The 144,179-nt window shown below is 42.6% G+C and overlaps 1 protein-coding gene and 3 long non-coding RNA genes across 8 annotated transcripts; 2 read left to right on the forward strand and 2 right to left on the reverse strand.

Moving 5' to 3' along the window:
- The first annotated feature begins 20,313 nt into the window (after positions 1-20,313).
- Gm34853 lies at positions 20,314-27,679 on the forward strand. Of its 3 annotated transcripts, XR_870343.2 has the most exons (4): positions 20,314-20,426; positions 21,363-21,474; positions 23,492-23,626; positions 27,083-27,679. It is a non-coding gene; the product is annotated as a predicted gene, 34853 (long non-coding RNA). The 3 variants fall into 3 exon arrangements; XR_003947529.1 differs by lacking the exon at positions 27,083-27,679 and having other exon boundaries at positions 23,492-26,572; XR_003947530.1 differs by lacking the exons at positions 21,363-21,474; positions 27,083-27,679 and having other exon boundaries at positions 23,492-26,572.
- Positions 27,680-49,004: 21,325 nt separating this feature from the next.
- Eri1 (exoribonuclease 1) lies at positions 49,005-79,273 on the reverse strand. Its single transcript, NM_026067.3, has 7 exons — positions 79,012-79,273; positions 74,941-75,119; positions 66,256-66,466; positions 62,300-62,383; positions 60,199-60,308; positions 58,137-58,251; positions 49,005-53,110 (listed from the first exon to the last, which is right to left on the reverse strand). Exons 1-7 carry the CDS (start codon positions 79,105-79,107, stop codon positions 52,868-52,870), a joined length of 1,038 nt encoding a protein of 345 aa, NP_080343.4. The 5' UTR covers positions 79,108-79,273; the 3' UTR covers positions 49,005-52,867.
- Gm51568 lies at positions 79,266-83,144 on the forward strand. The gene is made up of 2 exons (XR_003947532.1): positions 79,266-80,893; positions 81,072-83,144. It is a non-coding gene; the product is annotated as a predicted gene, 51568 (long non-coding RNA).
- Positions 83,145-102,135: 18,991 nt separating this feature from the next.
- On the reverse strand, positions 102,136-119,052 carry Gm39162. 3 transcript variants are annotated; one of them, XR_870346.1, is made up of 5 exons: positions 118,980-119,052; positions 118,375-118,581; positions 117,695-117,771; positions 105,466-105,524; positions 104,846-104,993 (listed from the first exon to the last, which is right to left on the reverse strand). It is a non-coding gene; the product is annotated as a predicted gene, 39162 (long non-coding RNA). The 3 variants fall into 3 exon arrangements; XR_870345.1 differs by lacking the exons at positions 104,846-104,993; positions 118,375-118,581 and adding an exon at positions 102,136-102,164; XR_870344.1 differs by lacking the exon at positions 118,375-118,581.
- Between the last annotated feature and the right edge of the window lie 25,127 nt (positions 119,053-144,179).

Below are 144,179 nucleotides of genomic sequence, written 5' to 3' on the forward strand. Positions count from 1 at the left end.
GTTATTGCAGAGGCGTGCATCTCTAGCCTTCAGGACCTAAAGGAGATTGTTAAAGATCTGGTATCAGCTTGCCTGGAGGGTGGAGTATTGTGCTCCAAGCTCTATTCTGTCTCTGTCTATTCTCTGTCCCTGTATGTCACTATTCTCTGTCTCTGTCTCTGTCTCTGTCTCTGTCTGTCTGTCTGCCTGTCTGCCTGTCTTTGTCTCTCTCTCTCTCTCTCACTCTCTCTTTCTCTCTCTCTCTGTCCCCATCTTTCTCCCTCTCCCTCCCTTTCTCCCCCTCTTTCCCTCTCTCCCTCTCTCCTCCAGATGACTTAGCTCACAGAGCAAGAGTCGGCTTCCTTCTTATACTGAATTTATTTGTTTAAGAGGCCCCTGCTCCACTCAGGCCACCTCTTCTTGTCTGTCAGCTCCCGGCCTTAAGATAACTCATGGCAGATTCTACTTCGGGGGAGGGAAGTGTGGAGGGGCAGAAAATCTTCTTCTATGTTCTCAAGAGAGCAAGAACTCAGTCATGCCTACTGCTGTCTCCGCAGTGGAAAAGCAGAGAGCATGGGCTCACAGTCTGCGTGGCTTTGCTCCCATTCTGACAAGATAAAAACTACAAATAATTTATGAATCACACAGGCAACGTTCAACCGGTACAGTAATCACTCTCGGTGATAGAGGGATGTGTGGACCGGAGGGTTAAGCAAGGACTTTGTGGAGGAAACAGAGTTGGAAGCTTGACCCTGTGCAGTGAGGAGTTTGACTCCACCGTCTGGGAACGGTGGCTCTCTGATTTGGAGCAAAAATACAACATTCAACCACATGTCGGTTACTTCCAGGAACACTAACAATATTCCTGGGTAATAGACTTACAGGCACATCCCAGTTCCTTTCAGAGGACCCGTAGGGTGGGAATGGAGTCCACAGGGATATTTGCTATGCTGTTAAATTCCCTGTTGAATGGAGATTGGGGAAGGGGGCCTGCACTGCCCGAGCATACCAGAGAAAAAGCAGGGGTGTGGCTGTGACAGGCCCTAGTGTCTTACTGACCCTGGTCACCCCTACTTTCAGTGACAGTTTTCCATCTCAAAGTGACCTCTCAGGAAAGCATTGCAGATGCCTGCCCCATGTTTGCAGCTGAGGGTGTGGTTGGCAGACACTGAGAGGGGCTGACATGTATGGGCGCCTCCAGTGATAGCTCTGGCTATATTTAGTGCTGAGCTCAAGTTACACCTGTGGCCTCCAGCATTATGCATGGTGAGCCCCAAGAACAAACACAAGTGTGCGGCCAGGAGAAACACAGAGAGCAAAGGGCAGGGCTCCAGAGAATACATATGCACAGGCCCGGGCCCTAAGATAGGTGGTGCAGGTGCAGTCCCTTCACTGAAAACAAGGTCATAGCAGTGACAGGGACTGCAGAGGGGCCTTTTCTCACCGTAAAGAGGTCACAGCATTAAAATGAATCATGAGCAAGGTGCCTGCCTTAACCATTCTTTCTCTATTGATTGGTTCCTCCTTTAAGCAGAGAACTCAGCTTAAGAAACCTTTGAAGTCGCATCAACTCCTGATCCCCACTTCCTCCAATAAAGAGAAGGGGACTGAACTGTGCAATTACCTAAACCCCTCTCCAAGCTCAAGAAATTTTCTAGCTCACTTTGCTGGAAGCTGTCGAGTGTCCCTGTTTTTATTTTTTTTCCTCCAAACTTTGTTGACACAGTGACCTACCTGTCCTTCTGACCATGCCCTCGGAGAGATCAATTGAGCAAAGAACACACTTTTCTTTTTTAGTTTTTTTTCTCAGAACTAGACTTGATCAACTTTAAAATTTAACAGCTTAGCTGTGCTTTCCTGTAGCAGGAGCCTCGATGGACTGGCAGTTTAGCCAAATGAGGAATTTCCCTCCCCGGGTAGACAGTGTTCTCCTCTTGGTGAGAGGAGTCCCAGGACATCTCACACTTCAAGCCCTTCATGCTCAGCTGACCACACTTCTACCCCGAGCCCCCCCCCACCCCACCCTCACAGGGCAGGACCTGCATTGCAGCCAGTGGGCAACCTGGGCGCAGCTGTCTGGCAGCTAGATGTGAAGCCAGGAGGGTGTGTCTCCTAATCCCCCAGCCTCCTCCTTGCTTACAGAGTAAGTTTCTATCCTAGCTCTCTTGGACTTCTCTGCTCTTTGCTTCAGAGACCAGCCTTGGGTGTGTAATCTGTATCAATGTGAGTGGTTAGTGATAACATGTTTCCATTTACTTTTGCAGGCTATAAATTCCTTAAAGGCAGGGACAGAGCTGGAGTTAGGGGTGAGGACCTAGTCTGGTACGATGGAAGGCAGTGAAAGTCACAGGAAGTGGGACCCAACAGGAGGTCTTTAGGTCTTTGGGGGTCTGCCTGAAGGGAACTGTGGGACCCCACTTCTTTCTTTCCCATTTTGTTTCTCCGTCCTGAGACGTGTGGTTTTCTTTGTGGGGTGTTCCAATCAGGATGGGTTGTTAGGCCATAGGCCCAAAGCAACAGGATCAGACCCCTGGTTGAAACAGTGAGCCAGAAGAAATATTTTCTCTCTCTAATCAGATCATCTCGGAGATTTATTACAGTAACATAAAACTGGTTATCACATTTTTAAATCATGGATTTTTTTTTTCAACTCTGATGAAACCCAGGAATATGCCCCCACCCAAGTGCTGATATAACAACACTCAAAAATTTCCTACAGTTTAGGAAAGATCATTATCCCTTAGCCAGAAAGGGTTTACATTTCAAGACTGAAAAAGTGTGAACCATTGTCTAAAAATGAGCTGGAGCAGGGCAGTGGTGGCGCACGCCTTTAATCCCAGCACTTGGGAGGCGGAGGCAGGCGATCTCCGAGTTCGAGGCCAACCTGGTCTACAAAGTGAATTCCAGGTCAGCCAAGGCTACCTACACAGAAAAGGCCTGCCTCCAGGGTGGGAGAGGGGTGAGGAGCTGAGCAGAGGTGAGATATCTGTATTCACCACCCTTCACCATTCCCCAGGGCACTGATGCCTAATTGCCTCCAGTCCTCTCAAGCTCGTAAGACTGACAGCACCACCACCCTTCTCACTTACGGCTCTTCCACTGTGAAACACCAGGTTCTTCAACTTCAAAACTTATGCTCTTCTCACTGTAGCAATATGCCTACATATTGTAGAGTCTTGGGATTCTATACTCACTTCACTTCTATTATGTTTTGATGGATGGAGCTCTACAAAGAACTGTAGTGAACCAAGTGTGGTGATTTGAATATGCTTGGTCCAGGGAGTGGCACTATTTAGAGGCATGACCTTGCTGGAGCAAATGCATCCTTGTGTGAGCTGTGAAGCCCCACCAAGTGTGGAAGAATCAGTCTTCTCATACTGAACCTCTGATACTGTGAGCCAGTCCCAACAAAATGTTTGCCTTTATAAAAGTTGTCGTGGTCATCTCTTCACAGCAATGAAACCCTAAATAAGACATCTGGCACACAGAAAATGTACAATATATGTTACCTTTTTTTTTTCTTATGCTGGCTCATTTTTATTGTCAATTTGACACAACCTAAGTGACCTGGGAAGAGAGAACCTTACTTGAAGAATTGCTTGACACAGATCAATTTGTGGACATGTCTATTTATGTCTATGCCTGTACCTTGAGTGTTGATTGATGGAGGAGGATCTGCCCACTGTAGGCAGTCTCATCCTTAGGCAAGTGAGCTACGTAAGGGAGCCAGAGAGTGAGCCAATAGAAAGCATTCCTTCATAGCTTCTGCTGCCAGGTAGCAAGTTATTGCTTGAGTTCCTGCTCGGACTGTCCCTCAATGAGGGACTATAAATTGAAGGTGTAAGCCAAATAAACCCTTTCCTCCCCAAGTTGTTTTCTGTCAAAGTGTTTTCTCATCACTATAGAAAAGAAACTAGAGCAGCTTTCTTGTCTATCTTTAGTCTACGATGTGCAGACAGGAGCGACGTGATGACTCTGAGGTCATCTAGGAAGTTGAACAAGAATTTACTACATGACTCAGACTTCCACTCCTCATTGTCTGACTGGAAGAAATGAAAACAAGTGTCTACATGAGCACTCGTATGTGAAATTTCTTAGCATTGTTCATTACAGAGAAGAAGCAGAAACAACTCAGGTGTTCTCCACAAATGAATTAATAAATACTCTATCATGTCACGGGATGGGATGGTTCTCAGCAGTGAAGAGTATGAATTGCTAATAGAGGAGACAACATACATGGATCTCCAAATAAAGGTGACGAGCGAAAGAAGCTAAGTGAATAAGGGATGTATACTATCTGCTTTTTACTATCAAATTCCAGAAAACCCAAACTGATCAGGAATTACCCAGATCAGTTGTTGCCTGGGGAAAAAGAAGGAAATATTTGCAGGTGTTGAGCAAATGTGTTCAGTGCTATGGTTTGAACACTCCGTTTGAAACACACATTGAGATGTAATCACTACTGTGACAGACCCATGCCTTTTGCCCCATCACACAAGGACCCAAGAGTAAAACATCATGTTAGAGGGAGAAGCAACCCCTCAACCCCTCTTCAGTCACAGAATTTCCTGATGCCTCATTAGGCTCACCAACATCTAGAACTGCAATGAGCCAATCCCCTTTGTTTATATTTTATCTGGTATGATGCTCATTGCAGCAGCACAGAGGAGCCATGATGCTTGGAGAAGTCTCCATTCTTGTTCTTATTGGATGGACATTGACTCTGGCTGTTCTTATTGGATGGACATTGTCTCTGGCTGTTCTTATTGGATGGACATTGTCTCTGGCTGTTCTTATTGAATAGACATTGTCTCTGGCTGTTCGGACTTTGGGGCGATGGGTTTTGCCCTTTATTACCTTCCTGAGATTGAGGTTTCTGATAAGACTTTATTGAAGAAGTGAGATTAAAAATTCTCTTTCTAGAGGCTAGAGAGATAACTCAGCTGTTAAAAACATTGGCTGCTTTTCCAGAGGACCCAAATGTGATTCCATTCCCCACTCCCACAGGTGAAGAACTATCTGTAACTCTGGTTCCAGAGGATCTGATGACCTCTTCTGGCCTCTGTGGACACGGGGCAGATATATACACTGGCAGAATATCCATATGCATAACATTAATTTTTTAAAAATTCTTTCTCTAAGCCTCATAAATGTTAATATCATGCCCCATGTGACCCAGTGACCTTGTCTTTTATTCTTCACCTTCTTGCCCTCTGAGCACCAGCTGTTATCTAGCAGTCGAGGGTAGAAAAGCAGCCAAGAGCCACTGTACCAGCCGTTATCTCTGCAGATGTCTCAGTGCACATCAGAAGAAAACATTCTCCCCACTGAGTAGTCCCGTGAGTGACTGTGACCGTAGACTTCACATTTGGCAAGAACCAGGTCATTTGGCAATGACTAGGACAATGATCACTTGTATGCTAAGAATATATGGCTATCTGCCAGCTCAAAAGACACACCCAGGATTCAGGAGAGAAATGGCTCTAAAGAAAAGGGCAGACAGAAGTGACAGAGAGAAAGCCAGCAGAGGCCCAGGGATCCTAACATCAGGATGTAGACTGGAACAGTGACAGGAGTAAGCCAGGCAAGAAGTCCAAGCAAGCTCGCACAGTGTGTCCAGGATGGTCTTGGTACCATCCAGCACATGAGAGAGGAGTTTAAGCAGCTGCAGACTTCTCATCTGGCATACCGTGCTAGCCTTCCCAAGTGTCTGTGTAGAAGAGAGTGTGTAGAAGAGAGTGGTTCAAGCTACATGGAGATTAGAAAGTACTTCTACCCAGCTGTAATGGTTTGTACATGCTTGGCCCAGGGAGTGGCACTAGTAGAAGGTATGGCCTTGTTGGAGTATGTGTGGCCTTGTTGGAGTAGGTGTGTCATTGTGGGTGTGGGCTTTAAGAACCTCACCCTAGCTGCCTGAAAACCAGTATTCTGCTAGCAGCCTTCAGATGAAGATGTAGAACTCTCAGCTTCTCCTGTACCATGCCTGCCTGGATGCTGCTATGTTCCCACCTTGATAGTAATAGACTGAACCTCTGAACCTATAAGCCAGCCCCAATTAAATGTTGTCCTTTGTAAGACTTGCCTTGGTCATGGTGTCTGTTCACAGGAGTAAAACCTTAAGACACCAGAGTATCAGAGACTCTTTCCTTACACCATGTTTCTGGACCCTGACACAGTTCCTAATACAGCTCTGTTACCCACAAATCTCAGTAACAACGAGGAAAAGTTAGACCTTTGAGGGAGAATTGGGTTACAATGGCTCTGGAGTCATGTGCTTAGGAATAGCACTGTTATCAAGAGAATGAAGTCTTGATAGAAAGGGTGAGGCAAGCCAATTTCCTCTCTTTTCTTACCCTTCTGGTGCGTGTTATGATGCAGTCCAAGCTTGTGACTCTGAGCTTCAAGCTAGTAAACCAAAGAGCTTTTGTTGTTTACTTATTACCCAAATAGTGGTAATCTTTTATAGCAGAGGTAATCTTTTATAGCAGAAAAAAAAAATTGACTATGACAGTCACCATAGTAGCAGTGATGTTATGGGCATATAAAGATACCCAAACACATCAACTTTTACATTTCAAGTATGCAGTTTATTGTGTGTCAATTATACCTCAATAAAACAGTTAAAGTTTTCAAAACTTCTGCAATGGCTTTCATCGTTTTCAGAATAAAATCAGCACTCTTTGCAGTGTACCATGTAATGCTCCTTCCTTCTTCACATTATAATTGATGGTAAATTCCTTCTGTGAAGAGGCCATGTTTTAATAGTCTCTTAGCCCCCAGTACTTAATGTAATGGTTAATACAAAGGGGACTCAATTATTAATGAAGAAGGAACAGAAAATCATTAGAGTGCAGAGTACTATAAAATACACACCAGAGAAGAAGCCAGAGAGGGGGAAAAAATGAGCAATGGGACTGAATTCCCATGAAAGGCTTCATGAGGAGGGTACTGAAGGATGAAGGAGTGGTAACAGGGGCCTTCCCAAGGAAGTGAGAGAGGTGGCCGTAGCCAAAGCAAAGGCAAGGTGTGTGTGGATCACTGGAGCCTCCTTGCTGGGTAGGGAAGGCTCATCTAGATAGTGAAGCACCATATCTCCCATCACTTAGGTGGAGTTTGGAACAGGCAGCCTAGGCTCATTGTTATTAATTAGGGCTGGCTTACAGGTTCAGAGGTTCAGTCTACTATCATCAAGGCAGGAGCATGGCAGCATCCAGGCAGGCATAGTACAGGAATAGCTGAGAATTCTACATCTTCATCTGAAGGTTGTTAGGAGAAGACTGACTTCCAGATAGCTAGGATGAGGGTCTTAAAGCCCATGTTCACAGTGACACACTTCCTCCAACAAGGTCACACCTCCAAATAGGGTCACTCCCTGGGCCAAGCATATTCAAACCACCACAAAGATTAACTTGAGCATTGCATTATCTAGGACTCTTCTCAAAGCAAGTCTGAACTATCTCATCAGGGTGAAGTTGCTGGACCAAGCATACCAGAGCATCCTCAGGCTACCACCTCTCCATTCTCCCCAACCTCAAAGCAACTTCATCAGTTACAAAGTCCAAGGTCTCTAGTATGTTGCCTTTATGGGGACCCAGAGAGGGAGAGCAAGGGGGAAGGCAGTGCTCAGGGATACATGGCAGTAGCTTGCCTTTGAAAGCCAGGAGGACCAAGGGTGTGTGTCCTCAGACTCCCTGCACAGATAGATGTCTCATTCTTTTACAGATGCCCCTGGAACTGAGCTGGACTTGAAACCCAACACTTTCTCTCTAAACTCAGCAGGAAGCACTTACAGGGCCTGCCCTTTGTTTGGGGAGGGAGCAGAGAGGAAGTAAAACAAGGGAAAGGCTCTGTGTGCTTTTCATTCAACACTATAGCCTGACAGAGTGTGTCCGCTCTCAGCTGAATGTCTCAGTGGGGAAAGCTTGTGTCTGAACCTCACGAATGGCAAACTGTCCTGCTGTCCCCTGTCACAGCAGTGGTTCACTTAGACAGTGCTCTAAGTTCACCGGGGACTTCCGTGGGCAAGTTGTCTGTTCCTCTCCCCTGCAGTCGGCTTTGAGGAGAGGGGAGCACTATGATTTCTATGGGATAGATGACCCAGTGTCTAGGGGCTGGTTGGCAGAGTCTCTTTGGAGGGCTCTTCTGTGATTCATATAAAGCCAATTGACCGCCAGCAGATGTGGGAGAAGGGGGTCACACTTCCTACCCGCTCCTCTATACATGATTCCTGGACAGTTAAATTTCTGCTCTAAATGTCAGCTCCATGAACGGAGGCATCTGGTGGCCACAAATCCTGTCATGGCAATGCTAATCTTATCCCTGCACAGAGTTTAATAAATAGTTCTGAGTCAGGGCTGGGGTGTAGGTAGGGTTGAGATTAGGGGTGGGAAATGGGGGTGTGGCATGCATCTATAGTCCCAGCTACTTGAGAGGCTGAGACAAGAGGGTCACTAGAGCTAAGGACATTGGAGCCAACATGGGCAATATTGTGAGACACTGTCTCTTACAATAAAAGTAAAAAAATGATAGTAGTAGTAATAATAATAATAATATATTTTATTATATACCTAGAGCGTGCCAGACACTTTGAGTTAGCATCTCAAGTAAGTAATATTAACCTATTTTTGTGGGTGAAAGTTAATGTCAGAAGGGACATCACCTTCCTCAGATTAACTGTTCCACCAGCCAGTAAGAAAAATGAGATTTAAACCAGACCTTCTGGCTCCAGCACCTAGCCTCTTTCCATTTTGTTATAACATCTTTGAAGCTGGGAATCCATTTTCTTTGGGTTCCTCCTACCATGCACCATCCATTTAGGGTTCTCCATTTTTTTTTCACAACACATATATAACCAACAGTTGTATAAAGGTACCAATTTCCTAAAAACAGAAAAAAAAATCTCTTCAACTTTAATTTGTGGTTGAAGTTAACCAAGCACCAGGACTTCCGGTCTTCAGACAGACTGCTGTTATTAAACATTAGGGGAGGGCAAGTTCTAGATGAGATGAAATACCCGGTAATACCCAATGCAATGAACCCCAGCAGGAATTCACATTGTAAAACAGACCAAATAATAAGAAACACATAAACATTCCTCAAGCAGCCGGCAGAGAAAGGAGAAACAGCGATGCTATCTCTGCTGTGAGCAGTAGGATTGCAGAAAGTCCATCATTCATCAGAAAGGACAGACTGAGCAGGCGTTAATGTGTGAGAGGGAACGAAGCCCAGTGGGCGGGCACAGCAAACAGGTAGGGCAATGGTTTGAGGCGGCGGCGCCCTCATCAAAGAGGTTCACAGAGTGGACAGACTGAGAGACTCCACGCTCACAGTTACAGGGAAGGCTATTGCTAGAAAAATAGCAATCTCTAACTCTCTGAGAGAAGGCCCTGGAATAAGGCCCACGTCAACACAGAATGGGAGTCTGGTCCTGCGCCCTCGGAGGAGGCTCTGCAGGTTGCCTGGGTAGGTTATGAAAGTCCACAGCAATCCTTCGGTCCTTGAGATACTAGGCTATTATTCTATTATTATAGGAGTTAGAGCTTGTCAAACAAACAAACAACAACAACAAAACCTCAGGTCATTTTTTCCATTTTCTTCAGCATCTTGCCTATAATATGGTATTGTCAGATTCGTATTTGATGAAGTATTTCTATGACACATCTGCAGTGTCCACTCATGGGTGGGATCGGGGGAAATCTGAAACACAGTTGGAGAGGCTGTCCAGTTTGAGAGGATGCTGTCTAATCGTGTACATGCTCCAGGCTGCTCTGCTCTTGTGACGGCTCTTGAAACTTGACCTACTGTGGTAACGTAAGTCTCTAAATCAAAGTGAGTAAGGAAATGATATTGACCTTAGAAAAAGAAGAAAAGAAAAAAGAAACAACGGAAGAACTTCTGAGAAATTGTAAACCACATCTTGAAGACAACTCATGTTGGCTGCCTGTGTGTGTGATGCATATAGCACTGTCAGAAATAGTATTGGCCCACAACACATCATCCTATTGTCACATTCGCAAGCGATGCCTCAGAGGTACACGTCCACGGGGCAGCTCACACTGTAGGATGTAGGATCTAGGTAAGGCTCTGTTAGACAATTAGGCTTGAGAAACCGTACCCCTCCCCCCTTCCGGATTCCTAAGTTGAAGTTCTAACTCAGGGCACCTCAGAGACCTTATTTGGAAATAGGGCTGATGTGGACAAAATCAGTCCAGAGAGGTCATCTGGGTGGGGCCCTAAGGCAGTCTTACGTCTGTATAAAGAGAAGGCATTTGGAAACACACAGAGGAGATACCATGTGGGTGTGAAGTCAATGGTTGGAGTGATGTGTCCACAAGCCAGGAAACACCAGCAATCGCCAGGATGGGCTCTGCCTACAGTCGTCAGAGGAAACCAGCGGCCGCCGTGAGACGGTGAAACTCTGCTGTTTCGGGTGCTTGGTCTGGCTTTTGGTGATGGATAAAGCAGTCGTAGAAAACCAAGACACAATACAGCTATAATAAGTCTTCAGGTCTCAGGGGGAATGAGGAAGCTGAGGAAACAAAAATGTCAGTCTAGGCAAAACGACAGACACCTGCCCACAGTTATACCCGCCCGTACTCCTCAGAGCAGCCCTTATTTTCATACAGGTGGGCTGGGCTGATGGGGAAACAAATGAACTCAATTAGCACTCGGCATAGTCCCATGGTGCAGACAGAAGGTTCCAGAAAAAAAAAGAGAAGCAAATACTCATCCTGGCAAACAAGGGGTTTCACAGAGCCATGGTGATTCCACCATCAAAACACAGACGCTCATCACTATAGAACCTCCTCCCCCCCAAAGTCCAATGATCAATACTGTGCTCGCTGGACCTTTTAAAGGACCATTTAGAAATGCCCGTCTCTTTAAAACTTGAGTATAGATCCTGAAATGCCACTATGAAGCCATAAATGGGTACTTAAGTCCTAAGTATATAGGCCTAAGTGTTTTCAGGAACTGGGATAATCTGTCCCTGAGTGCTGTCATGCACAAACCAGACAAATGCGCTTTCTTGGGATCCAAACTCTCATAGTATTAGTACTGACCTAAGAACCCCCAGATTTATTTCCCCAGATAGATTCATTTATAGGAAGACCAAGTTCAAACCACCACACTGCACATGCAAATGCAAACCAACCAGGGCAGTTTTATTTGAGCGTGGAACTGTGGAGCAGCGGCAGAGACTTGAACTTCTGGGCGCTGGTGTTTCTTTCTTTCCTGAGCCAGGGAGCGGGATGCTAGCCAAGAGTCCGGGAAGAAAACCAAATGATTGTACTGGGGCCTGTACCGTTGTTTGAAACGTACAGAGGAAGAGAATGGGAGGATATATGCATACAGATATAAAATCCTTGACTTAGACAACTTCAGCATGTGTGTTCTTTGCTGAGTTCTGAACTGGATGCAATCCTTAGCTAAAACGGAGTCTTAGAAGATGATATTTACATGGTAAGGAATGTAAGCCAGGCACAGATGGTTTCCCCACACCTCTACGTCCAGTACTTAGAATGCTGAGGCAGGAGGCTCGGAAGTTTGAGCCTAGCCTGAGCTATATAGTAAGAGCATTTGCAGGAAAGTAACAAAGCAACAAATAGAGAGGGAGAAAAAAAAACAGAATATCCCAAATCTCATACCAGAACAGTTTGGAATTTTTCTTCCTCTGTTGTTCGTTCTCAAGGGCAGGTGAGGTGGGTCCAGGGTTGACCACATGTGCCGCCGAAGCCTGTGGACCTGAACCAATGGTGGAAGGAGTCCCAGGGTTGACCTCTGACCTCCACCCACGTACCATGGCATATGTGTGTGTGTATACATATATATGCACACACATACACAATATGCTCAGACACACAAATAGAAAATAAATAATAATAAAATAAAAATTGTTCAAAGCAGTTCTCAGTTGTAGTTACACTGAAAAGCTATTGGTTGAAATCTTTCACCTCTCTTCCGCCAGCTGTAGTAGCAACTTCTTACTTCCCTGATTTCTTCCCTAACGTGTTGCCTATGAGGCTAGGGGAGAGTTCCTTCTCATTTCTCCCTATTGGACTACTTTCACAATGCGAATGCGTTACTGTTCCCTTTCAGAACCAGAGCGTCATCTTCCGAGACTGCTTGGGTCCACCCTGTGGTTGCATGTGTGTTTATCAGCATTAGCCATGTAGCCATCATAAAAATACATATTTATTTTTTATAGTCTCGGGGCTGGCAAGCCCAAGATCAGGGGCCTCATATCTCATGAGTATCCTCGTGGATTACTGACTCTAATGGAGGGCAGAAAGCAATACAGCAATACAGAACAAGAGAAGGAAGTGGAACTTTTCCATTTCCCGGGCCCCCACTCCATGAAAACCAACCCACTACTCTGTTAATGAAGGCACAGTTCTTGCAGGGTCCTTCTTCTCACCGTGGTTGCTCTGGGATTGTTTCTTACTCATGGGTGGTGGTGAACACATTCAAACCTTAGCAAATTCTAAGAACTGGACCACTGAAGGGTTTTTGCATATTTGGGCTACCTGCTTCCTGTCAGTTGACACCACTATGCGCTCTCTCTCTCTAGCAAAGCCTGCCTGAACGCATCACATCCCCCACTGATCCACTGCCCTCCTGTCTCCTCTCCGTAGATGAAGGAGAGTGAAGCGCTTGCTTTTCTGGATAGTTGGGTTGGTGCTGGGTCCTTGGATGAGGTTTGCTCACGGAGGTGGGTGGGGTTTTCATGGGACTCGGGGTGTCTGCCTGTGTCAGTTTGGTTACACGCCCACGCTCCTTCAGAGAAGAGGTGTGATGCATACTGAGGTGGATGCCAGCTCAGCAGAATGTAGAGCCACGTTCATTCTGCTCCCAGCTACTTGTTCCTAGAAAGTTGCATCAAAGTGATTCTGCCACTGCTCTCCCTGTAATTTCAGAAATCTGTCTCATATTCAAGTTAACATCCTCTTCCTCCCCCTCCCCGACTCTCCCTCCTCCTCCTCCTTCTCCTCTCTATTCACATTCTTCCAAAATGGGGAAGTGGAGGGGTGTGAGTACTGCACTTGAACCCATCTCTTCCCAACTCTATATCGCCACCAACAATCCAAGTGGACTCTCTCTCCTGATGTCACTGTTTTCCCCAAGGATAGAGAGCAGGGAATGCCTAGGAATGGTTTTGTCTCCCCAAACCTTGACAGATCCTGTTGCTGGTGAGGACAAGGTAGGAAGGGCATTGAAGAAATCTGTGGCCCGGGGATCTTTGATAGCACAGAGACTGATTTCATTTGCTCTGAAGCTGGAACTGGGAGTCCTCGTGTGCCCAGGGCTCCTCTGTCCTCTCTCCTCACACAAACCAGTTTCCCAGCATTCTGCAAAAGCAGCTCATGAGCCACAAGAAATCCTACATAGGAGACTGTCTTGGAAAACAAAGATAAATCTAAAGTTCTGGTGTGGAGAGAAGTAGAAGAAGGCTAGCAGGGGAAGGTGGGTGGGGTTAAGGGAGGGTAATGGCAGTGGGGGGCCAAAGTACATCATCTGTTGGTAGGAAAATGTCTTCATGAAACTCCATATTTTGTACAATAACTACAAGCTAACAAAGGGGTAGTAGTGGTGCTAGTGGTGTCACATGCCTTTAATCCCAGCACTTAGGAAGCATAGACAGGTGGACCTCTGAGTTTGAAGCCAGCCTGCTCTGCAGAATGAGTTCCAGGACAGCCAGGCCAACATAAAGAAGCCCTGTCCCAAAAAAATAAAGAAAGAGGGAAGGGGAGGGAGATGGGAGAAAGAGGAAGGAGAGGGGAGGAGAGGGAAGAGAAGGAAGAGAAGAGAAGAGAAAAGAAGAGAAGAGAGAAAAGAAGAGAAAAGAAAGGAGAAGAGAAAGGGAAGGGAAGGGAAGAGAAGGGAAGGGGAGGGGAGGGGAGGGGAGGGGAGAGGAGAGAAGAGAAGAGAAGAGAAGAGAAGGAGAAGAGAAAGAGAAGAGAAAGAGACGAGAAAGAGACGAGGAAGAGACAGGAAGAGACGAGGAAGAGACGAGGAAGAGAAAGAGAAGAGAAGAGAAGAGAAGAGAAGAGAAGAGAAGAGAAGAAAAGAAAAGAAAAGAAAAGAAAAGAAAAGAAAAGAAAAGAAAAGAAAAGAAAAGAAAAGAAAAGAAAAGAAAAGAAAAGAAAAGAAAAGGTTTCCCATTGGAGAAGTCCTGGATTCCAAGCTCAGAGGACACTGTGCACACAGAGCTGCGAATGCTGTTCTGTACTCCTTGGATCAGCTTCTTTCTTGTCTTGAAAGGACCGCAGGTCTCATCGTGCCCAGGTGTCTGGCGAGGAGAAAGATCAATGTGGAGTAAGAAGAGTATCATTCACATTACTCATTTCATAGTGAGGTCAAATAACTTCTCAAACAGCACACCGGAAGTGGATGAACTACAGGTCACGTCTAACTTTTGCCAGCGCTCTCCTACTCTGCACTCTTGACCTCCAAGGTCAAGACAGAGAAATGCGGAGAGGTCCATCGGCTACCCACATGACCTACCCGAGTGAGCCAGGCCAGCTCTGGGCAGACACTCCCTGTCACGTCCCACAGCTAGATCAGTGTGGCCAAAGGGTGACACACGTCACAGCGTCTGACACCCTCATCCCTTTGCCTCGGTTTACAAACCTGAGCTCTGGGGCGCACAGGCAAACCTCATTGAAGCTCCGTGCAGTTAACACAGACTTCCGCTTGCGACAGGTTTCCTTCCCACACTGGCTGTGGTTTTTCTCTTCCGGTCCCTGACCCCTTTCTTCTTTTGTTTTACGCTAAAAGCTTTAGCCGGAAAACGTAGAGCCAAAGGAATGGAATAAACGTTAGCTTCAGCCTACAAAAAAGGAGTCCTTAATAGTGGATGTGAGAAAGTACTTCACTGAATAACCAGTTCGTCCTGAATTATTTAGATAATCTTTTATTTCATTTTATTTCTGGAAGCTCAGACACAGAACAAAAGCATGCCCTGGGCTAAATGCAGAGACAAAAGTGCAGAGTGTTTTGTTTTGTTTTGTTTTGTTTTGTTTTGTTTTGTTTTGTTTTGTTTTGTTTTGTTTTGTTTCTGAGTCCTGCTCCACCTGCTGAACTTCATGCCCTCCTAGCTTTGAGACCAGAAGAATTCAGACCTGTGGGAGAATGCATTCTACGAAGGGAATCAGAGTCAACCTCTATGCCTGGGAAGTACTGACCAATTGGTCCCAAAATTGGCCTAGGCTTTCTCAGTGAACGCAGGAAATCTTGTAGCCTAGGATAGCCCTCAGTCCAGGCAAACTGAGTTGTTGACCATCCTGGGACACACAGGGGTTCTGTGGGAAATGCAGGGGTTCTGGGGGATGGGCATACCAGCCTTTGGGTTCTTTTCCTTCAGCTGGTTTTTGTTTGTTTGTTTGTTTTTTGTTTTTGTTTTGTTTTGAGACTGTTTTGTTTTATAGCCCAAGCTAGCCTCAAACTCACCAACCTCCTGCCTCAGCTACCTGAGTGCTAGGTATCTACCACTGTCTCATCCTACCTTAGCAGAAGTAGAGTAATCCAGAACCCTGGTGGGCCTGATGCCCCATGCGGATACAAGGGGAAGATGCTGTGTGCAGAAGGTAGGGTGTCTAAATGTACCCATTAAAATGTTCTCCTACTGCTCTGATGTATATATGTGCATTAGCGTATATATAATCACACAAGTCCAACCTGACAACTGCAGAATTTTTTTAAAAATAAAAACGACAAGAAGGAAGTCCTTAGTACGCATAATCGTTTTGAGACTTCAAGGTTTTAATATAACCTTATGCCTAAGAGCTAACCATGCTAGTCTTTTCCAGGATAAAGATCGATAAAATGAGGCTGTGAAGCTATCTTTCACTTAACAATATAGGATCAAAGCTGTGTCAACAAGGATGCTTTTATGACGTCATTTCAATGAGCACCACAGAATATTCCACATCGCACCAATAGCACAGTTTACACAACTTTGATTTAGTAGCATGTTTCTGCTGCTTTTAATAATCCTTCCAGTGTTATCACTGTCTAAGTGCTGAAGACCCGGTGATATATTTAGCACGAGGGTAGAGCTTTGTGCCTCGCTTGGCGCTTGGATCCAAGCTCAGTGAAGAGACAGGGAAAGCTTCAAGGATGTGTGGCTAAGTCAGCTCCCAGAAGGATCTCACAGAGCTGTGAGCAAAGCCACGTCTTACTCCTTCCACTGTCACCAGGCCCCAGACCTAGCCAAAGTCTTATGACTGGGGTGTGGCTTCCAACACTAAAGTCCCAAGTGCAAACTGTGGGCGTGAAGGAAGCCGGGCAAGGAGGACCCAGGGCTTCTTGTTTTGGCAAGGCAGATAACTAGTGAACTGTACAAATGGGAACACTGTTCAAAGACATTTCTAGCCTTGTCACCTTAGAACTCTGCTGTGGGGAGTTGGAAGGTATGATGAGGAAGAGAAAGACACGAAGCCGTAAAGCTCCTGCTTTCTGGGCTCCATTCCAGAATCATTATTGGGGTTGGGGTGGGTGGATGGGGTGATGTAGACAGGGCGGTGTTGACTGGGAGCTTTTAACTGTTGAGGCTGATGGTGCACAGACACACGATGGACTAATGACCCTTTCTCTAGTAAACACTGAAAGCTTTTTTTAACAAAAGCAGTACATGTTTAGAAGGCAGTAAAAGTGTGGGTGGGGATGTAGGCTAGAACATCATTTCTGGACCCTAAGCAGTAAGCTTTCTCTGTGGGTCACAACCCAGACAACAAAAGACCTTTGGCTAGCAATTGTTTTTCATTTGCAACTATTATTTTTTCCAACAGTCCCCAAGGAATAAAAGAAGTTTTTTGTTTGGTTGGTTGTTTGGTTGTTTTTTTTTGCACTTAAACTGGGTCAGAATAAGATCCTACTGCTGCACTCATAACGTTCACTCTACCTAGAAACTGTTCCGTTGCCACTTGCCACATTTAGTGGCTCAGCAGATAGGCCACTAGACTATTTATCTGGAGTTGCATGGCTTCTCAGGGTTACCAGCAAATAAAACCCATGCAATTCCAGATAAATAGCATATATTTATTTTAATACATGTGTCTATGCAACATGCAGGGCTTACTCATGTTAAAACATATCACTGATCTGAAATTCCAATGTAAGTGGGCATCCACATTTCATCTGGCTCCTCTACTCCAGTGGCTTATAAAATGTAGGTGATTCCACCTGCCCCACCCTACTTTACCTCATGCCATGCCTCAGCCTACCCAAAGTGACCAGACTAAAGTCATGTAATCATGAGTCTGGATATTTCATGACTGCCCTTCTCCGTCTTCCTGGAAAGGCATTCTCCCACAGCTGGGTGGCTTTGAGCTGTGTATCCTGCCTAGTTTCTGGTCACGGAAGGGAAGTGTAGAAGGAGAGAATTATCTGCTTGTCACCAAGCAAATCTGCTCTCTAAGATGAGACATCCCACACATCCACCCAACGGAGCTGAGGTTCAAACTCTTCCGATGCACACATCATTATTGCTGCCACAAAGTCTACACATACAAATAGGTGTGATAGAATGTCGTCTTCAAAGGAAGAAGAGCAGTCACATGCTGGCGAGCAGGAGGTAGTTGGCATCCAACTTCACTCTGGCAACCCTGTCTCCACCTGTCACTATCCGTTCCAGATTATCAAGGCTAAGATGATGGAGTTTCCAATGTTAGAAAGTCGTCCATTTTCCCAAGTGCCTATCACTTGACAGCTCATTAGCATCCTGACTGGACGTGAGCCAGAGGAAGGAAGTGATAAACCACCATGAGTCAACATGTTTCTTGCCAGAAGTTCTCGTAAAGGGAGCAAGAGTTGTGTGAGGGAGAGAAATCAGAAGAGAAAGTTTTAGGGGTCGTGGGGATTTCTCCTTGCCCTCCAAATCAGAAATAAACAAGGCTTATCTCTTAAGGTTGACTTCTCCAGACAGAATGTTCTAGAAAGACTCTCAATTCTGTTGCCCACAACCATAAGAAACATCCACCTTCCATTCTTTCTATTCTGCTGTGAGGTTAAACAAAGGGCAGAGAGTGGGCAAACACAGTGACTTTTTGAGCTGGGTGTAAGATCCAGGTGGGTGAGAAGGAAGGTGGCATTCCTCAGGAGACAACCAAAGGTTCACAAAGTCACTGTCAATGGGTATGCTTGATTATAAGAGCAGAGTCTCCCCCCAATGTAGATGAAGGAGGAGTCTAGCCAAAGAATGACATCATTTGCAGTACATAAAAAGAGCCCTTTGCTTTTGTTTGTTTGGTCTAGCGTTAGCCTTAAATGGGAAAGACAGTCACAGGAAGGGGTAAATACCCTCAAAGTGCACTGACGCGCATGCCTGAAAATGTTATAGTGAAGCTCACTGTACACTGACTAAAAATTAAAAGTTGTAAGTAAGGATCCTATGGATTTAGTGCTTCATAATAGGGGGAAGGGGAAAGAATTGAAGTTCAGGGAAAAGAGGAGAGCCAAGCAAACATGTCAAAGAGAAAGATGGTCAGAGAGAAAACTGCCCCAACCAGAGACTCAGCTAAGGTGTTCTACAATAGTAACCTCAGCAGCCATATAGAAATGATTTATTATGGAAAATTCAATCATATACAAAAGAAAACAAGATAGTATAATGAACCTCAGGGTGCAATTATTCTGTGCTTCAATTTTTGTCTTTAAGATTTATTTTACTTATAGAAGTACACTGTAGCTGTCTTCAGACACACCAGAAGAGGGCATCAGAACTCATTACGGATGGTTGTGAGCCACCATGTGGTTGATGGGAATTGAACTCAAGACCGTTGGAAGAGCAGTCAGTGCTCTTAACCGCTGAGCCATCTCTCCAGCCCTTGTGCTTCAATTATTAACTTAGTCTCATCTAATCAAATTGTCTGCTCACTTGCCCTTCTAGCATGGGCCATTTTGAAGGAAATTCCAGACATTATATTTTATCAATTAATATTTCAGTACAGCATTAAGATTTAACTCGCCAGTTCTGATCTGTATGGCTTCTCCAAAGTTAGCCAGTTTCCACCCAATCTGTTCCTACAGGAGCCTACAGAAGGGGCAGAATGGAGAGGAAGCCACGTATCGAATGCAGATTGACCACCAGAACTCCTAGAGACCTGTAGGACATAGACATCAGGTGAGACTACTTGGGCTACCAATCATTTAAACTTCAAGCAAGTTCTTTTGTGCTCACAAATCCCAGGTACATTTCAAACAAGACTGTCATAGTTCGAAAGAGTCACCAAAGATCATGTGTTGTATGTATGTATGTATGTATGTATGTATGTATGTATGTATGTATGTATTCTATCTATCCTATCTTATCCCTCCCTCCCTCCCTCCCTCCCTCCCTCCCTTCCTCTCTCCCTCCCATCCATCCATCTATCTATCTATCTATCTATCTATCTATCTATCTATCTATCTATCTATCTATCTATCTACCTACCATATATCCTATCCTATCCTATCCTGTCCTGTCCTGTCCTGTCCTGTCCTGTCCTGTCCTATTTATACTACCTATCTATATTTGGTTTCTTTGAGACAGGGTTTCTCCATGTAGCCCTGGCCATTCTGAAACTCACTCTTTAGATCAGGCTGGCCTTGAACTCAAAGATCTACCTGCTTCTGCTCTCATGCTGGGATTAAAGGCAGACACCACTACCACCATCCATTGTATGTGTTGTACCTTCAATCCCCAGTGTGGAGGGATGATTAGAACCTGAGATTTCTGGCCTCCCACATGGGTAAATGCCATTAACATAGGAACAGGTTAGTTACCTCGAGAGTGAACAATTTCAAACCAGCTCAGCATCCTCTCACTCACTTTTCCGTCTACTTTCTACCACGGGATGATCTAGCTCAGAGTCCTTTACTAGATCACCCCATCTTCACAGTATCTAGAACTCTGGGATACTCTGTTGTATCATATAATGTGGATGAAGAGAGAAACAGCCAACTTTTGCATTATTCAAAATAGGCCTGAAGAAACCAGGAGTTCTTTATGTGTATTTGTTTTCTTCCTTAGAACAAACAGCTCACCTGCGTAGGAGGAGCACAGACTGTCCACAGCTAACAGTACACCCACACTGGGGGAGTTCCAACCCTCCACGGCTGAACTATTGCTGTCTTCCAGAATGAAATGGCCTTAGGAACTTGAGTCGGAGTGCATCTCCAGAAATAGGGCTTTAACAGTGCTGCCTTATTCCTTGTGCCCGACAATCCTCTGCAGGGTTCCAGTCCTCCGTCAAAGATCTGCTGCTGTCAGCACTTTCCGGCAAAGATCCCTTAAGGTTTTTTTTTTTTAATGTCATTTCGTTCCCAAATTTAAATTCCACAATAAATCCCCCCCCGCCCTCCCCCCGCCGCCGCCATGAGTGTTTCTGACGTCCATGAAGAATTTCCCTTTCAAAGATCTGTCTTCTTACAGTCTCTCCAGAAAGCTCCTCTTGACACCAACCTCCCAGGTAAGACCACACCCCTAAGCTCATAATCTTGCCTGTGGCGTCTTTAAGGTTTTTTGTTTTTGTTTTTTTTTTTAATGCCCTGATAAAATCTTCGCTCACTCAGCACTATTATAAGCTGCCATCTTCCCTGGGAAGCTGGGTTTGTGTGCTTATTAATGGCTCTGTAGTCACTGGAAGAGTGGAAGACAGGGTGCCCCACAGACAAAGAGATAATCCTCAGGCTTGAGGACAGGGCATACTGAGAAGCCTGTTGAGACAAAGGCGCCAGGTGGGGTGGGGTCACCCATGAAGTGCAGCCAGCCTGGGCCTGAGAATGGGCATTTGTTTGCAAAGGTGAGAATGACTTTACTCTTGGCCCTTAGCAAGTTGCAGCAGCTTCTTGTGGAAAAATCCCTCCCTCCATTGAGCTGGGGTAGCACTTTCAGTTTAAAACTTACTGTCATCCTGAAGGGCTGCCTTGCCTTGCCTTTTCTTTCCTTTTCTTCTCTCCTTTCTCCCTTTCTCCCTTTCTCCCTTCCTCCCTTCCTCCCTTCCTCCCTTTCTCCCTTCCTCCCTCCCTCCTCCCTTCCTCCTCCCCTCCTTCCCTTCCTTTCTTCTTTCCATCCTTTCTTTCTTTCTGTGCTGGATAGTGAACCCAGAGCTTTGTTGTACATGATAGCCAACCACTGAACTACACTCTCAATCCTAGACATTCATTTAATTCTAAACTACAGCAGGGGAAGGAGAGGGATACAGGAGCCATAGCACACACCTTTAACTCCAACACTTGGGAGGCAGAGTTAGGCAGATCTCTGTATTGAACTCAAGGACAGCCTGGTCTACAGCATGAGTTCTAGGACAGTCAGGACTAAATAGTAAGACTCTGTCTCAAGAAAAAAAAAAGGGGGGGGGGAAGCAATTTTTCCAGGCCGAGTAACAGATTTTCAAACTTTGTAGTTGTGGAGTTGGAAAGTTGCAGATTTGGATCCAGCTTATCTTGGGCTAACTTTGGTCCTCTTCATGACCAGCAGTGTTCCTTCATCTGATTTACCATCCTTTTGACCATCAGGTAAAACTTTTAATATATATTCCTGGCAGGTGACTGGTATCTGCAAAGTCAAAAGCCAAGAATGGCAGCATTAAGTATCTGGAACCTAAGAAGGGCTTTCCCTGCCTGTGATTCCCACGGATGAAGTTGGCCAAAGCCTTGATTTTGATTGTATTTGCTCTGTGAACAACAGAGTCTCATGCAACCATTTCCAAGTGGAACATACTCGGGTTGTGTTGCTGGGCCTGGGCTTTCCCTGTGGCTCAGGTCAAGCTCTCCCTTACTCCCTTTGAAGTGAGAGCTGTGCTTCGTGTTGACATTATTTAAAGCAAAATCTAGGAGAGTCCCAGAAGGTAAGGGCACTGTAGATTTAGGAGAGAGAACCAGGTTTTCCATTCTCTCTCTCTCTGGTTTCAACTGTTTGTCTATGGTCAAGATTCTTAAACTCTCAAAGCCTAAAGTATCTGAAAAATGGCAGTAATGATTCCCCAGCTCAGTAAACAACACGTTTGGGAGAACATTGTATGAACTTCTAAGTACTGCATATGTCCATGATATTGGAAAGCACACAGCCCAGGTCAGCGTCAGGAAGACTGCACTGGTACTAGGGCAGCAGTTCTCAACCTTAGGGTCATGACCCCTCTGGGTGGGGAGGTCAAACAAATCTTTAAAAGGGCTCTCCTAAGACTATGGGAAAACACAGATAATTACATTATGATTTATACCAGTAGCAAAATTACAATTATGAAGTAGCAACAAAAATAATTTTACGGTTGGGGGTCCCCACAAGAAACTGTATTAAAGGGGTCACGGCATTAGGGAGGTTGAGAACTACTGGATTGGGGGGATGTAGGAAGGAACATTGTATTCAGTTGGCACGTGCAAGGGTTCAATGGAGTAGACTTTGTGAGAAAGGAGGATATTTTCCCTGGGCCCTAAAGGGTTTCAGTAGACAGAGAACTGAGTGGGGAAGGCAGATATTGAGATGGAGGGACAGTGCACACCAATTTTTCAAATCAGCAGGAAAAGTTTAAAACTACAGAAAGCTTTGAATACAAAGCAAGGGATTTGAACAGACATTGGGGCCCTGGGTATCTGCGGGTTCTGTATCTGATGATTTAACCAGTCACTGACTGAAATGTTGTGTGTGTGTGTGGGAGGGGGGGCGGATAAATAACCTCTCTATTACTATATAGGTACAGACTTTTTCTCTTGTCATTTATTCCCTTACAAATATTGCTAATTCTATGCTAGGATCTGCACAGCACTAAACATATTGTGCAACCTAGAGATGACTTTACACATTATGTTGGTTATAAACTATAGCATGCCATTTATGTGCGGCACTTGAATGCCTAGATTTTGATGTTCTCAAGGGACCTGGAGCCAGTTCTCCATGGCTATGGAAGAGTGATTGCTATTTGGTATAGATAACAGGTAGCTTATTAATAAAGATTCTGACCAGCAACTTGGCATGCTGAGAAGGTAAGCAATGCAGAGTTTGGGGTACACAGGAAGGCAGGAAGAATTGAAGAAGGGAGGTCTGGTTACAGTCTTTTACTGAACAGCACCCCTGCCTTTGCATTATGATGTCATCTCTTCCCATCATCCCCCGCCACCTTTCTTTTTTTTTTTTAAACAGGTTTAACCTCTACTTCTTAAGTCTTTGGTCTTTGTCTTTCCCCCAGAAAACAACTTAAACACTAGGCAGCCCCCTGTTCTTCTAGCTGTTCTTTCTGGAACATTTTGTGAGAACACAGTCTCTCTTCCTCCTAACCTTCCCAGTCCTAATTCAGGTTGTTCTTCTCATCCAATGTGGCCCCCACCCCATTTTCAGACATTTCTCATTTAAGAGTCCCCCCACCCCCACTCATCACTTTTGAGTATGATGTAGGGTTCCCCCCCGCACCCCCACAGAAGAGAGGCTCTTGGCTTGAGCAAAGGCACTCGGATAATTTAAACAAACAAACTCTTGACGAGAGGATCAGAACTTTGTTCCCCACCCTGCCTCTTTCCTCACTGGGAACTTTCCTGCCAGCGTTTCAGAAGAGTGGAGAACAGGCCTACGTGAATGCTCGAACGTCTGAGAACAGGCCTACGTGAATGCTCGCACGTCTGTGCAATCCTGCCTGGCTGGTAGCTCCAATAGTGCTTACACTCTTCATCTCCTGACGTGAGTTTCCTCCGATTTTGAACACCTTCTATGTAGCCTTTATTCCCTTAAAGAATTTATGGGGTGGCCAAGTCAGTCATTTACACCCCCTTTTCTGTGCCCTGGACTGGTTCACGTAATGTCTCAGCATTTCCCCAAGACCTTCTTTCTCCAGCACCACATAAAGACAATCAACTTTTTCTAAGGTTCTGCTCTCTCCCTTCCTTCCCATTGTCCCCAAGCCTGAAAGATGGGCTCGCCTGTGGCTGATGTGTGAACAATTAGAGGATTGCTTGTGGGTTCACATCATTTCTCCCAACAAGTCTCTTTAGGAACAATAGACTAAGAAAGACGCTTCTAATGCATCCCGCCTCTAAATCACATCGTCGTCGGTGCTGTGCCATGCAAAGGCAGTGCTCAGTATGCACTGTGAATAAACTCCATTGCCTCCTGTCTGGGCACACATACCCTCAAGCATAACAGATTCGTTGTTATAATTTCATTACTAGTCTTCATAGAACTTGCTATCTTAGCCAAGGCAGTAGTGTACATGCCTTTAGTTCCAGCACTCAGGAGGCAGAGGCAGGTGGATTCAGGCTAACCTGGTCTACACAGTGAGTTCCAAGACAGCCAGGGCTACACAGAGACTCACTATCTTATCCTAAGTCCCTGGGCTCTGAAGATATATTTCCTAGTATGTGCTCCCTGGCTTCCTCACCGTAGACAACACAGGAATCCAGGGGCTAGGGACAGTTTGGGCCTTCTCTGTGTGAAAACACATTTCGCTTTCAATACCAAAGTGAAGGGTCACTCAGAGCTTGGCTGATGACACAAGCCATTCGATACTGTAAGGCTCTCCTTGGATGCTGCCTGCCTTGTGTCAGAAGGCTACTCAGAAACAAGTTTGATTGACTGTGACTCATTGGAAGGAATGTCGGGTGCTGGCATTGTGCCGCTGAGCAGGGAGTCTTAGCCAATTAGGGTTGCTGGCTCAGATGGGAGTCAGGGAGGAAAATGGACATCCGTGGGAAACCTGACCAAGCAAGTGTGCAGAAGGCCACGGTACTCCTTGCCACCCTCCTGGTCACTTTCTGTGTCGCTTTCAAGATTCCGAAGATGAAGAAGCAACACTACTTCCCCTTAACAAAGATTGAAATCAGGGTTGAGAGCTACATGCTCCGTTAATGATGGCTTCGGGAATTTGTTTGTTTGCTTGTTCTTTATTTACTATGACAAGAAGTAGTGCCCAACGATATACAGGTACAACAAGTTCTGTATTTACAGAGTCATGGCATTTCATGAGGTGCCTAAAGATTGGGCTCTTTCATGAAGAGCAATGTTAAGGAGCAGAAGATGCTTAAATACAGGCTTTTGTAGCTTTGTGTTCCTATCAGCAGAGCCCTGGTTGCATCAGTGGAAGGACAGTGTAAACCAGCCTATGTAAGACATAAGAGGCTTTCCGATGGTGGCGCATGCTTTTCCAGTGTCCCAAGAATGCAATCCTTCAGCAGCGGTTTTAAAAGCCTCCCGACCTGCATCGTTAGAACAAAGTTTGCATGTGGAGGATAAAGCCTTGTAATCATTTAAATGAACACACACACACACACACACACACACACACACACACACACAATCACACTGGTAGCTGCTGAGATGGCTCTGTAGTTAAAGCACTTGCAGAGGACTGGAGTTCAGTTTCCAGCATCCATGTTGCGCAGCTCACAACTGCCTCCTAGTTACTCCAGCTCAAAGAGATCTGATGCATTTTTCCTGCTTCCATGGGCATCTGCACACATGTGGGAACACACACACACACACACACACACACACACACACACACACACGCACACGCACACGCACACGCACACGCACGCGCACGCACTTAAAAATAAAAATAGAATCTTGTTTTAAACTTTAACCTACAAAGCCAAACCCAGATTCACAGTATCTACTCCTTATTCTGTGAATAACAGAGTATGTGATTTTCCCAGCAGCATTCCCAGAGAACCCACCGGCAAGGCAGACCTCCCCCTTGAAATACCCTACAAGTTCCCACTCCTGTGTTTTCCTTTCCCCTCATGAAAGCAACTGGAACTCTCCTAAGTAGAGGGTGTCTCAGGTCTCCATAGTGCCTGTCGGTCGGTGTCTGGCATCACTGGAATGAGCTGATAGATTACTGCAGCTGTGAGATGATTAAGATATTGCCTTCGGCAGAGGTAAATAATGTTGCTTCTCTGGTATCCCCCAAACCAAGGACACAATTGGAGAGAGAAAGTCAGGAAGTGAAGTTTATGGCCAAGAAGGCAACCCACATTCAATGTGACTGACAGCAGAAGCTGGAAGGAGGAGTGTGCGCTTGTTCCTTGGAGAGAGTAGTGAATAAAAATGACAAGAACTCCGACAGGAACTTGGAAGGTCAGACAAATGGGTGTAAATCCTAGGTAAGCACAGGGGAAAGTTGGCAGCCGGTTAACAAGGCCATCTTACAATTGAGAAGAGGCAGGAACGTGGAGGCAGGAATGATGGATATTCATTCAAAGGCCAGGACACTCTCCAAAGGCCAAATCAAGGTTTCTGCTCCCTGAGTAGACTGCAGACTCCAACCCAGCACTTCTCAGCCTTCCTAATGCTGTCCCTCTTTAACACAGCTCCTCATGCTGTGGTGACCCCCACCCATACAATTACGTTGTTGTTACTTCACAAATGTAATTTTGCTACTGTTATGAATCATAATGTAAACATCTGACATGCGGGATATCTGATAGATGACCCTGAAGGGGTCACAACCCACTTGTTGAGAGCCTTTGGTCTAACCCCAGCTTCTCACACTGAGGCTGCTTTATCAGTGGGCTTTCTGTGCTCTGGCATGCTGGCCCTGAAGAACACTGGAGGCTGAAGTTCTAGGGAAGAACTGACCAAGAAACGTGGGCAGAGCGAGATAGAGAATTACATCACAATGCTAATTCAGAAGGCTTCCGTGAGTCGTGTTTGTTTATCAGAGGCGAAATGTCACACAGGCTGAGCTCAAACTCCAGGCCTTAAAGGATCTTCTTGCCTCAGCCTTCTGTGTGTGTGTGTGTGGGGGGAGATACAAGGTTTTCTTGAGGGAACAGAAACGTCCTAAAATTGATTTTAGCATTGATTGCACATATTGCGTATGAATTGTGTATTAAAAAGTTGGGTCTTCTACCTGAACAATTTATAGTGTAATGAGAAAACTGTACTAGTGTTTCATGCAGGACCGAACATTTTCAACATAGTAGAAGGTTCCCAGATCTAAGGGTGTTGGCTTTAGGATGGAGTAGCATGGTCTTCATCGTAAACTTCTCCCTTTATCAATCAGTCTGTAAATAATCAACTGTCAGGCTCTACCATTGAGTTGTTTTAATACTTTAGTATTCTGGAAGGCAATTTTATTTTACTGGGCAAAATAATAAAGTCACTTGTCTATTATGGAAAAACGTTGGGTTTTTTCAGGGGATTGATTTGCTCTGTTTTAACCTCCAACCACTGGAGGAAAGAGGGGGTGTGCTACAGTGAGCTTTAACATCACAGCCTCACACAGCCAAGAGACAAAGAGCTTCAGAAAGGACGACACCACCAAAACCCAAAGCAACAACTACAGAAACTCAGCACTATGCTCTGAATCCCCTATTCCAAGCCTCTGGCGTCCGCTCAATGTGGCCCTTTCTGCAGTTATGTGATTTTCGCTCTGCACAGTCCACAAAGGAACGATAGCTTGCATACGTGGCTGCTTAAACATCCTAGAAACTCCTGGCCTTCTTGATTCTTGGGAGCATGGGAGGGCCAATTAAAAGAGTCAACCAATCTGACCTATCTGAGAAATGCACTCCTGTTAACGGATTGGGAATGGGATACTGGGAGATTTTTCTACTCCTTTGTATAATTGGGACACTCTGACTATACTTCTAACTCTCACACAGTGCCAGCATTCACAGGAACTTCACAAGTACCTGTTGCCTTTAATTATGTTGAATTCCAGAGAGGGAGCATAAATGTTGGGCAATAACTAGGCTGTAGATTCCAGAAAAGGAAAGGTATTTCTCAAAGACCAAGGCTTCACTGAGGAATGGCTGTGTCGATCCAACTGGCTATTATTCATTTAATTAAGATGGCTAAGAAACATTAACTTAGCGGAGGTCCAGAACGGAGCAATCTTTTTCTGAAAACAATGCCCAAGGTCAAACTATGTAAACACAAGGACTTTCCCTTGTGTGCTCAACAATCTTAGCAACGGTCCCTTTTGCAAATGCACCAAGAAAGATACACTGCTTTGGGTTACAGACACTGAAAAATCAACAGACCAAACCACCCAGGAGAGCTAGGCAGAGAAACAGTTGAGCCTGGTTACCCTGAAGTCCCCCTGGGAGCTACAGAGTGACAGTGCCACAGGTACCGTAGCAAGGTGCCCTCCCAACTTCCAGCCCTGCTGCCCTGATTATCAGGCTCCCCTGCCCAGCCCTTCACACTAGTCTACCAACGTGTCAAGATGAACCTCAAAGGAACTCAGCTTCAAGTAAGAAACAGCTACAGAACCGTAGTGATGTTTTAAAAATTAACTTTGGCCCATAAATGGGCCAGTAGAGGCAGATTCTTCCAGATGTCAAGCGTGCACTTTCTGTGTGCGTTTGCAAGGATGAAGCACACTGATTAAGTGGGTTAATTGATCCTCGTGTGTACTCATTATGGATGCTCTCTGGGTAGAGAAGTGGTCGGGAAAAGAGCCAACCGAGTCTTTCCTCTCTGTCCCTTGTTGGTAGTTCTGAACACAGCATCCCACTTGGCGCCTTAAAGCAGCACAGAACTAAACACTTGAGAGTCCTCCACACCCACTGTTTGAGAAAGCCACCGTGGTCTGCTTCACCCCCATACTGAGACAGACAAATTGTGGCTGCATAACTTGTTCACTCCAATCAAAATCCTTCTGTATGTGTGCGATCCTCACAACCAAACGAGGCTGACCCAGGGATCTTCACTCTCTGGTGGACACGACTCAAAAGGTATTTTAAGTGCTGGTGACATCTAAACCACTTAGGTTCGTGTGCGATATCACTACAAATAAAACGGATCTAAATAAGTTTTATTAAATTAAAATACATTACAACAAAGAAATATAAGTTAAAATAAGAACTAGTTTCTATAATTCTTATAACATTTTTAAACATTAATTAATTTGTATGTATATGGGTATTTTGCTTGTATGTATGCCTGCACACCATGTGTATTCATGCCTGGTACCCATGGAAACCAGAAGAGAGTATCAGATACCCTGGAACTGAAGTTACCAAAAAAGCTGTTAGTATTGAGAATCAAACCAGGGTCCTCTGGACGAACAACCAGTGTTCTTCATGACAGTGCTCTTCATCAACAGGCTATCTCTCCAAGTACATAACAAACTATTTTAAATTAATTGTACCCAGGTTCAGAAAAAATGTAATGGCATGATGAGATTTGGGGAAAGCAGACTTCCAACTTTTGCTCTAGGGTTTTTTGTTTGTTTGTTTGTTTGTTTGTTTGTTTGAGTCAGTTCTTTCCTTTCACCATTTGGACCCCAAGGATCAGACTTCGTCAGAGGACATCAACCCTAGCAGAAAGTGCTTTTCCCACAGAGCCATCACACTGGCCCATGAGCTAAACTCTCCAACCAGAAGGTATTACATAGTGGTCTAACCGGCCACTCCCCTGTCAGCTCTCTCTTAAGGGTCACGCTTTAGTCTGTGCAATGGAACCCTTAATATTCTTTCTTCCTTTTTATTCTAGATATTAGATTTTTTAAAAAAAGCAATGAGCACTGTTCATCACCGGACAGTTAATGACTAAAAAATTGATAGCTTACAACAACCCAAAATGAGCCTGCTGCTGTGTTGGTTGCTGCCATCCCTTACGGCATTCTTAACTGTTCAAGGCCAGTGAGAAGAGTCAGTCATTGCAAGTGTTGACAAATTGGAAAGACTCTGGGTACAAACAATCTCCTATGAGCCTCCACGGTGGTTGCCAAGACAGCAAACACTAACTTGAGCCAATAAGTATAATTTCATAGGAATAAAAGTTGTATAAGATTGTATGCCATAATCAAATGATTTTATTTGCCCTTTCTTAAAATGGATAAAAGTACTGCCTTTGTGTGTTGCTGGTTTTGGCCTGTGTGCGAGTTTGCTGGGGCTCTGTCTTAGTTTGAGTTTCTCTTGCTGTGAAGAGACACCATGACCATGGCAACCCTTATAAAGAAAATATTTAACTTTACTTTAGATGGCTTACAGTTTCTAAGGTTTAGTCCACGGTCATCATGAGAGGACATGGTGGTGCGCACGCAGACACGATGCTGTAGAAGGAACTGAGCATTCTACATCTTGGACCACAGGCAGCAGGAGACTGTGTTCTACACAAAGCCCACCTCCACAGGGACAACCTCCAACAAGGCCACACCTACTCCAACAGGGCCATACCTCCTAATGGTGTCACTCCCTATGGGCAAGCATTCTAACACATGAGTCTATGGAGCCCATTCCTATCAAAATATCACAGGCTCCAAACCAGGGTCTGCATATGGTGGCTAAATTCTTTACCACTGAGCTACGTCCTTAGCCTAATACACCTTCTACATTCTCATGGGTAAATTTGGTTCTATTTTTAAATCCAGATATATTCAGAACATTAATTTAGGGACCATCATGTATAAAGTAGTCCCTGAGGTCTTAAAAAAAAATGTCCTTCCATACCGAAGACATGTTAACATGGATGGGGAAGGGTGCTCACCAGGCCTCAACCCTCTACAAAGAACTACAGGCAACCAAGGAAGGCAGAGAGCAGGAGAAAGAGTGTTCCCCAGGGAAGGGCACACCAACTGGCTATCCAAATACCACACAGTCAGCCTGAAAATGTACATCTGGGTAATAATATACAGACAGCATATATTTACATATGCTATAATTATATGTATAAATTAAATACAAACATAGAACCCATATTTACAATATATAATATATTATGTTATATAAATATAATACATAAAATATGTGATATATAATTAATATATAAATAAATTATATAAATAATTTGAGAGAACAAGAATAAATATGTGGGAGGATTTGGATGGAGGTAAAAGACGGGGAAATTATGTAATTATATAACATAATTATAAATAAGAAAGAACAATTAAACTAAAAAAGAGAAGGAGGAAGGAAGAAAGGAAGGGAGGGAGGGAGAAATAAATAAATACATCAGTCCTTGACCCTCCTTGTCTGTTGTCTGGCACCCCCACCCTCAGGAAATCTCAGAAGCCTTCCAGGGACCCTGGGCTTTCTCACTCACCACCTCTCACTGTGAGGGCTCTCTGCATTCCCAGCACTCTGTCTACCCTGCCCGCTCTGTCCTTGACCCCTGTGTGGTCTCTTCATGATGCTGCAGGTAGCCGGGTGGCTAGCTCTTTTTTAAAACAAGAGCCGGGTCTCACCACAAGAGGACTATCTGCACGTTACTTTGAGGATGCCCCAAATTCCTACTGTCCCTTAGTCAGTCATCTGACCTCTCTGAACTCAGCTCTTCTTGCATCTGTGGGTCAGTCTGCCAACCTGGCTTCTTTGTTTCTTTTTCTACTTCAGAAACTTCGAGCCCAGTTCCTCTGCTGGAACCATCCATCCAGGCCTTACTCTGTACAGTCGCACACAGTCGAACATCTTTCGTGGCTCTGCTCAAATGTCCCCTTCTCAGTAAGGTGACCTCTGATCTCCCTGTTTAAATCTGCAGCCACTTTACTCCCTGGGCCCCCCTGGCCTCCTTACTCAGCTCTCTTCTTTCCCCCAAGACCTATATCCTTTAATTTACCAGATAGCAGGCGTATTGAGTTCACGGTATTCCTCTGCTCACTGCACGAGGTGCCTTACAAAGGAAACATGCTTTACGGGGTGCTCTTCACTTCTCCACTAAGCCCAGCCTGTCACATTTTTTTTAATTGAATAGAATTCTGCAGGGTGATTTGTGTGCAGCTGTAGGTGTGATCTTCATTGAGTCTAAGAAGATAAGAGACTTATTTCTGTGTTTTGCTTCTATAACATTTCAGGAGAATGGGGTGACCTGGGTTTTGGTCATAAAACTGTGGGAAGTTAGTGTTGGGGCATCTAACTGGGCCCTCTGTCTTGTTTACTTATTAGTTTAAAAATAGAAGCATGCAGGCTTCTGCCCTTGGGTCTCTCTAATGAGCTCCCATTTCATTTTTTTGTCTTGAAGTATCAAGGGGAATTTTCTGGTTTTGTCTTAACCTTTCAATGGTGAGATCAAGCACGCATAAAAGGGAATGTACAAAATAAAAATGGGCAGCACAGTAATGAACTTGAGACATACACAGTCACTGTCAAGGTCACTAATGAGGTGTTATCAATACTCCAAAAGTCTTGTCACCCCACCCCACCCCCAAATACCACACATCCTCTCTTCTTGATACTTGCCCCATCATTGTGACCTCCAGACTAGTCACTGCCCTCTCCCCTGACATTATCACTTCCTGGAGTAGACTTCCAACATGCCTTCATGCTGATGTCTTATTTTAACTGTGTCATGACTGGAAATGTGTACTATGTAGCCTTTGGTAACTGGTTAATTTCACAATAGCACATTTAAGACAGGTACAATCGACATGACTGTTTAGTTCATGGAGTTTTCACAGCTAAGTAGTTGATCGGTGACTACTTTACACTTTGGAAATTTTTTTCTCCCCAAGGGCATCCAGGTTTCCTGCTGTATTTTATTTTCCATAATTAAAAATGTGGTCGTGTGTCTTTTCAGATACTGTGGGTCATCAAGAAGTCTTTTGGAATCATGGTGTTGTTGTTGTTGTTGTTATTGTTGTTGTTGCTGGTCTTTTATCACAGTCTCATTCTGTAGCCCAGGCTATCCTTAAACCATTATCTAACTCCCGCCCCCCTTCTATATCCATGTGCTAGGAATCCATGCTTGTGACAAACAGAAATACTTCAAACCCATCTTTTCTTTCTTTTTTTTTTTTAAACTTAAAGTCTCACTTATATAGTCCAGACTGGCCTCAAACTCAGTATCTCTCCACTTAGCTCAGGCTAGCCTCAAATCCATGCTCCTCCTACTTCTATCTTGAGTGCTGGGACTGTATACTTGTGCCACCATAACCAAGCCAAAATATTTTGAACTATCTTTAAAAAATTTTTTTTGAGATTTTATTTATTTTAACTTAGTGTGTATAAGTGTTTTGTCTTCTTGTACATCTGTGTACCACATTCATGCAGTGTCCAAGGAAATCCAAATGGAGCAGCAGATCCTGAGGAGCTGGAGTTATTGACAGTTGTAAGCCCTGTCATGTGGGCTCTGGGAACTGAATCTGGGTCCCTTAACAGCTGAGCCGTCTCTCTAGCCCCTTGAACTAGCTTTTAAAATTTATTTTTCCTCCCAAGAGAAGAATTCTGCCTGCGATTCTCTAGAAGGACCTGGTTTGTCCACACATTGATTTTTAACTTGGTGAGACCCATACTGGTCTCGTGAGTCCAGAAGTTTGAGGTGAGCAGCCACACTTACCTTAACAAGAACAAATTATTTTGATTATAAAACAAATAAGGTTGATTTTTTTTTCAAATTGAGGTATAATTTCCCTTTGATGGTATGTATAACTCCTAAGTTCCTTAGTTTGATGACTTTTGACTAATCAACTTCCGAGTTCCCCCAAAGGTCAGCCTGTCAGGGCCTGTAGACTGTCTACCCCACTACCCTGTCACGAAGATTACAGATGTTACAAAACAAAAAAACAAAAACAAGCCCATCTTGTTATTTTTGAAATGGTTCATACTTTCAAACACTAATTTCCAACTCAAAACAGAAATCAGATACGAACACTCTTCGAGCGATGACATAATGAGTGATTCTTCATTTCAAAACTGATTCTTCATTTCAAAACATTTGTCTATGATTCCTAAATTCCCACATTAGCATCAGAGTTTCTGAAATAGAGAGATTTTCATAGTGAATCAGCACAGGATCAACTCCTATTTTATATCCTTATTGGGGTATAATGAAAAGAAAACTGCACATATTTAGAGTGTACGGCATGATGTTTTCATTTATAACACAAGTTGCCAGGATCAAGCTACTTAGCATATGTCACCTCACATAGTTATTACTCTTTTGGCATATGAATGTTTATGATCTAGCCCCACAAAATTTCAAGTGTACAGTACAGTTATTAAGGACTGTTGCTGCGTGATAAGCTAGCTCTGCAAGATGCACCCTGCACCTTGGACGAACACTGCTCATTTTCCCAGTCTCTGCACCCCTATCAACAGTCTCTGCTCCCATGACTGTAGCTGCTTTAGCATTCTTACGGATGTAAGTTTTTGTCTTATTCCACTGAGCACAATAACTTCTGTGCTCAGCCATCCTCTTGCAGCTTAGGGATTTTTGTTTATTGTTTATTCAGTTTGGGAATGGTCTTGCTATCATATACAGACCAGATTGGTCTCAAACTCAAGACCTTCCTAGTCCAGGTGATGGGAATGTTGGCAGAAACTTCTCTTTTCATAGGCTGAGCACGTTCTTTTCTTTTGTTAGACCTTTAGATGGAAGAATTATAGATTTGATGGTTCTTTTTTTTTCAGGTAACAATGTCGAATATGAATCTATATAAACTGCGGATAGAGTTATGCTCACTTCTGCAAGAGAAAATGTGTAAAGGGGGTCTTGGACTATTGTTTTCTAATTGTAAATTTTTAAAGATTAATTGATTTTATGTGTAGGAACATTATGCCTCTGTGTGTGTATGTGCACTGTGTGTGTACCTGGTGCCAGATTCTCTGGAACTAAAATTATGAATGGTTGTGAAGACACCATGTGGGTGCTTTTTACCACTGAGACAACTCTCCAGGTCCTTATTTTTGTAATTTTATATAAAAAGTAGCTAAACTTGGATGAAAGTGTAGCTCCTGCAATGCTATCCTAAGAATAAGCCACACTTCCAGGTCAAGGTCATCGAACTGTTCACAGTAGACATCAAGGGTAAGGCCCAGGGCCCTCTTGTTTATATTCCAAAGAGCTAAGCCATAGCAACCAGATACATCCTTCCACGGGGGTCACAATCTCACACACCCTCTGACTCTGACATCCTGAATCCACTAACCCCACTCCTCACCCCCAAGTCCAAGTTCTGTTAGTCCAGAACTTCTACTAAACAAGTATCACTTAGAGTTGCTTCTTTGGAGCTGAGCCTAGGGGTGTTCACTTCTAATCCCAGCACTCAAAAGGCTGAGGGAGGAAGCTTGTGAGGTCAAGGCCAGCTTGGGCTTCATGGCAAGACTCGGGTCTCAAAGTGAGCAGACAAAATAGACTTTTAAAAATGACAGAAGTAGTAATCATTTAATCCTTTGAGAATAATTTGGCTTAAATCCATAGTACAAATAGCTGCGAGTTGGTGATACCAATCAAATACTAGCTACTAAATGGAAATGTCACTCTGTAATTTACGGTGTGGGATTGCTGGCCATCCATCCATCAGACTCGGTACTGCAAAATGGCAGAGCTGTCTATGGCTGCAGTGAGTGGGAGTGGCGGAGAGAGAGAGGGAGCAGGGAGACCCTTATCGTCATGAACCAAGAGGAAAAGACTTCCCAGAAGGGGGTCGTCCAGATTCTCCCTCGCCCCATCTGAAAATGGAAGAAAGTATAGCACCAGAAGCCAGACAGAGTCGAATCATTTCCAAGAAGTGATTCTTTAAGAGAATGTCCCCTGGACAAGCTCCAAGTCCGCTCTCTGGGTGGAGTCAGTACAATGAAAGTGGGCACAGTCAGAGTAGTAGTGGTGAACACTCACTGGGCGGTTACTATTCAGTAGGCGCCGTTTTAAGTCCTTTATAAACATTAATCTTTCATTTCTCGTTCTAACCGTATCAGATGAAAGCTACTGCACCCTTATTTAACAGAAAGCCATTTATTTAGTGATCCCGGGCTCTCAATCATTAGAGCATTCTCTCTTTCAATGGCTGGAAAATGACTGCATTTATGGCTGGAATTCTGAGCAATTACAGCAACAAGAGGCTGAAAACTCTCACCATCTACCACATCAGCCTTGAAAGAAAGAAAAGTGATCATTCAAACATACACACAGAGCATGTGTAGCTGAACAGAACACTTAAAAAAATCACCTAGATCAGGTATACAAACTGCAGGGCCCTAGGCAGAACTAAGAGGGAGACTTGCCCTAGACAGGAAGGTCACAGTACTCCCCATTCCCTATGGAAGGCGACAGTGTCCATACTACAATCACCATCGAGCTATACCAGGTGCTTAAAGTCACAATTTAACCAGAAACATGTAATTCCTCACATAGCCCTAGTAGGTTAGCATTAGTCGAAAGGTCTGTCATTCTAAAGCCTCAAGAAAGAAGCCACATCCAAACATTATTAAAGTCCAGCATCAGAACCAAGTGGACCAGCCCGGACAGGGAAGCGAGGCCATTGAAAGAGTTCTATCTTCCTCCAGTGTGCCGCTTCCTGCAGCCTCGCACTGCTTGCTGCTTTGTAGATTTCGACAGGGAAGCTATGGCTCCCACTTGAGAAAGATAGAAGCTCAGACTTGTGAAGAACAATACCTGAGCGCACAGAGCAATAAGTCCTAAAGCTAAGCATGTAGGTTTCCCTTCTTCCTGGAATCTGACCTGCTTGGATGACAATTCCTCATAGGAATTATAAGCAACACAATTGACTGGTTTGCCACACCCTCTGGGAGTTACACATTGGCATTGTCAGGTTCCAAGCATGAACAAATAAGGAGTCAAGGTTTTTGGAAATTAGAAAAATGTTACTGTGATGTGAGAATAGCTGTATTTTTTAGCACTCAGCGTATCCCTGGCATACTCAAATCTATCCTTTTATCTACCATTTCCCTATTCATTGTCCATTATTTACCAACACACTATCAATCATCTGTCTCTTATCTATCTTCTACCTACTTATTGTCTGTCTTCGCTTCCTGGCTCATTCATCCTGAAAACATCCCCGGGAAGTACACATTGTGAGCTCTATTTCACTAATGAGAACCATGGGAGGTTAAACAGGTTACCAAGGTAACAGTGAGTGATCCCGTAGGAAAGTGGCTCCAGCACTCACCACAGCCACGAAAATCAGCCAACACTGGCATTTCACAGGCTGTGCTTGGTGACACATGCTGGAGACAGCCACCTCTCTTCCTCTCTTCTCCTGCCAACTCTCAACACCTAGGTTATCTCTCTGTTGAAATCTCCCCTTTGATGCAGGAAATCCAATAGGCCTTTTGAGGCTTAGTGTTCTGCCCCTTTATAAAGGGCTCGCTTTCCATGTATTTCCCTCCTTCTGCTAAGAAGGATCAGCAAACCAAAAAGAGGGTTTCCTGGGGCTCAGGTGGGGCACAGAATTTAAGAAAATCAAACACCTTGTCGGCTGGGGAGGCGGCTCAGCAGGTAAAGGCATTAGCCACACAAGTCTGACAAATCGAGTTCCATTCCCAGGACCCTTGTAAAAAGGCCAGATGTGGCTGCACACATCTGTAACCCCAGCAGCACTCCTGTGGTAGGATGGGAGGTGAGACTCAGAAGAATTATCTGGAAGCTCAAGCGCAGCAAGCCTGGGACATACAGCCCAGCAACAGAAGCCTGGGACATACAGCCCAGCAACAGAAGCCTGGGACATACAGCCCAGCAACAGAAGCAAGATCCTGCCTCAGCAAGATAGAAACAAAGCAAGTACCTTAGGTTTCAGCCTCTGACCTTCACTCACTCACATGTGGTATGTGAGTTCTCTCTCTCTCTCTCTCTTTCTCTTTCTCTCTCTCTCTCTCTCTCTCTCTCTCTCTCTCTCTCTCTCTCTCTCTCTCTCTCTCCTCCTCCTCCTCCTCATCTATCTCTATTGATAGCATATACACACACACAAGAGAGTATTTCAATATTTTTAGGAATCAAAATTAGGGCCCAAGTACTGCCTCTATAGTACTGCAATCAAATTAATCCAAAATCCATCTAAAAAAAAAAAAAAAGAAAAGAAATCCCATGCTTTAAATTGAGGGGCCCAACCCTATATTCATACAGCGCTCTGTAGATGCTGCCCATATTTAATCTTTTACATATTATTTAACACATAGCTTTTGCATCAATTTCACTTTTCTGTTTCAAAATTTTATTTGTATATTACTGCCTTGATTTCTTGCATGTGTGTATGTGTGTCACTGCACACAATGTAGAAGTTAGAAGACATCTTGCAAGATCAGTTCTTTTCTTCCACCATGTGAGTGATGGGTCTTGAACTCCTGTCTTCAGGCTTGGCTGCAAAAGCTTTTATTCTCTGAGCCAACTGGCTGGCCCTAATTTCACTTTTCTTAAGATCTATCATTTATCTTGTTGATATCCCCTGATGTCATTATGCCCAAGGTAGATACCTACTCACAGGCCTCGTCTTGTCCCTGTCCCAGACTGGGTACATGAAGGACAAAGTTGCACTTCAGCAGGCCTGGCTTTCCTGTGCCACTTTTGCATGTCTTGTCCTCTCACTTCCTCTAGTGGTCTGTGCTGTGTCTCCACCAAAAAGGTGCACACCAGTTCACAGCTGAGCAGTCCTTGACTGCACCAGCAGGAAGATAGTAAAAAGGAGGGGTACTCCACCTTGGGGGTGCGTGCATTCATGCATGCATAGAGCAGGTGTACCTGTGCATATATGCACTCACAAACGCCATTTAGACCTCAAGCCTCAGTTATTATGAACCTACTCTTCAAATAAAAAGATGAGCCCAATGAAGACACAGACAGAAGCCAGATGATGGAGAAAGATGAAGACTACTCCCTTTCTCTGAGTGCGCTGCAGAACCCTTGGAGTTGCTGGAGACGAATTTTGAAGACCCGGAGCAACCATTGTGATAGCCTGGGATGCAGTGATATGAAGAATCTAATATGGCTGCTTGGGTTACTGTTTCTCAGAACTGCTCTGTTCGTTTCCCATCTCTCTTCAGGCATCTGCCAGCCAGCTGGCAGCTCGGGCTCAGGGCCATCCTATCACCACCGTAACAAGCTAGGCAGGGCTGCTTGATCCAAGTGCTATTTCTGGCCTCCAGGTTATACGGGGAACGTGCAGCTACCACCTGGCCTCACCTGGAAGACATTCCTACAAAACCCCCAGCCCTCTGGATGGATGAGTGTCTCCGTTTGGGCTTTAGGCGTGCGGCGGTGGCCAGAATCTTGCGCATGGTATGCTTCAGTTCCCGAGAGTAGGATATTGAAGTGCTTTGCGCAGGAATACCCTCGGGCATTCTAGCCTGACAAAGATCGCTCTCTATGGGACAGTGACTTCCTGGTTTCCACCCAGGAACAGATGTGCTTTATCTTTTCTTAGGTGGTGTTGATTGTTTTTGCCATGAGCTAAACCCAACTAATCAAAAACCTCAGCTCAGTTATGAGAGCCCTGGCAGCCTCGGGCTGATGCAGAGGAGGAGGCAGCAGGTATATATTGCAATCAGCGGGAGTGGGGTTGGCTCTGCCTCCGAACCCATCAGTGCCACAGAATGGGCTCTGTTCCCGTTTCCTGTGGGAAGACTGATTTGAGCCTTATGCATGCGTAGCCTCCATTGCCTCTTCTCATTTCTTCCCAAATACAGCATCTTTAATTCCTTTTCTCACAACGGACCACTCTTTATACCAAGCTAATGCTTGAATCAACTACTCAACAGAGAGAACATTTTGGTTTTGCCTCTCCTGAGCCCATTTCCATTTCCAGGCTTGTTGGTGAAGAAAGCTGTTATTTCCTACCAGTGAGTGTTTAAAGGGAACGATGAGATTGTTCTTCGTGCAGGATGCTGTCTTAGTGAAGTTTGAAGTAGTCGGCTCTTTAACCACAAGTAACAGAAACCAGCTTGTGCTAGTTGTAGCTACTGAGGGGATTTGTCACAGGATAAAGGGTCGTGTCAGGGAAACCAGGAGAGGAACATGGCCAACTCTGGGAAGGCACTAGGCCCTGTGTGCTGTCTGCCTGCCACAGCCTGTCTTTCCTTTTGCCCATGCGCCACTTTTTTCCCCCCTATGTGTTCACTGGCATTTACAGCCTGTCTGCAAGGGGAAATGTCACTGTCACTCAGAGAGCAGCATTCATCACTTCCACTCAAGATGCACGCCTAGAATCTTTCAGTACCTGCTGTCAGGTCTGACTGGCCAGACCCTATCAGTGATGGGTAATTGTAGTGGCTCGAGGTTCAGAGGCTGCCCATGCCAATGCATGTTCCAGATTTGACTCATGTTTTAAAATTCAGACCTAGTCCCCACCCTGCCTGGAACTCTGAAATAAAGTTCAAGAGATTCTCATGATAAATTAGATAAGATCCCCTACACAGTATCTCTGAGTCTTTCCATTGAGACCCAAGGGAGACTACCCAAATTGCAGATGATATTTATTACAGGGCCATGAGCAACCCAGCTTATTGAAGAGATGTATATTAGTGGGAACCCATTCCTCAGAGCCCTGGCTATAAAACCAGTCTAGTAGGCATGTGGGAAGCCAGCCGAGAGTTGGAGTTAAGGTTACTAACTCATAAAGCCTTCATGGTTCACACTCTGAGGCCAAAGTTCAAGAACAGGTCTCACCAAGTGAATTTGGCTCCTTGTCAGCCAAGCAGATGATGCAGATGTGGGTCACCCTCAGAGTCCTGACAGGTTCGGAATCTATGCCCTCACAAGGGAGACAGGCAGCCTCCCCTCCCCTGGGAAATACTACAGTAGAGAATCCAGTTGTGCTTACCTTCCCGTGTTTCAGTTTCATCAAGATGCTATTGTAGCTGCACGGTAAACTCTCTTATTTTTCCAGTGTTTATTGATTTGTCCCTCACGATTTAGTTTGTATTTCTATTCAAAAGTTGCCCTCCTGACAACCTGGCCCATCAGTCATTGCTTCTGTCCCTCTAATGTCCTGAGTATTTAACACCAGGACTATAATCGCCTTACCTCATCGACACCGAATGGAGGTGGCTATTTGGTAACTAAGTCTGCTTGAAAATGGGCCAGTGGAGACTCTGCTTGTACTGAATAGATGTAGCAGGTGTGTCTGCCCACCTGCCCATTGGCTTCCTTTCTGGCCCTCACCTTCCCCTTATTCCCACAGCCCAACTCCCTTGGATTTTGTCAGTAAGCCTGACTCTATTCCAGAGTGCAGGATCATCTACTCTCACAGAAAACTTAAGAAACTCTAGACTCCTAACTTTGAATCTAGTATGCCATGCTATATGGGACGGCCTTTAGTACCATAGTGAATTCTGAAGCTGCCTGTCCTACTCTGAGATAGTCTCATTAAGTCAGCAGTCATTCCCTGGGCATGATTCAGATGTTAGCTCATTCAACTTCCACAAGAACCCTATTAAGTTTCGTAGGAAAACTGGAAGTTCAGAAAGATTAAGTAACTTGCTGAGGCCGCACTGTTGGTGTCAAGATAAAAATGTAGCCCTGACCCCAACATCACACTCTTAACACTTCACTGCTTTTAAATTGCCCCCCAAAACTTGCTTTTTTTGTACACTCTCCTGCCTTACTTTCTCAAGTAGAATAAGATATTCAGTAAATAGCTGAATATAAACAATCCAATTATTATTGCATGATATTGGACTGAATATTGGTAGCATAAAAAACAAAACAACCCCCCCAAACCAACTAATCAGAATTACGAAACCCTTCACATTCAAGATCACTTAAGAACCAGGAGCCTGAAGAGGTGACACACATGGGAAGCCAGGGCAGGAAGATCAGCATGAATATGAAGTCAGTGTGTTTAAAGCCAATCTGGGCTACATAAGAAGTCGATTTCTGGAAGGCTAAAACAAAGATGGGATGTGTTTAAACAAGGACAAATGAAAACATAACTCACTCACTACAGAGGGCAGCATCCAAGAATTTACTGCAAAATGGTGCAGAGCAGAGCAAAACTGAGCCAGCCCAGGAGTACAGACTAATTCAAGCAGGTTCCGGTACAGCTCTTGGAAACAATCACAGAGTTAACAGACTCTCTGTCTAGGTGCAAAGTGGAATCACACCTAGGCTTTCTGCCCTCACACGTCCACAGTGTGGAAAGGGATGCGCCAGCATTCGAAAAAGAACAGAGGTCTGGCAGGTTGGAGCAGGAGTGATGTGAGCCAACCCTGCCTTAAGTGTGTGTGTGTTGCTGGGGAAAAGGGCAGAGGGTGAGGGAATAAGCCTGAGTTGTTTCTTTTTGTGCTGACCCCAAGGTGACACAACTAGTCACCCCAGTGAACCATCCAAGAAGCTAATGGGGAAATTTCCACAACATCAGAGATCAGGGCAATTCATTTCAGAAAGCCTTTGTCAAGAAGTGCAAGATAAACGTGAGCTTCACCAGGAGAAATGAGCAAGGTGAGGGCACAAGCTTAAGGGAGCACGTGCTGTATGCACAATCGGATTCTCCCCCTGCTTATAGCAATCTGTGCCATGAGCCAGCCCTAATACAGTGGTTCTCAACCTATGGGCCGCGACCCCTCCAGGGACCAACCAATCCTTTCAGAGGGATCAAAGACCATCAGAAAACAAAGATCCACGTTATGATTCATAACAGTAGCAAAGCTAGTTATGAAGTAGCAATGTAAATAATTTTATGGCTGGGGGTGGGGTGGGGTCACCACCACATGAAGAACTGTTCAAGGCTCATAGCATTAGGAAGGCTGAGAAGCACTGCCCTGGGGTTTCCTTCCCTCTCTTTCTCCTGTTGAACTCCCCAAGCCTGGTGCCCAGGATAAGTGACCCTCTAACTCGGAGGGTCACGAAAACACGTAACAGTAGAATGTGATTTCTGAACAAATGTCCTAAGAATAAAAACCTGGGGATGGACAGACGGCTTAGGAGCTGGATGCTTCGTGCTCTTGCAGAGGACCCCAGTTTGGTTCCCAGTAATCATGGCAGGCAGCTCTTGACCACCATAGCTCCAGAGAATTTGATACATGCGAGCGCATGCGCACAAACACACACACACACACACACACACACACACGCACACACGCACACACTCACACAGAAACAGGACTTTAACAAGGATAAAAACCTGTCCTTTCTAAGCATAAAAATCCTTTTATTACCAATCTCCATATCTGAGCAATGAATCACATAATATTTCAAATTAGTACAATGAAAAATTCCAATACTTCATTTTAAAAGGCTCCACTTGCTTCTTGCCTCTCAGATCACTAACTGGTAAAAACACCAGAGTTGCCTGAAGTAAACTATGTAGGTATTAATGGATTATGACTTAAAGTGTCTTTATTAAATTTTACCTGTCTCTCTTGAATTTGAAGCAATGTAATGTTTGGAGGTCCCACTGACCTCACTACACAGAATGGATGAAAGCTACCTTGTTCTTCACATATTTCAGGCAAGGCAGCAAGAGTGCAGCTCGGTGCCGGGTAATGGAGAGTTATTCTGCTCCATTATTGCTGGTGTGCATGGTTTCCACACAGCTCAGGACTGAATAAACTTCCGATTGAGGCGAACGCTCACAGGCAGATGTGCCTGACATCAGATGAAAGACATTCGCAGCCTGGTACTGGCCAGTGAACAGACATGACATTCATGAGGTCAGGGCAGCCTTGCTTCCTGCTCCACCTAGAATGTTCACCTATTTTACTATTTTGAGTTTGATCTCCGAGTCCCCACATGGTACAAGGAGAGAAATGGTTCCTTCATATTGTCTCCCTGACTGGCACACTTCATGCACCTCCACCATAATATAAATAAAATATAATAAAAGCATTTGGAACAATGCCTACTACAATTAAAGGCACAATTAATGATAGGTCTTAAAAATACAAAAACAAAACTCGCTCTTAATGGCCCGAGACACACCCACATGAACACTGGCAGGTCAAATTGGACCTGGATGGTTATAAAAAAATAAGATAGGAAGCTGGGAGGGGCTAAGGCAGTGGGGATAGGCCCAGGAGTTAGGAGCCATCACTAGGTGAATACGATCAAAATACATTGTGTGAATGTATGAAATCCTCAAAGATAATTTAAAAAACCCCATAAAATTCTTAGAACAATGACTAAATCAGTACCTTTGGACCATCAAAACTATATTCTGGTGGTTTATTTTCATTGTCACATGGAACACTTTTCTAGACTATCAAAATTTCCATGATGAACTGAATAAAATCTACACACATAACATTTCTGAATCATACTATAAAACATTTACCCCCACTACAAATACCGGTTTACTTATTACTCTCACAACATTATTACCATCTACTAGCAGAAAACAAATGAGGCCAGCTGCCAGGTCAGCTTGCTTCTTCTGGTGTCACACAGCATTCATTTACGTCCTGATTCTTCCAAACATCTCAGTTCAACACATACTTTTACGGAAAGAAAAGGGCCCATCTACTTGCGTATACATGACAATTTCATCCAAAGCACTGACTCGTTACAGCTTAGAGAAGCAAAACACTGAATCTTATCTGGTAAATCTACCCAGGTTTAATCCTCATTGCTTTGTATAACTTCTTTAAAAAGATTAAAACTTTACATGGATGAGTGTTTTGTCTGCATGTATATATGTGTCCATACCCTGTGCTTGGAACCTTAGAAGGTCAGAAAAGGGCATTGAGTACCCTGGACCTGGAGTAATCTATAGTTGTGAACCTCATGTAAACCCTGAGACTCAAAACCAGGTCCTCTGCAGAAGTACTCTTAGCTCCTGCTCCTTTGAATCACCTTTGTATGACAATCTATATTGCTTGATGGTTTTCAGGTCTTTAGAATTCACAAGTCACCTTTTCTGGCAAGAATCAGACTGATTTGGTTGAGTTAATGATAGGTATTTCCTTTGATCTTGTTATATGATGGGTATTTGTCATACATAATATCAGTACTATATAGTATTGAAAAATAATTTGAAGCCCTAAGAATCAGTAGGTCCAATTAATATGCACTTAAGCATTGGTACAACTGTTTGGGTTTGTATTCTCAGATATATAATGCTACATAACAAATACTTCTAACAGTCATATAACCTACAGCTAATTGTTTTCAACGAGACCAAGAAGCTAGCCATGATTAGCTGATGACTTTTTAAAACCCAAGTTTTGTAGGTAGATCACAATGTAATCTTTGGCATGGGATTTAAGAAACTGAATAAACCAGTCTTTAGAGCTACTTCCATTCCGCCTCCTTTATGTAGGGGCTACACTCACACTTCTATGGACACAAGCTTTAATAAGTAGTCATAGACTATCAGGTGCTCGTTCATGGATATCGCTTAGTGGTAGAATGCTTGACTGTAGTTACACACGAGACCCTGAGTCCAGTCCCCAGAATCACCCCAAAAAGGATTATTCCACATTTTACATTACCTTAACATCAAAAACTTTTAAGTACCTCTGTGGCTTTCAAGCACAGAAGTATGCAGTGAAATACAAGGACAGGATCAACTGACCCAATGGGAAGGGCTCCTGGCCTCCAGCCCGGCCACCATCAGACACAGGAGCTGAGCCCTAGTGACAGCCACAGTACAGAGACTCCTTGGGACTTCCCAAGGGGAGGGAATGGTCCACTTCTGTTTCACTGCTTTTACCCCTTGTAGGACAGCATAATGTGAAACTTTTCCTTCATTTGCACCAATATGATACTACATTCACATCAATCTTTTGAGCCCAACATGGGCATTTTAGTGGTTTTACTGTATTAGAAGATCTTGAAAGGACAGCTGAAATAACTTGTAATTGAAGAAAAAAGATGAAATACTTTAAAAATCTTTTTTCATTTGGGGGCTTATGCGTACATCTGTGCAAATGAATACAGTTGTCCATGAAAGTCAGAAGTGGTGTCAGATCCCTTAAGGTAGATTATGGTCATTTTACATTGTAAAATGGTTGCTACCCTTAACCACTAAGCCATTTCTCCAGCCCCTCTCCATTTATTTTCTATATGGATATGTTATTAACTTCTATAGCATTTAGAGTGTATCTCCCATAAACAATGATGACTATTTTAAAATGTATCTATACTAAGGCAAATAGTCTATCTACTGACAACAACAAACCAGGGAAACTTAATGTGCAATGGAACCAGGTGTGGCGGCTTACACGGTTAATCCCATCACTACCAAGAGACAGAGGCAGGTGGATTTCCAGAAAGTCCAAGGCTATTCTGATCTACATAGCAAGTTCCAGGCCAGTCAGGACTGCATAGTGAGATCCTGTCTCAAATCAAACCAAAATAAAAATGTGCAGTGGAATTAGCTTCCTTCTAAATTTTCAAAAAGTATTTATGTAAATAAAAAGTTGAAGAATTACTGCTTTAAAACAGTAGGCAATGAATGACCTTTTCAAGGTCAAAATACTTGGAGAGTTGTTCAAATTAGCAGCGCAGAGACAGACTAGGCATGGATTTAGCATTTGCTTGCTTCTTCTGTCACCTAGAGAGAAAGCCAAGTATTGACAGGATTAAACATTTCTGACGTTGAGAGTCATAGGAACAAGAACATGGAACCTAGCCAGGTAGCCATTCTTTCTTCAGATTAATTAGGATATAAGCCACCAACATTTCCAGGAATATATTTCACCATGCCTGTTTTCAAGGATACATTGTATGTTAGAGTCTGAGGACACAATATGCAAGAACCTACATGGACGAAATCGTGAACATGAAACTTGGCGGCACCAATGGTGCAGAAAATACACCAGAAGACATTTCCAAAGTCAGGGTAGGCCCCTAAGGCTAGGCTCAAAGCCAGTTCTTAAAAGCAAAGCAAGGGGCTGGAGAGATGGCTCATTGGTTAAGAGTACTGTCTGTTCTTCCAGAGGTCCTGAGTTCAATCCCCAGTAACCACATGGTGGCTCACAACCATCTGTAATGGGTTCCGATGCCCTCTTCTGGTGTGTCTGAAGATAGCTTCAGTGTATTTATATTCATAAAATAAATATGTAAGTCTTTAGTAAAGAAAAAGCCAAAGCAAGAGACCAAGCTTGATGGACTACTTTCTGGGGACAAAAGTAGGAGTGTGTCAGGATTAGTCCAGGGCAGATAGCTGCTTTCAAACCTAGAAAACATAAGAAAGAAGACTGGAGGGTCTAAATGCCAGAGGCTTGACTTTTATCTTGTGAAAAATGTAAGCTCCGGGACAGTGCGAGCAACACTTTAGACAACTGTATGAAAGGAACCGGTAGGGACAGTGTCTCCTAGTTAGCTTCATCTGTCGGCTTATCCCAACCCAGTTATGAGGGATTACCAATGGGGAAAATGCCTCAACAGACTGGCCTGTAGGCATCTGAGGCACTGCCTCCATTGGTAACTGATGTAAGAGGGTGCAGCCCACTGTGGGCAATGCTACCATTAGGCAGCTTTCCTCAAGCTCCATGCCTCTGCTTTAGTTCCTGCACTGCCTCCTAAGATAAATACCTCCCCCACTGGCTTTGGCAGTGGTATTTATCACAGCAACATTGAAATCAAACCAGAACACAGCACTGGTTTGAACAAATAGCCCATAGCTCATGTCTTGGAAACATCACAAATGCCTATGTTGATGGCACTGAGAGGTAGAGCCTTTGAGAGGTAACTGAGGTCTCATGAGGTAAAAAGGATGGGTCCTCATGACAAAATTAGTAGCTTTATGGATAGAGAGATGGAAGCTAGTGTGCTCTTACATTTTCTTGCTACCATTTTCTCTACATCATTGTTGACACAGCAAGAAGGCCCTTACCAAATGTACTACTTAGGCACTGGCCTTTCCAGCCTTCAAAACATGGAGAAGTTAACCTGTTCTCCATGGAGGCCCGGTGTGTGGCTGTGTCAACATCATAGAAGGGACTAAGATAGTGAGACAAAGGCCAATTAAACTTAGAGGTGGTTGAGGATGTGCTATGCTAAGGATGTATCCTAGAGAAGGCAAGTAAAACCAGAAGTCCTGATAGTAAGTATTTCAGGACTAAAGTGAAGTGGTCTCACTGTCAAAGATAAATCAATGAAGAAAATAAACCCAAGTTCAAAAGAGTAGTGATTAAGCATGCAAGAACAGCCCTTAGCTCAGGACAGCAACATTGCATAGCAAGCTTACAGACTTACCTTGTTCTCTTGATCAATCAGGAAAGGACTTGTATCGAAATTGTTATTAATCATATTGCACGAGGGACAAAGAGTGGAGCAGAGACTGAAGGAAAGGCCATCCAGAGACTTCCCCACCTGGGGATCCATCCCATATGCAGACACCAAACTCAGACACTGTTGCTGATACCAATAAGTGCTTGCTGACAGGAACCTGGTACAGCTGTCCCGAGAGGCTCTGCCAGAGCCTAACAAATACAGTTTACTATTGAACTGAGCATGGGGACCCCAGTGGAGGAGTTATGGGAAGGACTGAAGGGGTTTGCAACCCCATAGGAAGGACAACAATATCAACCAACCAGAACCCCCCTTCCCCCGCGCAGAGCTCCCAAGGACTAAACCACCAACCAAGGAGTACCCAACCATGGAGGGACCCATGGCTCCAGCTGCATATGTAGCAGAGGATGGCCTTATCTGGCATCAATGGGAGGGGAAACCCTTGGTCCTGTGGAGGATTGATGCCCTAGCAGAGGGGAATTCTAGGGCAGTGAGGCAGGAGTGGGTGGGTGAGCATTCTCATAGAAGCAGGGGGAGGGGAGTGGGACAGGGGATTTGCAGAGGGGAAACAGGGAAGGGGATAACATTTGAAATGTAAATACAATAACCAATAAAAATAAATTAAATAAATAAAAACAGCAGCTTACTTGTAATTCTAGTTCCAGTGAATCTAATGGGTCTTTCTGGCATCTGAGGGCACTCCAAAGCAATCTTTTAGAAAAGAAATGTATTTGACTAGAACGTAAGCAGACACCTTCCCCCAACAATACTGCATATAGCTTTTCCCACAGCATTTACCTGGGTGTTTAGAAGATGAAGTATCTAGAGATGACTTCAAGTATAAGAAAAGTGCAGACCCTATGGCACTGACAGCAGGCTGTGGAGTCCTGGCAACTAGGTATTCACAGGGATGACGGTTCCCTACCCACCACCACCCCCAGTTTCAAGCCTTTTAGCCTGTCTTAGTAAACACACGATACAAACATTCCTCCCAAGAATATTGGGGTCACTTCTTTTTCAGTTAAACTACTCCAACAGTCCTCAATACATCCAGTACTGCACTATAACTCTGATCTAGGGTTCCCATACTATCAGGTTTTTGTTCTGCTTTCTAAATCCTTAGAGTTTAATAATAATGCTTTTAATCAGGAAGAGGTCAACAACTTTCTACAGAGGACTAGGCAGATGGCAGGCATGGTTTCTAGAGTGAACACTCACCTCTGCTGCTGGAGCACAAACACAGAACGCAGGCAAAACATTGCAAATGGGAGCTATTCCACAAAGCTTTATTTACAACATCAAAATTTTATTTCATAAAATTCCTATGCTACAAGTCACATCATTGGCATGGTAGGTAGCACTTACCTGTAATTCCAGTACCGAAGAATTTGAAACCTGATTAGACTACACAGACATACCCTGTCAAAAACATACATACATATATACATACATACACACATGCATACATACAAGCACTCTTGATTTTAACTTGCCACTTGGCTATCAGATTTGGTTCGTGGCTACAGTGTGTGCATTGATGCTGTGTGGGGGCAGGAAGAGCTGAAATGAGGGTCAACACTAAGGACGATACTTAGTGGGACTACTCATTTACCAACACTGCAATCATTACACACGGAAAGCATCTCAACAGGCCCCGCTGGAATAAAGGAGGAGTTCACAGCTCATCACTAAGGAAGTCAGTCTCCTCCAGCAGCTCAAAGTCTTCCTTGCAACAGGACACATACTCACAGACTTCACAAAGGACATGGCTCACTCGAGGTGGGTGACTTGACTGGTGCTCCTTGTATTGATCACTTGTGATCCCTCCTTCCCCAGAAATCTTACTACCCACCCCTTCTTCCTTATCCTTCGCAATAGTGCTTTAATATCTGGGACGATGAACTAAAAGTTCTTTCACCTTTCAAGTAATCAAATCACCATTTAATAAATGACTCGTCAGCAATAGGACCAGTTTAGCATGACTCCCATGGTCTTTCCTGTTAACCCAGCTGAGAAAACCTATCCCTACAGCAGGACAAGCAGGTCTCTAAAGGCTACAAGAAAGGGCCTTGAGGCTGGAGAGATGGCCCCAGAGTTGAGTGCGACGGCTCTTGCAGAGGCATTGACTCAGGATCCCAGCACCCACATTAGGTGCTCATGGCCACCTGCAACTCCAGTTCTGAGGCGTCCACAGGAATCTAAGGGTACATGGTGCACATAAACTCTCCCAGGCACACATACACGCAGAAACACATGCTGAAAAAAAAGAAAACCTCTTCTTCCTGCTTTTGCTTGACCCAGTCAGAGGGAGAAGTGGAGAGAAAGAAAAATTTCCAGAGTCAATGTCAGTATTTAATACAAAATCAGACAAAATGTAGCTGAGAATATATACCAGTTTGTGTGGATTTGAAAATAATACAGGGGGAAAAATCAGTCTCAATGTCCAAGCAAGTAAAAGGAAAACAAGGAGATGACCATGGCGACTGAGAAAATAAAGCTTTAAGTAAGTATCAGCAAACACTAGCACCAGTGTAAGCCATCCCAGCAGTAACAAGAACCAGTATCTTTACACACAACGTAGGCAGGCAGGCTGCAGTAGTTTCCTTTCAAGAATTATGACTCACTCTATAACTTACAGACAGGTTATATCAGCAGAAAGCCAAATCAAATGGTTTGACAGAGACTCAGAGTGAGTGAAGATGGCGAAATACTTAGTAGAGCCAAAAGCATTTTAAAAGCTTGCAGTGTTAAGTTCTTTAAAAAAAAAATGTTAAGCACTTGATTAGGAAAAAATTTAAACAGCCTGATTTAAAAACAAAACAAAGAGGAAGGCATTAGTATGTCCTGCTATTCTCTAACTTCCCAATGGTAGTTTCCCTATTCAGTAGCAACTATGCAATCAGGTGACAAGCAATTATTTTTCTAGGGCATGAACCTGCCTGTGTCACCATGGCTTATGTGAGAAAATGAAGAGTAAGTCAGTCCAGAGAGCCTGCTGGCTTCTGTCCCTCACAATGACCATTTCCTGTCCCTTTGCTTCAAGACAGAGCTCACTGGGGAATGAAACCGCAAGCCTGGGTAGCAAATTCTCATGGTCCCAAGCGCATCGCTGTCGTTCCTCCTATGTCCGAGTTAGGAAACATGATCAATCTACTTGATTATAGTGGTGATGGACATAATATGATCACAATCATTAAGGAAAGTTGAAAAAACAAAACAACAGGCAATGCCAATGAGATGGGTCCAGGAAAGCATTAGAGGGGTTTAATTCCAAAAGCTCCCACTGTTAGCCTCCAGACAGTATGACATCATCATCTCCAGAGCACATCTTGACTTTAGAAGCAGGAATTACTTTCCAATATATACTGGTCACTCACCAAGACAAGCCAGGTACTTTTTACTATGGAACAAAACATTTCACCTCACAGTACTGAATACAAATGTTTACCATGAGCTCAAAAGCAGGGCGAATATACATTCACAATGGTGAGGGAAGGCAAGGAGCAAATCTTCAGATTTTCCCATTGATTTGTAAGTTATAGCTCTCACAAGTTCACTTGTATTTTCTACTGACACATTTTGGAATCAGGAGCTCATTATATGGCTCAGAGTGGCTTCAGATTCACCTATGCCTTAACTCTTGAGGACTGAAATTACACATCTGTGCTACCAGGCTGCCTTTTCTAACTTTCCATTAGTCTCACCAGTAATTAGACTTTTAAAAAGGATGTATATATTATATATACAACATTCTGCCTGCATGCCAGAAGAGGACAGCAGTCTCATTGTAGGGGGTTGGGAGCCACTATGTGGGTGCTGGGAATTGAACTTCAGGGCCTCTCAAAGAGCAGCCAGCACTCTTAACTTCTGAGGCATCTCTCCAGCCCAGTATTCTAAATTTAGTTATTTTATGTTTATGAATGTTTTGCCTGTTGGATTCTTTGAAACTTACAGATGGTTGTGAGCCACCATGTGGGTTCTGGGAATTGAACTTGGATCTTCTACAAGAGAAGCAAGTACTTTTAACCACTGAGCCATCTTGCTAGCCTCCAGTAACTAGATTTTTAACTAAATTCTATGACCTATTACAAGGTTTCCAGTTATAATATGAAACTGGTCCCAGTACTTTATCATCCTTGAGCTGAGTTGATTCTCTTAGTCTATCACGTGTGTTCTGGGGGTCATGTGTGTTCAGGGCTGTCAAAGTAGACACCTTTAGAAACAACTTCCTGGCTTGAATATAGGCTATACACAGATATGCCGAAAATGTTCCAAGAAGAAACACCTGAATTTGCTGCTCAGCAAGCACTTTGCTGAGTGGACCAGAGTGAGTGACGCAGGGGGGGACAGCTGCTGGCCAGAGAGTGACGCAGGGGACAGCTGAAGTTGCCTCCACCATCTCAGATCTTGGTTTTTTTTTAGCTCATGAGCTATGTAGCAAGGCCCACTATGGTTGTGTCTACATCAACTTGCAGGCTTTTTTTTTTCCTTGTCATTATTCCCTAAATGATACAACCATTTCTTTATAGTTTATTAAGTATAAGCTACCCAGAGATGATTAAAATATGTGGGAGAACGTGTAGGTTATATAGAAACATTATGCCACTTGAACTATAGAACTTCAACACTTGCAGAATCTGGTACCCACACAGCCTTCTTGGGACAAAGCCCTCACTTCACCTACAAACTTACAAAGTTAAAAGAACCACGTTTTACTTAAAACTCAATGGGCAAACACTACCTTTCAATCCTTTCCACATTTTCAAAAAATGTATTTAATTTCATGGTGGTAATGTAGAAATTCATTTTAAATTCCAGTATCAATAAGAACATGACATGTAAAGAATTTTCTGATAAAACTTCCATCTTAAAAGCCAAGGGACACATCTTGGACACCTTACATTATAAAATTCAGTTCTGAGCAGAGACTGGTTACTGTGTGTAACAAATACTGCTCAGATCAAAAGTGCTGGTGACAAAGAATTTGGTGTGTCCTCCCACAAAATGTCTGCATACATACCCATCTATCTGTAATTGTAATAAGATCTTAAATGTTTAAGGTGCTTGAAGGTTGCATTAACTCAGATTCATTCGCCTGCTACTTTTGTAGCAACTGATCAGACAAAACTGCAGTTACTTTCTACTATGTGGCATCTGTGGAGCTGGAGCGCCCTCTACTGGTAAGGATGAGGACACACTCATCAACTGCCCTCCAAGTATTTTTTCATTGATTCGAAGTTCACATCCATCCTGAAGCATCCGAATAGCTATTCTAGCAATGTTCTTAGAGTCATCGAGACCGCTGTGAGGCCGTCCATCATAATCCATTCCTAATTTTTCAAGCATTATTGTTAGTTTGGTCTGGCTTCTGGGAACCTAGAAAACAAAGAACCAAGTAAGTAATTAAGAACTCGGCACAACACAAAAACTTAAAGATAGCAATTATGAATATGTTCAAGGACCTAACAAGGATATGAATAAATGCCTGAACAAAGACGAGGAAAACACCAACAGTTGAGTGTATTTAATTTAAACCACTATTAAATTAAACTGCCAGGTGTGGTGAAATATGTCTTTAATCCTAGCACTCTGGAGGCAGAGGCAGGCAGATCTGTCTCTGTGAGTTTGAGGTCAGCCTGGTCCACATAGCGAGTTCCTGTGATCCTGACTCTAAAAGATCAAAGGGGGGAAATTTTTTTAAAAGAAAAGTTCAGTAAGTCAAAATTAAAATGAAATGGCAGAGAAGCTTTCAGATCACAAAGACACAGTAGGAAAAAAATAAAAAATCAAAGAAAACATTAAATTTTAGAAAAAGGAAAAACAAAAACTCCAGACTCAAAAAAATTCCAGGGAATCTGGGATGGGAGACTTTGAAAAGACCAACCTACAAATAATAGGTACAAAGAAAGGAGAAGAATCCTAGGTCAAAGGCACGGAAAATATTATTAACAAAATCATAAAAGAAAATTTCCTAATTCTAAAGAGATGCAGCAAAGTTCATTCAGAACACCAAATACCGAGGCCCAGAAGCACCTCAATAATCACAGCACTTAAATAAAACAAAGGATATGGAAAGCTGCAGGGGAACAAGGCCCACTCATATATAAAGGCTGACCACTAGCAGAACATCTGACTTCTTAATGGAGACTCTGAAAGCCAGAGGGCTTGGACTGAGGTACAAGCATTGAAAGACCACAGGCACCAGCCCAGACTACCACATCCAGCTAATTGTAATCTCCTGTGAGTATAGTCAGAGGAGAAAGGAACACATTTTACAGACACTAACTAGCACATAGGTGTGGGTGCTGTGCCCTTTGGGCTAGAGAGCGGGATGTTGAGCTTCCAGTCCTGACTGAGGTATTGACCAATGGGGAACGGGTTAAAAATAGGTGGTACTGAGAAGGTGTGCCCACAATGTGGAAAAAGGAGACATTTCCATGCCATAAAACAGGGAGGCAAGCTAAGACTGAGTCAATTCTCAGTGGTCTGGGCAGACAAGTCAGGCTGCTGGCTTCTCTTACAAGAACAAAGGCGTCACCTAGGGAAGAGAAATACTTCACGGCTTTTCTCCTTGCTCAGCTGTCATCAGAGAAGCCTCTTACAGCAGAGGGGACTAACAGAGAGTCACACCTGTCTAGACACATCTGCAGAGTAAGACCTTGAAGCATTCAGTCCTAATGGCACGTTTTCACCCCTTCCCCCCTCCGCCTGAGGGTTTCAGGGATCTATGCAGAAGAGAGGAAGAGTCAGAAGAGACAGATGATTCTAAGGACTGTGAACTCAAAGGCTGTAGTGGCATGCACAGGGCCTGTGAAAGGTTCAAGTGAGATGGGGTCCCAGTGTTGAATATAAAGTGGACACAGGTTCCCACCCCTAACCAAAAAACTATCTGTAACTGATACTCACTGGCAACAAAAAAATTAAATGTTCTCTAATGGCATCTCACTGAGTATATTAACCACGCCTCAGGAATAATTGGCCAACACAAGAGTTCAATAGTATTTTTGTACCTTTTGTCTCATTTTGCTTTGGGGTATTTTTATGGTCTTATCGGTCATTTGCTTGTATGTATACTTTGGTTTCCATTTTTGTGAGTTTGTGTGTGGAGGTGTGTGTGCGTATGCACATGTATTTTAAAAAGTAAGGACACAGAGTTGGGTGGGTGGGGAAGATCAGGCAGGAGTTGAAAAAGAGGAAAATGTGACCAGAATATATTTATGAAAAACTTTTAAAATAAAAAAATGGAAATTGATTTAAAATTGATTAGACTGTATTAGTAGTGCTCAACTTTCCACAGACTTGGGGGACTTAAGTGGAAACTTGGGGTTTCTTTGGAAAGTCGGTAATGTCAAATGATTCTTTGCTGGAAGTTTTGCTATAGCAGACATGCCCCAGGCAGTGAGAGCCGGAGCACTGCTTTGTCTGGCGCTGCCTTGCTAGCCTCACTGACACATGCAGGTTTGTCGTACACTGCATCGCTGAGTTTTACTTGTGGTGACTTTATAGAGAGAAACTCGCTGAAGAACATCTTGGAGGCTCCTGCGGCTTCTTGCCACTTCTGAGCACTCGGGATGGCTGGTGAGCCTTGTGGTTTCTTCTGGATGGAACTGCCCTTGCTGGCTCATATGTGGTGTCTGCCAAGTGAACTGGACTGCAGCTGCTGATTCGTGTTTGGTGTTTGCTGGTGGACTGGACTGAAAACAACAAAGACTGGAATCGCCCCAAAGAGCCATTTCTAAAGGTCCACTTCCACCCGTATCCTAATAACCTTTCTTTCCAACTACCTCTAGTGGATGGTGGGCTGGAGGAGAGGCTAAACTCTAACTAAAGTAGGCTGTGAAAAATCTATGCCTATAGGATATGCTACTTCAAAACCTAGTGACCTGTTTCATACTTAAATTTATATACCTGGGTATATGTGTATGTTTAAATATGAGGAAATTCTATCTGTCTGCTCTATTTCTTTCTAGAAAATACCAATTTATCCAACTTTCCCAAACAAACTAATTGTACAGAAGAAATAAAACACAGTACATCAATCAGGAGAGCTATCTCATCTTTTAATGCAAAAACCCAGCATTTTAGTGGAGATAGAGGCCAATAAAAGACATATTTATAAAATTTTATAGAAGTTAGACTACATTTGAGCATATGCAAGAGAAGAAACTGGGAGAGTTTCCTCTAGTCATATAAAGGATTGTGCCTGTGTTTCTATTCATATTATTTCAGCCTACTTTTAGAAATATCAAACCCTATTTTAGTTTAAGCCAGTTGATTAACAATTTATAATGTCTACCTTGTAAGTTTTTAACTTTATGATGAGGAAACAAAGAGATTAATACATTTTGACTGTCCATTTCTAACAAGCACTTGAGAAAAGCTGGGTTAGAAGTAACGAGGCAGGAGGTGAAGCAGCTACAGGTGATGGGATGCTGCCAGTTCTGATTCAGAAGCAGAGTGAAGCAAGTGAAGCACAGTGAAGCACAGTGAAGCACAGTGAAGCACAGTGAAGCAAGTGCAGACAGTGCGGACAGTGCGGAAACAGGACTCAGTGCGCTGAAGCACTGCTCAGGTTTTCCCTTTCAGATTGGTTTTGAATTTTGTGTAACATTTTTTAAAAGTTGTTTTTTTTTTTTTTTAAATTTCCAAAATGTGTGACAAGAAAAACTGAGAAATTATAAAATATAATCAAAGGACTAACATGGCATAACCAAACCAATAGCAAAAAGCTGGGACCTAATTTAAAAGAAAAAAGGATGGACAAACACCTAAGTATCTGGCAATCACAGATGGCAGCAAGGATCTGAATCTGCTGTGAAGGAGGCAGCACAGTGGACAAAGCCTCTGGAAACCAGCAAGGCAGTGAGTGAGGCACATACCCTGGGACCATCAGCTCCACGCCCAGGTTTACTCCCGCTAAGTGAGTATATAAAGGCACCAGAAGACGTATAAGAATGTTTACAGTAGCACTGTTCAAAAAAATACTAAACTAGAAAAACAAAAAACCAAAAAAAAAAAAAAAAAAAAGAGAAACCACTTTCCCTGCCCTGCCAAATGTAATTTTCAATAAAGTTTTTTGGTTTTGGGTTTTTTTTTGTTTGTTTGTTTGTTTTAAAAGTACCCTTAAAGGGGGGGGGGATTCAAACTATATTAGAACATACTTTATCAAAAGATGTTATAAAAGGAGAAAGATAATGACAAAGAATCAGAGACATGACAGAAAGCAAAGCAAATAACCAAGGGATTTTTTTGAGAAGACTTAAGAACAAGTTAAAATTACAAGATTAATGGCTCCAAGACAGTAATCCTGAAAGCCAGTAACAGTCTGTTCTGAGCACTGAGAAGGTAACAGTTTGACTGGTGAGTAACAGAGATTTCCAACCAGCCAGGGGTGGTGGCACAGCCTACAACCTCAGCACTCTGCAGGAGCTACACTCTGAGCCTCTGCTTCCATTATACAAAAGAGCAGGAGGAGGAGGCGGCTTCCTGAGTAGTCTCCATAGGCCCCGAGCAGTGACTCAATTATAAACATGCAGGTTGGGAAGGGTATTTAGAGGCAGGAGACTTAACAGAGCTTAGCCAGTGTTCACTGTAGGAATCCAACAGCTATGTCACAACGAAACCTCAAGTACAGCACAAGCGTAAAAGCACAAGAGTAAGACATGTGAAGAGACACCTTCTTAAAGGTGAGAGGATCTGTGTGAGAACAAGAACCAGTTCTGATGAGGACCATGACCAGAAATGTACATTTCCCTATGCCTTTAAATATCAGTTTAAAATTTACACTACTTATACATGTTAACTTTGATCAAAAGAAAGTAAAATTAAAAAGACAGCTTAGGCATATAGTGCTTACCCAGCAAACATGACACACTAGGTTCAAGATCTAGTATTACACAAAAGCAAAAACAAAATCCAATAGCATTCGTCCCAGAAGCAATCCACTTATGAATCTGTCTGTTAAAGGGTAATGCATTAAATGAGAATAAAAAGGTGGGTAGAGGAGCTACAGTTTAACCTGAACACAGCTGAGATTCTAAAAAGTAACAATTAGATAGCTTTGTTTTTCCTGTAGGGAGAAAGAACCTTTAAAAAGATTACATGGGATGGAGGCATGGCTCAGCTGTTAAGAGCTGCTCTTGTTGCTCGTACAGAGAGCACCCAGGTTGGGTTCCTGGGACCCATATGGTGGTTCTCAACCACCTTTAACTCAAGGTGCATCTTCTCCTCCATGGGCATCAGGTATGCTTATGGTCCATATACATATACACAGGCAAAACTCTGTTACACATAAATTTAAAAACCTAAAAACATCTAATACCCATATAAAATCACAGCTGAATATATATGTATAACAGAGCAAACATGGCTAAGAAAATAACTAATGAAAAGGCCTTTTTACCTTATAGAAGTTTCCGTATGACTTCCGGATATTGATCCACTTCTTAGCGAAGGCCGGGTGTTTGAGTCTGCTGAGCCGGCACTGGATGCTCAGGAACTTACTCATATCCCAGGAGCTTAGAGAGAGAAAAGGGTGCGAAGTGAGTGCTATACTATGACAACAAAGAACACTTTAAACTGTTGTTTTCCTTACATCAACTTTCTCACACTCACAGAAAATACCAAGCTTAAAAAAGTAACCTCCATTCCTAGAAAATACTATTAAGCTTTTAAAAGGGGGGAAAAAGCAGTATTTTCTTCGCAAACTCTTCTTACTAAGCTCATCTTGATAGCTTTTGTGGTTCTGATTCTTGGCCAAACTTCTACCTTTCTGAGTTTTTCTGTGTAACTGGTAGGCTCACATGTTATAACAAATTTATCATTTTAGTTAAGTTCTTTACTAACTCAAACCCTTATATTTTATGGGTTAAATATAACCTGGCCTGCTGTTTATTTCTCCACTGCTTACTGGTTAATGTCAGTGCTACAAAGCACAGTACACACTCCTTAATCCTGGCACTTCGAAGGCTGTAGCACAGACCAGTCAGAGCTATGTCACATAGTGAGATCTTGTCTCCAAAAAAGGCCAATCAGGTTGAGTGTACCACATAGAAGCTGAGTTCATTTGAATGTGGCCTTTCTTGGGCAAAGTCAAACCAGCAGCAATTAGAACCTTCAGTGGGAAATTTTACAATCCCTCAACTCAGTTACTATAAAATCAAACATATATATTATAAATAAAATACTATAAATGCCCTAGGATCCTACCGCTTCTGTGTACTTTTAACAGCCTGAACTGAAACACCCATCACCACTAACTCTGAGCAGATAACCTGAGCTGCCTTATTTTATTTCTGGAGGCATCAACCACTATTTTTGCTACTGTTCTAATAAAAACAAAAATATCATACAAATTTTGAATGATTCATGCCAGAATTTAGTATTTTAAAAAATTGCCCTGCTTTGTAAAATGATAGAAATGACAGTCAATGTTAGCAGGAACACGGCTCATGTTTAAAATCATTAAGATTTCTAAACATGACATCCAGATTTCTAAAAGCAATGATAATATGTAAGTTCCATGTGCAGCTCCTGTCATCCGAGGGAGCAGCATCCTAACAGGGAGGAGCTCACTACCCTGCACAACAGAGCCAGAGCAGAAGGCTCCTGCCTTTTTCCTTTACCTTAGTGCTGCTGAGGTAGTGACCTGCTACGGTGTCTACAATGTCTGTAATCCTTCTGTCAACCCTTCCGATTTTCCTATGTAGACTTTCATTTCTCTCTCCCTCCCTCCCTCTCTCTCTCTTCAGGGAGGAGGCACAAGTAGAGTTTTGAGACAGGGTCTCAAACTATAGCCCAGGCTTGCCTAATTTAATTCACGATGTGGGCTGACCTTGAATCCCTGAATCCTCCAGCCTCCAACTCCCAAGTGGGCGACTACAGGTGAACACCCCAACACCCAGCTCTCATTTCTCTTTTCATTTAACAGGTAACTGGACTTGGAAGACTACAGGGCGAAAAAAGCAAATGCTCTGAAAGGACTTCCAACATCCTACAAAAAGAGCACACATCAGACGGTCAGCATGGCATACATCCCGACGGCTGTAAGGTGTGGAAGGAGCACTGAGCTGTGGTAAGTAAGGGTAGAACCAGGTGGTAAGGCAGAGAATCTCCCAGAAGGGAGAAAACATGAATTGGGCAGAGATCGGGCAAACCCTTAGTGAGTGGGCAGCCTGAAGAATGGTGGGTGAGGCAGATTTGTGTGGACTGTGTGGTGCTAGGACACCGAGCCGTAGGCCTGTGAACAAGTGAATGTCAGGATGGACAGAGGGACACAGACAAGCTGTTTCAGCAGTACATGGGAATATGTACCATCCTGAGAACTCAATGTGAGATGAAAAAATACTTTCTGTAGAGTGACTCCTGGGGACTTTAATAAGTAAAGGTCCATGGACATTCGAATAGTTACATGAATTAAGAGCCTCTTTTAGTTAAAAGGAATTTGCAAGTATTTTCTTACTTACCCATCTGTTAGTATACAGTACTTGTACTTAGTTCCCAACTCCTTTGACTTCATCCACTCAATCACTTTTTTCAGGACCTGAGGGAAAGCATCGGCTCTGTCTACCTGATCCTGAGGACACAAAAGGAGAAAGAGGTTGGCGTAGTTACTGCTTGTAGCCTGCAGCACAGGCACACATCAACTGGAGGGAAGTCAAGCGCATGTGAACCGTTACACTTTCTGCGATTTCCATGACTAAGACCTACTTACCACCCAAATGCTCACCCAAGACAGGAAGAAATCATTTTATACCCAAGAAGTAGGGACTGCTTTCAAATGAGTGTACAATTCTCCCAAAATTAAGATTTAAGATTGTCCTGGTTTTGTCAACTTCACACAGGTGGCCTAGAGTCGCCTGGGAGGAGTGAATCTCAAGGGAAGAACTGCCTGGATCAGACCAGCCTGTGGGCAGCATCTGGACTGCTGAAGCAGAGGGCCAAACCCACTGTGGGCAGCCCCACCCCTGGGCAGGTGGCTAGAGGTCTGCTGAGTAAGAAAGCCTGCGGAGCTGGACCCAGAGAGCAAGCCTGCTGAGTGAGGCACTCAGCAATCCCTCCAGTATCCGCTTCCATCTCATCCCTGATTTCCATCAATGATGAACTCAAAAGTCCTTTCCTTCCAAACTGCTTTTGGTTGTGGTATTTTTTTTACAGCTATAGAAAGCAAACTAGAACAAAAACCAACCCTAGTGGCTCTTTATGATTAACTGATCCTTTAGACAACGGGCAAATATCCCATCTAACCTATGGCCCCTAAGAATTCTCCATGTCAAAGCTCACCTTCTCCACACTACAGTATACTACAGTATGTGTAGCACACTGTACCACACTGCCATAGGGCCAGACTTTGTAAAACATCAGTTTGATGTATTGCAGGTCTCTTACACTTGCTTCCAAAATCATAGAACCTTTTATGATTTGCTTGCCTCTGCCCAGCTCAAACACCATCTCAAGAGCCCAAGGACCTGAGCCATCCTGAACTACACTGAGCTCTGCCACAACACACCTAAAATGCCCAAGCCTTCCTTTCTGCCCATTCACTTATGATCAGTCTAAGTTCAACAACATAAAGACGCTTCTCATTGCAGCCCTCCCTTCCAACACAGATATAAGTCCTCTGTATAGATGCCTTCACAACCTAATAAAATACTAACTTGTCATTCTTCCTATCCAAACCGTGACCACTGGTTTATTCTGTCTGATCCTGACAGATAGGCAACTGAAGCAGAAACTGACCATACTTGACATTCACATAAAGTGGGAGGCAGTGAACAAACTAATGAAAGAACCAAATAAATTAACAAAGCCCACACATTGAAACTTAAACAAAATCCAAGGATGGACTAACAAAGGCGTGTAGTCAAGACTGTAACAGACCCGTTCTAAGCCTATCTCAGTGACACTTACCTCACTAACGCTCTCTTTACAACAGAAATCTTGACTGCTTCTTCACAACTCTGAGGGGAGGGTGAGTGTAGAGCTGACTTTTTGGCTTTAACTTTTGGTTCTGAGGTGAATCTGCCAGTGATGCGCAGGCCTGGTCTCAGATATCTGTGCTCAAGAGACCCTCTAGCCTAGAATTGCAGCCCCTACGCCCTTAACCTGTGAGACTACAGCATTTACCAGCTCTAAGGCTTTTTGTTAAAAATTTTTCTTTTATCATTATTATATTACTGTAACATAATTTACTGTTTTTTTTAATTCTTTTTAAAATTTGTATGTATGAATAACCTGCTTTCATATGTACTATGTGCATATTTAGTGCCTATGGAGGGCAGAAAAGGGCATTGGATCCTGGGTCTGGATTGTGAGCCACCACATGGGTGCTGGGAATCAAACCCACACATTCTCTGGAAGAAGAGCCAGTGATCTTAACCACTGAACCATCTCTTTTTGCTGTTGTTATTTTAATTACAGTATGAAAGACTTTTACAAAATAAGGAAAACAGCACATTAAATTGTTTATAATAATATTTTTTAAACTATCTACAAAGGAAACCACTGATTTAAAATTTTCAAATTCAAAATAACCACAATCAACAGAAATGAAAAGAGAATACTCACCTGAGTGATTCCAGTAAGACCGATGCAGAACTCTGAAAGCTGATCATTGACTTCTGGCCTCACATACTGCTGAAACGTATCTTCCTGCAAGGGAGGACATAAAGGCATGTGTTTCACCTGACTACAGTACATGACATGCACACTCAACAAATCCAGCCACAGATGAATTGCACCCATTCCAGACGGATTATTTCAGAGTTCCTAAGGAGACTCTCCTGGATCCCCAAGAACAATCCCTCTGAAATTTAAATATAAAGACACAACATATTTGGGGTTTTAAAGACATCAAGTTAGCAGGTGTCTGAAAGCGCACCTTCAAACCACAGCTAAGGTAAATATTTTCTTTGCCTATAAAATACTTGTCACCTTGTTTGCCTGCTGACACAGCTGGTACTTTACAATAGTGGGTTGTAAAAACAATACATCCTTCAGAAGAAATAAGGCCTCAATTGTAGGAAATCAGCTCTTGTTCGTTACATTAAAGCATTCAATGAAACTAAACACCGAGAGTCAAACCTTGCCATGTGACTACAGCAACTTATAAGACACTAATTGTAGCAATTCTCAAGTTTTCACATTGGTGTCCAAGTTCTATGCTCCCAACTCTGAGAACTTTAGCAGGCTTTGAGAAAGCTTCTTTTTCCTCCTGCTGGACACTACTTCCTCAAACTACTGGGTTATTTTTTGAAAATTAAGACCAATTTCAAAACCTGAAGATTTAAAGATGGCAACTGTTAATCTCAACTATATACAAATAAAAAGAATAATTTTTTTTTATAGAAAAAAGTTTTAAAAAATTGATTCTCCTTCCTGTGTGTATGTACGTGCATATAAATACACATAAGCACAAAGCCTATGGCAGCCAGCAGAGGGCATCGATCTCCTAGATCTCTTGGAGCTGCAACTACAGTAAGCTGTGAGGCTACTGATGAGCGTCCTGGAAACCAAACAGCAGTACGCACTCTACCTGCTGAGCCATCTCTCCAGTCCCCCAAGGTTTAAACGTTAAGAATGGCAAAGGTACATACTTTCTCAGAACAAATTGTTTTTTAAAACAAATTGTATGTGTGTGTATATTTATTTTATATGTATGCCTGCTCTGTCTGCATGTATGTCACCCAGAAGAGGGTGTTGTATTCTCTGAAACTGGTTTCAAACAGTTGACGGCTATCATGCAGATGTACGAAGAGAACCTGGATTTTTTTTTTTGAAGAACAGCTAGTGTTCTTAACCACTGAGAAATCTCACCAGGAGTAAGAACAAATTCTTATTACACACTGATCTTACAACAATCTGTTAAGCAGATGTTTAATGAGAACTGTAAAAGTAAAAAGCAGCAAAGAACATTTTAATTTCAAAAGTTAAATACATGCTTTTCATTTATTAGGTTTTTTTTCAACAAGAATTTTAGTTAATTGGAATGTTATAAATATACAGAGTCTATAAAAGTCCTTGTGAGTGATCAGTATGTTGTTTATAATTATTATTTGGGGAGTATGTTTTGTTTGAGGCAAAGGTCTCACTATGTAGACCAGGTTAGCTTTACTTGACTCTGGCCCCAGTGCTGGGATCAAGGGAGGATGCTCTCACACACCACTTCTAATTTATGAAATTTTCAAACATCTTAAATTTATTTGTATACATACACATGTGTGATTACAAGGCACAAATGTAAAGGTCAGAGGTCAAGTGGGGAGTTGTCCTTTCTCTTCTACCATGCTCATTCTAGTCCTCAGGCTAGGCACAAGAACCCCTTGAGCAATTTTGCCAGTTCCATGGTTTATAACTTTAAGTAAAAACTTTTCAAAGATGGAATTCCCTTTGGCATTACAACCAAGTACTACTAAATACACTGTCACAAAGATGTAAAGTTTCCCAGAGCCTGCTTGGTGGTGCCCACCTTTAATCCCAGCATGTAGGAGACAGAGACAAGGGGTAGGGGTGGCAAATCACTTTCAATGAGCATATTACAGAGACCTATTTACTCATGGATCAAATACTATTAAAAAAAAAAAAAAAAAGAGTGGCCCAAGGAAGAAGGATCACAGACAACGGCTCTGCGGTGGCGTTCATACGTTACCCTATTAAACGAGATAATTAGGTGGGCTTTACTTGAAGGTGAACTCTAACGTACTGGAGGGTTTCTGGGGGGATGGCGTATGTGGATAAGAAGCTGGAAAATGGTGGGCATTTTTGAGAAAACAGAATCAAGTTGGTATAGCTGGAATAGATTGAATTGAATAAAAAATAAACAAATACATAAAAACAGGAGGCAACCCGAGGTAAAAGGAGGCTAGATTAATACACGAAATACATTTTTTTGTTGTTAATTTAAAGTTAAATCAGAAGTCATGGCAAAATTTTGAAGGGGTTCTTTGGGCCACTGTGCTGAAGCTGGCTGGTATCAAGGATAGAAAAACAGAATAACTAGATAAAGAATTACACAGAACCTTACAGCCTACCTAGGCTCGAATAGGCAGGCAACAGTAACAATGGGCGATCCTACCTCAATGAAGTAGGAGAAAACCAACTCACCAAAGCTGTCCTCTGACCTTCACACAAGGGAGCATGTGAGTGCACGCACACACACACACACGCACGCACACACCACTTTATAAACTTTAAAAAAGAGAGCAGAGCTTAAACTTAATTGAAATAAGTATAAGAGAACACAAGAAGAAAACAAAGACAGAAGTATATGTAACTTATTTAAAGAGTTTCTCCAAAAAGAAGAAGGTAGCTGGCAATATCAGGGAATGAGGATTTCTTGTGGTGCGACAGGATGTAATGAGAATACATCTGAAAGCAGTGTGTCCTAATGCCTCAACGAAGGAAGAAAAATGCTAAATCAGTGTCCTGAACTGAGAGAAGAAATAAAATCTAAGGATTTGTGGTGGTTTGAATGTTTAGCCCAGGGAACAGTGCTATTAGGATGTGCAGCCGTGTTGGAGAAAATGTGTCACTGTGGGGGTGGGCTTTGACACCCCCCTCCTAGCCATGTGGGAGACAGTCCTGTTTGCCTTCAGAACAAGATGTAGACCTCTCAGCTCCTCCAGCACCATGTCTGCCTGGATGCTGCCATGCTTCCTGCCTTGATAGTAATGGACTGAACCTCTGAACCTGTTAAGCCAGCCCCAATGAAATGTTGTCCTTATAAGAGTTGCCTTGGTCCTGATGTCTCTTCTCAGCAGCAAACCCTGAGACAACCCAAGGCATCTCCCTTCATTGCTGCCATTTTTCTTTTTAACTTGACTAATAATCTGTTTTGGGAAAGGCTGGATTATGCCGGGGAGAACATAGCTGAGAGGTTTTGAGCAGAAAAACTACACATTACCACGACAGGCCTTTCTGTTCTTGGTGAATAGACTGATGAGGCACTGTGACATCTCCTCACTCAGAGTCTATAATACAGAAGGCATTATTTTGAGGGATTCATTCTAGGAAGTCCTGAATTAAAAACGTAGTGCCGATAATTACTTGGGGGTACTTACGTGCAGCTTGAGAAGGCAGGCCTAGATGTTTCCCCTATGCCATCAGCAGTTACCTCTACAAACAGTCCTGTGCCCTCACTGTACATCAAAACCATCTAAGGAGCTTTAAGGAAGTATGTTGATGCCAAGAGCCCTCACAGAACTAGATTCTTAGCATCATGCACCAGGGTAGGTTTCCAGTTCCTTTGTCACTTCCCTGAGTAGATTGGTATCTACTCAGGTATTCTAAGTAACAGAAAAAGCACAATTTTAGCTCATGGACAAGAAGAAAAACAGTTCCTAGAACTGCTGTTTCACTGTGGTTTTTCTATTAATCATGCTGATATGGAACTCACAGCAATATGCAAAAGTGTCCTTTTGAAATTCTATTTCCAGCTAAGATGGCAAACAAGAGCTCCTGGCTCACTAATGAACACTAGAATAGTTGCCACTAAAACTGAGATGAAGATGCAACAATTCACTCACGATTTCTAAGGTGTGTGTATTCAACAGGACAACAGGAAACTCAATGATTTCATGTAGGAACTCAGCTGGGTTCCCCTCTTCACAAGTAGCCTCAAAGTCAATGATACAAATGTAGTCATAGTAACTGTCCCCAGCGGAGCTCTCTTTCAGCATCAACTTCTGCTTCTTGTAATAGTTTTTCAGTCTCTTCTTTAGAACATCCTTGACTCCTCTAGAAACACAAGATTAAGTAAATGTTACAGTCAAGAATCACAACTCCAACCTGCTGGCTCTAGCTTGCACTTGCAGCCACAGCAAAACTAACAAATGCTATCTAAAACAAATACAAGAAAAGAACGAAAACCTCAACACTAAGTTAGCAAAGAGCTAATGAAAACACAATGATTAATATAACAAAAATTTCCTTTATAATTGAAAGGTGTCTTCTTCATTATATCTAGTAATTCAAGCCATAACCTTGAACCTGCACATAACACTGCCCTGTATGTTAAGACATACATGATATAAAAACTGAAGCTAACAGGACAAGCTGTAATGTTGAGTAAGGGAAGTCAGGTAAATTGAACACACTGTACTCTTTCTTTTGGCATTCATGGTTTAGACAACTAAACAAAAACTTTTGAGGGTATGAAAGTATTATGCCCTCAAGTTGAATGTCTTAAGCTACTTCAAAAGTAACTGAGGATATACCACCCCAGAGCATTCTTTGAGAGAACAGTAAGATAGTGAGAGTCTGAGTAAACCTAGGTTGCTGGATTTCTTGATCACATCACCAATTAGTGACTTAAAACTTACATGTTTTAAGTCTATTGTTTTCCTTTCTAAACGACCTCTGAAGCACAAGAAAACGATAATCTACGAAAACGATAATCAACCAATGCCTGTTTTAAACATTTTTGTGATTTTTCTTTTTTTGAGACAGGGTCTTGCTATGTAGCTCCGGCTGTCCTGGAACGATGTAGACCAGGCTGGGTTTGCACTCAGAGATCACCTGCTTCTGCAGCCTCTTGAGTGCTGGGGTTAAAGGTGCGTGCCATCATGCCCAGTGCTTTAATGTTTTCTTCTCACAATATCAACCTAGGAAAGTCCCTCAACCCTTTTCACTTTAAGATGCTGAGTCACCTATGAGCTGTGACTACTTTAAGTTACTTTCTGTTCATTTCTTTTCTCTCACCTTATTTATCTATTGTTTCTCTGAGGAAATGGCACTGTGAACCTGATGGTGGCACAAACACTGACCTAGCTGCCCAGGGTCAAACCCTCTCTCTAACATCTGCCCTGCTCCTTTGTATCCTAGCAGTGTTTACCAGCTCTACCTGAACACTACTGTGAATCAGGTTGTCCCAATGTCTCTACTATAGCTTCTTAGTGTTGTGGACTACAGCAGAGGCCACGCTTATCACAGCCCGCAGCACACTGCTTCACCTCACGGAAGAACTGAGCACTAAACCTGGCAGTGGTGGCGCACACCTTTGATCCCAGCACTTGGGAGGCAGAGGTAGGAGGACCTGATTTCTGTGAGTTCAAGACCAGCCTGGTCAACAGAGTGTGTTCCAATACAGCCAGGACTAGACAGAGAAACCCTGGCTCAAAAACAGCCAAACCAACCAACCAACCAAACCAAAACACCAAAAACAAAAACCAAACAAAAACCAAACAAAAACAAAAAGAATTGAGCACTAATTCAAGTTCCCGTGAAAGGCATCTTCAGTGGTTCCCTTCAGTTACAAGGTAATGTGGACTTCAGCACAGAATTCCCTCACTGTGCCTCACCTTACCATCTCAGGCTCACTGAAACACTCCTCCCCACAGCATGCTGCTACACTGGAAGCTATGACTGTATGGCTCTGTGTGCCGTAATCTGAATTTGCAACACACTTTCAAATCCTTTTAAGTTTGATTATACAATAAAGACAAGAGGCCAGCAGAGTCTTGCCCAACACCCGCAAGGGCCCACACGGGACTCCCCACGGGATCCTAAGACCTCTGGTGAGTGGAACACAGCGCCTGCCCCAATCCAATCGCGTGGAACCTGAGACTGCGGTACATAGGGAAGCAGGCTACCCGGGCTTGATCTGGGGCACAAGCCCCTTCAGCTCCACTCGAGCCCCGGGCTACCTTGCCAGCGGAGTCACCTGACACCCGCAAGGGCCCACACAGGATTCCACACGAGATCCTAAGACCTCTAGTGAGTGGAACACAACTTCTGCCAGGAGTCTCGTTCGAACACCAGATATCTGGGTACCTGCCCTGCAAGAAGAGAGCTTGCCTGCAGAGAATACTCTGCCCACTGAAACTAAGGAGAGTGCTACCCTCCAGGTCTGCTTATAGAGGCTAACAGAGTCACCTGAAGAACAAGCTCTTAACAGTGACAACTAAAACAGCTAGCTTCAGAGATTACCAGATGGCAAAAGGCAAACGTAAGAATCCTACTAACAGAAATCAAGACCACTCACCATCATCAGAATGCAGCACTCCCACCCCACCTAGTCCTGGGCACCCCAACACAACCGAAAATCTAGACACAGATTTAAAAACATTTCTCATGATGATGATAGAGGACATCAAGAAGGACTTTCATAAGTCATTTAAAGAATTACAGGAGAGCACTGCTAAAGAGTTACAGGCCCTTAAAGAAAAGCAGGAAAACACAGCCAAACAGGTAGAAATCATTAAAGAAAAACAGGAAAACACATCCAAACAGGTGATGGAAATGAACAAAACCATACTAGAACTAAAAGGGGAAGTAGACACAATAAAGAAAACCCAAAGCGAGGCAACGCTGGAGATAGAAACCCTAGGAAAGAGATCTGGAACCATAGATGCGAGCATCAGCAACAGAATACAAGAAATGGAAGAGAGAATCTCAGGTGCAGAAGATTCCATAGAGAACATCGACACAACAGTCAAAGAAAATACAAAATGCAAAAGGATCCTAACTCAAAACATCCAGGTAATCCAGGACACAATGAGAAGACCAAACCTACGGATAATAGGAATTGATGAGAATGAAGATTTTCAACCTAAAGGGCCAGCTAATATCTTCAACAAAATAATAGAAGAAAACTTCCCAAACATAAAAAAAGAGATGCCCATGATCATACAAGAAGCCTACAGAACTCCAAATAGACTGGACCAGAAAAGAAATTCCTCCCGACACATAATAATCAGAACAACAAATGCACTAAATAAAGATAGAATATTAAAAGCAGTAAGGGAGAAAGGTCAAGTAACATATAAAGGAAGGCCTATCAGAATTACACCAGACTTTTCACCAGAGACTATGAAAGCCAGAAGAGCCTGGACAGATGTTATACAGACACTAAGAGAACACAAATGCCAGCCCAGGCTAATATACCCGGCCAAACTCTCAATTACCATAGATGGAGAAACCAAAGTATTCCACGACAAATCCAAATTCACACAATATCTTTCCATGAATCCAGCCCTTCAAAGGATAATAACAGAAAAGAAGCAATACAAGGACGGAAATCACGCCCTAGAACAAGCAAGAAAGTAATCCCTCAACAAACCAAAAAGAAGACAGCCACAAGAACAGAATGCCAACTCTAACAACAAAAAAATAAAAGGAAGCAACAATTACTTTTCCTTAATATCTCTTAATATCAATGGACTCAATTCCCCAATAAAAAGACATAGACTAACAGACTGGCTACACAAACAGGACCCAACATTCTGCTGCTTACAGGAAACCCATCTCAGGGAAAAAGACAGACACTACCTCAGAGTGAAAGGCTGGAAAACAATTTTCCAAGCAAATGGACTGAAGAAACAAGCTGGAGTAGCCATTTTAATATCGGATAAAATCGACTTCCAACCCAAAGTTATCAAAAAAGACAAGGAGGGACACTTCATACTCATCAAAGGTAAAATCCTCCAAGAGGAACTCTCCATTCTGAATATCTACGCACCAAATGCAAGGGCAGCCACATTCATTAGAGACACTTTAGTAAAGCTCAAAGCATACATTGCACCTCACACAATAATAGTGGGAGACTTCAACACACCACTTTCTTCAATGGACAGATCGTGGAAACAGAAACTAAACAGGGACACAGTGAAACTAACAGAAGTTATGAAACAAATGGACCTGACAGATATCTACAGAACATTTTATCCTAAAACAAAAGGATATACCTTCTTCTCAGCACCTCACGGGACCTTCTCCAAAATTGACCATATAATTGGTCACAAAACAGGCCTCAATAGATACAAAAATATTGAAATTGTCCCATGTATCCTATCAGACCACCATGGCCTAAGACTGATCTTCAATAACAACATAAATAATGGAAAGCCAACATTCACGTGGAAACTGAATAACACTCTTCTCAATGATACCTTGGTCAAGGAAGGAATAAAGAAAGAAATTAAAGACTTTTTAGAGTTTAATGAAAATGAAGCCACAACGTACCCAAACCTATGGGACACAATGAAAGCATTTCTAAGAGGGAAACTCATAGCTCTGAGTGCCTCCAAGAAGAAACGGGAGACAGCACATACTAGCAGCTTGACAACACATCTAAAAGCCCTAGAAAAAAAGGAAGCAAATTCACCCAAGAGGAGTAGACGGCAGGAAATAATCAAACTCAGGGGTGAAATCAACCAAGTGGAAACAAGAAGAACTATTCAAAGAATTAACCAAACGAGGAGTTGGTTCTTTGAGAAAATCAACAAGATAGATAAACCCTTAGCTAGACTCACTAAAGGGCATAGGGACAAAATCCTAATTAACAAAATCAGAAATGAAAAGGGAGACATAACAACAGATCCTGAAGAAATCCAAAACACCATCAGATCCTTCTACAAAAGGCTATACTCAACAAAACTGGAAAACCTGGACGAAATGGACAAATTTCTGGACAGATACCAGGTACCAAAGTTGAATCAGGATCAAGTTGACCATCTAAACAGTCCCATATCACCTAAAGAAATAGAAGCAGTTATTAATAGTCTCCCAACCAAAAAAAGCCCAGGACCAGATGGGTTTAGTGCAGAGTTCTATCAGACCTTCAAAGAAGATCTAATTCCAGTTCTGCACAAACTATTTCACAAAATAGAAGTAGAAGGTACTCTACCCAACTCATTTTATGAAGCCACTATTACTCTGATACCTAAACCACAGAAAGACCCAACAAAGATAGAGAACTTCAGACCAATTTCTCTTATGAATATCGATGCAAAAATCCTCAATAAAATTCTCGCTAACCGAATCCAAGAACACATTAAAGCAATCATCCATCCTGACCAAGTAGGTTTTATTCCAGGGATGCAGGGATGGTTTAATATACGAAAATCCATCAATGTAATCCATTATATAAACAAACTCAAAGACAAAATCCACATGATCATCTCGTTAGATGCAGAAAAAGCATTTGACAAGATCCAACACCCATTCATGATAAAAGTTTTGGAAAGATCAGGAATTCAAGGCCCATACCTAAACATGATAAAAGCAATCTACAGCAAACCAGTAGCCAACATCAAAGTAAATGGAGAGAAGCTGGAAGCAATCCCACTAAAATCAGGGACTAGACAAGGCTGCCCACTTTCTCCCTACCTTTTCAACATAGTACTTGAAGCAGAGCAATTCGACAACAAAAGGAGATCAAGGGGATACAAATTGGAAAAGAGGAAGTCAAAATATCACTTTTTGCAGATGATATGATAGTATATATAAGTGACCCTAAAAATTCTACCAGAGAACTCCTAAACCTGATAAACAGCTTCGGTGAAGTAGCTGGATATAAAATAAACTCAAACAAGTCAATGGCCTTTCTCTATACAAAGAATAAACAGGCTGAGAAAGAAATTAGGGAAACAACACCCTTCTCAATAGTCACAAATAATATAAAATATCTCGGCGTGACTCTAACTAAGGAAGTGAAAGATCTGTATGATAAAAACTTCAAATCTCTGAAGAAAGAAATTAAGGAAGATCTCAGAAGATGGAAAGATCTCCCATGCTCATGGATTGGCAGGATCAACATTGTAAAAATGGCTATCTTGCCAAAAGCAATCTACAGATTCAATGCAATCCCCATCAAAATTCCAACTCAATTCTTCAACGAATAGGAAGGAGCAATTTGCAAATTCGTCTGGAATAACAAAAAACCTAGGATAGCAAAAAGTCTTCTCAAGGATAAAAGAACTACTGGCGGAATCACCATGCCAGACCTAAAGCTTTACTACAGAGCAATTGTGATAAAAACTGCATGGTACTGGTATAGAGACAGACAAGTAGACCAATGGAATAGAATTGAAGACCCAGAAATGAACCCACACACCTATGGTCACTTGATCTTCGACAAGGGAGCTAAAACCATCCAGTGGAAGAAAGACAGCATTTTCAACAATTGGTGCTGGCACAACTGGTTGTTATCGTGTAGAAGAATGCGAATCGATCCATACTTATCTCCTTGTACTAAGGTCAAATCTAAGTGGATCAAGGAACTTCACATAAAACCAGAGACACTGAAACTTATAGAGGAGAAAGTGGGGAAAAGCCTTGAAGATATGGGCACAGGGGAAAAATTCCTGAACAGAACAGCAATGGCTTGTGCTGTAAGATCGAGAATTGACAAATGGGACCTAATGAAACTCCAAAGTTTCTGCAAGGCAAAAGACACCGTCAATAAGACAAAAAGACCACCAACAGATTGGGAAAGGATCTTTACCTATCCTAAATCAGATAGGGGACTAATATCCAACATATATAAAGAACTCAAGAAGGTGGACTTCAGAAAATCAAATAACCCCATTAAAAAATGGGGCTCAGAACTGAACAAAGAATTCTCACCTGAGGAATACCAAATGGCAGAGAAGCACCTGAAAAAATGTTCAACATCCTTAATCATCAGGGAAATGAATATCAAAACAACCCTGAGATTCCACCTCACACCAGTCAGAATGGCTAAGATCAAAAATTCAGGTGACAGCAGATGCTGGCGTGGATGTGGAGAAAGAGGAACACTCCTCCATTGTTGGTGGGATTGCAGGCTTGTACAACCACTCTGGAAATCAGTCTGGCGGTTCCTCAGAAAATTGGACATAGTACTACCGGAGGATCCAGCAATACCTCTCCTGGGCATATATCCAGAAGATGCCCCAACTGGTAAGAAGGACACATGCTCCACTATGTTCATAGCAGCCTTATTTATAATAGCCAGAAGCTGGAAAGAACCCAGATGCCCCTCAACAGAGGAATGGATACAGAAAATGTGGTACATCTACACAATGGAGTACTACTCAGCTATTAAAAAGAATGAATTTATGAAATTCCTAGCCAAATGGATGGACCTGGAGGGCATCATCCTGAGTGAGGTAACACATTCACAAAGAAACTCACACAATATGTACTCATTGATAAGTGGATATTAGCCCCAAACCTAGGATACCCAAGATATAAGATACAATTTGCTAAACACATGAAACTCAAGAAGAATGAAGACTGTAGTGTGGACACTATGCCCCTCCTTAGATTTGGGAACAAAACACCCATGGAAGGAGTTACAGAGACAAAGTTTGGAGCTGAGATGAAAGGATGGACCATGTAGAGACTGCCATATCCAGGGATCCACCCCATAATCAGCATCCAAACGCTGACACCATTGCATACACTAGCAAGATTTTATTGAAAGGACCCAGATGTAGCTGTCTCTTGTGAGACTATGCCGGGGCCTAGCAAACACAGAAGTGGATGCTCACAGTCAGCTAATGGATGGATCATAGAGCTCCCAATGGAGGAGCTAGAGAAAGTAGCCAAGGAGCTAAAGGGATCTGCAACCCTATAGGTGGAACAACATTATGAACTAACCAGTACCCCGGAGCTCTTGACTCTAGCTGCATATATATCAAAAGATGGCCTAGTCGGCCATCACTGGAAAGAGGCCCATTGGACTTGCAAACTTTATATGCCCCAGTACAGGGGAACACCAGGGCCAAAAAGGGGGAGTGGGTGGGCAGGGGAGTGGGGGTGGGTGGATATGGGGGACTTTTGGTATAGCATTGGAAATGTAAATGAGCTAAATACCTAATAAAAAATGGAAAAAAAACAATAAAGACAAGAACATGCGACAGAAAACACACAGATAGAATAGAAATTACAAGGTCTTCTTTTTTGGTTTTTAACTTCGTTTTTGTCTGACATATGTTCCTTCCTTTTCCTATTTGGCATAATTTAAGAGTCTCGGTGCTGAAGTCCTGGGCCACAGTGTTTTGCACCCTCAGCTGAACTTGGCCAGAACTCCAACAGTCAAACACTACAACATCCAGGAGGCAGAGGAGGGCTGTGTGCTCAGGAGTAGCTTAGACTACACTTGTGTCAAAAGTAAACATTAAGGAAACATACTTGCCTTAACACAGAAGTGACTACAGTTATACACTGATAGTACATTTCTAAAATATTCATAAACTCTGGCTCAAAAAGGTTTCTTGCTATCTAAATGAGAGCAATAGAGTTGCATGTCAAGACTCACGCTAAAGAATGTAAATTATAGCTGTGACCTGAATGATCTCATGGGAGGAAATGTTTACTTTTATTATTTTTTTAGTGGTTTCTAACATGAGCAGGTACTACTTCTGTAGCTGGAAAGTGATTCTGGTTTTAAGAACTAGAGTATATTAACTGCTTCACATAACAGGTTAGAAGTTAGTTTTAATTACCTTGTTTCAAGCTTAAATTCTGAAAGTTTAGCTCTGAGTTCCTCCTTACTCATCCGGTTGATACAACCGTTTGTCATTGCGATCTCTTTGTAAACCGGGTCACTGAAGTCACTGCCATTGGAGGAAATGAACTTCGATCCATCTGTCTCTTTGCCATCAAGTCTGCATCGCTGCTTTTTCTATGGAGTAAGGGAGAGAGGTGAGTTATAATCAGTGCAAATACAGTTTTAAAGATGTCAACGCCTCATGCTACACGCACAGTGAAAGGCTCCCCTTGGCGCCAGTGGAGGAGGACAGGAAGATGAAAAGATGGTTCCAGTATAATTGGCCTCGCTCTATTCTGAGTCATGAGGTTCCTCAGAGGCAATGAAGCTGAGTAAAAAGAGGACAGATATTAGCGTCGGAACCTTCGGGGCCTCAGCTGCTCATTTACTACAGCAGAGCCTTGGGCAATGCCCAGCCACTGCTCTGCAGTCTCCTCACCTACACACGTGTAATTGCCCCACATGTGTTTGGTAATGGTGAGCAGTAGTTAGTTAGCATTTATCCTAAGCATGAGACTGGTATACAGCAGGCTAACTACTAATAAACAGTGATTTTACTCATCATCACCAGACTATAAACACACCCTTTCACAAATAATATCCTAAACTCAGAAAAAGGGTGAGTAAGTGACTTCTACATCATTGTGCATGCATCAATCAGTGGCTTCCCGAGAACGTCTTAACCTAGTTTTATTTCACAAAGTTAACAGAACCTGTCCCAAGTAAAAGAAAGCAGATGTCAGTCTGGAACTTAAACTTCCTAGCACTTAAAACAAACAAATGCATTCTGTTTTAAAGTTCACAATTTAAGTCACTCATTATATCATTTATTCAAATTTACAGTGTTCCTTTTCTGTCACGTGACTCCATTCTATATTCCTCATAGGTAGACCTAAACCACAAATACAGTAATTTCTAAGGAATTTCTAAAGTTAACTAAATGTCTATATGCAATGTTACAAATACTAGTGATGTCTTCAGAACTGTCAAAAGTTTATTTACTGGCCAGAGAGATGGCTCAGTGGTTAAGAACACTGTCATTTTTCCAGAGGTCCTGAGTTCAACTCTCAGCAAACATATGATGTCTCCCAAGCATTACATGCCTGCTTCTGGCACGCAGGTATACATGCAGATAGAGTACTCATATGCATATTTAAAGAAGTGTGTACCACTATACTCAACTTGAAAAAGTTTATTTACTACTAATTTATAATGCGTATTTACTGGGTCATAATTTACTACATATCCCCAAGTAAACCTTACTAATTACAGAACAAGGAGGAGCCCACCCAGAGAAGCTGCAGTCCCTAGCCTAAGACTGACATCAAAGGATCAAGGATTACCTCCCGCTCTTAGCTTCCAACTGCAGCAAACTGACTAGCAGTGAACTGCTAGATGCTGTGCCAGAGAACTCGGAATTCTCACTGCTATTCTCTTTGAGAAAGGGACCAATAGTTTCACTGCATGAGTCGTTCATGAGGGGGAATAAGCTTGTCAAAAATACACATTAACTAAGCCAAGAAACTAGCTTTAGGCATATTTAAATTTCTCCTTGGACATGATCAGGATAACTTATATTTAAAGTTACAATGAATTTTAAGCTCTGTCGTTATTCGGGATACAAAACTGTCAACATTAACAGTTTAACCAAAATCAATGTCTTAGTTAACTTATACCAATTCTCTTTGAATAAATCCATTCTGATACACTTGAATTCTTATTTAAAATCTATAGCTTTGAAAATTTACCACACAAGCATACCTATTCTAGATAAATAAATGACCATTTCTATAAATATTTACTTCCGATGCCAAGGCTCAACTCCAGCCTTGATTTCTTGATATTGTGAAAACTGTTACCTCCCAAATTTCAAGTACACGACAAGTTTTCAAAAAAAAAAAAAAGTTTAAATAACCCAACAAAGGAACAGAAGGAAATTTACAACCCCACATGCACAACTATCTGCAAACATACACTTATTTTCTAAATTAATGCCCAAGATTAACACTAGCATCCACTATCTCTAGATTCACCTCTCACACCTCACATATAGGACTGGCTACAACATGGAAACACATAATCATTTTCATAGAGCCTTGACATTCTATAATCTGCATGTACCCAAATGAATATACACATGGTTTCCATTATAACAAACAAGACATCCCTTTACTCTTTACATTTCGGGAAAGGATCACGAACTTCATTAATTTGTCCTGAGTTCTATTTCCAGCAATCACATGATGTCTCACAAGCATCTATCTGATGCCTCTTCTGGCATGCAGGTGTACATGCAGATAGTACTCATACACATATTTTAAAAAGTGTGTTTGAAAAAGGGCCTTAGGGTGTGGAACTTAAGGATGGGTTTGCACACTTTCCTAAACCAAATATGAGTATCTCAAAATATTGCTGCTCTTTTTCTACTTCGAAGGTAGCTCTATCTTCATCTTTGAAACCCTTTGTAAAATGAACACAATCTGTTTGTTTCAAAGTGTCAGTTTTATAAAGTAACTAGGAAGCAACCACTTCTCAACACCCTGTTCTCACAATCTTGTAGTCAAAAACCATACGCTATTTACAAAAAAAAAAAAAGCTTTTGCACACTGAAACAAAAATGTCCAAACATTAAAACGCCATTCTTTCCTTCTACCAGTTTACACCAGCCACCAAAACTGGAGCTGGTGGAAATTTTACTAGCTAAATCTCAAAAACAACAACAACAAAAAACTTGAACAAAGTAGTTTCAAAAAAAAAAAAAAAATCCATCTGAACACAGATCCAGGCCTTCAAAGCATTCTATCTCAAAGTTTCAGGACTCTGAAAGACAATGAAGTATATTCAACTTCTCTTAGAAAACGCTCTGCAAATTAAAATTAGCTTTCGAACCGACTTAGATGATATTGTCAACAACGTATGTTAAAATGAAAGGGGCATCTTTCCAGAGAGGGCAGATGGAAGCGTCTTCAGCCTTCCAAAGTACCTACCAACAAAGGGAATAATCTGGAAAGATCCAGAGAAGCATGCTCCGGACAAGAGGAGCACAAGATCCTTACGTTACAAAACACTCCACGATAAAAGAACACAAGGAAGCCAGAGTGGACGAAGATGTGTATATGAACTGAGCAGAGGGGCAAACTGAAGAAGGCACGGAATGCGCAGCGCAACCTCGGCACAGACTGTCAAAAGGAAACTCTAGAGGCCTGATAGACAGCTTAACCATGAAGAACAAACTCTGCTCTTCCCCAAGACCCATACCTCCTTTCCTGGTCTTCAGAGGCACCTGCGCACACACACACATTTTAAAAAATAATATTTAAAAGGCTATTCTGGCTACTACACGAAGGTGTAAATGGAAAGAATAAAGGCATTGGGACGCCTCTATGGAATACCCACCTTCTGACATTTTGGTTTTTGAGCCTAGCCTTTCACACCCAAGCCATCTATCTCTCTACCCTGCCAATGAATGAATAACCTGGGTGTCAGTACTCAACTCCTCTTACGAAAAAGCGACAGAATTTAGCATCTCGCTCACAACCCGCGGCGCTAGCCAACACTAATTCATCAAGATGAAAAACAGAAGTCCGGGGATCATCTCCTGATCTTGCCCATGCCGTGAGGAAGTAGCAAATCACTTAGAAAGCCGGTCGTGGCAGGGTTCTGGGCGAGACAGTAGGGGACGGGGAAAGACCGGGGGAGGGTCCTCTCGGGAACAGATGCACCTCGGGGTGCAGAGGGCAGTGGGCCGTCTGGGGCTGGGAAGACACGGGCTGTCCGAGCACCCCGAAAGGCTTGCCGCCGCATCTGGCGGGGAGGGTGGGCGCTGGAGAGAACCCAGCCAATCAGCGCCACGGGGCTGATGGAACGGCAGTGCGCCCGCGCGCGCCGAATGTTTACGCGGAATTCTCACTCGGAACTTCCCGCCTGACCTCCTCCCTCTCGAGGCCGACGATGCTCGCCCCGACTAGGACGGAGCAGGGGAGCGAGCGAGGCCGCCCCGCACGCGCGCGCGAGCTCCCGACCTCACCTCCACGCTCAGCGGCCGGGACTCCTCACACTCCGGCCGCGGCGTCTTCTGCTGCGCCGCGTCGCCGCCACGCTCCCGGCCCCGCTCGTCCTCCATGCCGCCTCTCGCGGGCCGCGAGACGGCCGCGGACGCTCACTGTCGGTCCACCGAGACCCGCGGGAAGCCGCCTCGCTCTCTCCCTTGAAAAACTACCGCGCTTCACGTTCCCGCGGCGGCCGCCACACAAACTCCGCCGGACGCCTCCTACTTCCGGGAGCGTGTGGCGTTGTCACGCCGCGCAGGCGCAGTGGGCGGGTCCCCTCCTTTTTCTCCCCGCGCGCGCGCGGTAGGACGGCGGCGGGAGAGAGCCCGGGAGGCGAGCGATTTGGGGAAGTGGGCGTGGGTAGCCCGCAGGTTCGAAAATGGTGCTGCGCCGGTTGCCTGGGATGCGCGCGTGAAGCTGCCCTAATTAGTGTTTGCTGCAAGTTCTAAGGTCTTTCCTCCCAGTAACTCAAAATCTATTTACTTTTTTTCCCCCACTGTAGCAGAAGCTGCTTTGACAACGACCAGTGTAGTCTATGTATGCCCTTCTGCAGATGCGTTCCTAGGGTCTAGATTCCACAACGCTGAAATCTACAGGATTGCATCCTTTCCAATGCTGTTTGGCATTTGGGGACGTTTTTAAAAATCATTTTCATTCGTCTCCACCCCCCCCCCTTGTGTTTATGGGTGTTTTACCTGCGAGCATGTCTGCACCGCGTGTGTGCAGTACCCCAGGGAGGCTGAAGAGAGCGTTGTCCCTGGGATTGGAGTTAGAACCCAACATGGGAGTTGCCATGTGGGTGTTTTTGAGAGGCGAAGGAAGAAACTACCATTCCAACTTAAGTGTCTGGGCAAGATGAACTTTACTCTTTATCAAGCGGGTATGCTCGAAGAGTGAATACATACAAGTCAGGAAGTGTGTTTGGTGATTATTTTAACTTAGGGTGTGGCCTGTGTGTGTCTCTTCCTCCTGATTTGAGGTCCCGTTGTTTCACAGCCTGATTTGATTGGCTAGTCTGAAAAGAATTGGTGCACAGGAAGTGGAGGATGGGGAAAGGGGCCATTGGAATAAAGGAGCAGTTCTTTGAGTAAACAGTAGTTTTTCTGGATCTGAAGGATCGAAACATTTTCATTAAAAGTCTCACAAGGTGGAGGAAGATAAAAAGATTTCAATTCTTTGTCTTAAACCCAAGTTTTATAGTATCCATAGAAAAGACTTGTGGTGGTTTAAATATGCTTGGCCCAGGGAGTGGCACTATTAGTAGATGTGGCCTTGTTGGAGGAAGTCTGTCACTGTGGGCATGAGCTTTAAGACCCTCATTCATGCTGGCTGCCTGAAAGTCAGTCTTCTCCTGTTTGCATTTGGAGCAAGATGTTGAACTCTCAGCTTCTCCTGTACCATGCCTGCCTGGATGGTGCCATGCTCCCACTTTGATGATAATGGACTGAACCTCTGAACCTATAAGCCAGCCCCAATTAAACGCTATCCTTCTAAGAGTTGCCTTGGTCATGGTTAAACACTTGTCATAAGACAAGACTCTTACTTGGTATTTCTCACACACTGGCGATTGAACCGGGGTCTCTAAAAAGGCAGCCAGTGCATCTAACCATAAAAAGAAGAAAAATCACTTTTCCAGTCTCAAATTCTGCTTGCTTATTTTTAAAAATATTTTATGCTATTCCATGTATATGAGTATTTTGTCTACATGTGCATCTATGTACACTTCATGTATGTGAAGCGCCAACAGAAGCCAAAAGGTGTGAGACTCCCTGGGATTGGATTCGGATGTCAGCTGCCATGTGGGTGCAGGGAACTGAAACCCAGCCCTCTGTAAGAGTTCTGTGAAAAACGTCAATGACAGTAAGTCTTTCTCCTTTCCTATCTACATTTTGACTTCTGAGAAGAACATTAGAAATAGATTATATTTACCAAATAATTGATATTTGGACTTTTATTAAACTTTCTAACATTATCAAATATGGAATTAGATATCCAATATATCATATAAGAAAAATAAACCTTTCCCTTTTACAATTAGTTTTGCAGGATACATTGAATTTGAGGTTCCCCTAGCACACCTTTAGTGAATGCCTTTAAGAAACAAACACATGAGAGTCACGGAGTTGAGAAGACCCACTCAAAATTTGGGTCATGCCCTCTAATGGCAGCCTACATGAAAGGACCTGGAAAATGGAAGATTGTGCCCTTTGCTTGCTTGCCTGTCTATCTGTCCTGTCTATCTGTCCTGCTGCTGAGGCACTGTTTTCCTAGATGGGACTCCAACAAGACTGAAGACCAGCTGACATCCTAGTAGACTGAACTGCTACAGGAATCCTGACCTTTCATCAGCCATTGTTGGACATTTCAGACCATATCTGTAAACCACTCTAATCAATTCGTGTGTGTTGGTGTAACTTAACATAGTCAGTTTAAAGATTGTAGGCAGCAGCATCCCATGAGTTGGAGTCCTGGGCTTCGTAAAGTGGAGAAAGCAAGTGGAACACCAGAATTCATCTCTTTGCTTCCTTACGCCCAGTTCTCCCACTGCCATAGCTAGAACCATCTAGTACCACATCACTGACTACAGTATGTTATACCTCAAAACTCTTCCAAAATAAGCTGTTTATAAGAAACATCAAGTTATTTGGAAAATTGTAGGGTTTCTCCTGTTGCAAATTGTACACATGCGCATTAAAGTGAGCAAAGGGGTTACATCTTTAAATATCAACACAGAGAGGGCAGAGACAGGCAGATCCCTGTGAGTTCAGGGCCTACTCTGCTCTACATAGTGAGTTCCAGGCCAGCCAGGGTTTCATACTGACACCTTTCCTGAGAGAGAGAGAGAGAGAGAGAAAGAGAGAGAGAGAGAGAGAGAGAGAGAGAGAGAGAGAGAGAGAGAGAGAGAGAGCTGTTTGTGTCATTCGTTAGTGGTGTGTGTGTGTGTGTGTATCCTCTTGTATCCCTGCCTTGCTCCTTACCCACCTGTGGCAGGAGGGAGAGAGCCATCCCTGCCTCCTACTGGCTGCAGCACCCGAGAGCAGAACCCACGCTCCTGGGCAGCACAGTAGAGCTGCCCTGATGGTGCAGGCACAGGTGATCTGGCCCCAAGGACAGGCAGTCTGGAGAGCTGACCCTGCCCCTTGTTGGCTCCAGTGCTGGGTGAGTTAGCTGGGGCGGTGCTGGAGAGCTCACCCTGGTGGTGGGATGTGGAATATCTGCTAGGCTGACCAACTCAGCCACCTCCCAGGCCCAGATCCGGGGCTTTGAGTTGGCCAACCCTAAGATCTACCCCATCTGTGACCTGCTGGAAAGGGCCAGCCCTGCAGAACCAAAGCTGCAGGCTCTCCATGACGCAGGGCAACAACAGGATATCTGAGAGGAGGCCTGGTGAGGATCCAGTATTGATAGTGTAGCAGAAGCCAGAGGCCTCTAATCAGGCCAATGCCTCACTGCAATGAACATTGGCAAGTAAAGGCCTGTGGATACACATTCGGGGACACACTGACATATTACAGCTTCCACGACAAGATTTTTTTAAAATAATTTTTTATTCTATCTTTTCTTTTGTGGGGGAGGTTGTAAGGGCAAAGGGTAGATATGAATAAATGGGCAGATGAATAGGATTGGGGTGCATACTAAGAAATTCACAAAGAATGAATAATTTTTTTAAAAAAAGGAAAAGAAAGAAAGCAAGAAAAACCTGTATTGTATCGAAGTTGAACACAACTGGAGCTCAAGTAAAACTGATCAGAAAGTTCTTTAAGTGCCAGCAGAGGGCAGTCCACCCCAAACTTCTACTTTTGAAGTTTAGTAATCGGTTTTCCTAATTCAAAGTACTAACAGGCTTTCAGTCTGTTGAAAATTGATAAGCACACAGTCAGAGAAGATTTGCTTAGCATTCGAGGAGCTCTAGGTTCAATCTTCCATAACCCCCGCCAAAAGAACTATTAGTCAGGTTTGGCCAGTAGAAAATTTATATGGAAGTGTTCAAATGTTTTCAAAGGTTTATTACTTATTTTATATTCTTACATTAGATAGCAAATTAATTAATTTTACTATGTGTTGTGATGGATGCTGTTGTTTATGATTGGAATAAAATCTTTTCCTTATATTTTGGCACTCTTATTTTGCTGGGCAAGAGGCACACATAAAAATAGGATCGAATGTGGTTTTTTTTCCATTTTTTATTAGGTATTTAGCTCATTTACATTTCCAATGCTATACCAAAAGTCCCCCATATCCACCCACCCCCACTCCCCTGCCCACCCACTCCCCCTTTTTGGCCCTGGTGTTCCCCTGTACTGGGGCATATAAAGTTTGCCAGTCCAATGGGCCTCTCTTTCCAGTGATGGCCGACTAGGCCATCTTTTGATATATATGCAGCTAGAGTCAAGAGCTCCGGGGTACTGGTTAGTTCATAATGTTGTTCCACCTATAGGGTTGCAGATCCCTTTAGCTCCTTGGCTACTTTCTCTAGCTCCTCCATTGGGAGCTCTATGATCCATCCATTAGCTGACTGTGAGCATCCACTTCTGTGTTTGCTAGGCCCCGGCATAGTCTCACAAGAGACAGCTACATCTGGGTCCTTTCAATAAAATCTTGCTAGTGTATGCAATGGTGTCAGCGTTTGGATGCTGATTATGGGGTGGATCCCTGGATATGGCAGTCTCTACATGGTCCATCCTTTCATCTCAGCTCCAAACTTTGTCTCTGTAACTCCTTCCATGGGTGTTTTGTTCCCAAATCTAAGGAGGGGCATAGTGTCCACACTACAGTCTTCATTCTTCTTGAGTTTCATGTGTTTAGCAAATTGTATCTTATATCTTGGGTATCCTAGGTTTGGGGCTAATATCCACTTATCAATGAGTACATATTGTGTGAGTTTCTTTGTGAATGTGTTACCTCACTCAGGATGATGCCCTCCAGGTCCATCCATTTGGCTAGGAATTTCATAAATTCATTCTTTTTAATAGCTGAGTAGTACTCCATTGTGTAGATGTACCACATTTTCTGTATCCATTCCTCTGTTGAGGGGCATCTGGGTTCTTTCCAGCTTCTGGCTATTATAAATAAGGCTGCTATGAACATAGTGGAGCATGTGTCCTTCTTACCAGTTGGGGCATCTTCTGGATATATGCCCAGGAGAGGTATTGCTGGATCCTCCGGTAGTACTATGTCCAATTTTCTGAGGAACCGCCAGACTGATTTCCAGAGTGGTTGTACAAGCCTGCAATCCCACCAACAATGGAGGAGTGTTCCTCTTTCTCCACATCCACGCCAGCATCTGCTGTCACCTGAATTTTTGATCTTAGCCATTCTGACTGGTGTGAGGTGGAATCTCAGGGTTGTTTTGATTTGCATTTCCCTGATGATTAAGGATGTTGAACATTTTTTCAGGTGCTTCTCTGCCATTTGGTATTCCTCAGGTGAGAATTCTTTGTTCAGTTCTGAGCCCCATTTTTTAATGGGGTTATTTGATTTTCTGAAGTCCACCTTCTTGAGTTCTTTATATATGTTGGATATTAGTCCCCTATCTGATTTAGGATAGGTAAAGATCCTTTCCCAATCTGTTGGTGGTCTTTTTGTCTTATTGACGGTGTCTTTTGCCTTGCAGAAACTTTGGAGTTTCATTAGGTCCCATTTGTCAATTCTCGATCTTACAGCACAAGCCATTGCTGTTCTGTTCAGGAATTTTTCCCCTGTGCCCATATCTTCAAGGCTTTTCCCCACTTTCTCCTCTATAAGTTTCAGTGTCTCTGGTTTTATGTGAAGTTCCTTGATCCACTTAGATTTGACCTTAGTACAAGGAGATAAGTATGGATCGATGCGCATTCTTCTACATGATAACAACCAGTTGTGCCAGCACCAATTGTTGAAAATGCTGTCTTTCTTCCACTGGATGGTTTTAGCTCCCTTGTCGAAGATCAAGTGACCGTAGGTGTGTGGGTTCATTTCTGGGTCTTCAATTCTATTCCATTGGTCTACTTGTCTGTCTCTATACCAGTACCATGCAGTTTTTATCACAATTGCTCTGTAGTAAAGCTTTAGGTCTGGCATGGTGATTCTGCCAGAAGTTCTTTTATCCTTGAGAAGACTTTTTGCTATCCTAGGTTTTTTGTTATTCCAGACGAATTTGCAAATTGCTCCTTCCAATTCGTTGAAGAATTGAGTTGGAATTTTGATGGGGATTGCATTGAATCTGTAGATTGCTTTTGGCAAGATAGCCATTTTTACAATGTTGATCCTGCCAATCCATGAGCATGGGAGATCTTTCCATCTTCTGAGATCTTCCTTAATTTCTTTCTTCAGAGATTTGAAGTTTTTATCATACAGATCTTTCACTTCCTTAGTTAGAGTCACGCCGAGATATTTTATATTATTTGTGACTATTGAGAAGGGTGTTGTTTCCCTAATTTCTTTCTCAGCCTGTTTATTCTTTGTATAGAGAAAGGCCATTGACTTGTTTGAGTTTATTTTATATCCAGCTACTTCACCGAAGCTGTTTATCAGGTTTAGGAGTTCTCTGGTAGAATTTTTAGGGTCACTTATATATACTATCATATCATCTGCAAAAAGTGATATTTTGACTTCCTCTTTTCCAATTTGTATCCCCTTGATCTCCTTTTGTTGTCGAATTGCTCTGGCTAATACTTCAAGTACTATGTTGAAAAGGTAGGGAGAAAGTGGGCAGCCTTGTCTAGTCCCTGATTTTAGTGGGATTGCTTCCAGCTTCTCTCCATTTACTTTGATGTTGGCTACTGGTTTGCTGTAGATTGCTTTTATCATGTTTAGGTATGGGCCTTGAATTCCTGATCTTTCCAAAACTTTTATCATGAATGGGTGTTGGATCTTGTCAAATGCTTTTTCTGCATCTAACGAGATGATCATGTGGATTTTGTCTTTGAGTTTGTTTATATAATGGATTACATTGATGGATTTTCGTATATTAAACCATCCCTGCATCCCTGGAATAAAACCTACTTGGTCAGGATGGATGATTGCTTTAATGTGTTCTTGGATTCGGTTAGCGAGAATTTTATTGAGGATTTTTGCATCGATATTCATAAGAGAAATTGGTCTGAAGTTCTCTATCTTTGTTGGGTCTTTCTGTGGTTTAGGTATCAGAGTAATAGTGGCTTCATAAAATGAGTTGGGTAGAGTACCTTCTACTTCTATTTTGTGAAATAGTTTGTGCAGAACTGGAATTAGATCTTCTTTGAAGGTCTGATAGAACTCTGCACTAAACCCATCTGGTCCTGGGCTTTTTTTGGTTGGGAGACTATTAATAACTGCTTCTATTTCTTTAGGTGATATGGGACTGTTTAGATGGTCAACTTGATCCTGATTCAACTTTGGTACCTGGTATCTGTCCAGAAATTTGTCCATTTCGTCCAGGTTTTCCAGTTTTGTTGAGTATAGCCTTTTGTAGAAGGATCTGATGGTGTTTTGGATTTCTTCAGGATCTGTTGTTATGTCTCCCTTTTCATTTCTGATTTTGTTAATTAGGATTTTGTCCCTATGCCCTTTAGTGAGTCTAGCTAAGGGTTTATCTATCTTGTTGATTTTCTCAAAGAACCAACTCCTCGTTTGGTTAATTCTTTGAATAGTTCTTCTTGTTTCCACTTGGTTGATTTCACCCCTGAGTTTGATTATTTCCTGCCGTCTACTCCTCTTGGGTGAATTTGCTTCCTTTTTTTCTAGGGCTTTTAGATGTGTTGTCAAGCTGCTAGTATGTGCTGTCTCCCGTTTCTTCTTGGAGGCACTCAGAGCTATGAGTTTCCCTCTTAGAAATGCTTTCATTGTGTCCCATAGGTTTGGGTACGTTGTGGCTTCATTTTCATTAAACTCTAAAAAGTCTTTAATTTCTTTCTTTATTCCTTCCTTGACCAAGGTATCATTGAGAAGAGTGTTATTCAGTTTCCACGTGAATGTTGGCTTTCCATTATTTATGTTGTTATTGAAGATCAGTCTTAGGCCATGGTGGTCTGATAGGATACATGGGACAATTTCAATATTTTTGTATCTATTGAGGCCTGTTTTGTGACCAATTATATGGTCAATTTTGGAGAAGGTCCCGTGAGGTGCTGAGAAGAAGGTATATCCTTTTGTTTTAGGATAAAATGTTCTGTAGATATCTGTCAGGTCCATTTGTTTCATAACTTCTGTTAGTTTCACTGTGTCCCTGTTTAGTTTCTGTTTCCACGATCTGTCCATTGAAGAAAGTGGTGTGTTGAAGTCTCCCACTATTATTGTGTGAGGTGCAATGTATGCTTTGAGCTTTACTAAAGTGTCTCTAATGAATGTGGCTGCCCTTGCATTTGGTGCGTAGATATTCAGAATGGAGAGTTCCTCTTGGAGGATTTTACCTTTGATGAGTATGAAGTGTCCCTCCTTGTCTTTTTTGATAACTTTGGGTTGGAAGTCGATTTTATCCGATATTAAAATGGCTACTCCAGCTTGTTTCTTCAGTCCATTTGCTTGGAAAATTGTTTTCCAGCCTTTCACTCTGAGGTAGTGTCTGTCTTTTTCCCTGAGATGGGTTTCCTGTAAGCAGCAGAATGTTGGGTCCTGTTTGTGTAGCCAGTCTGTTAGTCTATGTCTTTTTATTGGGGAATTGAGTCCATTGATATTAAGAGATATTAAGGAAAAGTAATTGTTGCTTCCTTTTATTTTTGTTGTTAGAGTTGGCATTCTGTTCTTGTGGCTGTCTTCTTTTTGGTTTGTTGAGGGATTACTTTCTTGCTTGTTCTAGGGCGTGATTTCTGTCCTTGTATTGCTTCTTTTCTGTTATTATCCTTTGAAGGGCTGGATTCGTGGAAACATATTGTGTGAATTTGTTTTTGTCGTGGAATACTTTGGTTTCTCCATCTATGGTAATTGAGAGTTTGGCCGGGTATAGTAGCCTGGGCTGGCATTTGTGTTCTCTTAGTGTCTGTATAACATCTGTCCAGGCTCTTCTGGCTTTCATAGTCTCTGGTGAAAAGTCTGGTGTAATTCTGATAGGCCTTCCTTTATATGTTACTTGACCTTTCTCCCTTACTGCTTTTAATATTCTATCTTTATTTAGTGCATTTGTTGTTCTGATTATTATGTGTCGGGAGGAATTTCTTTTCTGGTCCAGTCTATTTGGAGTTCTGTAGGCTTCTTGTATGATCATGGGCATCTCTTTTTTTATGTTTGGGAAGTTTTCTTCTATTATTTTGTTGAAGATATTAGCTGGCCCTTTAGGTTGAAAATCTTCATTCTCATCAATTCCTATTATCCGTAGGTTTGGTCTTCTCATTGTGTCCTGGATTACCTGGATGTTTTGAGTTAGGATCCTTTTGCATTTTGTATTTTCTTTGACTGTTGTGTCGATGTTCTCTATGGAATCTTCTGCACCTGAGATTCTCTCTTCCATTTCTTGTATTCTGTTGCTGATGCTCGCATCTATGGTTCCAGATCTCTTTCCTAGGGTTTCTATCTCCAGCGTTGCCTCGCTTTGGGTTTTCTTTATTGTGTCTACTTCCCCTTTTAGTTCTAGTATGGTTTTGTTCATTTCCATCACCTGTTTGGATGTGTTTTCCTGTTTTTCTTTAATGATTTCTACCTGTTTGGCTGTGTTTTCCTGCTTTTCTTTAAGGGCCTGTAACTCTTTAGCAGTGCTCTCCTGTAATTCTTTAAATGACTTATGAAAGTCCTTCTTGATGTCCTCTATCATCATCATGAGAAATGTTTTTAAATCTGTGTCTAGATTTTCGGTTGTGTTGGGGTGCCCAGGACTAGGTGGGGTGGGAGTGCTGCGTTCTGATGATGGTGAGTGGTCTTGATTTCTGTTAGTAGGATTCTTACGTTTGCCTTTTGCCATCTGGTAATCTCTGAAGCTAGCTGTTTTAGTTGTCACTGTTAAGAGCTTGTTCTTCAGGTGACTCTGTTAGCCTCTATAAGCAGACCTGGAGGGTAGCACTCTCCTTAGTTTCAGTGGGCAGAGTATTCTCTGCAGGCAAGCTCTCTTCTTGCAGGGCAGGTACCCAGATATCTGGTGTTCGAACCAGACTCCTGGCAGAAGTTGTGTTCCACTCACTAGAGGTCTTAGGATCCCGTGTGGAATCCTGTGTGGGCCCTTGTGGGTGTCAGGCGACTCCGCTGGCAAGGTAGCCCGGGGCTCGAGTGGAGCGGAAGGGGTTTGTGCCCCAGATCAAGCCCGGGTAGCCTGCTTCCCTATGTACCGCAGTCTCAGGTTCCGCGAGATTGGATTGGGGCAGGCGCTGTGTTCCACTCACCAGAGGTCTTAGGATCCCGTGGGGAGTCCTGTGTGGGCCCTTGCGGGTGTTGGGCAAGACTCTGCTGGCAAGGTAGCCCGGGACTGGAGTGGAGCGGAAGGGGCTTGTGCCCCAGATCAGGCCCGGGTATCCTGCTTCCCTATGTACCGCAGTCTCAGGTTCCGCGCGATTGGATTGGGGCAGGCGCTGTGTTCCACTCACCAGAGGTCTTAGGATCCCGTGGGGAATCCTGTGTGGGCCCTTGCGGGTGTTGGGCAAAACTCTGCTGGCAAGGTAGCCCGGGGCTCGAGTCCGAATGTGTTTTAAATTACATTAAATATCTTAGAAGGACAGAATTGATTTTGCTGAAGACAGATGGGTCAAAAGAGTGTCCCTGGCTGAACAAGACCTTACAAACGAAGCTTTAGTGTCTGAATTTTCACATTGAAATGGTGAATTGCATTTGTGAATTTGTGAATTGTGTGAATTCCTTTCCTTCCTCTAAAAAAATAGATGTTGTGCTCTAAAACCCAATTCCACAAAGACTAGACCAGAGGACAGGAGAACATGACCACATTTAGGAAGCCGGGGTGGGAGGGATAGGTCAGTAATATGTTTAACAGAACCAAGAAACCAGAATCACAAGTTAGCACTGGGGAAAGCTAGCCCAGCTGTGTCACATAGCAAACCCTTCAGAGCCGTTGCCAGGGTTTTAAGGTGAGGAGAGCTAAGTCAAGGAAGTGGGGCGAAAGCAGTGGAGACATTGGTTTGAAAAGAAGCAAGGGACCCAAATCCTTGCTGACCCAGCAGGCGTTTGGGTGCTTGTTCTCATTGAGGGGAATTAAGGGATTCCCCCACCCCACCCTCCTTGTGGGTAAGCAAGGTGTTCAGCCAGATTAGTTCCCAGAACAGAGAAGCTAGACTTCACCCTCCAGGTGGAAGAAGAAAGACTCTTCCCTTGGGGCCTCTGGCCATCTATAAAGAGACTACACAGGTTTCTTAACTGTTTTAAGAACAGGGTTGGACTGTGTAGTTCAGGCTGGTCAGAAACTCATAAACCTCCTGCCTCTGCCTTTAAGTACCAGCATTACAAGTGTGAGCCGCCATGTCCGGCTTGCTCGTTGACTCTTAGAGGAGTCCTAAAGCCACTATAAATTGAAACTGGCATCAGTTGCTAATGCCTACTGAACATCACAGTTGAATCTAGCTTCTGTAAACCTGCTTGGAACACCTTTATTAACCTACAGCTGGCAAAACCACCTAACCAGAGCCTACGTTATAATTAAGTATTGAATATCTCTTGTAACTTAGTAACACTGTAGGGAAAATGAATACAGCCCCCCCCCCAAGTTAAAAAGTCATTCAGGAATGCCTGGCACCTTCTCCATGTCACTGTACTCTGAAACACAAGCTTTAGATTCAGGTTAGTTTCTGTCTACTTGTGACCTGCGGAGTCCAGTGAAGTTGCTTTTGGTTTTTATCTGCACTTGCGTTGTCTTGAACAGGGCTTGACGGCATTCTTTGTTTTCCCTTTGAGTCCTACGAATGCATTTGTTTCGGGAAATATTAAAAAGAACGGCAGTTCCCACGCTACACCCAGCTACTCTCTGCCCTGCGGTCTCTCTGCCTCTAGCTAGCCCCAGTTGGCAGTCTTCCCTTCCCCGGTTCGCCTGTCTCCTACGCTAGTACCTTCTCAGCCATAAACCCCCTGTAATTGGTGGTCCCACATTCCAGTAACCCAGTAAATCAAAACTCTAGAAGCTTATAATTAATCAGTCAGATTTATATATCAATAAATTCTCAATTCACAAGATACCCACATAATACTTTTAGAACCAATTGATAATGATATAAGCTGCCTATCTAGATTGTCTAAGTTATCCCAATTATTTCTATCCCTATGTGATATTATAGCTACCTGTGACTATTTAAAGCCACGCGGAAACGGAATCGTCTTGCTCTCCCTCCATCTTCCTCTCCTTCCTTCCTCCCTTCCTGTGTTGCTCCCTCTCTCTGAAACTCTTAGCTCTGCCTCCCTTCTCCCTGTCCCTTTTCACAGTCTTCTTGTATTAATATTTAAATTAATTGGACAGGGAAAATTCTGCTACATGTATTTTTGAAGATACTCATTCTACCAGATACATATGTTCTGCTTTGGACTACTCAAAAGCTGAAGTCAAAGCACGGTAAACTAAGAAGGAGAAAATATACTGCATTCCTCTCCATCTGGCCAAATCTCTTCATGTGTGATGCTCCATTCCATCGTTCTAGCAGACATCCCTAAGCACCGAGTCTCTCAGGGCTCACTGCTTTGCCCACGTGATCCATAAGCTATCATGGACGAGAGAGTCCAGGGGTGGCAATTCTTCATCAAAAGAACAATTTCCAACATGGTGGTTCCTCCTTTGGGTTTGTTTCTTCATTTTTCAAAAGTAAACATTTTCAAAACTAAATGTTCATATTCAAATCCCCAGAGGAAAGCATTTTAAAAGCCAGTAAATGGGAAACATGAGGAGGGCTCTAAAGCACTGAGCTCTATTTCTTAGTCTGGATAACAGATGTGACAAGGACTCATGCCATCATCGTCGTCGTCGTCATCATCATCATCATCTTTTCAAAAGCTTTTGTGTATATGACTCATTTTATGATTTAAAAGAATTATAGGATAGAAAAATATCACTCCCAAAATGTTACATACACCTCACTTTGCTTTTAGATAATGTAATTATATATTGACATCTCATGAAACTATGGAAAAATATAGTAAAGAAGAAGGTGTTTCCAGGCACAAGAGACAAGGACCCATTTGGAAAGAATGCTGGAGCATTTAAGTCAGGGTGAGAGGGCTTGAGAGAATCTGCCATGGACCAATACCTGAAGATACAATGGAAGAAACTTATCCTGTGGGGGAAAGCAGTGTGTGTTTTGGTTTGATGTGCAATGCTACCTGTAAGTCCTGTGTTTGTGTACTTGTTTCCTGGTATACTGGCAACTCTAAATGGAGCCTCAGTGGAGGAAGTAGCTCCGGGGGACGAGCCTTGAAGGCTTATGGCACAGCCTAGTTATTTGGTCTCTACTTCCTGTTCCATCAAGATTTGAAGAGCACCAGCTGTCATGTTTCCACCCACAGATCCTCCAGGTAGACTGCACCCTCTCAAACTTCTCGGTAATTTGATCACTGTGACAAGAAAAGCAGCCAGTACACTGTGAGAACTGGAAGGTTACTATGCATGTTGGCAGGCTTTCCAATGAAAACAATACAAGGTTATAGAATCATTTAGTTATAAAGATGCTAGACCTCTAAGAGAATAGAATGCCACTGGGCATGGTGGTGCACACTTGATTTCCAGCACTCGGGAGGCAGATGCTGATGGAGTTCTGTAAGTTCAAGGCCAACCTCGTAGAGTTCCTCTGCAGGTTACATAGTAAAACGCTGCTTCTAAGATAACAAAAGGACTCTGTCCTCAGATGCCCCTGAAATGCTAATTTTCAACGATCAATGGAGAACGTTCACAACATTTTGAAGGGAAAATTTTCACTCCAAGAATTCTAAACTCAACCAACCAAGTTCCCTGTTAAGTGTAATCGAAACAGAAATGATCAAATGTTCAAGAGTCCATTAAGATAGTCTCAAGTCATTACTCTGAGCAATTAAAAATAATTTGACTCAAGTTGAGGATTTTATTTTATAATTCAATGTGTTTTGCTTTGTTTTGTTTTTGTTCTTGAAACAGTGTGTAACTATGTCTCGGCGGCTGACCTCATAGTTACTATAGAAGCCAAGCTGGCTTCAAACTCATAACCCTTCTCTATTGACCTGTTTACACTACACACCACAGTGCTTGGCTGGGAGTGTGTGTGTGTGTGTGTGTGTGTGTGTGTGTCTGTGTGTCTGTGTATGTCTGTGTGTACATGTATGCATGTGATATTTTTTTTTCCAGAAAGTTCTTTGATCATCAAAACCACCAACCTGGATACGATGAAAACAACATTAAAATGGCTTGTTCATGTTAATGTGGATAAAGATCATGTGATAATCTTAGATTTGTTGTAGATTTCTACTTCTCATCCTAAAATATTTTACTTCATAGACCTGAGGAACCTTGGAATTTTAATTTTTTCTAAGATATGTCTTTTAAACAAATTGATTGATTTTGTTTTTTGGCAGTTTTGTGCACATGTACGATTTACTTTGATGCTTGTCTCCATACGTTCATATCTTGCCGTCCATCCCTGCCAACCTCTGCCCCAATCCTACCGGTCCTTTGCCCAGATTCAGGACTTTTGGTTTTGTTCTGTGACTCATTTGGTTTAATCAAGGCCATCTGTGCAGCTGGTGGGTTGGAACTAACATAGAACTGGATCATCAGTGGCTGCACTACGAAGCAAAGAATTTTAATTTTTAATTCATACTGCAGGATTTCAGACTAGATATATCATATATCACAGTGCAAATAATATAATAATAAGCTCAGTTTTCACAGTTACAAGAGAACTGACATGAGGTGGGGTTGTAGCTCAGTTGGTAGAGTGCTTGTCTAGCACACACAAAGTCCTGGGTTCGATCCCCAACACTATGCATAGCGGTGCGTGCTTGGAGGGAGTTGCTTCTCTGGAGGGAGAAGCAAGAGGGTCAGAAGGTCAAAGTCATCCTCAATCCATACAGTGAGTACGAGGCCAACCTAAGCGGCATGAACCCCTGTCTCAAAAAAAAAAAAAAAAAAACAGAAGAAAAGAAAACAATGTATTAAGGAAAGAAAATTACCTGAATATTTGGTTTCTGTAATTGAGGAATAAAGGATGTAAGGGGGTTTTAAATAGAGAATATAGATGTGAAGTGGGTATAATTAAAATTATCATTAATAGATACAACTTATTTGGGCATTTCAACCACATAGACAAGGCACAGGATATGTACGAAAAATTCATTCACCTGTTTCACCAAGACTCTCAAGATGTTTGTTCATTGCTCTCAAAACAAAGGCCATTTTCACCACAAGCAACTCACAGCTCTTTAAGTCAGGGAATCAAAGCTTGAACAAACCTATCCCCCCACATAACCTACAGAATTTACTCAAGCTTTCCAACTTCTCCAGCATCTTTCTCTTTCCTGGCTCAGGGTTCATTTCAAGGTCACACATGACTCTACTTTAGCCTCCTCCTTCAGTCTGGACCTTTCCTGGCCTTTCATTCTCCTGATGGTGTTAATGTCTGCATCCCTTCCCTTCTGTTCAGCTTCTCAGTCCGCCTTGTCAGTTCCTCAGACTCAGACCAGCCATTTCTGGCTAAAGGAGAATATACCCTCTGTGGTTTTCTTGACATATCACATTGGGGACAGCATTTAGTCACCATCTCAAGGGAAAACAAGTGAGGATGCCAGAATTAAATCTTGTGAACTGGATGGCTTAAATAAATAAATCTAGGTTTTTACAATTCTGGGCACTTCTAATTAAGTACAAGAGTCTCTAATTAAGGTACAAATCGATCGGTTTCTTCTCATGCCTCTTCGGTTTGTAAATGACCACTTTTATTAAGTTTTCTCTGTATGTGTGGGGAGGTTTAGGTGAGAATGGCCCTCCATAGGCTCATGTATTTAAATATTTGGTGGAACTGTTTGGGAAAGATTAGGAGGTGTGGCTTTATTGGAGTGGGTGTGTCAATGGGAGAGGGCTTTGAGGTTTCAAAATGTCAAGCCATTTCCAGTTAGCTCTCTCTGCTTTATGCTTGTCAATCAGATGCAAACTCTCAGCGGCTGCTTCATTGCCATGCTTGATTACCTGTTGGCCGCACACCCCACCATGATCGTCATGGACTCATCCTCTATAATTGTAATCCCCAGTAAATACCTTGTTTTCTTGGTCAGGAGGTTTTGTCAACGCAGTAGAAAAGTAACTAAGGCAGTATGCCTGTAACTAGATTATTTTTCTAATAAGAATAGTACTAATATATGGGTCAGTTACCCAGTTTCAATTTCATCAACTCTGGGCTGAGATGTAACTCAGAGGTAGAGCATTTGCCTAGCACATACAAAGCCTTGGGCTCTATTCTCAGCTATAATACTCTCTTCAAAATAGTTAAATTCAGAAGTATTGAGCATTAGTACTTTTAACAGATGAGTGCTGGAGTTTATGTCACAATAACAACCCATATTGCTTGGTCAAGCTGTTGTTTGTCAAATTTCTGTACTATAACATCAGAATTATGCCATTTGAAATTGATAAATATTTAAGTGAATGGAAATTACCTCAGCATTTCATCAAACTTCAACCCACAAGCGTTAGCATCTTTTGACAATCCCTGTCCCCGTAGGCTGTCATTATGCTAGCCTGTCAATACATTTCTCCTCCTATGCCATCATTCTTTCTATAGTTAGCAATCTGCTGCAAAGATGAGCCTCCCTATCTCAGTGATTTGTTTATGTCAGTACAGAGGAGTGGCTTACTACTATCCCTCAACTGTTAAAACAAAGTCAAGATCAAGCTCCTAGATATGTCTATTTCAATTTCTAAATAAATTATGATCCCAATGTTGCAGACACTGGGTTAATTTTTGTTCTGTAATATATGGCGATAGAGGAAATGAGGATGTATTTTATAGAAGTAGATGAAATCAGAAGGCTCTGTTCACCTTGTTATCAGTATTTGACTGTGTAGCTTCTTCTTGATTCCAAGGGGTTTTGCCTTCTCTTTAATACAAATCCAAAAACAGCAGCAAAGCTACCCACTCTGCTTCACTAAGGAGGCATTTCCATTTCTAATATGATTTTATAACTATTATAATTTTATTTTAAGTTTATTATAAAAACTTGCTAATAAATCCAAATGTGGCATACTAAAATGAGTCAGACCCAAACTCTGTACAACTCAATTAACTTCTACATAGTTAGAATCGGCATTCAGGACAGAAGCCATGAAGCTTCACATTAAGTTCTACACTTTCAGTATTGAGTATATGTGATGCACTTACCCACCCCCTAAAACAATAATAACAGAATTAGCATAGGAGAAACAATTAGCACTATATTCTCTTTCTGTCCATCACCTGTATCCAGCCTTCCTTATCCCTCATAGTTAGCCTTTCTTGTTCTGTTTTGTTACACTGCAGTTTCGTGATAAATTAATGTTGCTATTTTGTATATATCTGTCCACTGAATTTTAAAAATATTTATTTTACATATATGGATATTTTGCCTGCATGAATATATGTACACTTGGTGGAATCTGTCCCTGAGGAAGCCAGAAGAGGACATTGGATGCCTGGAATTGACTTCATGGAGAGTCTGAGCTGATGTGGGTGCCGGGAACTAGGAGCCTGAAGAGGTGACACACACTTGGGAAGCCAGGGCAGGAGGATCAGCATAAAGATGAAGTCAGTGTGTTTAAAGCCAACCTGGGCTACATAACAAGTCGATGTCTCGAAGGCAAAAACAAAGACAGGATGTATTTAAACATAGGACAAATGAAAACATAACTCACTCACTACAGAGGGCAGCATCGAAACATTTACTGCAAACTGGTGCAGAGCCTTGAGCAGACTCTAGACCAGGGCAAAGCTGAGGCAGCCCAGAAGCACAGGCTAGCTCAAGCAGGTTCCGGTACAGCTCTAAAAGAGTAGCAAGTGCTCTTAACTGCTGAGTCATTTCTCCAGACTCTACCCCACCCTCAGCCCCAATTTTTTACACAGCCCTGTGAAGGGATCAAGACAGAGGCTGTGGCTTCCACTTCATAGAGGAGAAAGCAAGGCTCCAAGAGAGTCAGGTGTTAAGACAGGATCTTACAGCTAGGAGGAAAATATGTTCCCTCCGAAGCCAGCGAATGGTCCATCTTTCTATGGAAAAGAGAGTGTAGAGAAAGACACCACAGTTATAAAGCAAGAGAAACCATGCCTTTGTCAGTTCACAAAAACATTTCAGCTTAAAAGCTTTTTACTTTAGAAAATTCAGCCATGAGAAATTGTGTAGCCAGTACCCTTCAACTCCCCTATTACACTTGCTGAAGGAAATGATAAAACTCCTTCGCCAAGTGGGTCGGATGCTAATTTTACTCCATTTCTCCCCCTGTGAAATATTTTGACTCCATACCCTTTCTTGCCCTGTACAAATCAGAATTGCTGCCACATATAGCTTTGCACAGCCTCACTGTTTGGCAGTGAGGGGGTCACAAAAATGTAGTGCACTGCTTAAATCCAGCCACAGCTAGTCCACTCCAAATAGATGAAAGTCTCTCACACGATGACAATAAACTGGAAAGATATTCTACCATGGTGCCACCTGCTTTTCTGAAATACTTGCATGTCCTGTTTTGTGTGCACCCCTGTTAATGGTGAGCATTGTTCCATGTTCTCTTCATATATAAAGGATGGAGACGTCAGGCTCCTCTCACAGTTTGAGCAACCACAGCTCGAAGACAACAACATAACAAGGTGAGTTGCAGAACAGTCACCTCAGGAAGCTTAAAAAGTGAGATTTGGTTGATGGGCTGGGGATGTTGCTAGGTTGGTAGATAGCTTAGAGGCCCCCATGCACCCATGAAGCCCCGAGTTTTCTCCCACGCCTCTTTAACTTGGCAGTGCACACCTCTAATCCTATCACTGTAGAGATAGGAGAATCAGTTTAAAGTCACCCTCACCCAGGCATGGCTGTGCAGACCTTTAATCCCAGAACTTGGGAGGCAGAAGGAGGGGCAGGTAGAGGCTATCTTGGTCTACATAGTGAACTCCAGGATAGCCAGAGATTCACAGTGAGACCCTGTTTCAAAAAAAAAAAAAAAAAGCCAAAGTCATCCTTAACTACATGGTAAGGTCTCAGCCAGCCTGAAAGAGGAATTAAAAATTGAGTGGCAGAACCTTTGATTCCTTTAGCCAAAGTCAAGTGCAGTCATGCTTCATTTACCATCTGTCCTTCGGCAGATTTGCTGAAGGAAATGTTAACTTCCATCATTCTCCCAATATCACAGTGTAGACTTACACATAGTTGGGTGATTCAGGCCAATTGTTCCACATAGACATGTGTCAAACATGAGGTGCGTGCAGCTGCTCCGAGGGAACCATGGGAGATTTTAATAAGTAGGAGTACATTCCACAGTGATGATATGAAATCAAGTGTAATAAACACAAACCAGTATCCGTCCTTTATTACCACCATCAAGCGTTCTGTGGTGTGCCTAATTATATGTGCAAGACTTTTATGTGACCGGTGGCAGCATGGGGGTGTGTGTTTACACCACAAACACACGGGTCATGCAGTATGCATCTCTAGGCAACAACTTCCTCGCTCCATTATAAGATCATGCCATACTGGCCAGTCTACTTTTGACAGAAGAGTTGGCATGCCCATGAAATCACTGATATGGAGAGAACCCTTTCTGTTCTTGAAGGAAATATGTTTGGAAAGAGAAGCACTAAAGATTGTTTAACACACTGGCCACAGTGGGTGGGTAGGAATGCTTCCTCCTCTACCTCAAGCCAAGAAAAGTTTCACTCGGGATCTTGGAGAGCTTGCTCTGTGTTCCTTACCATGCTAAGGCATAATGAGCTATATTTTGCGCATGGGAAACCTCTGACCAGAGATGCCATTAGCAATTGCTGGTGCTATAAGATCATCTTTCCCTTCTAAAGTCTATCAGGGCTAAGAATCCATCTTGGATCAGAAGGTAGGTGGTTGATTTGCTGTGCAGCAGAGATGCCACATGGAGTGAAACTGAAGACATAAGTACAATGTATGATGTAGACAGATGTGTGGCTGATGGAGAGACAACCAATCAACAACCAGAAAAAACATATGTAGCTTTCAGTATGTGAAGTGTGATTAACCTCATGGTGGGGGGATGAAATGGAGGGTACCACGAGATAAAGTTAACTTTGGATATTTGTCAAGCTCAGAAGTGAGAGGCCATTTTTCAAAAGAACCAGTTAAGGGAGATCTTTTCTGCACACTCCCACACTTACCTCTCCTTTCTGCCCATCCCATCCCTACCTTTCCTCCCACTTCAGCTGATAAACTATAATTACCAGGGTAGAAGAACAGGTTAGGCATATAAAATGATGGAATAGAAGAAAATCGAGGTTTGTCTTCCCACGTTGGCCTCTGGTCCGAAGACCCTAGCAGTGGGAAACGGGGCAAAATTTTTTATACGAGCCACAAGGTCCCAATATCATAGCTCTATGGCAGTTAATCTGGCTCTAGATAGAACATTTTATTATCTAGAAGAAGCATTAGGGAACCACCTGACTTTTTCATTTCTGAACAGAGATGGATCTTCTTCCCCTGAATACATTTTAAATGGATGAGAAGTAAAATAGGCTTTCTTTCCCAATCAGTCTCACTTGTGAAACATTCTGATGATGTGTGAATTATTAAGGCATTTATTTAATCTTCACCAAATGAGATGTCTCTTTGGAGTAAGAGTGAGAGAAGGGGGTGGAGGGGGAGCGAGAATGTGCATGTTATATGTTCACGTGCGTGCTTATAGGTTCGTGTGTGTGTGTGTGTGTGTGTGTGTGTGTGTGAGTGTGTGTGTACATAAGTGGAGGCCAGAGTTTGACACCGGTCATCTTCCTCAATCATTTGCTAACTGGAGTCACAGTCAGTTGTGAGTCACCTGACCTGGGTTCTGGCAACCAAACTCAGGTGCCCTAGGAGAGCAAAGAGTACTCTTAATAGCTGAGCCATCTCTCCACCTCCAATGCCAGGTTTTATTAAGGTTCTGGGAGTAAGACTTGGTCCTTATATTTGTGTGGCAGGCACCTTACTTACTGAACTGTCTCTCAAGCCCCTGATACAGGCCTACTTTTATTCCCATTTTACACACATGAGGAAATGAGTTCAGAGAGACGTAAAACCAAGCTGCCAGTAAATGGCAAAAATGAAATTTAATTGCAGAGCTTACAGTCTTGATGCCTGTTCCCTATGGCTTTATGACTACAGAGAGTAAATATCATAAAAACGGGGCAACCTGGCTTGGTTTTAAAAATTTGTCTTGATACAGTAAACACACTTTTAAATATATCTTTCCATAGTTCCTTTAAATAGAGACCTTCACTATTCTGCATATATTTCCTAGATCATACTTTTCTTCATGGCATCATGATACTGTGAAATTAGATGATTCTTCATCAACCATAGAACAACCTAGCAACCACTAGACAGGTAGTAGATTCTCACCATACTTCCATATGATAAAAAAGGGGGAGGCGGAATTATTATTCCCATTATTCTCAGGGAATCTTTATCAGTCACTATATTCTCAGGAAAACTGAAAACAGGAAGAGGATTAATTTAGCAATATTGGACAAGATGTTGGAAGACGTAGAAGGACATAAAGAGAAGGAAGGGCATTCCCCAGAGGGCAAAAGCTGTCATGATCCCTGGGCCAGAGCCACTGAGTGTCTGAAATCCCTGCACTCTGAGAGTCAAGAATGATGTTGGCTTCCTGGTTCTTTAATTCTATGGAGTGGGAAGGAGCATGCCTCCTTGTCCTCTTGCATCTGCCCATCTTCCCCTGGAATGTTAGAGGTGATGTAAAGGAAACTAGATAGGATAGAGTAGAGCGGAGAGTCATAGCTCTTTTCTTACCTGGAGTCAGAGGGACTCAGGGATTTTCCAGGTAGTCAGGTATGACATTCACAAGTCCCCAGGATTGCCCTTTTTTCTGAGGCCAGCTAAAAGTTAATAGGGTTCCAAGAACACAAAGCTGGCATGCAGTTATGGTTTATTATGCACAAAGTACAGAGGAACACGGATGGAATCCCTAGACTTCCAAATGCAAGGTCTTTCCAGTTGAGGTACAAATGGTACCGATTCCTCCCTACAATGTGTGATAATCTGTGTGAGTACTGCCAACTGGGAAAGCTTGCCTGAACAGTGGTGACTTTGTAAGGGAGCACGGTCTCAGATAATAGCTACCTACATGCATAGCTAACTTTAGCTGCCACACACTACAGAGGTTAATCTGATGATTCATAATCCAAAGCTCTCACTGAATTATATTGTTAGTGATGATTTTCTGGTTCAAAGTCCTCTAGTAAGCAAATAAATGAATATTAGGCAGGACATATGCCAAAGACTAGAGGACAAAGCCCAGGTCATTCTTTAGTGAACATTAATATTCTACTGTGAACTAAGTCTTGTTTTCCAGAAATCACTGCTCTATTTGCGTATTTGATCTTGAAAGCCATTTAACTGAATACCCTGTGGTGTTTGTTCTCTGTCGTTGTTGTAAGTAAATACCTAAGAGAAGTGACTGGGGAAGAGGAAATTTTTGTTTTCATTCTTCAATTCAGGAATTTTACATTTTGACCAGCTGCTCATTTGCTCTCTGGCCTGTGTGTGTCTCAATGTCATAGCGTGGTGGAGAGGACATACTCACCTTGTGGCCTCTGGGAATCAAGAGGAGATGGAAGTAGGAGCTGGGTTGCAAGGTTTTCAAGAGAATACTGAAAACAGCCTAACTTCCTTCCATTAAACCTCACCTTCTTCCAGTAGAGGATCAGGCCCTCAACACAAAAGCATCTGTAGAGTGTTTAAGGTCTAAACAATCAAGAACCTAAACAATAACATCCAAAGCCTTCAAGGGAATTAAAAAAATATTTATAGGTCATAAAATAGTCATTCCATATATGTTCTAGCTATTCCTGGTTGTCAACTTGACTATATCTGGAATGAACTACAATCCAGAATTGGAAGGCTCACCTGTGATCCAGATCTTGAGGCTGGAAGACACAAGTTTTTGACCTGGATCTTGGCATGGAGATCTTGAGGCATAGTGGCTATGAATCCCAGGAGACTAAGGCAAGGAGATCTCTGAGTTCAAGGTCATCTGGGACAAAGCAAGTACCAGATCCAGGTGTGGTGGTACATACCTTTAATCTGGGCCACATGCTCTACTGGAGACCTACATGAGGACATTGGAAGAAGGAATATCACTCTCCTTTGCCTGCTTGCCTTGATCTTTTTGAAACTATTAGATCCTTGGACTTCCATTCACAGCTGCTGCTGACTATTGTTGGGGAGTTGAACTACAGACTATAAGTCATCAACAAATTCCCTTACTATGTAGAGACTACCCATAAGTTCTGTGACTCTAGAGAACCCTGACAAATACTATATATAAGTGGATTTTCACTTATTATATCTTATACAACCCTTAGTAATATTTAAATTTTACAGACATTCAGATTTTTCCCATTTAATCATAACCTCTCCTATTGATTTAAATTAATTATGCAGCAAAAGCATAATTTAGAAACAAATTAATTCAAGAACAGATTACATAGTAATTTTAGATCTAAAATTTATTAAGATCTGAATTAAAATTTAAAGCTCATTGTCACAGCACAAATGAATAGTATGCTGCAATAGTAATGTTGTAATTCTTGCCTTTATTGCATTAAAAGTGAAATTGATTTATGATGGTATCCATGTTTTGTTTCTATTATGGATTAGATATTTTAAGCTTCTAAACATAGATATTTCCATTCAAAAATATATGAGATAAGAGTAGTATGTACTCAATAGCAAAAAAAAAAAATCAAATTAAACCTTATTGGCCCACTTTTCTTCCTTTTAATATCAGATTCTTTTAATGGTTTTAGAGGGATTTTGTTGCATTAAATAACGCATTTATTGATACAAATTGATATAAAACATGGATCTCCAACAATCTTCTTGACGTAGATTTGTGTATTTGTTATTTTTGCTTAATAAGATGTTGCACTCTAGTGTCTTGATTCTTTTAATAGTAATACTCTTGGAAAATAATAAAATAATTTTTAAAAGGTCACACAGTGCAGGGCCCAATGATCCCCCTGAGTATTTCCTTCTTATCTAAGGGTCTCCGAATTTGGGGGTCCATTCAGGGTGAGGCTTTATTCATCTCATAGCTCTGAAGCTCCACCACACCCTAAGGCAGGGATCTTAAATGTTTATGAGACAACATTTTTCTGTAAAAGTCTAGTAAAACTAATAGACTCTTCTTTCAACTATCATTTAAGCACATAAATGCATAGGACTATAGAAGATATCATGTATATTGAGATATATTCAGTTAAATGCACATAAAGAAAATATGGGAGCCAGGCGTGGTGGCGCACACCTTTAATCTCAGCACTTGGGAGGCAGAGGCAGGCGGATTTCTGAGTTCAAGGCCAACCTGGTCTACAAAGTGAGTTCCAGGAAAGCCAGGGCTACACAGAGAAACCCTGTCTCGAAAAAAAACAAAAAACAAAAAAACAAAAAACAAAAAAAAACCCAAAAACAAAACAAAACAAAAAAAAAAAGAAAATATGGAAACTACCACTATATATGCTAAAATAATCTAGTAGCTGGTCAAATAACTGTCTTGATTTTATATTACTGATAAACATCATGATAGTCTGAAGTGTCCTCAGCATCTGAAATGTGATACTGAGAAGGAAACACTCTACTGGCCTCTGAATTCAGATACACTTAATAATTAATAAATCAATATTCCTAATACTGCGGTCACTTCTTTTCTGCACTCATGCTACAGCCATGAACTAGTCTATAGGACAAGAAGTTGGGCAACAAACAGAGACAGGTTTTGACTCAAGAAGGAAAGAGAAACTGAAATCTGGAGAAATCATTTTGAGGAAAATACACCCCCAAGTTTAAAAGACACTTAGGGAAGTAGATCAACACAGCATAATCATTTGCATTCATTTTCTACCAATAAGAGCCTAGCTTAACAGTTACTGCGGGAAGCTAGATCAACCTGACATTCCTACAGGCCCCATGTAAAGGACAGAGGGAATTATAGTTCTATGTCCTAATCCTGGATTAGAGTTGGCAAGGCCAATATAGGGCTGGAGCCAGAGCCTTGAAGGAGTCCAGGTGGTAGTTTCTGGGGACCAGACTCTTCCCTCTGGGTTGTGGTTATCAGTCCTTAGAACGCTGTGCCTGAGATAGCCTGTGCTCTCTTTGCCAACATTGTCTGACTTAGCTCTCTGCCGACCTTGACCACACCCCCTGCCCCTCAGCCCACAAATAGTATATATGATGCTGTACTTCTTAATAAATTTGCTTGGCACAAGTCTCCAGCTTATGCAAGACTTCCTGGTCTCAGGCGTTGCTTTTGTCTTCTTTATTACTCATCCCTGCTCCTCCCATTTACCATTCTGGATCATTATGTCTGCAGGTGTGGTCAAAACATAACTGACTAGGGCTAGAGAGAGGATGCAGAGATAGCTCAGTGGCTAAGAGTGCTTGCTGCTCTTGAAGAGGACCGAAGTTCAATTCTCAGCACCGTGTCAAGAGGCTCACAATTGCCTCTAACGAGGTCCAGGTCCCTCTTCTGGTCTTCTCTGGTACCTGCATAATACACACACACACACACACACACACACACACACACACACACACACACACACACACACAGAGAGAGAGAGAGAGAGAGAGAGAGAGAGAGAGAGAGAGAGAGAGAGAGAGAGAGAGAATGACCTTTCAGAGGGGGAAAAAAAGAGAGAAACCACAAGAACAGGACCAGGTATCACTACTTTTAATGTCTTCCATTGGAGGTCCCAGTATGTGGCTAGGATTAGAAATGTTGTCTCAACTCTTCCCTCTTGATGCAGGCTCTCTACCCCACACACCTCCTCTTTACTATTGGATACATGGCAGATGGGTGTGTCTGTGTGCTGTGTTTGTGCGTTTGCACACAGTCAAATAGCACTTGCTTGCAGAGGGATGTTGTGATGCAGCCAGGCTGAAATGCAGATAGGCAGCTGTTGGGAAATGGAGAGCTGAGATTCCTTCCTCTCATCCTCTTCCTGTCACTGAGTTCATCACTACCTGTACATCTGCATCTGTGTTACTCTCCATGACTGGGGCCTAAGGCGGCACCTGAACTTAGGGCTGGATGCAGTTACCTGCCTGCAAAAGCATCTGGAGACATAGCACCTTCTATCTGTGAGTTAACTCATTGCTCTACTCCTCAGCCCCTGGCTAGGCAACAGGGAGGTGTGTCTTGTACTATGGTCAGTCTAAACCTTTGATTTCTAAGCCAGTCTTGCTTCTAGCTACTTAATCTGCTTTTCCTTGATTCAAATCAATGTGTAGGCTTAGATTTTACAAAACTTATTTTAATAAAGGTTTTCAAACCCTTCAATCTCCCTTATAGCCCACCAAGCAAAGGCATCAGAGAGAAAGATAGCTAATAGGACAAGGGGGACACAAACCTGTTTAGAAGTAGTTCCTTGGGGGTGATTTTAATCTTCGTTGTCAGTAGTTCAGTCAACTAGCAAAACACAAAACACAAATTATCATCAGCAGTGGCTCAATCTAGAAGAAACTGTGACACTCTGCATGAGAACACTGAAGTGGTACAAGTCTGCTCAAGTGCCAAGACACAGCTAGAACACCAACAGAAGTTCTTTGGTGCATTTCTCTCTATGAAGTCCCCTTAATCGAAGACCAGAGAAGAAAGCAATGTGAGCTGATACCAGAGCATCATCATCGAAGACCAGCAAGGTGGATCTCAATGAAGACCAGCAAGGTGGATCTCAATGAAGACCAGCAAGGTGGTTCTCAATGAAGACCCAATGTCAGAGCATTGTCCACTGTCTGTTGGTTTATACTTATACTCTTTCCACACATCACATGTCCTCTCAAGCATCCACTCCAGCAAAACATCGCATGCCCTTTCACCAAGAAGCTTCTAGAAAAATACCACAAGTCTGTTCTCAGCAAATCATCCTCTCATTTGTAACATCCTCTCACATGTCTGCTTCAGCAAAACATCCTCTCCTGAAACAGTTTTCAGAAAAACATCACATGACACAACTGAATCTCCAATGAAACCAGAAAGACACATAATGTTCTTGTTCACGTGGTTAAAATATTAGCACTGATGGTAAGGCCAATTTGCTGAAGGTCACACCCACGTAACCCACTGAACATGGAGAAGTCAAGCTGATGCCTACCAAGAGCCTTTACTTCTACAGATGTTCATGGTACTTGAAGTTACTCTGCACAATACCATAGGAGAAAGGTAAACACCGTACTGACCACAAACCCTGTATTCTACAGTGGTGAACCACCCGCAAGGTATGCTGGTGCAATAGTGGCACAAAAGTGGTGGAAGTAACCAACCACTCTTACTAGAATTAAAGCCCACTCCATGGGACGGAACCCATGACTAACACTGCCTAGTTGGCCAAGACCCTGAGATTAGACAGGCTATGGACATAAGGGAAAAACCAAGTACTACTATTCTGCTAAAGGAATGTAGTCACAAACCTACTCCTTACAGCGTTCCTCAATAACCTAGATCAGTGTCTTACTCAGCTGAGAAGCTTCTTCTGTAGTAGATGAGAACAAATACACAAATTAGACAGTGTGCAGAGAGTGAGTGACCTTGGAGCACTCAGTCCTCAGTGGGAGGTCTCCATAACATCCCTCCTTCCAGGGAATTCTGTGGAAGAGGAGGTAAAAAGACCAAGGATGGGGTTACCAAGGAAACAAGGCCTTCTGAACACAGCAGGACCAGCACACATGCAAACCCACGGAGACTGTGGTAGCTTGCACAGGGCCTGCATAGGTCTGAACAAGATGGTGGCTCAGTGCTTAGAGGAGAAGTAGAGGCAACCCATAATCCCCAAGACAGACGATGTCTTTAACTGACCATCGCTCACAAAGGAAAAATTCGTTTTCACCAACAGAGACTCCCTAGATATAGACTCCCACTTTAGAGCAGGTCCTGTGGCCAATAAATAAGAAAAAAAGAAAGAAAGAAAAAAGGACTCAATGGTATTCTTGAAGATGTTTTTGTTTGTTTCACAATGCTATGTCTAGGCATTTTTTAAGCTTATAGATATTTTGCATATATATTGTTATGGTTTCTGATTTGGTTTTTATGGTTTTGTGTATGAGTGTGTGTGTGTGTGAGTGCATGTGTATCTTTCAGTGTTTCTTGTTACTTTTCTTTGGCTCTTTTTTCTGTTTGTTTTGTTCTATTTTGGTTTGTTTTTATGTTTCTATTTTTAGATGTCTACTTGTATTCTAGTTAGAGATGGGGGTGGGGATGGGTGGGTGGGGCGGCGGGGACAGAGGAACTGAGGAAATGAGGGTGATCTGAGAGAAGCTAGAGGGAAGAAAACCATAATCAGAATATATTGTATGAAGAGAATCAATTTTCAATTAAGATGAAAAGAAAAGAAAAATAGTAGCGCGGGCTTAGGGATGTGGCTCAAGGACAGAGTGTTCACCTGACATCCATGATACCAGAGATGCAAGCACTAGAATGGTGGTGATGATGGTGATGATGATGGTGATGATGATGGTGATGATGATGGTGATGATGATGGTGATGATGATGGTGATGGTGATGGTGGTGATGATGATGATATGTTACCACAGTGTGTGGGCAGGTTTGTTCGTAAAGCACAATTCTGCCAAGTTTTAATACCCTCAGACATATATTTATTTTTTCAGACATATATTTAATACAAACAAATCAAACACCCTTGTTATGCTTACCTGAGCCCACCACTCAAGTCCATTTTAGCATAAACACGGATTATCTTTTAAAATGATGCAACCGTGTATTTCTATTATCCCAAATTAATGCTCATCAAAATAACTCAAACCCCTAAAGCCTTGCACTGACTCCTGGGAGTGTTTGTGTTTTCTACTGCTCTGGGTAATTAGCTTGACTCTCATAAAAAGAAGGAAAATAAATGTACGGAAACATGTATCTGTATGACAAATTACTAGTGTTTCGAAAATTTACTTCCGTCTTGGATCATCGTAAATTTGTTTACTAATCATTTTAAAACCTTAATTATAAGAACATCTCCTCAGGCAGCCAATGTATGGCAGGCATAAACTTAACCCTCTCACTCCCAGCAATAACACAGTCTGGTCCCTAGAACCTGCAAGTGTGAGCGTGAGCTATCACTTCACTGACATTTGTGACATTTGTGCTGCCTCACATTATGATAGGGAAATTATCCCTTAGGGTTAATTTAGCAAAATATCTTTTGTGATTATATATATATATAATTTCTTTTAATGCATTTGCAGTAAAAAAAAAAGTGGGAAGGCTATACTATATTTTGATTGCTTTGCTAAATAAGCTGCCATTAAACAAGAAAAAAAAACACACACACAAAGTACTGAAGATTTGGGATATAAATCTGTCTGTATTAAGAGACCAGTATTGGTCCATATTTGTAGCTGTCTTGTTCATGGTTGCCTATACACATAGACAAGCAACGATGTGCCTGACTCTGACTTCTCTTACTATTGTTAATCACCTTAAAACATTAAATTTACATATTTTAATTTTATATGTATGCTTTGCCTGCACACATATCTGTGTACTGCTTGTGTTGTTAGTGCCAATGGAAGTAAGAAGGTGGCTTCAGATTCCCTGAAAGTGGAGTTGCAGAGGGTAGTGAACTGCTATTCCAGTGCTGGGAACTGAACCCATGTCCCCTGAAAGAGCAGCAAGGACTCTTACTGCTGAGCCATGTCTCCGGCTCACCGTTTTCTCTTTTATATTTAGGTATGGCACTGCACTTCTTTTCTTTAAAGCATGTTGTGTGTACATATAAATGACAGTAGGTCAGTGATTGGTAGACCCTGCACTGACATTATCACAGAGTCTATAGTTGACATCAGCTTCACTCTTTGTGGTCTACTTTCTACACATTTAGATAAACATATAAAAACACATCTCCACCTACTACTGTGGTATCGCACAGGGTAGTTTCTGTCCTGTACACCCTTCCTTCTGCCTTAATGCCTCACAACCTCTGACCTTCACAGTGTCACATAGTTTAGCATGTTCTAGACGTCATATCATTGAAATCATACAACATATAACTGTCTGAGATTCAGATTGGTAATAGGTGCTTAAGTCTCTCCAATGTGTCTTTCTGGCTTGATGGCGCATTTCGAGTTAGTGCCGCCCAACGTTTTACTGCCTGGATGCCCTTGATTTGTTTATCCTTTAATTCATTCAAGGCCATCTTTGCTGCATCCAAGACTGTCAACTATGAAATAAAGATACTACAAGCATCTACATGTAGGTTTTGTACACACATTTTCAACTCATTTGGTTAAATACAAGGAGCCCAAATACTGATTCATACAGCAAGGGCATAGTTAGTTTTATAAGAAACCAAATTGCATGCTGATTTGCATTCCTAATGGCATTTAGTAGTGGTTCCATTGTTACACATCTTCATTTGGTACCATGAGTTTTCTGGATTTTGCCCACTCTACTAAGGATGTGGTAACGCCTTGGAGTCTTAGTTTGCACTTCCCTGATGACATATGATATCTTCTTATATGCTTATTTGCTAGATAACAAGTCCTAGCATGGCTATTCCTTAACTATTGAAATGGTATTCACAGCCCTCTGTAGTTCCAGTTTCAGGGGATCTGTTGCCCTCTCCTAATCTCTGAGAAATTCAGGCATAAAAACAGTGTACAAACATCCATACAGGGAACACACCCATACACATACAAATACACAAATCTAAAAGAGCCAAAGAGCCAGTGTCCCCAGTAGGGTTTTCTTGCTGTGAAGAAACACCATGACGATGGCAACTCTTATAAAGGAAAGTATTTTATTGGGGCTAGCTTATAGTTTCAGAGGTTCAGTCCGTTATTGTCATACTGAGAAGCATGGCAGTGTGCAGGCAGACATAGTACTGGAGAAAGGAGCCAGCCCCAGGAGTGCTTCTCAACATTCTGGTCAGCAAGCAGCCAGGAGTGAATGTCACACTAGACCTGGCTTGAGTATTTGAGACTTCAAAGCCTGCCCCCTAGTGATGCCCACTTCTTCCAACAAGGCACACATATATACTTCAGTAAGACCACACCTCCTAATAGTGCCAGTCTTTATGAGCCTATAGAGGCCATTTTTATTCAAACCACTGCAGGGGGGGTGGTTGGGGTGGGGGTGAGAGAATTATAAATAATAACAATGATAAGTGGAGTCAGCGTCAGGCAGACACGTGCTTGTCTCTATATGTAGGGTCATGAGTAATGTGATATCTACAGACACAGACTGATACAGGTATCTTGTGTTGGCAGGTAAACTGTTTTGAGTCTGTGATTTTTTTTTTTAGTGCCAAACAGTTCAAATAGTAAGCTAGGCAAAAGAAAGTATAACTGTCCCAAATATGTACATAGAGTGTACAACACAATGAGTAAGCCCTAATGTAAAGTGTGGTCGCTGTGATGTATCAGTGAAGAGTCATCAATTCCAACACGGTGCCATTCTGGAGAAGGGTAGTGACATGAATTATTGATAAAGGAAGCTATGTGTGTATAGACGCTGAGGTATATGGTAAATCTCTATACTGTACTCACAATTTTTCTGTGATTTTAAAACTGCTTTAGATGTTAGGCTTCTACTAACTCTAATATGCTTGTTGTATTCATTACTTTTCTATTGCTGTGACAAAACACTTTGACCAAAAGGAATTTAGGAGAAGAAAGATTTATTTTAGCTCTGTGTATCACTGAGCGAAGTTAAGGCAGAGATTCCAGGCAGGAAGTCAAGGTGGGTCTGCTTGCTATTCCACCCTGTTACGTCTAGCCAGAAAATTCCCTTATAGCCAAGGAATTACAGTAAAAAAAATCACTGAGGAATACTGATTGATAGTTTGTTCCTAAGCTCATGCTTGGATTGTTTTCTTATACACCCCAGGACCATCTGCCCAAGGAACAGTGCTACCCACAGTGAGCTGGGCCCTCCTACACCAATGACAGCCCTCTTTCCCTGACTAACCATGACCACTGGTCCAGGCAACTCCTCTCTCACATGACTCCAGGCTATGTCAAGCAGACAGGCAAAGTTAACTAGGACACATATTCATTATTGTCTTCATCCATGAGATGCAATATCTGATGAGAGACAATGGAGAGAGGAGAAAGGCCACTGTAATAGGAGGGCATGGACAGAATTCATGTCGCTGGGAGTCTGTGGCTGGGATTCCTCACAGCTTGGTGGACCAGGAAGCAGAGAAATGTAAATTTCCCTGCCATTTAGCTGCATCTCCCTGACCCCTTCATCCAGTTTGGATTGCAGCCAGGGAATCAGTGCTGTCTACATTAAGAACAGGTTTTTCCCTTTGGTTAATTCTATCTGGAAAAGCTCTTACAAGACACAAAGTTGTACCTTATTAATGTCTTAGGTATTTATTAATCCAGTCATGTTATAATTGAAATTAACCAACACGAGTCCATCCTTCTTTAACTTGACATCCAATGGGTCACAAATTTTCTTCCTCCCCTCCCCCCTCTCTCTTCCCACCCCAACCCCCTCATTTGTTTGAGACAGGGTTTCTCTGTGTAGCCCTGGCTGCCTTGGAATTCACTCTGTATGCTAGGCTGACCTCCGACTCAAAGATCCACCTGACTCTGCCTCACAAGTGCTGGGATTAAAGGTGCTACTCTCTGGGCACAGATTTTTAAAATAAATATATTTGTGTGTGTGTGTGTGTGTGTGTGTGTGTGTGTGTGTGTGTGTGTGTGAGTTTGTGTTTAGAGTAGAGGGTGTAAGCTAGACAAATGGCTCAATGGTTAAGAGTACTTGCTGAAGACAACTATGGCTGTCAGTTTTCTTTTCACTGTGTAGGCTCTGGGACTAGCTTCATGTCCGTTCTCCCTCCTTACCCATTTATCTCCCTCTCTCTTCCCTAACTAGAGTGCCCCCCTCATTTCCCCCATTTTGTCTTTAGACCACTGTACTCTGTTATTCCCGTCCTAGCTACTTTAATAGATAGAGTCATGTTGAGAACTGAAATTCACCATTACAAGGCATCACATGAGTGTTTGATCTAACAGAGCAGAGGCTCTTCGTTCTGAAGATAATGAAGCCTTACTTTTTAGGCTAGATCCAGTAGGACCATGATCAACCACATATCTAATGTAAAATCTTAAGGTAATCTTTGAAGTATAAAGTGTGTGTTTATTTTCTAAATATCAACTGAAATTACAAAATTTCAGGGAAAAAACTGGATATTATATAGTTATGTACAACACACACATTTATATATGCATCTACATTCTATGAATTGTGCATATGTATAGAAAATGTAATTGTATGAAATAAGAATAAGAATTAGGTATAAATTACAGATATTTTCTTCTAGTGCATGGAGAAGGATTATGCTTTCAAATGCTTTAGTTTGAGTTAGCATAGTTCAGAACTTCACCATGAAAACAAGGCTGTCCTGAAGGTTTTTCTTCAGTTTCTGAGCTATGTCCTGCCTTCCTAGGCCCCAACTGGGGATGTAAACTTGTCATTACATCACCTAGCTTCCTCCTGAGGTTTCAAATCTCTCTCAGTGCAGTGGAGGCCTGATCTTTTGTCCCTGTTGCTATAGGACCAGCCTAGCCTGCAAGGACTAGTCCACCCCTAAATAAAAACATGCAAAGAGCTGCAAGCAGATTGCAGCCTTCCATACTTTAGACACCAAGGAATGAAAACAATGTGTGTAATTCAAATAGAACAAATCCCAGTGAGCCTCAAAAGGAAACGTGTGTTTATATCGAGGCTTTCAGCGCCAGACCCAGGCTTCAGATTGAATACCCTGAGTTGTATGTATGTGGTCTGCCACAGGCCTGGTTTAAGGCAAGAGGTTCACAGCTCCATTTGGGGTTGAGAGCCGGGAATGGGGGTACACACCTTAAATCTCGGAGTACAGGAATCAGGAACATGTAAGTCTCTGAGAGTCCCAGGACAGCCTAGACAACATGGTAAGTTCCAAGCCAGCCAAAGCTATATAGTAAGACCCTGGGTAATAACAAGTAAACCGAAAGACCTCCAGCTGTCTAATGTGCACACCAGGTTATATGTGGATCTGACTAGCTCAACAGGCCACCGCAAGCAAACATATATTAAAATGTTGTATCCATTGAAAGGAGATAGATTTCTTATTTTATTTTATTTTATTTTATTTTATTTTATTTTCTGCTTGTTTGGTTGGTTTTATTTGGTCAGGGGAGAAAATTAGGTAAGGAATGCGTTGCTCTGAGGGCTTGCTCCTACGGTTTGTATATATCAAGTATCCTTGGCCTATCTAGTTACTGCAATAGACTGTAATCATCCATCATTGTGTTGCATTTTCTGTTGCTCTTTCCTTTGTTGTATTTTATATGTAGCTACTTAGAATTGTGATATTACCATTACCTTACAAATTCGCATGCAGTGAAGAGGTAAAAGGTGAATGTTGATGTGAGTCTTTTGTTTGTTTTTTGAGACAGGGTTTCTCTGTGTAGCCCTGGCTGTCCTGGAGCTCACTCTGTAGACCAGGCTGGCCCCAAACTTAGAAATCCGCCTGCCTCTGAGTTGAATCATCTTTAACCTTATTGTGAGACAGGGCCTCTGACTGGATTCTACTGAATTGGCTATCCTGGCTGGCCAGCCAGCCCCAGGAGTGCTTCTCACTCTGCCTTCCCAGCTTGGGGATTCCAGGTATGTGGAAATAGATATTTGATGTGGGTGCTGGAAACCCAAACTCTTCTCCTCATGCCTCAAGTGGTGAGTAGTTTACTGTGTGCAGCCTTCTCCCCAGCCCCCTATCTTGTGTGTGCATGTGTGTGTGTGTAACATTCCATTGAATGTCACAGAGGTAATCTCCACCACCCCTCATTGAATCCAAATGCCATTTATGGTGGTCACATTTCAATTCCCTAATTGTTTAATTCGGCAGCTTAAAAGCACACATGTTCCCTTTACCACTTGGGTCATTTTCCTTTCAAGTTGGCAGTGAAATTTCAGCAAGGGCTGAAATCAACAGAAAGCATCTCTAGCAATTGACAATCAGTGGGCTTGCATCTTCGCACTTTTCATTTTCAGGGAGAGTAATAAAGTCCTGTCATTACTGCCAAAGCCCTCCAGCTGTCTTTCTCCACATACAAATCCCAGCCTCTCAGTGTTCCATCAGCCAGTGAGCCACACTGCAGTGTTATATTTATACATTTTATGTATCTATTGATAGAACATAAACAAGTAAATCTGATGATGTTCTTTCTATGGAGAACAAGATTTATTCCTAAAGGAAAACACACACACACACACACACACACACACACACACACACACACACACACAAATGTGCGCGCGCGCACCAAATATACAGGCTTGCCATCCACCAACTTGGTTGTTGTCAGCAGAAAAAGTCCTCAGCCTTCTTCCCCCTGGGTGGGATGGCCCTCTGAGACTGCTTGTGAGATTTAAAGGAAAGGGTCACTTCTTTGTTCTCAGCAGAGGCAGACCTCATGCCTATTTGCAAAGTGAGAGAGGAAACAAGACTGTGATTTAGGCAAGCTGGTTCTTTGTATATTGATAGCTCAGTCCTCAGTCTGGCACCGCTGGAGATGGAGGGCCTTTAAGAAGTAGGTGCAAGTGAGGTGTGGTGGCACAGAAATTAATCCTAGCTCCTGGGAGGCAGAGGCAAGCAGATCTCTATGAGCCTGAGGCCAGCCTGGTCTTCAAAGTGAGTTCCAGGATAGGTAGAGCTACATAGTGAGACCATGTCTCAAAAGGAGGAGGCAGAGGAAGAAGAGGAGGAAGAGGAAGAGGAGAGGGGGAGGAGGAGGAAGATGCCCTAGTGGGACTTCTTAGTAGGTCATGCCCTTGAAAGGATCTAATGATGCTTCTCATTTTTTTTTCTTTCTTTCCTCCCCAGACACAAGATAAGCACATTTTCCCAGAGCACTCTTGCCATGATGTCTTCCCCAACATCAGCAGGGCCAGGAAGTTATAGACCAAACCTCCAAATCTGTGAACACAAAAAAACCTTATTTTTCTTTAGAAGTTGATTTATCTCAGGAACTTGACTTCTGTTTGTTGGCTGTTATAGTGGTTTTGAGATAGGGTCTCAGTCTCCCAGGCTGGCCTGAAGCTTTCTTTGTAGCTTTGGCTGACCTCAAACTTGCCATCCACCTATTTCTGCTTCTTAAGTACTTCAGTTTCCAGTTTTGCATTATGTATATTTTATTACAATAAAAAATAAAACAGTTGTAGTTACTCTTAAAGCTTAGCATACACATCTACAACATAACCCTTGCACCTGTGGCTCAAGCGTCATTGTGTACATGGGAGTGAACAGATTATAAGAGACAGAGGAACAGGAAGTTTTCGAGATTGTGTTTCCTAGGAATGTCAGAAGCTATACCTAGAAAGGCTGGCTCATTATCATGACTGCTGAGACAGGAACTAAACAAGAACACTGATAGGCATGTTACTGTGGGTGGTGGCAGACTCACGAGGCCTCAACTCCACACAGAGAAACTCTAGATAGCTAAGGAAGGCTAAGAGGTGAAGAAATAGTCTTTCCCAGGGAAGAACACACTAAACGGCCAGCCCTGAAAACATCTACATATAAACAACATTATATAGACTGAGAAGGTTGGATTTATGTATTTAGGAATACACACACACACACACACACACACACACACACCAATTTTTAAAAAGTTCATGAATTTCAAAGATAGTGAAAGAAAGAAAACTAAATTCAAGACTTCAAAGCCCCAGCCAGAAAGTTTATTCAAGGTCCATGACTCATGCGGCTTGCTAGTTAGGAGGGCTTTTTGGGCTTAGAGCAAAGAACAAAGGCTGTAAAGTAATCCCAGGAACAAACTAGCCATAAAGATAGGGAAGACATACAAGAATGTCCGGACTGGCCTGGCACCTCCATATCTCCTGCCCTTCTGACCTGCTCTGCTGTTACCTCGATCTGCATGTACAGTCTGCTGATGTTTAAATGGACCAATCATGTGAAACCACGCCAATTCCTTCCCCAGCCCCAAGCCCTTTTCTATAAAAACCCCTAGCTTTCAAGCCTCATGGTCAAATCCACTGTTTCCTGCATGAGATACGTTTTAACCCGGAGCTCCGCCATTAAACTACCTCGTGTATTTACATCAAGACTGTCTGTTCGTGATTCTTGGGTGCACGCCGAATCAGGAGTTGAGTGGGGGTTTCCCCACTAGGTTCTTTCATTAGCAAGGAAGACATAGTGATTGTCGGCCTTCCTAACGCTGAGACCCTTCAATACAGTTCCTCATGCTGGCATGAAATCCAATCACAAAATTTTTTTTGTCCTTTTATAACTGTAATTTTTTACTGTTATGAGTCATAATGCAAAGAATTTTGGGGATAGAAGGTTGCCAAAGGAGTGGCGACCCACAGGTTGAGAACCTCTGGCCTAGTTTGGAGGCATGGGATTAAAGAAAAAAAGTTGTAATTATAATCTCAAAAAAGAAAATCTTTTTAAAAACCCCATTTAAAAAAAGAAAATGGGCTGGTGAGATGGCTCTGCAGGTAGGAGCACTGACAGCTTTTCTGAAGGTCCTGAGTTCAAATCCTAGCAACCACATGACCAGAGTGAGCAGAAGCCCTAAATACAACCCCCAACAACCACATGAAGGCTCACAACCATCTGTACAGCTACAGTGTACTCACATATATAAAATTAATAAATACGAAACACTCATCATATCTGTTTCTGGGACAGAGCTGACTCTGATTTGCTCAGCCATGAATCCACGCATGCTCATCCCCTTGAACTTTCTTACGTAATTCCTCGGCCCAGACCCCCACTCCAGTGTCCGCACCACCGCCCATACCCTCATACCAAGGACTGCACCCTTTCTGCCTACAGCCTTGCCAAAACCCCTCTGCCAAACCCTATGGTACAGGCTCCCTTTTCATCCTTCCTATGCACAGCCAATCTGTGTCCCAGGAAGAAAAGGAGAGAGGCACTTGTCTCTGGGGCTCAGGTTCCAGAGACCAGGATTCAAATTTGCCTGAGCCTTGAGGATTTTGAGTTTTTATCCAACATCCTCTGGCTCTACAATAGTCAGAATATCTCATTTTCTTGAACACATAGAAAACTTTAATCTTTAAAGTCTGGGCAAGTGGTATTTTTAAAGTGGAAACAATACAAATAGGGCTCATCATGGGCACTCTGTGTAGCTATGTGTTTGTGTCTCTATATATGGTAAGTACTTGTTTGAGTGTGCAGGCGAAGGCATGTTCATGCCACCCCATGCATGCAGAGGACTTAGGACAACCCTCTGACACCTATCTTTACCTTTAGACCATGTTTTAGAGACAAGGCCTCTCTTTCTGTGCAATAGTCAGACTTGGGCTTCTAAAGATTCTCTTGTCTCCATCAACATCGCCCCATAGAGACATGCAAGAATGGCCGGTGTTGTACATCTGGCTTTCTATATGGGTTCTGGGAACCTGACTGAGCTTGTTTGCCAGGCTTGCTTGGCTCAAGTTTTTACCCACAGACCATCTCCCGAGCTCTCATGAGAGTTCTCTAAAAGTGCCTAGATTGGATGAGGTCACTAGAATGGAGCGACTCTCATTGATTTCAAGTGGCTTCCCAAGGAGAGAGACTGAACACATAAGGCTCACGCTTCTCTTACCTAATGAAATGCAGTCAAGGTGGGCAAATGGGTTCTCAGAGTCTGCCGTACGCTATCTGGACTTCTGTCTTCTAGAACTGTGGGCAACAAAATATCTCTTCTCTTTATAAATATCCTGCCTCGACTATTTTGTTGTAGTATTCAAAAGAAGGAAGGGAGGAAGGGAGGAAGGGAGGAAGGGAGGGAGGGAAGGAGGGAGGGAGGGAGGGAGGGAGGGAGGGAGGGAGGCCAGACTAATATAGACTCTAACTCATTTAGACACATGAGGCTAAAAACAAGTCCAAGGTTTGGGAGGAGGAACTCCTGGACGAGCCTCTCTATTGTTTCATTGTCTTCTCTGGAGTTCTGCACAGAAAACAGCTCCACTCTGTACTTTAGCTAAAATCCAAAGGCAAAAAAATGGCAGCTTCTTCAAAGAGGAACCCAGAGTGTGGATGGATATAGCTGGGTTTCCATGCCAAAACCTTACACATAGACAGCCAAGAGGAGCTGCTCACTGTAATGAAACCTGGTATCCTTCCAGGGAACTTTAGTTTGCAATAAATGCTGACAGTCTTTTCTATTTCTTCTACAAATAACTTGTTGATCCGGTTATTGTTATTAATTAATATGCCCCTGGGAAGTTCAGAGCACTGGTGAGATGAACCCCACCCCCATCCCCATCCTTGTCCTCACCCTACCTTTGTCCCCACCCTCAGCAGTCAGCCTCTAGGACAGTGGTGCTGAGGAGAGGATGAGGGGAGGGCTGCATCCTCTGTGAGCAGGGCAACTGGATGATGGAATTGCCAGCTTATCTCTCAGCCTTTGACAAGGTCTCCTCGTGGGTGGCATTGAGGCCCTGCAGAGATCTGCTCAAGACCTAACTTGGTACAGATGAATATGATCTTCTGGAAAATGGGGAGTGTTTCTTTGCAGATATAAGCAAGATTAGATGAGGTCATATTGTCTTAGGGTGGGCCCTAAATCCCTCCTGTATCTGCTGTCTTTGGAAGGGCTGAGAAATTTGACACAGAAACACACATGAACACAGAGTAAAGTCATGTAATGACAAGCAAGAGGACTGGTAACACAATGCCTGGCTAATGTGCACTGAAGGCTGCCAGCAGCCTTCGATGCTCAGGCCTGGAATAGATTCACCCTGCGAGCCTCACGAACCCTAATTTTTTTTTTTTTTTTTACTTTGGTCCTCCTGAACTCGAAAGAACATGTTTCATTTCTCATTGACATTTCGTTTTACGTTCTGTTCCTTTGTCACTGATATTGAAAGGGAATTTGACTCCATTACCTACAAAGGCTGAGAATTCCTGGGCTCATGTGATCCTCCTACTCCAGCGTCCTCGCATCATTGCTGACATGATTCTAATTTTCTACACCATTCTGTGTGTTGTCATTGCCATAGCAACTGTAGAACATGAATTAAAATCCATGGGAGAAGCTAGGCCTTGTGGCATAGGCCTATAACCCCTGTACTGGGAGACTGAGGTAGGGGGGTTATAAACTCAATATCTGCCTGATTTACTCAGTGAGTTCAAGGTTAGCCCCAGAAACTTAGTGAAGCCTTTTTCTAAAAAGTAAAAGAGGTGTATATGTACTGGATAGTTTTATGTCAACTTGACACAAGCTAAAGTCCTCCTGGGGGGAGAGATAGTCAGTTAAGAAAATGCCTTCCATAAGATCAGGTTGCAGGCACGATTGTAAGACAGTTTCTCTTTCTTTTTCTTAAAAAATATTATTTTTTACTTTTTGGCATTTTTTTTAAATTAGTGATCAGTGGGGGAGGACCTACCCTATTGTGAATAGTCCCATCCCTGGACTGGCAGGCTGAGCAAGCCACAGGGAGCAAGCCAGTAAGCAGCACCCCTCCATGGCCTCTGCATCAGCTCCTGTCTCAAGGCTCCTGCCCTGCCTGAGTTCTTGTCCTGCCTTTCTTCAGTGGTGGACTACAACGTGGAAGTGTAAGCCAAATAAAACTTTCCTTCCCCAACTTGCTTTTGGTCATGGTGTTTTATCACAGCAATGGTAACCCTAACTGAGATAGTGTAGCTTGTGTTAGAATGCTTGTCTAGTAGACTCAAGGCCCTGAGTTAAATTGATCCCTAGTAATGCAAAGTAAGTAATTGACTAGTTAAAAACAAATTGTTCAAATGTGCAAATGTGTTCTTAAGACAAGGCCAAGAAAACTTTCTTTGGTTCACTATAAAGTGATGATAGTATGAGCTTGTTGAGTCATCGATGTTTTCTTCTTTCTTGGACCACTAAAGTGTTTGGCATAAATATTGTCCCCAGCCACAAGAGAGTACAAAATAATTCATGAGCGTGGATCTCCATTCTCTTCATTTTGTTTTAAAATCCCGGTATGTTGTTCAATATCATTATATTGATTTAAGGCTTTATGTTGTTGCTAGTTCTTTATTATTATTATTTATTATTATTATTTTGGGCTAAGGAGAAATTAATTAAGAAGCAAACAAATAACTCTTGTAATTTGGTAAACCTGTCCTCGTCTCTAGGGACAGGTGCTGAAATATGATTAGCTCAGATTATTAGCTCTGAAAGAAGCTAGATTAAATCTTGAACTAAATTGACCTTCTTACTTCAGAGATCAGAGGTCACTCTTCTCATTTCAGCCTTGGAAAATGGAGGCATAAGGTCAGGTGATTGAATACTAGCTGATGCCCCCATCTGTGCCCCTGGCTGTTCCAACACTGCGTCCTGGGTATCAGCTGCAGGGATAGGGAGCAGCAGTAGTAGGTATTTCACAGTGTAACAAACAAGGATGTAGCTTGAAGATGTTTATCGTTATTAAAAACAAATAATTCATTATTTGATAGACCCAAGAAGCCACCCACCTGCATTCTAGTTGTCACACTCCCGAAGGAAAAGGCTACAGGGCAAAAAGCAAAGGTCCTCTGCTTTTAGGCTCACAGTCTGCCACTGATCTACACTTCCACTCCCTCAAAACAACCTCTTTAGTTATCCTACCTTCTGTTACTTACAAAGCAAAACAATATTAGCTGAAAATATTTCATTTCTAGAAATGGCGGGCTTGGTTATTTGGATTGTATTAAGAAATTGAAATGGCCAAGAGATCACGAATGGAGACTCTCTTGGTTTTCAGGTAAAGCCTACTCTGAGAATAATACATGCAGCACCTTTGGCAGCAGATGGGCAGAGCAGAAAAAAGAAAAAAAAAAAGAGTGGGCTGGCTAAAAGTAGTTCAGGATGTAGAGTTTTCAAGAAGTTTAGAACAGAGACCAGGTGTGTGGCACAGAGTGTGGTCTCAACACTGGGGGGAAGGGCAGAAGGAATCCAGGTCCTCAACTCCCTGGTGAGGTAGAGGCTAGACTGGGCTATATGAGACTCAGTCTAAAACTAGAAATGATTTCAAATGAATAGTGTCATAAATATGTAATACAGAAGAGAAAGAGATGGAGACAAGTGAGAGACAGGGAAAAGATCTCACTCATTTTAAAAAATATATACATCCTTAAAAAGGAAGGGGTTTTAAGAAGAAAAGTGTGTGTTTGTAATGTAAAGATTCTTAAAATAGTCATATAGTCACCACTATGCCTACAATTTTATAATTCCCTAATCTTTTTAAATATCTGGTCCAGCACATACATCTAACACCAACATCCCAGCAAGTGGGGGGAAGAGTGAGCAAATCAGTATGTAAAGAGATGATGAGGAAGAAATTTTTTTAGCATTAATGGAAGACTATTTATGGATTCATAAGGCCAGTGAATAGCAAGAAGCAACATCTGGACATAGTTGAATAAACTGAAGGAAATGAAAGACGAAGTGGAAAGAAGGAAGACCAGGAAGAAAGTCAGATTCCTTTGGAAGGAACGGCAATTAGAGGCACAGTCCAACCTCTCCAGAAATAGCTGCCAGCTGAGCACTGTGGTCATCAGATATGGCCTGAGAGCCATAGTCTGTGCTCATCTTGTGCTCCTGTGAAACCCTGTAAGCACAAGCCTGTCAGAGATTACACAGAGATGCCTGGGACTCGAACCACTGTCTCAGAAGCTGCTAGACTCCTTAACTCTAGCATTCTCACCCCTCTGTAACCACCACTGCTTAATTACCTGATGTGAACTTCCCCAATCATACAACCTTCTTCCATGGCTTAAACGTTATCTTGTTTTGTCTTTATTATCAACAAGGTGTGGAACAGAATAAAAGGGTAAGCTGGATAGCACTTGTACTGGCTGGTTTTGTGTCAACTTGACACAGCTGGAGTTATCACAGAGAAAGGAGCTTCAGTTGAAGAAATGCCTCCATGAGATCCAGCTGTAAGGCATTTTCTCAATTAGGGATCAAGGGGGAAAGGCCCCTTGTGGGTGGGACCATCTCTGGGCTGGTAGTCTTGGTTCTATAAGAAAGCAGGCTGAGCAAGCCAGGGGAAGCAAGCCAGTAAAGAACATCCCTCCGTGGCCTCTGCACCAGCTCCTGCTTCCTGACCTGCCTATGTTCCAGTCCTGACTTCTTTCAGTGATGAACAGCAATGTGGAAGTGTAAACTGTATAAACCCTTTCCTCCCCAACTTGCTTCTTGGTCATGATGTTTGCGCAGGAATAGAAACCCTGACTAAGACAGCACTCATTTTAAATAGAAAAACAAAACCAATTACTAGATCTGTTCTTTCAAGAACATTCTGGCAAAAGTGGTCTCACATAAACTAATTATGTCCTGGGAGTGTAGCTTTGTATTGGTGTCAGTTTTGTAGCATGCACAAGACCTAAAGTTCAGCCCCTAGTACCTAAATGATGATGGTGATGGTTGATGTCAAAGACAAAATACTAATTGCTGGATTGTCGAGGAAAGTACTTTGGAAGGCAGTTTTGAGATCCTCAAAGTATTCTTTCCTTTTAGTTGGTGATTCTAAAAGTTCAGAAGTAGCTAATAATAAAGTCTTTAAGCCAAAGAAATAGCCCACAATGTATTTTAATAATAAAAGCTTAGAAGTGCCCCATAAGCCTTACAGTAAGATGTGCTTTAAAAATGATACACCTTGGGTCCAGAGAGATGGCTCAACAGGTTAAGTGCATAGTCCACTCTTGCAAAGAACCTGAGATCCATTGCCAGGATCCACATGGCATTTCACAACCAGCTGCAACTCCAGTTCCAGGGATTTACACATTCTTTTGACCTCTCCAGGCACCTAGCATGTATTCCACATACATACACACAGGCAAAGTATATATAATTTTTGTTATATATTAGATACAAACAGGTGAGTCTTTTAAAAATGATACAATCATCTAGTGGGCAATATTGTGGCTAGTAGAATGTTTACATTAGTAGTGGAAAATAATTATGAGCCCATGTTAAGTGGAGAAAAATAAAACCATGCAAGATTATACCAATCAATCTTTGATATAATTCCTGTAAATGTATATGAAAACTCTAGCAATGCTATAGTGGCCAGTCTTAGGTAAGAATATGAGAAGAATATAAGAAGAATATAATAGCTCTTCTCCTCTTCTCTATGTTTTTTACACTGTCCCAAACCATCTACAACAAATGTAAGAGAATACTTGTATAGATTGTCATGAAGAATTTGAAATAGAAAGTAAAAATGGGAAATAAAAAGAGCAGGAGAGTTATGGGATGGCCGATAAGAGTGCCTTGCATGCAATTGTAGGGTAACTGCTTATGAAACCATTTTAAATTATAATCTCATAAATCATGTAATTTCAGAATTACATAGAGGTGACTTGAATGAATATACCCATATGAATCTGAGCTGAACATTACCTGTGTAGAGAGTTCCCAAAGGACAAAGGTAGGCAATGACGAGGACACAATGGAGAAGCATTTGTTAAAATCAGACTCTCAGGGCCAGATGCCGTAAGCACACAGTTTTTAATTCCAGCATGTAGAAGGCAGAGGTACATGGATCTTTGTGAGTTTGAGGCCAGCCTGGTTTACATGAATGAATTAATGAATGAATGAACATTTCTTCTACCATCTTTTCTTCCCCACTCTGTTTATTCTCCTGTATTAAAAAACATCCTTAGCTTATTGGTTATCAAATATTTTTCCTGATCCTGTTCTCATAACTACTTGGAGATCATGTCAAATTCAATACCTGGACAATTGCGTTAGGTTCAGGACTGGTCTTGCCACCAGTCTTTTATCACTTGCCAAATTTTGTATCTGAGAGATGCATCTGATGAGATTCCTGCCCAGCGTTTACCTTGCACGTTTAGGTGCCAAGAACTATGCTCAGTAAAGGCGCATTAGTGGGCAAAGCAGACTGTGTTCCTGTACTCAGGGAACTTAAATTCTAATAGAAATAAATAATTCAGACCCACACTTGGAAGGCTTTTCTAAGTCCTGACCTTTCTGCCTTCTCCCATAATGCTTTTACACAACCCACTCACTAGGTCCCACCGTTTCCTTCCTCATGCTGTTTGCTCAAATACTGTGCAGCTTTTTGTGGTTGCCCTTGGGCACCACTTTCCCTCTGAAGACTTTTATGAACCTCACGCTGGACTTTGTGACTCTTAACATCCCTCCCATAGCATCCACTGTCTAACTTTTTCCTCGGAGTCTTCTTAACTCTGTTAAACAGAAATGTATGCGTCTCCTTCATGAGACTTCAAGTTCGCTGGAAATGGAGTCATTGTCTTAATGATTTATCTACTTTCAGTGCCCCATGAAATGAAGATAGGAAACAAAAGGGGAATTAATCTCGTAATCCTAGTTCCCTTTTTGTGATTAAGACAGTTGGCTGTGTGATATTGGGCTCATACATCAGGCTGACAAAGCAGGTGTCACGGGGAGGCTTCCTCGGATGGACTGTGACTAAGAAGACGATGAAAAGAAAAAGATCTTGGCCTGGAGAGATGGCCCAGTAGATATATGCTTGCCTTGAAGCATAAGGATTCAAGTTTAATGCCCACAAGCTTCATTAAGAAAAAATAGGCATTTGTAATCTCAGATGTGGGAAGTGAGAGACTGGGGCTAGCTGCCTAGCTGGTTTTAATATACATTCTATTAGTATATTATCATGCATGGGTTGTTTGAGCTCACTGAGAAGCTGACTACAGAGGCAGGGTATCCTAGCACCCCACACCATCATTTTTAGACCCAAGCATGTTTGTTTCAACGTGACTCGAAAGGCCCCTCCCTTATCTGGGGATGTAGCTGCTTGTACTACGATGTTAATTCTGTTCCCCCCAAAATTATGTCCCTCCCCCAAAAAAACTGCTTACAAGAGAGGGTCTCCATGGAGCTTCGGGGAACCTTCCCCCAGTTGGTTCTGATAGGTAAATAAAGATACCAGCAGCCAATAGCTGGAGAGGACATAGGCAGGGATTTCTTGGGCTTGAGACAGGGGGAGAGAAGAGATCAGCCATGCAGGGAGAGTGTGGAGGAGAGGAGAGATGCCATGCAGACAGAGGTGTGGCCACCATGTGAAGGAGCCGGGAGAGCAAGGCCCAGAAAATTGACCAATTGGATCTAGAGCAGGCAAGATAGAACATAGAATTTAGTAAGCAGTAACTCAGAATTCTGGGCAGGAAGAAGATTCTGGCAGCATGGAGGCTAGGTGGCTGCCCAGCTATTGTGCTGCCTAAGGCATACTAAAATATAAAGGCTGTGTGTGTCTTTCATTTGGGGGACATACAGGCAGTATGTGTGTCGTTCATTCGGGAACATAAACCATTGAGGCAGGTAGCTAACCCACGCTGAGATTTATTAATTAGTTAATAATTAATTCAACGGGAGATGGTCTGGTCCCACTCACTCTGTGACAGGGAGGAACTGGAACAGTTAAATGACTCAAGAATAAAAAATCATCATCTTTGAGAGCAGCGGGAGGACAATTTCCAACAGAAATTACGATTGCTTATTCCCTGTTATAAAGATGTCTGCAGTGGGAAAGAGAAAATGGAAGCCCAGGCATGAGAAGCTCTGTCATAGATAAAATGCTCAATAAGGAACTTCGGCTGACTGACTCAGCCTCCCAAGTCAGTTTCTGAAAGACGCCTCATTTGGTGAGGGCATCTCTGTTATCATTCTTTGACTTGGACACTCTGCTCTGTTTGTGGCTCTCGGAAAACCCCAGCTGATTGTTTTAAAAGGGCTTCCCCAGTCACTTTCTTCTCTGTTTCCAAGCTCCTGGTTTGGTGATGTTACTACCTTCATGCTGTTATTTGTTCTTTTACCCGAAAGCTTTACTCAAGGGGACACTCTGCTCTGTCTAGGACTCCATCAGGAACATCAACTGGCTTCTTTATAGGGGCTTCCTCAGCAGATTTCTGTGGGATATTTTGAGTGTCGAGCATAATAATGTGATAATCTACCCATCGATTCACCACTTATTATTTATTCTTCTCCTTTGGCTTACTCTATACTTGATAAACTCACTCATTGAAAGTGAAAAGTATGGCTGTCATAGATCATTCTCTATGCCATACAGAACACCAGATAACCAAATTGGTGAGTGAGATCTAGGCTACTGACAAATCATATCTTAAAAAAAACAAAAAAACAAAAAAACAAAAAACAAAACAAAAAACCCAAAAAAAACCAAACCACCCTCTATAAAGTAAACTGTGTCTAAGGTGAGGCTGTTCTCTAGTCTCTGCAAGCTGTAAATACATTTGCATCTACGTGCAACTACACACACATACACTCGTACACCCACAATATACTCTTAGACATATACTCACTCACGTGTGCACATACAGAAAGAGAGGAAGGGAGGAGGGAGGAGGGAGGAAGGAAAGCGCCTTAGTAGATAGAGCATGCGGTTGGCATGTGTAAGACCTGGAGCTTGTTCACGAAGACTTTTGACTCTTCCTCAGTATTAAGTTACTTGTGAATAAGATTATAGCAAGGGTGCGATCCTTATAAAGCAAGATAAGACTTGCTTTACACAGACACTGCTTTGCAGAAGTCAGATTTCTTTATTGTCTCCTTAACCTTTATCACGTAATTCCCAAGTTTCTAATTCCTGTTAAAGTTAAAGGAACAGGAGATACAAGTGCGAGTGCGCAGATCCGGAAATGTGACCCCTCCCCCAAACGAGGATGAGGCACTTCCGCCTGATTTACCCCTTTCCGTACCATATGATAGTACTTAACGTTAATTGGCTGCTAGAACTTTTATTAAGTAATCAGGAAGCATTAAGTTATTAGCTAGGATCAGAGTAGACACAAAGGCGATTATACTCAATCCTTAAATGGAGAGACATTTGCAGTAGAGAAACAATGTATTATTTCAGTGAATAAAGGGAATGGTTGTAAAAGCATCCAATCAGAATTGCCAGTTAAGCCCTTAACAAAACAGGATCCTCCCTCCCTCCCTCCCTCTCTCTCTCTCTCTCTCTCTCTCTCTCTCTCTCTCTCTCTCTCTCTCTCTCTCCCTCCCTCCCTCCCTCCCTCCCTCCCTCCCTCCCTCCCTCCCTCCCTCCCTCCCTCTCTCTCTCTCTCTCTCTCTCTCTCTCTCTCTCTCTCTCTCTCTCTCAGAATGCTGGCTTTGAAAGTGAGGAGGGAACTGACAACCAAAATGCCAAGCGCAACTATGAAATAAGGTTCTGAAAAGTATCGGGTATCATGTTGTTCTCAACAACAACAGAAAGCCCAACCCGAACGAGTCCAAACAGTGAAAGTGCTTTTAGAGGAAGGATCAGAGGTAAGAAGTGAATTAGTCAGTCAAGGTTAACCTTGTGATCAGCAACTCCAGACTGTGAATGATCATACAGTATCAGCGGACCTCTTCCTGCAACTGATGTGCTCATGTTCCTGCTCAGATGATGGCTCTGGGAAGATATCTTTCATACGGGAATTGGGGTTCCCATATGGCTCTATCTGATTCTGTCCTGGGACTCTCCACCATTCAGCAAGCAGACACAGAAACAAAACCGGACGTCCCTCGGGAATCGGTCAGACTCGAATGGCAAGGCAGCGTGTTGGCTTACATTCCATTGACTTAAGTTCCAGGCTGCGTTGGCTACCTTCTCTTTGCTGTGATAAAAGACATGGCAGATGTGAGCAAACCAAAGAAGTTTCTTTCTTTGGTTTGGATCACACCTTAAGGCTAGGCAGAGTGATTGGGAAGACACAGAAGCTGCAACAGGGGATTGCTGCTCACATCGTAGCCTCAGTACGGAAGCAAAGAGAGAAATGCTGGTGTTCACTGGCCTTTCCCACTTTCGCCTTTCACTGTGTACCCCTGGCTGCCCTGGAACTCACTCCGGAGACCACCAGCCTAGCCTTGAACTCACAGAGATCCTCTTCCTTCAGCCTCCCAAGTGTGGGGAATTAAAGGCCTGCACCACCATCGACTGGCTCCCAGTTTTCCCTTTTTTATTCAGCCCAAAACCCCTGCCCCTGAGATGGTGTCACCATGTTCAGAGTAAGTCCTCTCAGTTAAACCTCTCTAGAACACTCTCACTAAAATGCCTTAGTGTTTATTAGTCCAGTCAGTTGTGGTGGTAATTAACTACCACACATCTAACAGTGGATGTCTCTTAGTGGAAAGTCCAAGAACCCGATACTCATTCAGTCCATAAGGCTGAATATCCCAGCAGGTCTCCAGGATATACTGGAATCCCAAAGATGTAGGCTCTAATGCCAGTGAAGGAATGCCTCAGCCACAGATGAGATGAACTTGCCAGCAAGAATAAGGGCAATCAGGGGAAAAGTAAAATCTTCCTTCTTCCATGCCCTTGGTCTGAAGCCATGAAGTGAATAGTTCTTTTCCTTCACACACAACCAGTAAGTTCTCTGATATTGTGTCTAAGCACACGGAGTCAAATGATCATAGACAGAATCCCTTGGAGCTGTGAGTCCAAACAAGTCTTTCCTTCCTTAAGTTGTCCATGCTGGGTATTTGCTCACAGTGTTGGTAAAAGTAACTGTCTTAGGGTTTCTATTCCTGCACAAACATCATGACCAAGAAACAAGTTGGGGAGGAAAGGGTTTATTCGACTTACACTTCCACACTGCTGTTCATCACTGAAGGAAGTCAGGACTGGAACTCAAGCAGGTCAGGAAGCAGGAGCTGATGCAGAGGCCATGGAGGGATGTTCCTTACTGGCTTGCTTCCCCTGGCTTGCTCAGCCTGCTTTCTTATAGAACCAAGACTACCAGCCCAGAGATGGTTCCACCCACAAGGGGCCTTTCCCCCTTGATCACTAATTGAGAAAATGTCTTACAGTTGTATCTCATGGAGGCATTTCCTCAACTGAGTCTCCTTTCTCTGTGATAACTCCAGCTGTGTCAAGTTGACACAAAACCAGCCAGTACAGTAACCAATACAGAAGTGTAGAGACAAGAAGTAATATTCCATCCTATCTTAGGAGGTTCGTAATGGAAAGTATCTGTAACAGAAGACAGATGAACATGAAAACCGTTTACAAAGTTATACAACTTTACATGACATGAGAGCCTTCTTAAGGAAATGAAGACTTGAAGAAAGAGATGAATTTCTGTATTTTTTTTAATGCCATGTTTCATTAGAAGGTAGCTAGCCATGGAGATGTGCGATTAGACAAAGGAGGTATGATCTAAAGGTAATAAACTTGGAGGTGGAGTTTTGGTACGGCTTGTTGGTTCAGATTCTTCTTGGCATGTTCAGAGTAAACATCTTCCTTCTCTCTGGGAATAGGGAGGGTATCTCTGAAGTGAATTTTACAGTCTGCTTCAAGGAAAAAGGTCTTGCACAAGTTAGAATGGTAATCCTGCTTCTGCCATTTGTTAGATTTCTTTGGCTTAAAATATTTTGGGCTATCCTGAGCTCCACAAATAGCCACTTGAACACTCTGAGCACCAAAGCCCTGATCCTGAAAATCAAAACAAAAACAAAAACAAACAAACAAACAAACAAAAGCCAAATGACAAAACAATAATGAGCAAAATACGAAAGAGCATGAGACCTCACCCCCTCTGGTTGTTATGACAGTCTCCTTAAATCCTTTTGTGCCCGGGGACATGATTAACCCAGTAACAGAAAGGGGGAGACTGCATCCAGAAGACCAGGAGCCCAGAGAGGCTGGAAATAGGAAAAGTTGGTAGGCACCATCGTCCATTATTGTCCTCACATGATGTAGATATTTACTAAAGAGAGTAGGTATATAGATTTCCTCATCAGAACTTAGGCTAGGGATGGATCTCAGTGGTAGAGGTTATAGTCATCATTTCTAAGGCCCTGAGCTCAGTCTCCAGCACATGAAGAAGGAGAAAAACAAAGAAGAGGAGGAGAAGAAATATGTAGTCAATGTTCTGACATTATAGCCTCAAAACTCTATTATAGTCTTTCTTGCTAGCACAGTCTTGTGATTTTTTGCTAGAGAATGTCTCTAATAAAAAAACCCAACTATGCTTTTTGGTGTACCTTTCAAACAAGAATATTTAGTTTAGTTGTGTGGCTCAGGGAAGGATTGCTTATGTGGTATATATGAGACCTTGGGTTCAGTTCTCAGTCACACACACACACACACACACACACACACACACACACACACACACACACTCACTACACATATGTTTGTTTATTTAATATTCTTTGTTTCTCAGGTTCTTCAATAACTAAATGTCCTCCAGCTCCTCAGATTGCTACCCTCAATCACCCTTTATGCCTTGGGACTGCACTCTCATTGGCCTGGGGAAAGAATGTTCAAGAAATTTGCCACACGAAATTGAAATTGTGAAATCTAGAGCATGTTCCCAACCCACCATCTTGTGTTCTGGCCAAACCTGTTCAGTGATGTTTTCCACCCTTTGCTAACAGCTCTGCTGGGTGATGACGGCCTGGAGGAAGCAAGACGGGGGTGGGGAGAGGATAAACAGAAGAGGATGGGCATCATCCAAGACTGGGAGGAGAATAGTGTGCTCTGTTCTCCCCTCCACCTCCTCAGGCCATCTTATCCCTGTTAAATCTGGAAACATTAAGCTTGGGACAATACACCAATTCAACAGACATTTGTTTATTTAGGCTTATCATGTTCTGGTTGTGCAAAGCACGCCCCACCCAACCAGAGTATCAAACTTTGGAAATCACTGAAGTATCATAATATGTAATGAATATGGGGTCAATCATTGAATTGCTTTAAAAGATGAGAATCTTACACACACACACACACACACACACACACACACACACACACACACACACACGAGAAAAAGTTCAGAGAACAGTATGTATGTACATAGCACAGCATAGCATAGAGTAACATACCGTAGCACAGCACAGCATTGCATAGCACAATATGATCCCTGTTTTGGTTGTTTGTGTGCGGTGCCTATGTGTATTAGGTGTGTAAATAAACGTGAAAGCCAGTGACTATATCAAGGGTCTTCCTCAATCACTTACCACCTTATTTTTTTTTTAATAGTTGAAAGAACTAATTCTTGGAGGGTTTTGTAGGATGTGTTTATTTTTTCACTTTATTTTTTGACACAGGGTCTCTCACTGACTCTTGAGCTTGTGAACTCAGCTAGACTGGCTGCCTAGCAAGCCCCAGGGACCTCCTGTCTCAGCCTCCCCAGGTCTGGCCTTACAGGCACACAGACAGCCCTGCCCAACTTTTAGCATGGCTGCTGCTGATCAAATTCAACCCTCAAGCTTGCGTGGCAAACAGTTTACAAACTGAGCCATCTCTCATGCTCCCTCTTTTTATTATTTATAAACCATAAATAACAATAAAAATGGATACACAGATATATAAAGGGGTTATAAAAGTTAAGATCCCAGGAGTTCTAACTTGATACAGATTTGTATCAAGACTCTGAATTTAAGTTTTTTTCTAAAAAGGGACTCCCAATAACTGTTTGGTATAAAAGCCTGAATTATTCCATATTTGTATACATGACCGCAAACATTCACTGGCATTCATACATGTTATGAACATTATATTCCAGCACGGTACTTCAGGAAGCTGCGGTGTGAGGTCTTTATATTTTTCATCCATATCCACAGAAGCCTAGCAAGGTCATCTCCTCCCAAATCAACTATCCCTGTTGTCTTATTGTGTTTTTTTCCTATTTAATTTTCATTTTTGATGGATTCTTTTTCTTTTGATGGCTTCTATTTTGTGGAAGAGAGAGAGAGAGAGAGAGAGAGAGAGAGAGAGAGAGAGAGAGAGAGAGAGAGAGAGAATGAATGATCATAAAGCTTGTTGGGTAAGGAGGTTGCAAAGATCTGGGAAGGGAAAACATGATCAAAACATACTGTATGAAAGAAAATTAATAAAAAATGGTCCATCAGAGCAAAAGTTTCTAAAATGTATTTAAGGGGTTAGAAACAAATAGCTCAGTCAGTCAGTCAGTCAGTCAGTCAGTCAGTCAGTGTTCACCACATAAGCAGGAGGACCTGAGTTCTGTTCCTCAGCTTCCATATAAAAGCCCCAGGTATGGTGGTTTATAGAAGCAACCAAATGCTTGAAAAGTTAGGACAGGAAAGGCCTGGGTCTTGCTAGCCAGGCAATCTAATTGAATTTATTTGAGATGCAGGCCAGTAGTAGAGCACTTTCCAAGTACATATGGGACCTATGTCTAACCCCCTAGTATCTCAGAGGATAGGGGAGAGAATTTGCTTAGAGGGATACAAAAATTGGATTTATTAATGCATTGAAGATAACCTCAGAGGCCCCAAAGTGAATACATTCCCATTCAGGAATGAAAGCAGAGCGTTCTGGTACACTAATTTGACCCAGATTCCAAATCTGAATTCTTCACTTCTCTCACTGTATCTTCTATCTGTCTGTGGTTTGTAGCTACTGTCCTGTCTGTCCTCTGTCTGTTGTGTACGCCTATCTGATGACTGTTCAGGTTGCATGTCTGGTCTGCCTGTATCTCTTCTGAACCTGTGCCTGGATCTGTGCCTATTCATAACAAAGAGCTTTGGTCTGTGTTTATTGAAATAACAGAGAAAGCATGCCATGGGAAAGGGATGGGAGACTCTTTACAAAAATCTTTACTGGACGTTTGCAGGGAAAGAAGTCATTTAACTGACTCCAACTGTACTGGCTGGTTTTGTGTGTCAACCTGACAAAAGCTGGAGTTATCACAGAGAAAGGAGCCTCCCTTGAAATGCCTCCATGAAATCCAGCTGTAAGACAGTTTCTCAATTAGTGATCAAGGGGGAGGGGCTAGCTCATTGTGGGTGGTGCCATCCCTGGACTGGTAGTTCTGGGTTCTATAAGAGAGCAGTCTGAGCAAGCCAGGGGAAGCAATCCAGTAAGCAGCACACCTCCATGGCCTCTGCATCAGCTCCTGCCTCCAAGCCCCTGCTCTGTGTGAGTTCCTGTCCTGACTTCCTTTGGTGATGAACAGCATTGTGGAAGTGTAAGCTGAATAAACCCTTTCTTCCCCAACTTGCTTCTTGGTCATTCTGTTTTGTGCAAGAATACAAATCCTGACTAAGACACCAACTGACCTGGATGTATTCAGTACTGCAAGTAGACATTATCAAGCTCTATCTGTGGGTTGTTTCCAGCGTTTCTGGTGGATATTTATTTCTATACAGGTTGTTTACAACATGTTGGTTGCTTTTAGTAAAATTGCTTACCACAATGCACTTGTGCACACATACATTATTTTGGGTCAGGAATGTGGAAGAATACATAACTTAAGATTAAATCGATACATTAGCTTAGGCTGCTATGACTGATTATTTGGGAAATCCAAGGCCTAAGAAGGGTGGCTACACTGTTCTCTTTAAGACAGATGAAATTTCAACAGGTTGTGAACACAGCAGGGCAGCGGTTTAAGTAGCTAATCCTAAATGTTCTCAAGGACTGTATGCTGTTAACTTTGACGTGAGGTCCACCAAGTGTTAAGTCTTCAAGAGATATTTTTATAAATATTTATCACTATAAGAAATATTCAGGGAACAGCTGCTACCTCTAGTGTGAATTATTTCACTCTTCTGAGATCTAGAAAATTGGTTCCAGACTTGTGTGTCTGCCCGAGTACAGAACTGAATGCCAAGATCAGAACAAAGCATACAGCAAGATTCCTGTCCAAGCAGGTATTTATATTTGTGCTGAGAAGTTAGTTGAATGCATCTTTCAGCTTTTAATAGAAGAACTCTCAATGAAGTGTTTGGGTGAAATCTATTATACAGTGTGTATCTTTTTTAAAAAAATAAATCGTTTATTATAGTGTTAGAGGGAGTGAGTGTACTTATGATAAGAAATGAAGAGTTAACATGAAACTAAGGGCAGGAGATTTGACAAAATGATGAGCGGAGATAAGCAAATTGTAGACATAAGAGTTATCATGTGTTCTGACGTGCCTTGTATCAGCATGTCTCACAGAGCTTAGTCTCCACTGACTCTGACTGCTGCAAGCAGGCCTCCTCCCCCACCCCCACCAAACACTGTTTCCTTCTGTCACAGCAATCCTCTCCATTCTAAAGGATTAGCAGTCTCTCAAGAATAGTCTGTCTTGGTGCAATGATTTGGGTATTGGCCACCAAAGGCCAATGCATGAAAGGCTTGGCATTGGTGGCACTATGGGCAAGTGGTAGGGATTCTGAGAGGAAGGGTCTTTTGGAAAGTGATCTTTGGAGGCCAGCACTTGGAGAGAACCGTGGGACTTTAGAATCTTCCTTTTTCTCTCTCTCTCTCTTTCTGGCTGTTAGATGAGGCTTTTGCTCCATCATGACAGGTCTTCCTACAGACCCAAAGCAACAGGCCAATTGATTATGGACTGGAACCTCCAAATCCATGGGCCAAAATAGCCCTTTTCTTTATAAGTTATCTTGAATATTTTTATCTTGTATATTTTGTCACCACAATGAGAAGCTGGCACAGTTAGTTTGGGGTTACCAGGTCATTGGGTGGCACAACATGTGATCACAGCATTAGTTCACCGAGTGCGTATTTGTTTCATTCATTCAAATATTTGCCATGAGACTCTTTTAAAGAAAGAGAAGACCAACCAACCAGAACCATATCTCACAACCAACCATATCTCACACAGAAACAGACAACTGTTATTTTCGCAAGAGCAGAGAGATGATGAGTATATGAACTGCTAATTGTGGTAAATGATGCTATGAAGATAAGCACAGGGCAGTGACAGGAAAGAATGACAGGTGTGGCACATGCCTGAATCCTAGCACTCAGAAGCAGAGGCAGCAGGATCTCTGTAAACTCAAGGCCAGTGTGGTCTATATAGCAAGTCCCAGGCCAGTTAGAGCTACATAGAGAGATCCTGCCTCCAGAGAGATGAAGACAGGAAGAGACAGAGAAAGAAAGAGTGATGGAGTGATGGAGAGAAAGAGAGAGAGAAACAGAGAGAGACAGAGAGAGACACACACAGAGTGTGTGTGATAGAGAGAGACAGAGAAAGACACACACAGAGAGGCAGACAATGAAGGAGAGGTTTACATCTAAAGTAATTTATTTATTTATTAATTACATCTAATAAGAGCTATTTTGACAAATGCAGCTGTGTTTGCAAATCAATTGACTTGCTTGAATTAATTAGAACTATCATTCAGGACAGAAGTGCTGAGCAGAAACAACATAGAACAGCTCCAAGGTCCAGCCTAGAGCCACCATTTTCCTCTAATGACCATACTCTGTAGAATCCTCTGTAGCCTACCAGTCTCTTTCTTCTCTCCACAACAGTGATTCTAAAATTTAACTGTCTGTCCTGTCCCACTGTCTTTATTCACCATCATAGTAAGCACATCAGCGTTCTGGTTGACGATGTCACATCCCCAAAGATGCAGAGAAAAGAGTCACGAGTCAAGTCATTATTAATCCATGCTCCAAAAGTCACCCTTGCCCAGTGTCTTTAGGTGGTGGTGAAGGGCAGTTACATTGGCAAATTTGAAATCACGGGTGACCCCAGAGCTTCCATGTGTACAGGGAAAGTCCCAGGCAGGTTAGGCAAGGGTGGAGCGGTCAGATTTGGTATGCAAATCAAAGCTGTGGAAACTATCAGAGTAATCTGTTCTCATCGGCTAATTTGGGCTTCTTGCCCTGGTTACTTTGGCTGGCATCACAGACTAGGAAGAAGTAAGAAAACGAAGCACAAGAAAAAAAAATGGGGTTATCTTTCTAGAGGTATTTACACATATACATACATGCATGTAAACAATATGCCCCAAATATAATGATAGATAGATAGATAGATAGATAGATAGATAGATAGATAGATAGATAGATAGATAGACAGTCTTGAGTTCCAAGAATCCCTAGGAGATCTGAAAAAGTTCTCCTGCCTAGGTCCTGCCTCTAGAAGTTACATGGTTTTAGATGACCTCAGGTATGAATATGGTTTTAAAGTCTCTAGGTGATTGCAAGGGTTAAAGAGATAGAAGATCATTAAAGCAATGCTGTCAAGCTTGACCATGTACCAGAATTACCCAGAGGGATTCACATTGTTTCTCCAGACTGGCTTTCATTACTTTGCCCCTGACTTCGACCCATGGAAATGGCCTGACTGCCTCCCCAAACTCATTCAAAGCTCTGGTGTGGGACCATGAAAAACAGCCTATCCAGCAGATAACTCTGCAAGGGACAGAAGGAAGTTTGCCACACTCCCAGACACCAGACTCCTGACATGAGGTCCCAGCTCCATAATTCTGTGGCCATAAGTCAGGTACAGCAACACCCTAAGCCCCTGGTATTCTGTCTGGACTCCAGCCCCACAGTTACCTGGCAATAGCCAGATAGGCCTGGTCAACTATAAAAGGGCCAGCTTGCGCCCTCCTCCCTCTCTTACTCTCTTACCCCTGCCTTTCTCTCTTGCCCTCTTGCTCCCCCTCTCTCCACCTTCCCTTCCTCCCTCTGTTTCCCTACTCTCTCCCTCTCTGCCTTTCTACAATAAACGCCTAAAAAAGCATGAACTGTCTCTTCTCATCGGTATCTGCCATGCTGAGCATGGAGCAGGTCTTCCTCTAAAGAGCTAAGCATCTAATCTCCCACGGGAGGCTTCTCTGCATTCTCAGCCAAGGTCTCTACCAAGCCAACCCGCAAGAGCAAGCCAGAGACACTCCTGCTCGAGCAAGAACCAGCCGGAGCTCTCTCAGCTCTTCTGCAGTGTCCAAGAACCTGAGAACCTACCATCCTCAGCCTCAGAGCGGGCCTGGACCCCCAAGCCAATTCTGGCAGTTTCCCGGGGACCTCAGAATGCTCCTCCCCACCCCTGGAACGGGGTCATGCGGGGCTTCTCATTGCCCGATACCAGTCTGGCTATGGGGTGGGGTGCACGCTGTCAAATTCCCTGCATCTGCCTCAGTGAGCAGCCCTAGCCCTGTGGTGGGCCACCATTTTAACCCACACTCTGGATTGTATTATTTTTGATTTTTATACTTTGGTCCCTTCTTCTCCAACATAATAGGCATAAGAACCAGCTGTGAATCTTGTTAAAAATGCAAGTTCTGGGTGTATGCCAGAGGCTAGTGATGGGGGTTGGAGACTTGCCTAACAGTTATCAATTTTCTGTTTCTATATGGTAAAAGGGGTCCTGGAAATGGGTTACACAGTGATGTGAATGCACTTGAAGCTACTTATCTGTATACTAAAAAATAATATCATGGTAAATTCTACATTGTATGCATTTTATTATCATCTTTTAAACTATGGATTCAATAGGTAAGGACACAGCCCAGGATTCTCCATTTCTTATAAATTGCCAAGTGATGCTAATACTATCATCCAGAGACTACATTGGAAACCAGGATGTCCTAGAAGCTTGCTTTAAGATCATTCTACTGCACCATTTACAGAATCCTAATCTAACATGGTGAGGCTTGGCACAGGTAGGGTTGGTACCCTAAATTCTCCCAGAGTAAAGTTTTCTATGAGCTTCAATTCCAAAGGTGAGATGGGTAGATTGATCATTTACAGAGGTGTACTACTGCTTCTGACATTTCACTTCTTGCCCAGAGTTCAAAGTTTTTGTATGCTTTGTGGCTCTGTAGAGCACGCCAGTGCTTCCCAGCTCAGCTCACTGGGAATAGGAAAGATCCTCTACTGTAAGAGGGAGTAGACTCAAGAATCCAATGAGGCAGGGTTCATATTGGCAGGCTGTGGGTTCATGCTTATCTTGGAGCAGCTGTGGTACTATATGCCTCGGTAGCTCGGGATTCTGCAGCTGACACATCTGGACTTATATTTCCCAAGCACCCTGTGTTTGACCAAACCATCCCTCACCACACTCAGGTCAAAACAGTAATCCACAGCAAATCTACACTTATGTATGCCAAGTCTCTGAGTTCAGAGTAGCCCAATGGCATATTAGACTTTAGCTCTCACATCTTGAATATTACTATTATTCTTGCTCTTTTATGGGTGAAAAACAAAACAAAACAAAACAAAACAAAACAAAACAAAACAAAACAGAAACTTAGCTGAATTGGGCAACAACCTGAAAGACATAGAACAGAGCCAGCATTTGAAACTTGCTTTGTCTCACAAAGCTGTCCAGGATCTCCTCACCATGGAGACGATGTTCCCATGGGCTAGGAACCAGGGCCAACAGTGGACTGATGTCCAAGAGCCCAGATTAGCATTTCAACTGTGTCAGTGATTCCTGGAAGGACTCCTTCATTCAAAGCACGATTCTTCAGTGCCCACTGTTCCAGGCAAGTCATTCTGCAGAGGGATTCACACTTAGAATAACGTGTGCTAAGGAGTAAATCAGTCCTAGACTTTCTAAGAAGGAATAAAATACATTTAAGAACAATTTGTTCATTTAAATGAGTTCATGGTTGCTAGAAGTATAGGAGATGACCAGGGAGATGGCTTGATAATTAAGGGCTCTTCTCTCCAAGCCTGAACATCTGAGTTCAGTTTCCAGGTCTCATACAGTGGAAGGAGAGAAATGAGTCTCACAAGCTGTCCTCTGTATTCTATACTTGTAAGCACCCGGTCCCTCATATAAAACAAATCAATGAAATTAAAAAAAAAACATCTTGAGAAGAAAGCATAAGAAAAATTCATGGGTTGTGTCAGGAGTGGGATTATTGATGGGCTTTTCTTTAGAATCTTTTAGATCCTTGGAAAGGAAAGGGGTCTGAAACCATCTGGTCTCTTTTTGATTTGTTTCTAGACTTCATCCTTGGGTCCTAACCTCCAAAAGACCTTCAGAAAACAGGTATTTGTATTGTGATTCATAAAAACAACAGTTACGAAGTAGCAACAAAATAATTTTATGGTGGGTGGTCATCACAAAATGAGGAAGTGTATTAAAGGGTTGCAGCGTTACATAGCTTGGGAACTATTGCACTATATGCACTTCTATCAAGCAAATATAAGTACAAACATGGTTGAATATAACCCTACAACTGTTTTGTATATTCTTTTATTATTTGTCTTCCTCACATACTTGTATTAGAGAGTAGTTGGTGATATGATTATTAGCACACACACACATATTCAATGTGTGTTAAAACACTTATTTACTAAATTCTGGCTGGATGCTTAAAGTATAAAAATCAATATAAAATGTTGGGCTTCAAAGCACACAGCTCTTATGGGTTTATAACGGTCTGGTGCTAAAATGGCCCAGAGAAGATGTTTTAGCTAAAACTTCAAAGGTGACATTTGTAAGTATTTACTAGACTAAGTTCTGAGTACAGGCCAAAAGCTCAGTGGTTTTCCATGGAGCAAAGTGCTAGGAAGAGAGACAGAGGTAAAGAGAGGAAGGCATTAGGTTTCAGAGATGGGGTGATCAGAGGCCACATAGCCAGCCAGGCATCATCAGTTCAGAACTGGAGCTCTGAGGGCTGGAGGAAGAGGAGGCAGTGGATGGTCAGGATAATCCAGGGACTCTGGGTTTGATGACAGTTCATCATTCACTGTCTTTGTATATGACCTCTAGTCTGGGGTCTTAGATTCAGCATCCATACCAGAGCATTAGAGAAGAAATATAAAACTCCAGAATTGAATCTGAGGAATAGTAATTAAGAGGTATAAACATCATAATTGATTCATATAGTTACATTTTGCAGAGCTGGGGATGGAATACCAGGCTTTCTATTTGCTGGGCAAGACCTCTACCACTGAGTTACAACCTTGCGCTATAGTTTATTTATTTATTTTTTAAGTATTAGTGTCTCTGAAGTGAATGAAGCTTGGATACAATGTTAGTGTGTGTATGGGCGTGGATGGGGTGGGGGATCATTGCTTATTTGTTGTTCGGTTTGTTTGCTCCAACTGAAATAATTATATGGCCATTTCTGAAAGTGCTTGATAATGACAGTCAGGGGTTAATTCAACAGTTCCTGCCGTAGTATCCTCATCTCTTTCTGAGCACTAACTCATTATACTGCCCTCTCTGCTTCCTCTCAGAGCTGCCAAGAGTGCTGTCTCAGCATTCAGAGGCTCCTCCGGCTTCCTGGCAGTCTCCCTGGACCACGAGGTCAGGGTGGCCTGGTTCCTGTTCGCCCACACTAAAGGAACACTGTGGGATTACCAACCTTTTTTTTTTAAACTGTTGATGTGTAAAGAGTGGAGCCCTCTCTTCTTCCACCCAAAGGTCACCAACTCCTTGCCTGCATCATACACAGCTGTGTTATGATAGCACAACATAATGACAGGACTTGGACACTCTTTGCCCTGAGATGCTCTTTGCTCTAAGAAGGTTACTCATCATATGTAAGTGTTATCAGTCATTTACCCTCCGATGATTTACCTGGAAGAGACGAGCCTTTGTTCCCCATGGAGTCAGAATTTGATTTAGAAAAGACTGTGGACTCCACTTTTGTAGGAGATGAAACTAAGGCAAGAGTGAGTTAAGTAAATTGGATTTGGTCTAGTCATGCACTTGGTCAGTAGCAATGTTGAACTGGTAAATCCAATCTTAATCTGTGGCCAGGGTTCTTCTATTGTATATGCTTCCTGTCGTTGAAAATTATCTTAATTTGGTTTTATATATGCTGACTGGCTAACACTACTATGATTAAAATTAGTTTCTTAATTAGTCCGAATTGTGGTATATCATAATTAACTGGTTGTTTGGATATGTTAAGAAGGCATTCATCATTTAAACAAGAATGTCACAACTCTAGTTAGACCCATTTATTTGTACATCCAGGAATTCATCCAGAGGAAGCATTTCAAAAGGAAAAAAAATGCTAGTCATGCAGAGATGTTTATAAATAGCTATATTGAGATAGCAGAAAACAAGAATGAGGAACAATTTGGCAATGATTAAGCTGGTCTCAATTCCATTAGAGTAATACATGGTCACTACAAAAGATACATAAGGAGAAATTCAAGAAGCAAGCAAGTAAATGGTATGCTTCATAATTACATACTATAGAGCCTGGAGATTGTTTTTATATTACATTATCTAACTTGTTTTCACAATAGCTCTGTGCAATTAAAGCACCTATCTCCATTTACTGTGTCTCATGTCACTCATGAAATATTCAGCGCATTGACCACAGTGACTTAAAACCATAGGCAAAGTAATCAAGATTAGAAATGCTGTAAGTTGCAAATAGTCGCTGCATTAAAACAAATGTCTAGCTGTATGCATACATGTACATATGCTTCTTGCAGAACTCCTGCAAACCCTGACTACTTCCAAGATTAGTTAGCTTAATCATAGCATCTATGTCCTTCAACTTCTTATTAAGTATCATAATCTTGGGTTTCTCTATGAGTTCACATTGTTTTGTGTAACTTTACAGGAGTCATATTAGGATCTACACTTCTCTGTAGAGAAGAGGATTACTAGGGATGGCCAAACAAGTGATTTTGACATCTGGTCTACCTACCATGCTAACAATTCCAATAATGTCTTCAACCCAACAGATCTCATCCTCACTCTATCTTGGGTGGCATTCATTTGTATAGCCACTAAAGAGTGATTTTTCCTCTCTGAAAAATCAAGGATATGAGTCTCTGGTGGGACATTTGAGGAAGATTTCAGGATGGTTCCCTGTATTAGTCTGAGTGACCTGATAGGCAAGTAGATGTAATAAGACTTTGAACTTGTAATAATTATAATGTAACAAATCAGTTATCCTCACTATTTTGCTGTTTCCTTTTGTTCTATTTGAATCGCAATGTCTTTTCTAGGACAAAAGCTTTCTGCTGTAGGAATGCTGATTCTAATTTGAATAACTCTAATGTTGGAACCACAGGAGCATAAAGCGCATCATGTGTCTCCTTGTCAACACCGGTGTTCAATGTCCTTCCTCCTCTCATGCAGCACAAACAGCTCCTGGTCAGAGCTGGTCTTTAGAGGATTGCCTCTTGTCTGCGCATATGAACAGAGAGACTGACAGCTGGAAAAAATATTCAGATATGACTGGATACCCGAAGGCACAGTGTGTGTGTGTGTGTGTGTGTGTGTGTGTGTGTGTTTATTCATCTGCTTGTCTGTGTTTGTCTTAGCCAGCCAAGTATGATGATGCACACTTATAGTCTCAGCACTTGGAAAGCTGAGCAGAAGGATTGCCCCCCCCAACACCCCACACACCAGACTAGCCCAGCTCTTATAGATAGAGAAAACTTTCAACAGTTTAACCCAGTTCTAATCAGCTATCTCTGCTCCAGCCCTTTCATTCCCTTCCCATGACCTCCTTCTCTTTCTTTGAAGCATTTTGGCATTGACCCCACAAAACTGCCCATGCCACTTCATGGAAACTGGCCTTCCAGCAGCTTCTTTTGAGACTTCAGTGTAAGCAGGCCAGGGCTCAGGATACCATTGTTCAGCTTTCTTTGCTCTCTTGTCTCAATGTGAGTTGCTCTTGCAGTCTCTCACTGCTGGCTTTTTCATGCACTCATTCTGAAGAAAGCATTAATCAAAGAATTGATAAGTATTCCCACATCCCATCCTCAAGTGGACCAACTCACTCCTTACCTCCTGAGATTTCCTCAGAGATTCAACTCTAGCTGGCTGTAAGGAAAGCTTGCTTGACAATCCCTCTTTCCTTGGATTCCCTGTTTTCTTTCTCTTTCTCATTTTCCTACTATGTCTTATTGGGAATGGCTCCAGAATAAACAGTTTATATTCAAATCACCATTTTAAGACAGGATTTTAAAGGGCTCTAAAAGAAAGCACTGAATTCCTCTCCTCCAAGCAAGTCCTTCTTGAGGCTTGTGAAACAGGGCCACTGGCTGAACACGACCAGAAGGCAGGGAAGTTGGTTGATAAGGCAGCATAGTAAACCTGAGGCCTGACCTGCAGGAAAGTGCTCCAATGAGCACAAACTGTGGAAGTAGACATCTGGTCTACTACACTGCTGGGATTAAAATGCTGAAAGGCCTTGCAACATGTCCCAGAGGGTATTTTGGACCTCCACGAATTTCTTGATTTTTAAAAAATAATTTATATACTTAATTTGCAACCAGAAAAAGTTAAACATATATGAAAAGAAGGAATTGCACTTTTAAAAAAGTTTCAATATTTACTGGAAATTTTTTTCAGGAAGTATATTCTGATCACAATTTTCCCTCCTCAGACTCTTACCAGAACCTGCCTACCTCTCCACCTGCATAACTACACATCCTTTCTCTCTCTTTAAGAAATCAAACACCCGCTGGGAGTGGTGGTGCACACCTTTAATCCCAGCACTCGGGAGGCAGAGGCAGGTGGATTTCTGAGTTCGAGGCCAGCCTGGTCTACAAAGTGAGTTCCAGGATAGCCAGGGCTATACAGGTGGTGTCTTGAACCCCCACCCCCAAAAAGAAATGAAACACCCCATGACACACAGCTAAACACAAAAAAAGGAGAAAAAAAAGTACAAGCAAAGGTGTTCCTAGTGAGATGAGCTGGGAAAAGTTCGTGTGCTCAAAGACTGTTCATTTACAGACATGTACTACTGCTTCTGACATTTCACTTCTTGCCCAGTGTTCAAAGTTCACTACAAGAAGTTGGCTGAGTGAGACACTTCTCTATGTTGCCACTTGGAATCCCTAGTAGAAAGTGTTTCTGGATTTGGGCTACAGAAAGAATGGAGATGGGCTAGAAAGGATGATGAGAGTTGGTGAGAATGACCTAAGGTGAGTCCACACCAATAGGCAGGGTCCCCAGGGAATGGAGCAGAATCATGCTTTATAACTAAACACATCTTTCTGAAAATGACTTATGCAAATTTGTGACACTATAACCTAAAAGTCCAATTTAATTAAGTTTTTTGTTTGTACATGTTTTATTTTGAATCTCATAGCCCATCTGGCCTTGGAGTTGTTATGTAACCAGGGACAACTTGGAACTTCTGATCCTTTTGATTGTGCCTCCTGAAACTGGAGATAACAGAGGTGTTGGTACCACCATGCCTGGTTGTAGGCAGTGTTGACATTTGAACATGGTTGTGCATACTGGGCAAGCACCCTACTCACTGAGCTATAATCCCAGACCTCCAGTCAATCATCATTTTTAAAACCTTATTTATTTATTCATTTCTCTATCTCCTTCTCTCCCTCTCTCCCTCTCTCTCTCCCTTCTTTCCTCCCTCTCTCCCTCCCTCCTCTCTCTCTCTCTCTCTCTCTTTCTTTCTTTCTTTCTTTCTTTCTTTCTTTCTTTCTTTCTTTCTTTCTTTCTTTCTTTCT

Source organism: Mus musculus, chromosome 8 (assembly GCF_000001635.26).
Source record: "Mus musculus strain C57BL/6J chromosome 8, GRCm38.p6 C57BL/6J".
Classification (NCBI taxonomy): domain Eukaryota; kingdom Metazoa; phylum Chordata; class Mammalia; order Rodentia; family Muridae; genus Mus; species Mus musculus.

Bases quoted from the DNA above. Each gene is read 5' to 3' on its own strand.
- Eri1 (NM_026067.3), bottom strand. From the start codon at position 79,107: ATGGAGGACGAGCGGGGCCGGGAGCGTGGCGGCGACGCGGCGCAGCAG. The intron at 66,467-74,940 runs GTAATTAAAACT...TTGTGTTTCTAG, and splicing joins GAATTTAAGCTTGAAACAAG to AGGAGTCAAGGATGTTCTAA. The intron at 53,111-58,136 runs GTAAAAAGGCCT...TTTGTTTTCTAG, and splicing joins CATACGGAAACTTCTATAAG to GTTCCCAGAAGCCAGACCAA.